This window comes from Canis lupus, chromosome 1, assembly GCF_011100685.1.
Source record: "Canis lupus familiaris isolate Mischka breed German Shepherd chromosome 1, alternate assembly UU_Cfam_GSD_1.0, whole genome shotgun sequence".
Lineage (NCBI taxonomy): Eukaryota > Metazoa > Chordata > Mammalia > Carnivora > Canidae > Canis > Canis lupus.
This window is the reverse complement of record NC_049222.1, coordinates 118,872,909-119,017,087: the sequence shown is the minus strand read 5'-3', so window position 1 is coordinate 119,017,087 and position 144,179 is coordinate 118,872,909. Positions and strand designations below refer to the sequence as shown.

The 144,179-nt window shown below is 41.7% G+C and overlaps 2 protein-coding genes, 3 long non-coding RNA genes and 1 pseudogene across 12 annotated transcripts in view; 2 read left to right on the top strand and 4 right to left on the bottom strand.

The window, feature by feature from the left end:
• Nucleotides 1-8,235: 8,235 nt before the first annotated feature.
• Nucleotides 8,236-9,936, bottom strand: LOC100685960 (annotated as a pseudogene).
• Nucleotides 9,937-40,171: 30,235 nt separating this feature from the next.
• LOC111098298 lies at nucleotides 40,172-53,731 on the bottom strand. 3 transcript variants are annotated; one of them, XR_005354780.1, is made up of 3 exons: nucleotides 53,670-53,731; nucleotides 51,231-51,326; nucleotides 40,172-42,905 (listed from the first exon to the last, which is right to left on the bottom strand). It is a non-coding gene; the product is annotated as an uncharacterized LOC111098298 (long non-coding RNA). The 3 variants fall into 3 exon arrangements; XR_005354781.1 differs by having other exon boundaries at nucleotides 40,172-42,902; XR_005354782.1 differs by lacking the exon at nucleotides 51,231-51,326 and having other exon boundaries at nucleotides 40,172-42,902; nucleotides 53,670-53,687.
• A 746-nt stretch (nucleotides 53,732-54,477) lies between these two features.
• LOC119876017 lies at nucleotides 54,478-58,754 on the bottom strand. The gene is made up of 3 exons (XR_005354779.1): nucleotides 56,387-58,754; nucleotides 54,899-55,095; nucleotides 54,478-54,536 (listed from the first exon to the last, which is right to left on the bottom strand). It is a non-coding gene; the product is annotated as an uncharacterized LOC119876017 (long non-coding RNA).
• On the top strand, nucleotides 58,649-114,065 carry LSM14A (LSM14A mRNA processing body assembly factor). 5 transcript variants are annotated; one of them, XM_038529428.1, is made up of 11 exons: nucleotides 58,649-58,739; nucleotides 85,766-85,929; nucleotides 89,023-89,152; nucleotides 95,833-95,955; nucleotides 101,991-102,167; nucleotides 102,450-102,515; nucleotides 105,335-105,517; nucleotides 105,619-105,790; nucleotides 106,767-106,998; nucleotides 111,163-111,221; nucleotides 112,147-114,065. In XM_038529428.1, the coding sequence occupies exons 1-10, from the start codon at nucleotides 58,664-58,666 to the stop codon at nucleotides 111,184-111,186; spliced, it is 1,347 nt and encodes a 448-aa protein (XP_038385356.1). In that variant the 5' UTR covers nucleotides 58,649-58,663; the 3' UTR covers nucleotides 111,187-111,221; nucleotides 112,147-114,065. The 5 variants fall into 5 exon arrangements, with proteins under 5 accessions (XP_038385356.1, XP_038385354.1, XP_038385357.1 ...); XM_038529426.1 differs by lacking the exon at nucleotides 58,649-58,739 and adding an exon at nucleotides 58,922-59,242; XM_038529429.1 differs by lacking the exons at nucleotides 58,649-58,739; nucleotides 101,991-102,167 and adding an exon at nucleotides 58,922-59,242.
• On the bottom strand, nucleotides 66,362-101,215 carry LOC119869793. Its single transcript, XR_005354786.1, has 3 exons — nucleotides 101,014-101,215; nucleotides 100,249-100,408; nucleotides 66,362-66,470 (listed from the first exon to the last, which is right to left on the bottom strand). It is a non-coding gene; the product is annotated as an uncharacterized LOC119869793 (long non-coding RNA).
• Nucleotides 114,066-141,365: 27,300 nt separating the features above from the next.
• Nucleotides 141,366-144,179, top strand: part of GARRE1 (granule associated Rac and RHOG effector 1) — a 77,393-nt gene continuing 74,579 nt past the window's right edge. The window contains exon 1 of one of the 2 annotated variants that reach the window (XM_038529419.1): nucleotides 141,366-141,472. The gene's annotated coding sequence lies outside the window, so the exon portion shown is untranslated. The remainder of the gene's footprint in view (nucleotides 141,473-144,179) is intronic. The other variant, XM_038529421.1, reaches the window with a different exon arrangement.

Genomic DNA, 144,179 nt, shown 5'->3' with positions numbered 1-144,179 from the left:
TTGCTTTTAACTTCTATCTTTTATTTAAAAAACTTAATTGGAAGTTTTTGTAGCCAGAAGGAGCACTTCAAAGAAAAGGGAAAAAAATGCCAAAAATTAATACTTTATGTCAGAGGTTAGGAGGGAAAGAAACAAAGATTACAGAAACGAGGGGTTAATGGTGTATAGGAACGCGGTGGAAGAAGGAAAGAAGGCAGGAAACGGACTGAAGAGGAAGAAAAAGAAAAACCTATGACATTGGAAACAAGACGTGGGGTGAGACTGTCCTTCGTCTGGGCAGACGAGACAATACGAGGCTCAGAGCAGCATTCACAATCTCCCCTCGCACAACCCAAAGGCCCTGGGTGCGAATCCCACCCTCGCTCAAGTCATTTGCTCCTGTTCCAATTACAAACACATCAAGGGACCAGAGCTCTTCCTACACTGTAATTTCTAGCCATTCCTGTCACTGCAGACTCGAAATCCACTCTGATGAAACAGTGCTAAAACTCCAAGTGTGATTTCGTGCTCTGCCTTTGAGGATGAAGGCTCCGGACCAGAGGGGAGAGGGACCAGGTCCTCATCCCATCTCTGCCACCTGCTGATGAGCGACTTTGAGCAGCCCCTTCCTTTCTGCAGAGCTCGGTGATGTCATGGCAAAGTGAGGAGTCTGGAGGAGATTCTGGAGCTTTCTTCCAGCTCTGATAAGCCATCGCTCTGTGATCGACAGCGAGCGAATCTCCCGTATCACTCACCAAGGATACTGATGAACAGGCAAATGAGAGGAGGATCCGAGACTTGCTCCCAGAGCTTCTTAGAGTTGAAATAAATAACAGATCCTACTCTTTCAAATGGAGAAAGTTTCCCATACTTGGACAGGCTCTCAAGACCAGAAAAGCTATAAAATCAGACCTCACTGGTCTCAGCCAGGCAAGACTTCTCGTACACAAAAAGTCATAACAGGGGTGCCTGAGTGGCATGGTCAGTCAAGCTTCCGACTCTTGATTTCCACTCAGGTCATGATCTCAGGGTTATGGGATCGAGCCCCAGGTCAGGCCCCAACCCAGTGTCGCTTAAGACTCTCTCTCTCCCTCTGCCCTTCTTCACCCCACTTATGCTCTAATTTAAAAAAGTAAGTCATAAGAGCCCATTTTCCATGCTCTGCTTTATAAGGTGTTGCTCAACAGCCAATTTCAGAAGCATTTCCCAACATGACCTAATAGCCTCCATCTGTGATGAAGGGGTAGGTGACTGGAGAAACAGGGGGAAAGCCTGACAATGAACACTGAGCCAGCTTAAGAGGCAAAGGTATTGATCAGAGCTCCCAAGATGTGATTCTCGAGCCTTCCTCAGAGCCTAGCAGTAGACCCTGGCTTCCAGAGCAGTCTGCAGGCACCACGCTGCCCTGTGGTGCAGCAGCAGATTCTGTCAGAAGCTGAGCTGACAACCAAACCAGAACAAGGTCACTAACAGCCCACACACAGAAGGACCAAGGTGGCCAGTTTGCCATTCCATGGTACTCTGTACATAAAATTGGCTGGCATGCAGACCCAGCTGCTTTAGGGACAAGCAAGTGTCCCAAGGGTGGCTAACTCATACATAGGCCAGGCCTCTTACGGTGGGATCGGAGCAAAATGACAAGCAAGGCCAATCAGGGTTGCTTGCTAGGGAATGTGAATGAGGACATGAAAACAAAGTACTTAGTGATGGGAGAAGGTTAAAAGTCAGGATGAAGGGGGCCAGAGAGGATGGCCCCCTGAATGAGTGTAGGGACCAGAGAGTGAGCAAACTTCATACAGCAAGCCTAGCAGCTGTAGCACACACACATGCATGCATGCACGCACACACACATACTCATGTACATGCACACACTGACATGCTAGACAAAAATGGGAAGGGGTAGTTTAATCTACAATGGAGTTCAACAGAAAAAAAAGAAGAGCAATTCCTACATCTCAGAAATACAGAGGAAACAAGAGTGAAGAGCATAAACTAAAGTTGCATAGCCTTGAAGGCAAATAACACCGATGAGATTATAGTGGGTCACCACACAATAATGAAAGGTGCAATCTTAAACTTGTACATACCTAATCCTGTGGCTTACAACATATAGAGCAAAAATTAAAGAATTACAAGGAGGAATTGGCAATCATATGCCTCTCTCAGCAAGTTACAATCAAGGAGACAAAAATTTTAAAGGATTTAGGAAGAACCATTTGGACAGCAGCTTTCTCTAGTGAACCAAAAACTAAGAAATATGTGCTATTTTATTCACATGCAGCATTCATAAAAACTGACCATTTAGGGGTGCCTCGCTGGCTGGCTCAGTCAGAAGAGCATGTGACTCTTGATCCCCAGATCGTGAGTTCTAGCTCCGCACTGGGTATAGAGATGACTTAAATAAATAAAACTTAAAAAAAAAAAAAACACCCTGATCATTCAAAGATATAAGGCAATCATAACAAATATTAAACACTCCAAACCATACCTGCCTCAATCTCATTGAAATGTAATCAAGTTAGGAATCAAGAGTTAAAACAATAACTTAATAACTTTTTTAAATCTGCATATTTAGATATCTTAAAGTACCAGAAATACACAGGGGTCAGAGGAAAAAAAACTTCGTCATGGAAATTAGAAAGTTTGTAGAATGGGGGAAAAAATGTTTAATTTAAATATAGCATGTCAAAACCAGTAGGATACTTCTACTTCCACATAGGATATAGAAAGTTATGAGACAATATTGTTCCCATCCTAACAAGATGAAGGTGGTTAACCACAAAATCATGGTCTTCTCAAGTACATCACAGAGTCAAGGATGCAATTAAACCTAATGAAATTATAAAAAAAAAAAAACCCTAATGAAATAAAATCCAAAAACAGACAAGCATGACTGCCTTTATCCTTGGTATAGCAGAGGGAAGCACAAGAGGCCTCCACAGATGGATTAGAAAAGCCCTGAACTTTCTTTTTTTTTTATTTATTTAATTGAGAGAAAGAAAGTGAGAGTGAGAGAGAAAAAGAGAATAAGAGAGAGAGAGGGAGCATAAGCGAGGGGAGGGGCAGAGGGAAAGCAGACTCTCCACTGAGCAGGGAGCCTGATGTGGGGCTCGATCCCAGGACCCTGTGATCACAACCCAAGCCAAAGGCAGATACTTAATTGACTGAGCCACCCAGGCACCCCAAAAAGCACTGAACTTTCAACGTATTCTAGAGATTAAACAAAGGTGAGCATGATAGGTGAGAATTCCTAACAGCACCCATATACAGAGTCTGTACCTATGACCAACTCTACTCCGTGGTCCTTTACCAAATGTGTGTAAGAAAAATTGGACCCAGGGCAGAAGAATCACCAGACACCTACTCTGAAGCATACGTGTGGGGCCTTAGGGCCCATGGAAAATTTAAAAATATCTAGCAGAGGTATAATTACAGTACAAGAGGCAAGGAGAAAGAGAAAAAGTCAAAACACATCTGAAGGAATATGACTGAAACTTTCCAAATTTGGTTTTTAAAAAAAAGATAAATTCACATATTCAAGAAGTTCGGCAAAATACAAGTAGAATAAATACAAAAGTCAAAACCAACAAACAAAAACCCTCTACACATATCATAGTCAAACTGGTGTAACCAATATTAAAAGGAAAAATCTTGAAAGCAGCCACAGAAAAAGTGGATCAGTAATTTGAATTACCATGCTCTTCTCATCAGAAACTACAGAGTCACAAGACAGGGAGACAACATCTTTTAAGGGCTAAAAGAAGAAAAAAAGGTTGTCCACCCAGAATTCAAGATCCAGAGAGAATGTTCCTAAAGAATAAAGTTGAAATAAAGACATTTTCAGATAAAATAGGATGATTACAGAACGAAATGAAAAAATTATAACTGTAAAGCTTGTAGGAGCAATAGGAGACTATCTTGGCAAACTCAGGGTATGCAAATATTTCTTAAAAGAACACTGAAAATACTACACATAAAATTCTTGAGAAACTGGGTATCACCGAAATGAGTAACTTCCATTCTCCAAAAGGCACATTAAAAGAAAGAAAAAGCAAACCACATACAAGAAGAAAAAATTCATAACACACGTATCTAACAAAGGACTCCTATCCAGAAGATCCATGCAAGAACTCCTACATATTGATTTTTTTTTTAAAGTGGAAAAAATGGGTAAAATATAAATAGCTTTGGGGAGTTGTGGGGGTGGGGGCACCTGGGTGGCTCAGTTGGTTAGGCATCTGCCCTGAGCTCAGGTCATGATCTCAGGGTCCTGGGATCAAGCCCCACATCCACCTCCCTGCTCAGCAGGGAATCTGCTCTCCCTCTCTCACTGCCCCTCCCCTGCCCTCCCCTCCACTGTGCTCGAACATTCTGTCTCTGTCAAATAAATAAATAAATAAATAAATAAATAGCATTGGTTTGCAAACCAGCCTCCATAAGCAGAGGGCAGAAAGAGACAGAAGGAAAAGGAAGCCTCCCAGATTGGGAGGATGGCTGGTTCAATAAGCAAGGGCATTTACTTAGGAGGCTCATGTTGAGCGGCTACAAGCAAGTAGATCCTGGCGCCCGCCCCCCCCGCCTCCCCCCCAGAATCTTCGAGGTTTATATAGAGGCCTTAACAGGGTTCAGTAACAAACCTTCCAGCTGATCTTAACACCTTACTCTCTTCAGGCTACGTCTTTGCAACGACTCTGGCTGGGGAACAGTGGGCAGTGGACACTCCAGGGCCAGAGGAGGGGATGAGGAGCCTCCCATGGCCCTGGTGCAGCTAAATGGTCAACTGGAGGTCACATCCTCTTCGTGACCTCCTCCAAAACAGAGACACTTTACAAAAGAAGACACTCAGCCAGCCAGCGAGCACACGAGAAGGTACTTACCAGTGTTACTGTGCAATGCAACTCAACACCACTCAGAGATCACACCTCTCCTTCCATTAGAATGGCTAAAATTTTTTAATGTCAGAGAGGAAATGGGACAACCAGAACTCTGATAGACTGCTAGAAAGAGTGTAAAATGCAAACATCACTTTGAAACACTGTTTAGCGATCTCTTGGAAAGTTAAACCTATACTACTCAATTGACCTAATAATTCTACTCCTAGGTATTTACCCAGGAGAAATGGGAAATAGAGCCAGGCCATGGCTCTATTGAAAACTAGCATAAGAACGATAATAACGGCAATGTTCCTAACAGCCAAAATATGGAAACAATCCAGACATTCCTGGATAGAAGAATGAATGAATGGTGACTTATTAACCCAAAGGAATACTATTAACAGTAGAAAGGAGTGGAACTACTGATACATATAATATAGATGAATTTCACAAGTATTATGCTGAATGAGAAGAATTCAGAGTAACAGAGTACAGACTCTTAGGAATTTCAAGAGTTGGTAAAAGTTACAAATGGTGACAAAAGACAAAATCCTCAAGAGTAGCTGGTTCTGGGGAGGTGGGCTTGACCAAGAAGAAACATGAAATAACTTTCAGGGTTGATGGAAATGTTCCATAACTTGATAGGGTGTGTAGGTTACAAGAATATATGAATTTGTTAGAACTGGCCAAACTGTATACTTAGGATCTGTGCATTTCACTGAATGTAAAATATACCTCCCTTTTAAAAACTTGCAGGATGCAGAAAATTATACTTAGAGAAAACCTGTCACCTTAAATACTTGTAACAAGCTGAAAGATAAAAAGCATGATTCAACGATTCTATAGGCTCACGGGCACGGGTATGCAAATATACACACAAGTATTTGGTAAAATTCAAGAACCTTTTACAACAAAAACTTTTTTTAAGATTTATTTATTATTTAGAGATAAAGACAGAGAGAAAGCAGGCAGGGGGAGGGCTGAAGGAGACGAGACACAGAATCTCAAGCTCCTGGCTGAGTGTGGAGCCCCACACAGGGCTCGATCTCACACCCCTGAAATCATGACCTAAGCCGAAATCAAGAGCCAATGCGCAGCCAACTGAGCCACCCAGGTGCCCCTACAATGAAAACTCTTTAGCAAGTTGGGAATAGAAAATAAATATAATATCCTACTGCAAATGTAATATTAGAATTGAAATATTAGAATTTCCCCCCCAAAAAAATATTAAAATTCCCTTAATCATCAGCAACAAAGATATATGCATCCTCATTTCTGTTCAACAATGTACTAGATATATTAGCAGAGTAAAACATGTAAGATAAATAAGAGGAATAAAGCATAAAAGAATCAAAATTATCATTAATCATGTGACAAAACTGTCTAGATAGTAAATCCAAATTATAAGAATCCAGCAAAATTGTGCTTTAGATAAAAATAAATACACAAGAAGCAATTTTATCCCTATATGCCTATGATAGCCAGACGTTTTCTCTTAAAAATATCACTTTATAACAATAAAAATATAAATAAATACACCATCAAAATACATGGAAGGCTTCCATGGAGAAAAGTATAAGATGTCATTGAGAAACATTAAAGAAAACTGGAAAAACATATGCCACATTTCATGAAAGGGAATACTTAATACCATAACCAAAATCAGACTAATTCTCCGATCTAATATATGAATGCAATTCAACTATAAATCAAAATCCCAAAAGGGATTTTCATGGAACTTGATAAGCTGATCCTAAAATTTATATGGAACAGCAAATGCTAAGAATAGCCAAGAAATTATTGAAGATGAACAAGAACATCTAGATATCAAAGACTTATAGTCAAACTGTAATAATTAAGACTTTGTGTTATTGAAGCAGTAAACCAATGGAATACACAAAATGAACATACACAAATGCATAAAAAGAACACACAGCTTAGGAGAACCTGTGTGGCTCAGTTGTTAAGCACCTGCCTTTGGCTCAGGTCCTGGTCTCGGGGTCTTGGGATCAAGCCCCGTGTCAGGCTCCCTGCTCAGCAAGGAGTCTGCTTCCCTCTGTCCCTCCTTCTCCCTCCGCCCCTCCCTCCCACTCCTGGGCTGTCTCTCTCAAGAAAATAAATAAAATCTTAAAAAAAAAAAAAGAAAAAGAAAAAAGAACGCAAGACTTAAACATATGTGTGAATTTGACAAATGATAGAAGGGGCCCTAAAAAAAAAAAAAAAAAAAAAAAAAAAAAAATCAAGGGAGAAAGGAAGCTCTTTTTTTTTTTCTTCAACTTCAAATCACATTTTATTATTGGAAAAGTCATTTATATTTTTAGGATTGCTGTCAAATAACAATTTATTTTTTAAAAAATCTCAGAACATGTTCTAGAATGCTCAGTAGCAAAGATCTACCAATGTTACCCAAAACCACAACGAGATATCACCTCACACTGGTCAGAATGGCTAAAATTAACAACACAGAAAACAACAGATATTGGAGAGGATGTGGAGAAAGGGGAGCCCTCTTATACTGCCGGTGGGAATGCAAACTAATACAGCCACTCTGGAAAACAGTTCCCCCCAAAATTAAAAAGCATACGAAAATACTGATTTCAAAGGGCACAAGCACCCCAATGTTTATAGCTGCATTATCAACAATAGGCAAATTATGGAAAGAGCCCAAATGTCCACCAATTAATGAATGGATAAAGGAAGATGTGGTGTATATACAGTGGAATGTTACTCAGCCATCAAAAAGAATGATATCTTGCCATTTGGAAAGACATGGATGGAGCTAGAGGGTATTATGCTAAGCAAAATAAAGTTAGACAAAGACAATTACCATATTTCACTTATGTGTGGAATTTAAGAAACAAAACAGATGATCATAGAGGAAGGAAGACAAAAAAGAGAGAGAGGAGGAAGGAAACCATAAGAGATCCTCAACTAGAGAGTTGCTGGATGGTGATGGGTATTAAGGAGGCACTTGTGATGAGCACTGGGTGTTATATGTAAGTTACAAATTACTAAATTCTGCTCCTGAAACCAATATTATACTGTATGTTAACTACCTAGAATTTAAATAAAAATTTGAAGCGACAAAAAAAGAAAACCTATGTTTCAAGTTGGACCTATTAAAATCTGTATGCCTGTGCAACTCTCTTGTGTCCCATCCCTCTTTGGAGCTTTGTACTCTATCACTCAATAAACCTTGCTTTGGTGCCAAATAAAAAAATAAAATAAAATAAAATAAAATAAAATATAAAATAAAATAAAATAAAAAATAAAATAAAATAAATCTATATGCCTGTAAAGGCAATGGTTGTGCTTGACGGGGCTCTTCTAAATGAAGTATAAAGTAACATATAAAAAATGAGTTTGAAAACTTCAAAGAATTTTAAGACAGACTTAATTTTTCAAGATTTTCCTAAAATCAGTCATGATATTTATTTAACTTATGGTCTTCAGGATGCACCTTCTTCTACTCATTGATGAAAAAATTCGGTAAGAGTCATTGCCATATCTGCCAATCCCATGAAGCTCAATCAGACACCTACATGGCTATGTTAGCTATTTATCTGAGAACTTGATGATGGTTTTTGCTCGAGGATATCGTAGGGACCAAGAGGTTTAAGAAGATCTGACACATCTCTCCAGTTGGGTTCATGCTACCTCAGCCAAAGGATGCTTCTCCAGAAACTCCCAAAGCACAGCCATTGCCATTTTGCCTGAGGTCCAATTGAGAATTAAGGTAGCAATGAGGAGCTTCCGTGGATCACGGAAAAGCATTTCTTGAGCAAAATTAAAAGGTGACCCAGGAAGCGTCCAGTTCTTAAAGGCTTTGTGTTACGGAGAGCCAAGAGCTTCTTTGTTCCATTTGCTGGAAAAACACAGGCTCATTGTCCTTTTTTCTATCTGTGCCAGCAGAAAGATATCTTCTTGACATATTTTCAGAGACATAGTCTTTCTCAGTTTGTGAGCAGTTGTCCATTTCAGAGCCACATTCCAAATGTCACTATGCAAATGTTCCTTCCTTTCCCCAACTTCTACTTTTGTTGACATTCCCTCGGCTTCTAAAAAGCTTTCCTCACACTTCTCGTTGTGTTCTGCTTCTTTGCTTGAACATAATTTGTTTATGATGCCAGCAGTTATTTGTTCAAAACAAAAATTTGATCCTGAGCTCAACACTTTTTCTTTTACAAGTCTCTCTTCTTCATTGGTTACATCAGGGGCCTGTGGCTTGCACCGGCGTCAGAAATGAAGGTAAGAATTTTTTTTTTTTTATCAAGTTGACTTTCTTATGCAACAGGTTCACTCTCAGCATCTGCCTTATTATATTCAGATCCTCTTTTCCTAATACTTTGAGCAAAATCTGGAAGGCCCTTCAAACACCCCTGTTTTAGCTTTCTTCATTTGAATTCCTTTCAAAATAGTCCCCTTTCCTTTGGACTTCCTAACCTTTCCGGAGTCAACATCATTAACGCCTTCATCTTTAAAGCTAGATAATCCCCTGCTATTTTGCCATTCCAAACTACCACTTGGCAGAGCAAAGACATCTTTTCTCTACCAGCTTCATGTCCTGAGGTTTCAGTTTGAATTGCTACTTTGATTTTGCATTTGGGATGTCAGAGGTGCTCTGCTGCAGTCTTTCTATCTGGACTTGGTGCACCCTTTAGAAGGCACAATAAAATCAAAATCTTCTGGTGTTAAGACAAGTGTCTCCATTTTTGTGAAGATAATTAGCAGGTGCACTTTTAGAGCTGAACTTCAGTCCTTGTGGGCTGATAAAATATACAACCTATCTTCCTGCTGCTCTCCCTAATCACCTTTGCTTCACAACGCATGGGACAGGCTTACAGCATCCTGTCCTGGTAGCACCACCAATCTGAGCGGAAGCAATGGATTCTCGGAGCAGGGGATTCCACTCACTGCTGCTTTCTATCCCTGTTTGTTTCTCCTCTTCTCCCACTCTTTCCAATCCCAGAGCAACATCTTCCCTAGGGAGGTCACAGGGCTGGCCTGGGGCTAAGTGCCCAATGCAGGTGACCCAGGGGACAGATCCACAGTGTCCCAGGCTCAGACCCTCCATCCCAGTCATGCCCTTCAAGTGAGCTCTGGAGGCAGCAGCAGGGCCCGAGAGGGCGTGATGCCTTAGAAGCGGAGCAGAGCAAGATGCAAAAACTTCTTCAGCTCAGATCACTAGACTGAAACCAAAAGCCAAGGCAGTGCAAGTCTGTGGGACTTCCCAGCTGCTTTCTGGCCACCCTCTCAGCCACAGCTACCATCAACATGGCTCAGCCAATCAAATCCCACAGAAGCTCTTTAATAAGTGGTGTTGGGATCACTGATCACCTCCGTGGAAAATCATGAAACGTTCATCCCTACTTCATATCACACAGAAAATTGATTTTGCGGGTGAATTGAAGTTCTGAGTGTGAAAAGCACAACTTTAAATTTTTAGAAGGAAATATAGGAAAATAGTTTCATGACCTCAAGGTAATTTTCTTTAACAAGTGGGAGGAGTCACAAACCGTCAAGAAATGATGGCCATGTGTGATTACATTATAATATAAAGTTCTATATAACAGAAGCTCCATCAACAAAGTGAAAAGACAGACTCAGAATGAAAGCTTTCTGCAACACATACAACTAACAAAGGAATAATAGCCTAGTATATAAAGAACTCCTACAAATCAGTAAGAAAAGGGGGTGCCTCGCTGGCTCAGTCAGTAGAGCATGGGACTCCTGGTCTCAGGGTTGGGAGTTCAAGCACAATATGAGGTATAGAGATTCCTTAAAAATAAAATATTCTTTTAAAAAAGAAAAAAACAATTGCAACTGGCAAAAAATAATAGTGTTCACATTCAATAATTACCTAATAACATTGGAAGCATGGGAGGGCTGACAACAGAGCATACTTATGGCAGCAGAGATGGAAAGGAGGGTAAATTCTCATTCACCAATGAAAAAGACAGTTGCCAAAACTGAAAAGTCAAGAGGTAGCAATGCAAGTATGGTATTTAATAATATCAACTAAAAGAACTGAAAGTGTTTGCCTGGAGGAAGGGGAAGTAGCAAAATGACACAAAGGGAGAGATGGCCAACGATGATGTTTTTTTCTACAGTGAACCTTGCAGAATTATTAACTTTGAATAAAAATGGTAGAAAGTGAAACCCTGGAAAGAAAGGAACATAGAAAAAAAAAAAAAAAGATACTTCATCAGGCAGAAAAACACCTTTATGTTATAACTAATGTTGGGCAGCCTGGGTGGCTCAGCGGTTTAGTGCCACCTCAAGCCCAGAGCCTGATTCTGGAGACCCGGGATCGAGTCGCACGTCAGGCTCCCTGCGAGGAGCCTGCTTCTCCCTCTGCCTGTGTCTCTGCTTCTCTCTGTGTGTCTCTCATGAATAAATAAATAAAACCTTTAAAAAAATTATAACTAATGTTTACAGAGAGAAAAGATATTTCATCCATGAAACAAGAGTCAGAACTATAGATAAAAGGACACTGAAAAAAATAAGAGGAGCACCTAGGTGGTGCAGTCAGTTAAGCATCTGACTCTTGTTTTGGCTCAGGTCATGATCTCAGGGTCATGAGATGGAGCCCTGTATTGAGCCCATGCTCAGCAGGGAGTCTTCTAGAGATCTCTTTCTCTCCCTCTGCCCCTCCCCCACCACACACACCCAGTCTGTCTGTCTGTCTCTGTCTCTCTCTCTCTCAAATAAAACTTTTTTAAAAATAGGAAAATCTCCTGGAAATCAATAATTCAAAGATGTCATAGAAGAGATTTTAAAAAGGTAAGTCAAGAAAAGTTTCCAAAAGAGGAAAAAGTGAGGGATGGGGAGAGAGAGAGAGAAATAACATGTCCCAAATCGATCTCTTGATCTTAGTCACAGACAGAACTGCTTATCCCATCATCGTCTCCATATCTGTGGCAGGTTCATTCTTCCAGTTGCTCAGTCCAGACATCTTGTAGTCAGGTTTCACTTGTTTCTTTCTCCAACACCCTACCTCCAATCTATCAGATTGGGGAGGAGCAGAGGGAGAGGAGCGGACTCCCCGCTGAGCAGGGAGCCCTATGCAGGGCTTGATCCCAAGATGAAGAGATCATGACTGAGCCTAAGACAGATGCTTAACCAACTGAGCCACCCAGGCACCCCCACTCTGGCCTTTTTTTTCCCTATACATTGTTGTCATATGTTCTACTTCCGTATATATTACAAATTTTATAAAACACTATCATTATTGTTTTCTTTTTTTTTTAATTTTTTTTTAATTTATTTATGATAGTCTCACAGAGAGAGAGAGAGAGGCAGAGACACAGGCAGAGGGAGAAGCAGACTCCATGCACCAGGAGCCCGATGTGGGATTCGATCCCGGGTCTCCAGGATCGCGCCCTGGGCCAAAGGCAGGCGCCAAACCGCTGCGCCACCCAGGGATCCCTCATTATTGTTTTCTAAATAAGAAACATTCCTTTCTATTTCGCACATATATTTTTCTCTCTAGTGCTCTTCATTCCTTCCTACAGTGTGGCTTCTATCTGAAGTTGTTTTCCTTTTGCCTGAGGAAATCTCTTTATTTCACTCCTTTGAAGGATATTTTTACGGATATTTAATTATAGGTTGGGTCTTTTTCCAGCACTTTAAAGATTTTATCCATTCTCTTGGTCTTCCTTAGTTTCTGTTGAAAACCAGCAGTCTCCCCAGGGACTTCTGCCTCATGGCTCACTGGCCTGACCGGTGTCAAATGGTCACTCCTGGCTTCAAGGCTGAGAACTCTAGTATTTCCATATTTCCAGCCTCTACTGTAGAGCAAGGTCAAGGGGAAGGGAGCTGGACTCAGTGTCGTATGAAGTAAATAAAAGTATATGACTGTTGTATTGGTGATATCAGAAGAGATGTATTCAAAAGGCATTGTCTGGCCTCAGTGGTTGAGCCTCTGCCAGCTCAGGTCATGATCCCGAGCTGGGATCAAGTCCCTCACCAGGCTCCCCGCAGAGAGCCTGCTCCTCCCTCTACCTATGTCTCTGCCTCTCTCTGTGTGTCTCTCATGAATAAATAAATAAAATCTTTTACAAAAAATTTTAAAAAGCATTGTCTGGTAATTATCTATAATAAAAGGTGGCTGTTTGAATGTGGAGAGAAAAAATGAAAAGATAACCCTAAGGTGTGTAGACTGAATAACTGAAAGAGTAATGATAAAATTCACAGAAATGTGAATATTCAGAATACCTTGTTTTGGGGAAAGGATGAGTTTGGTTAAAACCTGAGGAGTTTGAGAAATTGACAGGCATAGAATTGCTACTGATTTTTAGTGTAAATATCGTATCCAGCCATCTTACTAGTCCTGGTGATTGGATTTTTCAGTTAATGGTCATGGGTTTTTTTAGGTTAATCATAGTATCTGCATATGATGAGAGTTTGTTTTTGTATCAATATTTTTATACTAAAAAAAATTTTCAAGCATTGCCTCTTCACAGTATTATGATAATAAGTCATTCTGATGCTTAATCTTTTTGTATGTTATTTTTTTCCTTTCTATAACCTGTTATGATTTTCTTTTTTATCCCTGGAAGTCTAAAATTTTATGACTTGGTGTGAGTCTTTTATTTTTTTAAATTACCCATTGAGATGAGTACTGAGATGGGTCATTTTAATTTTAGAGATTTTGGTTTCCTGAATTAGCTAATTATATCCTTCCTCAGCTTTTTCTGATTTCACATTCTAAAACTCTTCTCATTTGAATGCTAAACCTCATGAGCTGATTTTCACTCTGATTCTCTGTATTCTCTGCTCTTCTCCACCCCCACCCCCCCCCCCCCCCCCCTGTTAAGGGTTCCCTTGTTAATGGCAATGTAGGAAAACCTTGAACTCACCTCCTCCACAGATATACCAAATCTATACCTATTTATAGAGTGATTCCTCATGAAAAAGAACCGAGGCCTAGATGAAAGTGACATCCAAATGGAGACTTCCAGGAGGCAGTTGGATAGGTTTACGGGAGTGATCTGGGCTAAAGATGCAGATTTGGAGATCAAAGTGTAGATGCTATTTAAAGTCTAGAACAGGGATGCCTGGGTGGCTCAGTGGTTGAGCATCTGCCTTTGGTTCAGGGCGTGATCCCAGAGTCACGGGATTGAGTCCCACATCGGGCTTCCTGAATGGAGCCTGCTTCTTCCTCTACCTCTGTCTCTGCCTATCTCTGTGTCTCTCATGAATAAATAAATAAATTTTTTTGAAAATAAATAAATAAATAAAGTCTGGAACAGAGAGCAAGTCATCTAGTAAAGATTTCTACCTGGCGTTTCTCTGCATACATAGAGGTTACAAGGGGTGCCAGGGTGACTCAGTTGGTTAAGTATCTGACTCTTGATTTCGGCTCAGGTCATGATCTCAGGGTCATGTGATCAAGCCCCACATCAGGTGCCACTCTCAGCATGGAATCTGTTTGAGATGCTCTCTCTTCCCCATCTCTCTGCCCCTACTCCCACTCATGTGCTATAAATAAATAAATAAATAAATAAATAAATAAATAAAATCCTTTTTTTAAAAAGGTTAGTGGTGAGCCAAGATGTGGCAGCCAGGGCAAACTGGTCCTCTCAAGCCAGGAACCTTATTGATCCCAGGATGACAAAACAAGTGGTTATTTCCTGGGTAGGCCTTGATGTGAGAGTGTTTCAGAAGTGGAAATGTAAGGAATGACAACACAGAGAAGAGACCCAAAGACTGAGTTCTGGAGTACTCAGAATTTAAAGGTTGGGGCAATGAGGAAAAGCCAGCAAAGGAGAATGCCCAAGAGTGAACAGTGATGAAGAAAGTAAGCCAAGACACCATGTTCTCTAAAGCCAAGAGTTTATAAAGAGTTCGAAGAAGGAAGGAGTAACTATATCAGATGCTGCAGGCTGGTCAAGTAAGATGAGGTCTGAGAATTGACCACTGGATTTAACAACACAGAGTCATTGGTGACCTTGGCAAGAGCCACTTCAGTGGAGTGGAGTGAGGGGCTGACAGCCTGTGTACATTTAAGAAAGAAGATGACAACTCTTTCAAGGAGTTTTGCTACAAAGGGAGGAGAGAAGTAAGTCATCCTAGAGAAGGATACAGGGTAAAGAATCTTTTTTTTTTTTTCATCTTACAATGGGTGGTATTACAGCAAATGTTTATGCTGATGGGAATGATCTAGTAAATGGGGAAAACTTGATGATACAGAACAGGGAAGAAACTGCTGGAGCCAGATGCTTAAGAAGGCAAAGGAAGATGGTAGCCAAAGTCACAGGAGGGAAGGCAAAGTACACACAGAGAGGGACGCAGTCACTGTGTAGACGTGGTGACAGGAGCTTCTCGCCCACTGTTGGAATGAGAGAAAAGGGATATGAGGGTTCAGCAAGAGGGGAAGTTGTTAAATAGTCATCTAAGTGAAATCCACGGCCTTCTTCCCTCAAGTTTGAATCCAGAGAAACCAAGCTATTTTAAGGACCTGCTGCTCTCAGTACCCTATCTGATGAAAAGGGTTCTTATGTATAAATACTTCATACCTAATCTTTACCATGAGATAACAGAAGTGATGAACATCCCTTACATAAAGTAATTACACTGTACTCCCTACTGTCTCTGCTCTCAACTGCACAGTTTAAGAACTACTTATACTGAAATTATCCTTGTTCACATCACCCATTACTTTAAGAAGCTAGACTCTTCTAAGGAGATGAGACTAATAATCTGTATGAATGAAACTATGTCCCAATTTCTCTATAAAGTATGTAAAGAGCAGAGGTATGATTTAATGCCCAATGTGTTTTAAATTCTACACCTTATAATGCATCATGTTCACATAAACAGTTATATGGCAGTCTGGAAATTCAACAGCAGATAATACAGCTTTCAGCATCAATCGTAAATGCGCAATTTCTCCACACCAGCCCCATTTCTACAGCCCATTCATACAGGATGTATGAATAGCTGCCATAAATAGGATGCTTCTGAGTGGATTTTCTCCACCCTGGTGAGTTGTTGGGGGTTAGGTGACCAAGATACTCCAAGAGCCAGGGAAACGTATGTATCCTGCTCCCCCTTCCCCACCATATACACACACTAAGATTGTAAGTAAATATACTGCAGACAGAAACTGCTCTTGACCAGGAATCAAGATCCCAGAACTTGGATCCCATCACACACACACACACACACACACACACACACACACACCAGGGAGCCAGGGCTTGCACAGCTACAGTGGGATCTGGTCTGGCCCAGGCTGTGATGTGACCTTCAGTTCTGTTTCTAACCAGCTCACTTGGGTCAGTCTTATGACCACTTTGGGCCTAACAATATCAATTTCCACTCTGCAGGGGTGCTGAGACACAACAGACTCAATGAATGTTGTTGTTATTATTATTGTTGTTATTGTTGTTATTACTTAACTTCTCTAAGCCTGTTTCCTAATCATTTACAAATGCAATAGCTCCTAATAACAGAGCCGCTTCCCCTGAAGGGCCGTGGTGAGGATCCTAGGAAATCACATACACCAATTATGGGCAAATTACCAGATGTTAGTTGGAATAAGAGAGGCTGCAGGAGACATGAAAAGGCGGGAGTGATAAGATCACTTATTGATACGAAGAAAATGTTTCTATTTTGGAGAAGTATACTTTCTCAAAAAAGACCCTAGACAAAAAAAAAAGAAAGAAAGAAAAAGAAAAAAAAAGGGGACTAACCAAAAAGTAAATAATTGAGGCAAGTTAGAGAAAGCCTGCCTTTGCACATAGTGACAATTAAGGCATAAATTCCCCTGTCCGGGTTATTCCTCATAGATTATTCCAAGGAATAAGCTCTTAAAACGGCTCAAAGCCAAAACTGGTGTTTCTCAAAGTGTGGCCCCAAGGACCACCTCCTTTTCCCAGCCTTGATGAGATTGTTTAAAATACAAATGCCTGGGACATTCCACCAAGGATTCTCATCTTTAGATCTGGATTTGAATCCAGAAATTTACATTTTAATAAGCCTCGCAGGTGATTCTGATACCACCAAACACTGAGGACCACCAGAGCAGCCTGCCCCAGGGGGCAGTCCCATGGACCATGAGCTTGTGCCTACAGAGAAGACTCTTGGTACTAGCTTCAGGCTGAGCCAAGCCTCCTGCTCACCCCCAGCACGCCACAGGCTGGGTGGTGTCTGCAGTGGTCTGTGTCTCCCCTCGAAGCCACTGGTTGTAAAAACAGCAAGCTGGCTTTGCGGGTATATAATTCTTATTAAATGATTATACCACGAGCAAGAATGCTGAAAATCCTGATATAAAACACTGTTAGGAAGAAGATGAATGGGAGAATCTGACACCCATTTGCATTTTTTGGTCAGAGAGAAGGAAGTTTACAATGTGTATCAAATGTTTTAAACATGTACAAATCTTTTGAGCCAGCAATTCAGCTTCCAAGAAAAGCATCCTTAGGAAATACAGAGATGTGTGCAAAGCTGTATGTGCAAAGATATTCACGGCACCCTACATATAATAAAAAATAATTTAGATCACTCATCTGAAAATTGTAAACTGGCTAGAAAAATAATGGAACCATAAAATAAAATGCTATCTCACTACTATGAACAACTACTTTTAGAATCTATGTTCTAAAAATTATTTACTGACAAGGAAAAATGTTCACGATACACTATTAAGTAAATAGCTGGTTACAAAATAGCATTAGTGGGGCACCTGGAGGGGCTCAGTCAGTTAAGCGGCTGACTTAGCTCAGGTCATGATCTCAGGGTCCTGGGATGAAGCCCCACTTTGGGCTCTCAGCTCAGTGGAGAGTCTGCTTATCCCCCCCACCCCTCACCCTGCTGTTCTCTCTCTCTCAAATAAATAAATAAAATCTTTTTTAAAAACATCATTAGTATTATATATAACAAATATACCCTATTTGCTTTATATATGTGTATTTATACTTATATATATTATACATATGATATATATATACATATTATACAAACACTTCCCAGACATGGGAGGGAGTTGGAAAGATATTGGTTAAACTATGAAGAGTCTTTCCACCCACCCCATGTTACAGATGACAAAATCTACTAATGGATGCTAAAACTAGTGGATAAAAGTCAAAAGACAAATAAGATTTGTGTAGTCTCAAAGATATTGATAAAAAGAGAAGATCATGACTTTATGGTAGAGACCCAGTGTACACCACGATAACCAAGCAATCAAAGTTAATAAACCCAGTAAAAAGATATCTCAAGACCATGAACCCTTGGATACGATTCGCTGAGAGGGGACATTGCTCTGGAACTCCTGCCAACAGTATGTGACATCATTGCAATCATGTAGGAACACCTAACAAACTCAAGTTATATTCCACAAAATAACTAGATAGTACTCTTTGAAAGTGTCAAAGTCAAGAAAGACTGGGGAACCGTCACAGATCGAATGAGATTAAGGAGACAATGATTAAAAGCACCATTTCATTCTAGATGGGGTCCTGGAACAGAAAAAGGACATTCGTGGAAACACTGGTGAAATTCAAATAAAGTCTGTAATTTAGTTAGTAGTACTGTGTCAATGCCAGAGTCCTGGTTCTGATCATTGCCCTAGGATATGTAAAATGCTAACATCAGGGTGAGCTGGGTGAAGGATAGATGGGAACTTTGTACTCTTATATTCTTTTTCTGTTCCTGCATAACAAATTGCCACAAAATGTGTAGCTTAAAACACCACCTGTTTACTATCTCACAGTTCTGCAGGTCAGAAGTCTGGAGCAGCATGGCTAGCTTCTCTGCTCAGGATCTCACTAGGCTAAAATTCAGGTATCCATGGAGGTCATGGTTCTCACCTGGGACTCAGGGTCTCCTCGCAAGCTCACTCAGGTTGTTGGCAGGATTTGATTCCTTGCAGAACAGGAGGATGTTCCATGTCCTTGCCACCTGTCAGCCAGGGGCCACCCTTTATCTCCTAGAAGCCTCCCTCTGGTCCTTGCAGGGATGGGGGCAGGTGCCTCCATCTCACGGCTAGCCAAAGTGGGTTGAGTCCCCATGCTTTGAATCTCTCAGACTTCAGCTGAAGAAAGTCTTCTGCTTTTAAGGGCACTGATTAGGGGCACCTGGGTGGTTCAGCAGTTGAGCATCTGCCTTTGGCTCAGGGTGTGATCCCAGGACCCTAGGATCAAGTCCCACATTGGGCTCCCCTCAGGGAGCCTGCTTCTGCCTGTGTCTCTGCCACTTTCTGCGTGTCTCTCATGAATAAGTAAATAAAATCTTTTAAAAGGGGGGTTGGGCTCTGATGAGATTGGACCCACCTGGATAACTAGGGCTAATCTCTCCTTAAATACATCTGCCAAGTCTCCAGGGCCATCACCGCAACATATTCAGAGGATCCTGAGAGTAGGGCACGGATATTTTGGGAGGGACCATTTTCCTACAACTACATTTGCAACTTTTCTCCAAGGCGAAAAGCAGTTCAAAATTAAAAATTAAAAAGAATGATAAAATCTTTTGAAGCTGATACTTGGGGAAATTTGTTTTTTTATTCTAAGTCTTCTGCATTGAGTCTATATTTCTATAGTCATAAGGGGGATTTCTTTATTGTCTTGAGAAAAAATATATATATGCTTCAAAAATGCTGTGACAAGGATGCCTGGGTGGCTCAGTGGTTGAGCGTCTGCCTTTGGCTCAGGTGATGATCCTGGGGTCCTGGGATCGAGTCCCACATTGGGCTCCTTGCGGGAAGCCTGCTTCTCCCTCTGCCTGTGTCTCTGCCTCTCTCTGTGTGTCTCTCATGAATAAGTAAATAAAATCTTTAAAAAAAAATGCTGTGATAAGTAAGACTGCATAAGATCCTGCAGACTCCTTCACAACCAGACTGGCCCCAAAACAGCAAACAAGAATGCTCCCAAACTGCCTCTTTCCCAGGCAAACATTGCTTGTAATTCAAAGAGAATTCTAAAACTAACTTTTCCTGTCAAGTAAGTCACCTTGTGACAGGGTCTTGCCTGTCACAGAGATGCCCCTCCATGTATTTTCTGAAGATAACCTGTCATTTGAGAAGTTGAAGGCGCTTGAACTGTTTTAGTAATAAGTCAAAATGTTTGAATAGGTTGTTATCAACAAGCGTAGAAATGTTGTTTTCATGGAGCCTTGGATCAATTTAGATGTTGTTATTCATTGAATAATGACAGCATCATGCTGTCTTCCTAAAATTCCAACATAGAGTAATGAGACCAATTACTGGGTAAACTCAGCCCTGAGGAGGCCAAGAGGGTGGATATTCTTGGCAGCTGTCCAACTTGGAGAATTTGGAAAAATGGCAGATGTTGTAGAAAGGCTGCTGATGACGCGGGGCTCAGCCAGGAGCCTCAAACTATGAGGGGGTGGGGTGTCCTGGGAAAATGACAGGCATTCATTCTCCTCCCCCCCAAAAAAGTAGGGGAGACATGGATTTAAAATCTTTTCCAGGGACACCTGGGTGGCTCAGGGGTTGGATGTCTGCCTTTGGCTCAGGGCCTGATCCTGGAGTCCCCGGATCGAGTCCCGTATCAGGATCCCTGCATGGAGCCTGCTTCTCCCTCTGCCTATGTCTCTGCCTCTCTCTGTCTCTCATGAATAAATAAATTTTTTAAAAATTAAATAAATAAAAATTTAAAAAATTAAAAATTAAATAAAGCATTTTCCAGGGGTGCCTAGCCGGCTCAGTCGTAGAGCATGCAACTCTCGATCTCAGAGTCGTGAGTTCAAGCCCCAAATTCAGTGTAGATATCACTTAAAAAATAGAAATGAAAAATAAAGTATTTTCCAAATACAAAGCAACTGCCACCTCTTTGATAATTTTGCAAGGCATTAACTCTTGTTCATGTAATGAATATTTATGGGTCATTGTTTCAGCACCAGAGATACAATGGTATAGATTCGCAGCCTCATGGGAGAGATAGATATTAAACTAAAAATCACTCAAATAATTACAAAACCATAACAAATGCTCCAAAGAAAAAGTTCAGGGTTCAACAAGAATGTTAGTCTGGAGGGGATGCCTGGGTGGCGCAGTGGTTGAGCATCTGTCTTTGGCTCAGGTCATGATCCAGGGGTCCTGGGATGGAGTCCCACATTGGGCTCCTTGCAGGGAGCCTGCTTCTCCCTCTGCCTGTGTATCTGCCTTTATGTTCTCATGAATAAATAAATAAAATCTTAAAAAAAAAAAACAAAAAAAAATGTTAGTCTGAAAGATCAGAGAAAAATGATGCTCTGAAGATGTGAAGTTTTCTTTAATTAAACTTCTTATTTCAAGATAATTATAGATATACACACAGTTGTAAAAAATATTACAGCTTTTTTAACATTCAGTTTTTAGCATTCTTTATATATTTAAATACCAGTGTTTTGTTGGATGCGTGGGTTGCAGAGACTTTTTCCCCCCAGTCTATAGCTTGTCTTGTCATCCTTTTCACATGGGCTTTAGCAGAGCAAATGTTTTGGGTTTTTTTCAGATTTTATTTATTTATTTATTTATTTATTTATTTATTTATTTATTTATTTATGAGACCGAGTGGGGGAGAGGGGCAGAGGAAGAGAGAGAGAGAAAGAGAAGCAAGCTTCCCACTGAGCAGGGAACTCAATGTGGGGCTCAATCCCAGGACCTGGAGACCAGGACCTGAGCTGAGGGCAGACACTTAACCAGCTGAGCCACCTGGGTGCCCAGAGCAAATGTTTTTAATTTTGTGAAGTTCAATTTATCAATTTTTCCTTCTATGAGAGAGAGAGAGAGAGAGAGAGAAGGAAGGAAGGAAGGAAGGAAGGAAGGAAGGAAGGAAGGAAGGAAGGAAGGAAGAAAGAAAGAAAGAAAAAGAAAGAAGGAAGGAAGGAAGGAAGGAAGGAAAGAAAGAAAGAAAGAAAGAAAGAAAGAAAGAAAGAAAGAAAGAAAGAAAGAAAGAAAGAAAGAAAGAAAGAGAAAATTGCAGTCTTAGTAAAACTGAGGACAAACTAGAACAGCTAATTATCAAATTTATGACAGACAGGGAAAAAAGAGTTTACAGGAATGGCAGTGAACAAAGCTCAAAAGTAAAAGAAATTAAAGCAACTAGAGTGAAACTTAGGGCTATGGAGGTGGGTCGGGGGGAATAGGATGATTGGTGTCCCTGCTGTGAAAACCCAACAAATGGAAAAGTAGTTTTCAAAGGTAACACACAAAAGAATTTCCCTGAATTCGGGAGAGAAAGTCTGCATATTGAAAGGGGATACCACATAACAAGGAATTTTATATAAGAAGCTTAATATTCTATTAAAGCCATGGAAGTTCAATCCTAAAGACTTCTTCGGGTACCAGGAAGAAGAGTCAGGGTGGCCCCAGACGTTCCCACAACAGTACACAAAGCCAGAAGACAACACAGAAATGCCCTCCAAGCACTGAAGGAAAGAATGTGTGCACAGGTGTATATATATGTCTGATACGATGCCTATTTAATGTTAACAGTGGTCATTTCTGGATGATGGGATTTGGAAAGGGTTAAATATTTCTAAAATTTTATCATTGCAGTTTTCTGCATTACTTGAACTCTTTAGAATGAATAAATATTGTTAATAAACGAAAAAAGGGGGCAGCCCGGGTGGCTCAGCGGTTTAGCACCGCCTTCAGCCCAGGGCGTGATCCTGGAGACCCAGGATCGAGTCCCACGTCGGGCTCCCTGCATGGAGCCTGCTTCTCCCTCTGCCTGTGTCTCTGCCTCTCTCTCTCTCTCTGTGTCTCTCATGAATAAATAAATAAAATCTTAAAAAAAAAAAAAACTAAAAAGGTTCTGGGGCACCTGGGTGGCTCAGTCAGTTAAGCAATCGACTCTTGGTTGCAGCTCAGGTCATGATCTCAGGGTTGTGAGATGGAGCCCCTGTGAGACTCCATGCTGTGTGTGGAGCCTGCTTAAGCTTCTCTCCCTCTCCCTCTGCCCCTCTCTCCCTCACACCTGCATGTGCTCACGTGATCTCTCTCTCTCTCTCCTTCTCTCTTAAAACAACAAAAACAAAACAAAACAAAACCAAAAAAAAACCTCACCACTTTTCCAAACTAAAAAGGTTCTGAGACCCAATTTCCATGTAGCAGGAGTGGGGTTCCTTCACAGCACCGATTTTCAGGACATAAGCAGGGTGTCCCACAATTCAACTCAATTCTGACATTCTCTACCTGGAGCTGGCACCAGATTCCACAGGTTAAGGTCTCAGACCTACAAGACTGGCCCAAGCACTACACCCCCAATTTCAGACATCAGTTAGAAGCCCAGTTTGTCTCCTGGGCTTCTGACCAAGAGGTTATGGATTAGAAGCTCCAATGACCCCTGCCTTGGGTGGATTAATGTTAGGGCAACTCACAAAATGTTCTACTTACTGAATTACTAGTTTATTATAAAAGGATATAACTTAGGAACAGCCAGATGGAAGAGGTGCATAGAGGAAGGTATGCGGAAAGGGCACAGAGCTTCCATGCCCTCTCCTAGGCATGTCACTCTCCCCAGATCTCCATGTGTTCATCAACACTGAAGCTCTCTGAACCCCTCCTTCAGAGAAACAGGGTTTTTATGGAGGCTTCATTATAGAGGCATGATTGATTAAATCCTCGGTCATTGGCAACTGATTCAACCTTCAGCCCCTCTCCCTTCCCCAAAGGTCTGGGTGCAGGATAGATAGTTCCAACCCTTTAATTACAGGCTTGGTTCTCCTGGCATCCAGCTCTCATCCTTAGGTGTTTCCCAAAAGTCATTTTATTAACATAAGAAAAGCCCTTAAGCTCCTACCACTTAGGAAATTCCAAGGGTTTAGAGAACTGTGAGCCAGGAACCACAAACAAAAACCAAATATGTGAAAAATATTTGATTTGATTATCTGAATGGCAAAATATACGTTTCTCTTTTTTTCAAAAGATATATTTCTTATAAATCGTAATATCACATAAACTGATAGTTATTTTTCTTTAAAAGTAGTATTTAAAGTAAATACAAAAAGATGTTAGCCGTGCCAAGTCCTAAGTGGTAGGAATGTGGATGATGGTCATTTTCTTCTTTGACTTTGCTGTGCATTTTTCAATTTCCAAAAATTAACAAGCAAATAAGTAAGAGTAGAGGAAAGAATGTTCCTAGCAAAAGAAATGGCATGAATGCAGAACCTAGGGGAAGAAGGAGATTGGCATCCCTCGGGAACTAAAGGAGGACAGTGTGGACCAGAAAGTCCTACAATGTGAGGCAGAGGAGTAGAAAACCACCACCAGAGCTTGCTGGCCACTCTGGAAACCCGGAATGTCATTTATAAGCTTGCCCCTGATCAAAATTTAATCCTCTCCAAAAACTTCACTTCTGTCCTCAGCCACAACTAAAAATATTTCTTTTTTTTTTTTTTTTTTTTTTTTTTTTTATGATAGTCACAGAGAGAGAGAGAGAGGCAGAGACACAGGCAGAGGGAAAAGCAGGCTCCATGCACTGGGAGCCCGACGTGGGATTCAATCCTGGGTCTCCAGGATCACGCCCTGGGCCAAAGGCAGGCGCCAAACCGCTGCGCCACCCAGGCATCCCCAAAATATTTCTTTAATACTTAAAAATTGACAATGTTCAGGGATCCCTGGGTGGCTCAGTGGTTTAGTGCCTGCCTTTGGCCCGGGGTGTGATCCTGGAGTCCTGTGTGGAGCCTGCTTCTCCCTCTGCCTCTCTCTCTCTTTCTCTCTCTCTCTCTCCTCTCTGTGTGTCTCTCATGAATAAATAAGTATTTTTTAAAAATAAATAAAATAAAATAAAATAAAATAAAATAAAATAAAATAAAATAAAATAAGTCAACTCCAACGAGCTACAAATGAAAAATTAGCTTTGCCCTATGCATTAAACCCTGTTTAGTGTTTCAGAAAGTTTCTCCAGAAACGTCACTCCAAATGTCAGCAAAGACAATAGTCATTTAAAACTAGGTGGCAGCACTTACCTGCCACAAATGGAAGTCACACTGCTGTCGTCTTCCAAACATCAAAAATAATCAGGGATCAAAAGTAAAATTTCTATGAGTTCATACAAACAATTTTGTTTATAAATTTCAAACAGTGTTAATATTAGCTCATCCTTTTCTTTTTACTATTCAGTTGGTCTAAACTAAGTTCGAGTTCAAGAGCTCTTAACAGTAATACTTGTTTAGATATGAGAGAAGAGCCACGGCAGTTGGGAAGCTCCTCTATGACCCAGGTCTCTGCTTCGAGGTCCCACCAAAGGGTTGGTTCACAATCATTACCGCCTAAAATCCAAGAAGCCATTTAAGAAATAGAGCAATATCAAACATCAGTCTTTCTAGTTACCAAATCTTTCTTTTCACACACATCATCTCACTTAAATTTTCACATTATAAAAAAAATAAAAAAATAAAAAAAAATTTTCACATTATTAGGCAATTATCAACATCTTCCTTTTACAAGTGAGGTACTAAGATTCAGAGATACTGAGCATCTTACATGAGGTCACAGTGCAGAGCTAGATAGAGTCCTGGTCTTTTTGGCTCTAAATTCAGGGGCTCTTCACCTGACAAAAGTAGTTGACCACCCTATCCCGAGAGTAGATTCATGGCCGCTATTCCTACTCCACCCCACCCAGTTATTATCCCATCACCTTATTATTTCCCTCCAAATAATATCCTGTCTGTTTCCTTCTTCCTCTCTCAATACCTAACAAGATGGATGTACGTTCATTTTGAACATATCTTCTAGAACATGCTCTCTACCAGGGTAGGGACTTTGTCTTGTCCACAGTTATCATCAACATCTACAACAGTGTCTGGAACACAGCAGGCATCAATAAAAATGAAATGAAATGAGTGATTTCTCGGACGCAAGACTTGTTTAAAAGTTTTAAAACTTAGAGCATGTCTAGGGTTACTATCATAGGGGCCATTAAGAAGTAATATGCTTTTGAGACTCCTGGTTGGACCAAGATTAAGTCAACCCAACACTAATGTTTTCCAACAAGACTGGTCTTCCAGGGGCGCCTGGCATGGAGTCCCACATCGGGCTCCCAGCTATGTGGGCAGCCTGCTTCTCCCTCTCCCTCTGCTCCTCCCCCTGCTTGTGCACTCTCTCTCTGCCAAAAGAATGAATGAATAAAATCTTAAAAAAAAAAAAAAAAAAAAAGACTGGTCCTCCAGAAGATATAGCGTCCTCACTTCTGTGCATCACCACATTGTGTCTGGCTCCAGGAAAATCCAGTTCTATTTTTTCTTAGGAAAATCTGGTTTTGTAAGATATCCTTGATGTTTTATGGTGTATAATTTTATTTATCTTCATTTATACTGTTAGATTAAAACACAAACATGCCCTTATTAAGGGCCTATTACTTGCAAGTCATTTGCTTCATATAAAATAATTTTGCTTACATAAAAAGTAACTTGATTTTTTAAAAGTAATTTCATAGTAGGGACTCTTGGCTTCGGGAGTTTACAAATCAGTTTGAGGAAAAGGAAAAAAAAACAATGAGGAGGTCAACAGAAAGAAAAAGATATAAATAACAGCCCAACATAGACTATCATCACATCGTGCCTCAACATTTGTTGTTAAATATGAACAAATTGGGATCCCTGGGTGGCGCAGCGGTTTGGCGCCTGCCTTTGGCCCAGGGCGCGATCCTGGAGACCCGGGATCGAATCCCACATCGGGCTCCCGGTGCATGGAGCCTGCTTCTCCCTCTGCCTGTGTCTCTGCGCCTCTCTCTCTCTCTGTGTGACTATCATAAATAAATAAAAATTAAAAAAAAATATGAACAAATTATTTGCTTTAGAAATTCACAGAAAGGAAAACACTTGAAGCTGGACTGGAAAGAAAAAACTTGGGGGAAGACAGAAAATGGATTTAAATTAGTCGCTGAAGAATGAGTAGGATTTTTTTTTTTTTGTACCAAAGTACAAAAAATGAAAAAGTCATGAAACCTCAAATAAATTCATTTTGCTAAAGAAGAGAGTATAGTTTAGTGAGTAACCAGAAGGAAGGCTCATAACAGAATGAGGTCAATCACTGAGGATCATTAATGCCAGGATGAGAAGTCTGAAATCTACCTCATAGGCAACAAGAGCCACTTGACGTTTCAGTGGAGGGCTTTCCCATGATCAATGTGGTATCTTAATAAGATTATCCTGGCATGGTAGGAGACCAAAGGATGTGAGGAAGCTGCCACTAATCCACTCAGCCTCCCTGTAAGGGAGCTTTCCAGTGTTTATATGAGCTTTGAGAACAGAGTTACCTCCCCAACAACAGTTTCTAGATGAGTATCTCCAGGATGTTCACTGCTGCACATACCTTGTTTAATTGAAAGAGATCACAGATAACTAAACAGCAGGCTGACATATTCAAGCTCTGCGAGTTTAAAGAAGACAAGTCTTCACTCAGCCCACACCCAATGTGTAAGCAGGCACTCCTCCCTTCTCTCCGGACAAAACACCTGCGTCACCAGGTCTCCTCATTTTGTTCTGATCAAGTCCACTTGTTAATATTTTTATGAGATCTGTGAGTATAACATAAAGATCTTGATGCTGTTCCTTATCCTCTCTTATACCTGATTTCAGTGCTCATGCTGTTGGGTCCTAAGACTTTGGGGCTTCAGATCCTTTTGCTTTGCCTTTCTTTGCGATGACAATGGTCACGTCTTTACCACTGAGTCAAAGACCGATTTTTTGCCTCTTGGGCCGTAGTCTTTACCTGTAGGGCTTCATCTTTTGTGACAGATTCTGTTGCCGTATAAGGGCTGTGAGTTGTTTCCACTCTTCAAAGCACTGTAAATAAGGGGTGAGTCTGTGTATCCTGCAAAATGGCATCTTGAGAAAGAAGCCTAAAACGCACCCAATCCCTTTCTGTTCTTGGCATAAAATATACCCACCAGCATAAAACTAGGAGATTATGCCTCTAATGGTTCAATCTCAGACTTACCTTTATTATATTAAACACTTTAAAGGACATACAATTAATGATACAGCTTCCCAGTCAGATATTATCAATCCCCTAATACTTCCTAATAAAATCCTTTGAAAGGAAAGAAACTAACATTGTGGGGGTATCTTAGGTACCAGGCCCTCCTCTAAGCAGTTATCATACATTATTCATTTCATCTTCAAAACAATCCTTTTAGGGGAGTATTACCCCCATTTTACAGATGAGGAAACTAAGGTTGAAGAAAGTTAAGTCACTCGGCCAAGGTAACATAGATTGTAAGCCGTGCACCCCAGATTCAACCTCACCCCATCCTCATTATACCAGCTGGCTCACCTTACCTTCAAGCTCTGAACAGTGTAACCCCAAACTGCCTTCCCAACCTAGGACACACATTTTCACAGCTCTTATTTTGTCATATATACATCAAAGTTGTTTCTCCAATATAATTTTAATTATTTCAAAAAAAAAAAAAAAAACATCCCAGAAAACCAACCGGCGATAGTTGGGAAAGCTGAATATATACACATATTTTACAACCCAGCCATTCTGCTCCTGGGTAAATACCAACAGAAACGTGCAGGTATTTTTTAATTTTTTTCATTTGAGTATAGTTGACACACCATGTTGTATTCGTTTCAGGTGTACAGCATAGTAATTCACCTTCTCTAAACACAATGCTATGCTCACCACAAATGTAACCACCATCTGCCATGGAAGGGATAAATATTTACACAAGGGAAATATAAACAGCAATAAGAATGGGCAAGCTGCAACAACACATGCGTAGGAATCTCACAAACATAATGTTAAGCAAGAGAAGCTGGGCACAAAAAAAGTACATACTCTGTGGTTCTGAAGGAAGTTCAAAAGCATGTAAAACTTTATCTGGCATATGAGAAGTTAGAATAGCAGTTATCAGCTCCCCAGGCGCAGGGGAACAGATGTGACAGAGGGGAGCTGATGCCTTAGCACAAATCCAGGCCCTGCACCAAACTGTAGAGTCCTTATAGTCTTCAAGCCATGCCTCCACAATGGAGGGGGTGGAGAGCCAGTTCTACTTATTAAGAATGTTCTTAATGAGGAAAAAAAAAGGAAAAAAAATTTAAGATTTTATTTATTTATTCATAAGAGACAGAAAGAGAGAGAGAGAGAGAGAGGCAGAGGGAGAAGCAGGCTCTATGCATGGAGCCCGATGCGGGACTCGATCCCAGGACTCCAGGATCACGCCCTGGGCCGGAGGCAGGCACTAAACCACTAAGCCATCCAGGGATCCCCCCAAAAAAGAATTTTTTAAAAGATTTTATTTTTTATTAGAGAGAGAGAGAGAAAGAGAACAAGCAGGGGGCAGGGAGGGGCAGAGGGAGAAGGAGAAGCAGACTCCCCGCTGAGCAGGGAGCCCCACTTGGGGCTCAATCCCAGGACCTCGAGATTATGACCCAAACCAAAGACAGACGCTTAGCCAGGTGCCTTAGAAAAAAGAATGTTCTTGATGAGGCAGTAAATATTATTAATTTTACTAAGTCTTGCCCTTGAATATACATCTTCTTAACATTTTAATATGATAGGGGAAGAGGGGGGCGGTGGGGGTGAATGGGTGATGGGCACTGAGAGGGGCACTTGACAGGATGAGCACTGGGTGTTATTCTGTAAGTTGGCAAATTGAACACCAATAAAAAATAAATTTATTATTAAAAAAACATTTTAATATGATATGTAATAGGAGATGACATGTGAAGTGTGCAGGAAGCCCATCTATGACATTCTTAGTACAATGGTTGTTGTCTGGAGCAAAAGCGCTCTATGATAATTTGAGCTGTAAGCAAACCTCACCGCTCTTTTGATAGAATGTCATTTTTATTTAAAAGGAAAACTGGCAAATTGGTAATTCACTTTGGCTCCACCTCCCCAAGGGAGGAGTATCAAAGAATTTGTGAACATATCTCAAACCTGCCACATCTCCTTGGGAAGCTCTCATCTCCCCTGGGGGAAGGCAGAGAAGCTGGGGACCAGGCCCAAGACTTAATGGTCACAACAGCCAAACTCTATAGAAGGATAAATTCCCAACGAAGGCAGGTCTGCTGTACCAAGGTCAGGGCCCAGTGGGAAAAAAAATGGAATGAATTAACTGGATTGATGTCCCTGAAAATCTTGAACACCCAGATTCCCCAGAGCCCTCTGAGCCTACAGGAGTGGTCCGCTCCTTCCCATTAAGGGCAAACCTCTCATTCCCCTCTGCTTGCAGATGATGCAGAGGCTGCTCCCTGACAAGACAATGTTCACACACTCACCCCCACCTCTGCAGGGTTGTGCTTCCTCAGGACCTGGCCTTCTGGAGACTAGGATTTGAGTTTCCAAATGGTGATTTAATCTTAAAATTAGGATTGAGTCACAATATAACCCCTTGGGCCTGATAAGAAAGGAAAGCACTATAGCCCAAAGAAGCTAGCATGTGCCAGCAAAAGCCAGGAAAGCACCAGTAAGACTGGATTCTGAAGTGTTTGATCAAGATGACTGGAACATAAGGAAGAGATTATCCACTCTCTTATCCACTTGCAAGCACCTTCCCAAGATGCAGGATTTAATAGTCCATTAAGATTATTAATTGGGGGATCCCTGGGTGGCTTAGCGGTTGAGCAACTGCCTTCGGCCCATGGTCCTGGAGTCCTGAGATCAAGTCCCACATCGGGCTCCCTGCATGGAGCCTGCTTCACCCTCTGCCCGTATCTCTGCCTCTCTCTAGCTCTCTGTCTCTCATGAATAAATAAATAAAATCTTAAAAAAATTATTAATTGGTGGGACGCCTAGGTGGCTCAGCAGTTGAGCACCTGCCTTCTGTCCAGGGCATGATCCTGGAGTCTGGGGATTGAGTCCCACATCAGGCTCCCTGCATGGAGCCTGCTTCTCTCTCTCTGCCTGGGTGTCTGCCTCTCTCTCTCTCTCTCTCTCTCTCTCTCTCTCTCTTTCTCATGAATAAATAAATAAAATCTTTAAAAAAAAAAGTATTAATTGGTAGGGCACCTGGGTGGCTCAGTCAGTTAGGTATCCAACTCTTGATTTTGGTGTTGGTGAAGGTGAGAACTCTAATATTTTGCTGGCAGAGTAGAAAATGTCATAAATACTTTGAAGAACTCTTAGGAAGGTTGTTAATTTAAACTCAGCAATCCTAGATATTTATCCAAAGGAAATAAAAAGCCACAAAAAGCCTTGTACAAGAATGTTCATAGTTTTATTTATATTAGTGACAAAATTGAAAATGGTCCAGGTGTCCATAGTTACAGAGATAAACTGCTGTGTAGTCATATAAGAGAACTGGACATTTGAGATCTATGCATTTCACTATATATAAATTATACCCTGAGTAGCATAAATAATCAAACTTCATTCTTCTTTCCAAACCTTTTCCTCCTATTTTTTTATCTTGGCACATCACCATATATTTCTTTTTTTTTTTTTAAAGATTTTATTTATTTATTCATAGACACAGAGAGAGAGAGAGGCAGAGACACAGGCAGAGGGAGAAGTAGGCTCCATGCGGGGAGCCCGATGTGGGACTCCATCCTGGGTCTCCAGGATCACACCCCAGGCTGCAGGCGGTGCCAAACCGCTGCACCACCGGGGCGGCCCACCATATATTTCATAGTTTTCAAGCTCAACTCATTCTAGACTTCTCTCTTCCTCTTCCTGCCACCTTCATCTACTCTATTACCAAATCCTTTAGAGTTTAACTCTGACTCTCAGATGTCCCTTTATTTCATTACTAATGACTTAGGGTTAGTTCATACCCCTGGGTTAATGAGAAAGACTAATAACTGGACTTAGCCTTTCCTAGTTAATTCTCTACAGTGCCAACAGAGTGATCCTCCTAAAATTCATAATTTATCATGTCGCTCTCTCATTAAACATTCTTCAGTAGATTTACACTACCTGTAAAAGAATATCTAAACTAGCAGAACAATGAACTAAGTGCTACCTGGTCTAATCTATGAACATGCCCAAGGCACGTCATGTCCAAAGTCAGCTAGTTCTCCAGTAGAGGCCTAACAAGTCTCATTTTCTATCTGGTGACCTATGCATTCATATTTCCAGTTCAGGTGGGATATCTTGGATTTCATAATCATCTGGATCCAGGAACAAATGCTCATCCTCCCCACTCCCTGCCTCAGGGACAGGAGTCTCCATTTCCAGCCACCAAGACTCAAAGTGTGGAGGAACCAGCGGGTCCCTTCCATCCGCTCCCACATCAGGTGCAAAAGTGCTACCTGGTCAGCTTCAACAGCACCCATTACACTGCCTTTGGGGAGGGCAAGGGAGGGACAGAAGGAGAGAGAGGATCTAAAGCCAGTTCCAGAGGCCCCTGGGTGGCTCAGTTGGTTAAGCATCTGCCTTCAGCTCAGGTCATGATCCCAGGGTCCTGGAATTGACCCTCGCATCCTGCTCCCTGCTCAGTGGGGAGCCTACTTCTCTCTCTCCCTCTGCTGCCCCCTCTCCTGTGCGCTCTCTCTCTCTCCCAAATAAATAAATAAAATATTTTTAAAAATAAAATAAAATAAAGCCAGCTCCATGCCTAGCATGCAGCCTGACAGAGGACTCGATTTTAGGACCCTGAGAGCATGACCTGAGCCGAAATCCAGAGTTGGACGCTCAACTGGCTGAGCCACTCAGAAGCCCCATAGCTGCCTTTTCCTAATGTCAGCCCCATATCTCCCCTCTTTAATATTATAGCTGTTGTCTCTTAACTTAGCTAATTTGTGCTATTTCAAATGCAACTTGGAGGATTTATATCCAACGCACTGACATCATACATGGTTTAGATTTGCAGCATCCCAGAGATTTCCATTTTCCCTGGGGATCCACCATGACTGTTGCTTTAACTGGATTTTTGTATTACAAACTTCAAAAAGATTAGCTATAAAATAAGGACCCTTAGTGATCGAATCAAGTGTCCATTTTCATGATTCACTTTATCTCAAAGTTAAGATTAGAGGCTTGGCCTAACATCAAAACAAAGGCTTTCCTTCACCTCTTTGACTATATTTGAGCAAAAATTGAACTGCTTTTGTTGGGGTCGCTATCTATAAAAGAAATGGCCGGAGTGTGGCAGGTTATGAGATGCCTTAAAACAAAAGGTATTTTTCTAATAGCCAACGTGCTAGATTAAAAATGGCCATAAACTGACACAGCTTCCATTAGAGGTGTCGCTGTCCCTTAAATTTGGGCAGGTTCTACAACTGCTTTGACCAGCAGAATACTGCAAGAGTGATGCCATGCCAGTTTCAGGCCCAGACCTCAAGAAAAAAGCAGCTTCATTTCTTGTGTCTTGAAACAGAGCCCTCAGCCACCATGTAAGAATTCCAACAACCCTAAGGCCACCCTACTGACACATAGGGAGGTCCTGAGGCTGCATGAATAGATAGACATGCTCAGCCAGCCCCCCGGTGAGGTCTCAGACATCGTGGAACATAAATGATTCCTCCTCACAGTGTTCTGTCTGAATTCCTGTCCCACAAAACTACAAGAAAAATAACAAAATTAATGTTGTTTTAACTCACTTAGTTGTGGGGTAATTTGTTACCTAGAAATTGGTAACTAGTACAATGCAAACCTGATACAATTAGAAGCTTTCAACAGAATTCTCAGTTCTACAGAAATACATTGCCAATGAAAACAATCTGATTATTCTTTTCAGATATCTTTATGAAATTATAAAGTAAATCTATTAAGTATGAAACAAAGATAAAAGTGGAAAGTTTGTATGTGTTTTTTTTAAACACATACCAGGAGTTAATATTTTTTTCTTTTTTTAAGATTTTATTTATTTATTCACGAGAGACACAGAGAGGGAGAGAGAGAGAGAGGCAGAGACATAGGCAGAGAGAGAAGCATGTTCCACACAGGGAGCCTGATGTGGGACTCGATCCCGGGACTCCAGGACCATGCCCTGGGCCGAAGGCAGGCACTAAATCGCTGAGCCATCCAGGGATCCCCTGTATGTGGTTTTTAAAAAGAGACAATTATGGGTTAATATTGGAATACCGACATATTTTGCTCTTCAGAATGCATATCCAGAAGAACATGTCAAATTCCACTTCTGGATGATTCCTACGTTTACACTTTGACAGACTCTTTTTCAAAACAAAGCATTCTGTTCATTTATTTATCCAATGAATATTTATTGGATACCTACCCATGTGTCAGGTTTCATTCTGAATGCTAAAGATAGTGATGAACAAAACTGACAGTTCCTGTCCTCTGAGAGCTTACAATGAGTGATAAAATATAAAAAGAGAAAACCAGTAGGCCACAGTTAAGCTCAAATATAGGAAAATCATCTCAGTGGACAAGGTACAGAGATATACACAGTGGTGGCAAGAGGGCAGCCCTAGGCTTACTGGGGTCTAGGGACGGATCCCAGCACTGACAACCAGGAATTCAATTCCTATGTGATAAAGCAGTCTTGCTTTCTGCAAAACTATAGTCCCAAGCCAGGCTCTTTCTCTTAAAAAGAAGCTGAAAAGCCCCCAAAACTATATATATAATATATATATGTATATAATATACTATATGTTAACTGACTTGAATTTAAATATAATTAATTAATTAATTAATTAAAATCAAAGAAGCTGAAAAAGACAGTTGCCAAATGGGGCTAGTTGCCCTGTCTCCACAGAAGGCTATAAGTCTGGGTTGGTGAAGAACAGAGGATTCATGCCAAATTGGATCCAAGATTCCCAAATGTGATCACAGAACAGGGGCACCCAAGTATCATAAGAAGATCTGGTTCTGGGCTGGGGGCAGACAGCAAACATGTGATGGCAACTCTTAAAACCATAAAAACGACCAGACAGGAAGCAAAGAGAAAACTCATCTGCAAAACTCTACATCTATTTATGCGAAACAGATACCACTGAAATTAAACATAACCAGAACCTCTAAAGTCCACTTAAAATGTTTTGTCTACATAGAAGAAAGCTGTACTACCACTTTGTAAGGAAAATCTGTGCTTTCGTTTGTCATCTACTGAGAGTTTTTATTCTTGTTCCTAAGTGTTTAACAATTGCTAGAGTGGGAAAACAAAAATTAGCAGCCTGCCAAGCACTTATGAGTCATAGCTGTTTATGAGTCTATTCAGCTGACTAGCAGCCACTGTGCAGCCTGGGAGAGGGCTGTGGGGCCCACCCCAAGTGAGGATGGCTTTCCTCTCTAAGGGGAGCCACTAAAACTCTAATGAATGGACAGAAATTAGCATAAAATATTCTCACATACAGATTCAACTACATTAAGACAAAAATGAAACAAGGAGAGGGGTGCCTGGGTGGCTCAGTCAGTTAAGACTCTGCCTTCAGCTCGGATCATGATCCCAGAGTCCTGGGATCCAGCCCCATATCAGACTCCCTGCTCCGTGAAGAGCCTGCTTCTTCCTCACCTGCTCCCCCCTGCTTGTGCTCTCTCTGTCAAATAAATAAATAAAAGCTTTTTTTTAAGTGAAAAATAAATAAAATGTTAAAAGAAAAGAAATCAAGCAATTGAAGTAAATACCTATCCACAGTTTGACAAGAAAGTGGTCAGGAGACAATGTCAAATAGCCCTCAGGCTCTGAAGCCAGAATAATGGGATTCTGATCTTGACTCTGCCAGGTAATAGGTGTGAAATCTTCGTGAGACAACTTTGCTTCTCTGTGCCTCACTTTCCTCACACATTCACATACTATATTGGCATGCACATATTACATTTTAAGGGGGTCTTCATAAATGAAACTGAGTAGCAGAACAATATTTTGATAAGAATATATTTTATTTTGGGGGCCCCTGGGTGGCTCAGGGGTTGAGCATCTGCCTTTGGCTCAGATCGTAATCCCAGAGTCCTGGGATCGAGTCCTGCACCAGATTCCCGGCAGGAAGCCTCCTCCTCCCTCTGCCTATGGCTCTGCCTCTCTCTGTGTGTCTCTCATGAATAACTAAATAAAATCTTTTTAAAAATACATATATTTTTTATTTTGTTTTACATCAAGAAAAACCTCCAACACATACGTTTCTTGTGGCTATCTAATGGAGCTGCCCCTAAGAACCCTTTCATTTCTAGATGGGGCTACGGACTTTGTCTTTTATTTTTAAATAGGTTATCTTTCCATACGCTCGGGAAGGAAGAACTGTGTTTAAAAAGCAAACTCCCCACCCCGGAGGAAGCATCTGCTTTGCCCTCGTGCCCCTGAAACCCACGCGAGGGTGCAGGAGCATCTCCTGGGTAGCTGCCCCACTCCCGACAGGACTCGGGGACTCTGTCCTAAGAGAGCAGAGGGACGGCGGGAAGACCAGCCCACTCTGCACCTGCAACTCCGAGCCTTCTTTTCCCGAGACCAGCGGGTGCACGGAAGGCCGGGCGCGCGGAAGCGCCGCCCCTCACTCACCTGCGGGCGGATCGCAGCTCGGAGCTGGGCTGCAGCACCTCCCCGCCGCGTCCCGGGCTGGAAGGCGGGGCGAGGGGCGGGGCCGCGGCGGGGGCGGGGCCGCGGCGGGGGCGGGGCCAGGGCCCGAGTCACACCCACCGAACCTTGGAGCCGGGCCCCTCCTCCCCCGCCTCCCCTCACTGCGCCTGCGCCGCGCCCGAAAACGCGGGGCAGGCTGGGAGGTAGCGGGGGGAGGGGGGAGGAGGTCGGTGCCCTGGCGGGGAGCCACCTGTTGTTGCTGCTGGAGTGTTAGCACCAACCTCCCTGGATCCGGGCGCCGGCCCCCTGAGCCTCCAGGCCTTCCCAGGCCCCAACCGCCAATGGGGAGAGTGAACATAACCATCACCCCAAAAAGTTTCCTTCTGCCCATTTGTAATCCCTCCTCCCAGGCACAGTCTACCATGATTGCTTGGGTCACTATAGATTAGTTTGCATTTCATGGAATTGTATATAAATGGAGTCACGTACCGTGTGCTTTGGAGGGAGTTGGAAATCAGGCTTCATTATTTTTAGATTCACCCATGTTGCATTCACTCCTTTAGATGGATTGCAGCACCATTTGTTTATTCACACGTTGGACTTCTGGGTTGTTTCCAGTTTCTGGCTATAGCAAACAAAACTGTCAACCTCGACGTACAAGTGTTTGTATGGACATATGCTTTTATTTGGATTTATACCTACGAGTGAAAGGGCTGTCATTATGATGGGTGTCTGTTTAACTTTTTTAAGAACACTGCCAAGTTGTTTTTTCAAAGTGTTGTTCCATTTTACATTCCCAACAACAGTGAGAGTTCTAGATTCTCCATATTCTCACCAAAACTTATTAGACATTCTAAAAGATGTGTAGTGATATCTCCTCGTAGGTTTAATTGGCATGTATCTAATGACTAATAAAATTGAACATCCTTAATGAAAAATAAATAAATAAATAAATAAATAAATAAATAAATAAATAAAATTGAACATCCTTTCATAAGCGTATTTGCTATCCAAGTGGCAGTTCAATTGGGTTCTTCATTCTCTTACTAATCAGTGTTCCACGTTTTTTTACATAATTTGGGTGTGTCTTTTAAGATATGTGGTTTATGAATATTTTCTTCCAATCTGTGGCTGGTACTTTCATTCTCTTGAAAACATGTTTCAAAGCAGAAATTCTTAATTTTGATACAGTTCAACACATTTTTTTAAAGATTTTACTTATTTATTCATGAGAGACACGCAGAGAGAGAGAGAGAGAGAGAGGCAGAGGGAGAAGCAGGCTCCATGCAGGGAGCCTGATGTGGGACTCGATGCTGGATCTCCAGGATCACACCCTGGGCTGAAGGGGGCACTAAACCGCTGAGCCACCTGGGCTGCCCAGTTTAATACATTTTTAATTTATGTTTTTGGTATCATATCTAAGAAATCTTTGCCTAACCCAAGGTCCCAAAGATTTTGTCTATCTTTTCTCTACAAGTTTCATAGTTCTAAATTTTAAACTTATGATTATGATTCGTGCTAACATTAATTTTATATATAGTGCAAAAGATGGGTTGAAGTTAATTTTTTGATTATAGATACCCAATTTTATCCAATTATTTATTGAAAAAATTATCCTTTCTCCACGGAATTGCCTTTGCCACTTAGCTGAAAATCAATTGATCATATAAATGTGGGTTTATTTATGGAATCTATTCTGTTCATTGATTTATCTATCATGACATTGATACCACATGGTCTTGATTACCATAGCTTTATAATAAGTCTTGAAATAAGATAATGTAAATCTTCCCACTTTGTTCTCTTTTCTTAAAGTGGTCTTAGCTATCTCCTCTGCATTTCCAAGTGAATTCTAGAATCAGTCAATTTCAACAACAACGAAAGCTGCTGAGATTTTTATTGGAACTGGAAAGGATCTATAGATCAATCTACATCAAATCTTAAAAATATTGAGTTTTCCAGTCTAGGAATATGGTATATATCTCCATTTACACAGGTATTCGGTAATTTCTCTCAGAAATGTTTGTAGTTGTTAGTACACAGGCCTGGCACATCTTTTATCAGGTTTATCTTGGGACGTCTGGGTGACTCAGCAGTTGGGCAGCTGCCTTCAGCTCAGGTGGCGATCCCAGGATCCCGGATCAAGTCCCACATCCGGCTCCTGCAAAGAGCCTGCTCCCCCTCTGCCTGTGTCTCTGCCTGTCTCTCTCTCTCTCTGTCCCTCATAAATAAATAAATTAATCTTTAAAGAAAAAAAAGATTTATCTCTAAGTTTTTATACTTTTAATAGAATTGTAAAAGTTATCATTTTTACATTTTTAGTTGTCTACTGCTAATATATAGAAATACAAATGATTTTGGGTTTTTTTTTAAGATTTTATTTATTTATTCATGAGAAACACAGAGAGAGAGAGAGAGAGAGAGAGAGAGAGAGAGAGAAGCAGAGACACAGGCAGAGGAAGAAGCAGGCTCCATACAGGGAGCCTGATGTGGGACTTGATCCCAGGTCTCCAGGATCAGGCCCTTGGCTGAAGGTGGTGCTAAACCACTGAGCCACCCAGGCTGCCCACAAATGATTTTTGAATGCTGATCTTATATCTTGAAAACTTACAAAAACTTTTTTTTTAAGATTTTATTTTATTCATGTATTCATGAGAGACACACAGAGAGAGAGGCAGAGACACAGGCAGAGGGAGAAGCAGGCTCCATGCAGGGAGCCCGACGTGGGACTCGATCCTGGGACTGCAGGACCACGCCCTGGGCCGAAGGCAGGCACCAAACCGCTGAGCCACCCAGGGATCCCAACTTACAAAAACTTACTCACTTATTAGTTTGAGTAGCTTTTTATAAATGCCAAAAGATTTTCTATACAATCATACCATCAATGAATAAAGACCATTTTCTTCTTCCTTTCTAATTTGGATGACTTTTACTTATTTTTCTTACCTTATTGCACTAGCCAGAAACTCTAGTACCATTTAATGGGGAATAAATAGCCTTTTCAATAAATATGGCTGGGTCAGTTGAATATTTGTATAAGAAAACATGAACCTTGACCCCTACCTCACATCATACACAAAAATTAATTTGAGAAGCATGTGAAAAGTAACACAATAATAGAACTAAAGAAAACATAAGAGACCATGTTAAGGGGTAAGGACAGGCAAAGATTTCCTTAATGGAACACAAATAGCAATAATCATAGAAGATTAATATATTAATTCAATTTAATTCATAAATAAGCTTAAGTTATATTAATTAAGTTAATGAAACTTCGACTCATCAAAAGACACCATTAAGAAAGTGAAAAAGGGGCACCTGTGTGGCTCAGTTGGTTAAGGGTCCAACTCTTGGTTTCGGCTGTGGTCATAATCCTGTGATTGTAGGATCCAGCCCCCCATCAGACCCTGTGCTCAATATGGGGTCTGCTTCAAGATTCTCTATTTCTCTCAAATAAATACATAAATAAATAAATAAAATCTTTTTTTAAAAAAAGTGAAAAAGTAAGTGACAGACCAGCAGGAGATGTTTGCAAAACACATATTGACAAAGGACTCCTATAAATTAATAAGAAAATTTCTGGATTAATTTTAGGGAAGGGGGGGGACAGAAGACTTGTGCTGACCTTCACAAAAGAGAATCTCCTAATGACCAATAAGCAGAGGAAAAGGAATTCATCATCATTAATCATCAAGGAAATGCAAATTAAAGCCACATAAATTTCCAGTAAATGCTGGAAAACTGGCAGCATTTACTAACGCTAAACATACATGGGGCACCTGGGTGGCTCAGTCCATTAAATTCCTGACTCTTGATCTCAGCTCATATCTCAATCTCAGGGTCATGAGTTCAAGCCCTGCATTGGGCTCCCCATGGGTGTGGAGTCTACTTTTTTAAAAAGAAGTAAACATACAGATTTATCCTATGAACTAACAATTTTATTTCTGGGTATATGCCTGATACAACTGAGTGCTTATGTCCACTGAAAGACACACAGAAGAATGTTCATAGAAGCTTTATTTGTAATGACCAAAAACTAGAAGCAACCCCAATTCCATCAACAATAGAATGGGTGACCATATTTTGTCGCATCCATATAATGAAATACTATTGTACCAAATGGAATACTATAATAATGAAAAAAAAAGACAAACTATTGCTTCACACAAGCACCTGGATGAATATCACAAATGTAATGCTGACAAAACTACCCAGCCACAAACGGTTACATCTGTATGATTCTATTCACATGAAATTCATAAAGAGGCAAAACTGACCCATGGTTATTTTTGATGAGGGGATTGATAACAACTGGGACAGAGGACAAGCAATCTCTTGGGGAACCGAAATAATCTATATCTTTATCTGCGTGGTGGCTAAGCAGAAATACACACATGTAAAAATATACTGTGCTCACATAAGATTTATGTGTTTTACATAAGTTATATCAACATAAAACTAAAGTATCTGTTTCTGAACATAATTATTCAATTCTACTGATACATATGCCTATTTCTGGGCCAAAGTTGCATTCTTGATCACTATAACTTTGTAGTAGGTTTGATGTCTACAAAACAAGTCCAACTCTTTTCCTTTCAAAAATTTCTTACACATATATGCTTCCAGGTGAATTTTGGATCAATTTTTCAAATTCCTCAGAAAACTCTACTGGAATTTTTATTGGAGTTATGCCACATTTGTAGTTTATTCGGAGAGCATTTATATCTCTATAATATTGACTCTTTTCATCCAATTAACATGGTTCATTTATTCAGGAATTTCAGTCAAGTTTTAAGTTTTTCGTCATGTAGGACGAATATTTTTTGTTATATTATCATGTATATTATATCTATTAAGTAATTGTGGTTTCTGTTGGTATTATGAAAGAAATGTTTATCCTATTACATTATGTAATCTTTGCTACATTCAAAGACTTCAAAAAAAGTATATCTGGCCATTTTGTTGGATCTCTTCATTCATTTTCATTAAACAAAGTACTACAGTTTTTCAGTTGACTCTTTGAACTTCTAGGCATAGGTAATGTATTAAACCTTTTCTCCCCTTGTATAAGAGTCTGACTTTTGGTTAATTTTCTCACTATGTTTTCCTGGAAACAGATAAAAATGGTATGTCTCAACAATGTTACTAGGCAGCATTGCTTATGATAAAAATGACCCCTGGTTTGGAACTTTTATCTGGACAGAGAGTCACTACAGGCTTGGATTCCTTTTCTAACCTGTGAATCTCTTGTGGGGACCATAGAAGTCATGATTTTGCAGTTGTTTCCAGAGATATTGTTTGCCAGGGGGCATGAAATCAGGGCAACTTGCGTACCTGCCCTATGTAGCCCTTATCTTCTTGCACCTGAGCCATCTGCTGAGTGAACTGCTCCAAAGATTCCCATTGTTGGGAATATCTGACACTGACTTGCTGGCATGTGTGGTTCCTGTCCTATGACTTCTGAATAGGCCAGTGTCACTATAGTGACTAGGTCTTATGAGTGTGAATATTAGGTTGAATCTAAGAAGACCTTCCCATGGCATCGCAGAGTGATGGCAGCAGTAGGGTAAACCTTCAAAGCCTTGAGCTCAACCAATAGACTAATTGGGGAAGGAAATGCGAAAAAGGCACTGAATATCTGGGTGGAAGAGTACTTTTACCCATTCTCTGCTGTAGAAAACTTTGAGGCATCTGACAGGGGATCCCCTGTGGGACAGATGCAGGTTGGAGTAAAACCAAATTCATCCTGAGAGGAGAAACTGCTCATTGTCCATGAAAGGGATCTGGCCAGAAACCCAGCTGGGCTACATAGATTCATGTCTAACTGGGTAAGGTGTTGGAGGGGGGCCGCGCAGACAGGAGAATGAACTCAAAGACCGCATTCTTGTGAGGGGGCTGCCACCTGATAAATGAGGTGGAACCGCCAAGTTCACTCCAACTCCATTCAAACTTTAATCTACATGGAGGAATGTTTGAGATCGCCCATGCGAGCAAAGGGCAAGGGTAGACACGTGGCTGTGTGGTGGCCAGCAGGTACAAGCAGGGCTCCAGTGACCACAGGATTTGGGGCCACCAATAAAAAATTAAAGAAAGCTTTCTATGTGCAGAAAAGGGTAACTAACCCCAGGCCAACTCCAGAATCCGACAATAGCTATGGGAGGAGTGCTTACAGGAGTTTAGTACAGCATTGGAGCCTGATCAATGTCTTCTGCTGCCATCTAGTGAAAATTGAATGCAACCATTTTCTAAAGTGCCAGACACCAGATTTTTAAAGCAATAATTGGTTATTATAAAGGCCTGAGCTGTACCTTCCGACTAGATAAGAACCCTTGATTTACACAGCATATAGGGGATAAAGGATTACTTTTCTATAAAGTTTAAATTTCATGGTAGTATGTTCAGTTTGTTAAAAATTATCATGTAATATCGTTTGATGTAAAATTCCTAGAATTCGCAGAATAAAAAGGGTTTTGTAGGCACTATGAAGACAGATGGCCAAAGACCATTCCAGTTGCACAGGGTATGGAGGGGACATCCTTACCCCATTAGGTAATATAAACTCAGGTAATTGAAAGACATGCTATCTTGTCCTTTTCTTTGATAAAGTTTTCAACACAGGTGCCTGGGCGGCTCATTTGGTTAAGTATCCAACACTTGATCTCAGCTCAGGTCTTGATCTCAGGGTTGCAAGTTCAAGTTCCCATGTCGGGCTCCACACTGGGCATGAAGGCTACTAAAAAAAAAAAAAAAGGTGTTCAACAAGTCATGGGGGGTAGACTCCTGGCAAAGGTTTAATGCTTCTGCATGAGAATCTAATCCTAAATTTATTTTCCTGAGAGTATATGTCAACTATGTTGCTAGGCAACATTGCTAACAGTATAAATGATCATTGGTAAATTGCACTGGACTGATAGATAAATACCTAATGAGAAAACCACCGTTTTGGGTTTCCTTAGTGTGGAACTCTTGTAACTGGGCACATCCCTTGCAGAGACTGTGGAAGCTGTGCCTCTAGAGTTGTGAGATTGCCTCCTGGGAGGCATGGGCACTTAGAGCAGCTCTCGTAAAGGCTGGATGTGGATCTTGCCTCCTTGCACTTACTGAGTGAAATGTGACAAGCACACTCCCTGCAAAGAGCTCCTGGAGCTGCCCTGCTGATTGCTATGGTTCTTGCCCTCTATCCTTCTCAACAGGCTGAGCTTGAACAAGCCTGGTCACCTTGTGAGCTTGAACAAGCCTAAGAACACCCCTGAAGGGCCTTGCCTAGGTAAGTATATCAGTAGCCAAAATGACTTTTTTTCTTCTCCTTTCCACAACTACACTCATTTCCTTTTCATTTGTAATTTGTTATAATTTGTTGAATTATAGTGAATGGTGGGGGGAAGGGGTTCAGTGAGTGAAGATGAAAGAGGGAATACCTTTTCCCCTCATTTGATCTTTTTCACCTTTTACTATGAAATAATTTTGAACTTAGAGAAAAGTTGCAAAAAGAATATAAGGAACTCCTAGAAGGGCCACCTGCCTGGCTGGCCCAGTCGAAAGAGTATGCAACTCTTGATCTCTGAGTCATGAGTTTGAGGTCCACATTGGGTGTAAAGATTACTTAAATAAGTAAAACTCAAAAAAAAAAAAAAAAACTCCTAGAAAGACTTCAGAGAGATTCATTTTGTTACCATTTTGCCTTATTTGATGTATTTTGTTTTTACTTTCTCTCTACATTTATTATAATTGTTGTTGTTTGAGAATAAGCTAGACCCATCAGATCCCTTTACTTTTGAATATTTTATTGTGCATTTCCTAAAAAAAAAACATCTACTTGCACAATCACAGCATAATTCTCAAAGTGGGAATTAACATTAATATAAAGCTATCACCTAATTGACATACTTATGAAAATTTCACCAATCATCCCAATATTATGCTTTATAGCATATTTTTTCCTGGTCCCAGATCCAATCTTTTAGTTGTCACATTGCTTTGGGTTGTCTTGTCTCATTATTCCTCTTTAATTGGGGATAGCTCCTTAGCCCTTTTGTGTTTCATGGCACAGGAAGTTCTAAGAGTACAGGGCTTGTTTTGGCAAAATGTCTGTCAGTTTGGATTTGTCTGATGTTTCCTCATGGTCAGATTCAGGTTTTGGGCCCAACTTTAGGGAACTCTACTCTGGCCCTCCTTGACCTGCATCTCCCAAGTTGAGAGCGAAGAAGGCAAGCCCATAGGAGCCTGCCCACTCCTCCCTTCTAGACCAAATATCAGCAAACCTTTTCTTTAAAGGAACAGAGAATAAGTATTCTGGGATTTGCAGGCCAAGATCTCTGCTATAACCACTCAACTGTGCCATTGTGGCAAGAAAGTAGCCATAGATAATATGCAAATAAATGAGAGTGGATGGGATTCAAATAACATTTTACTTACGGATGTTATAGGCAGAGAGGAGCACCTGGGTGGCTAAGTAGGTTAAGCATCCAACTCTTGGTTTCAGCTGGGGTCACAATCTCAGGGTCATGAGATGGAGCCCTGCCACAGACTCCTTGCTTAGCAGGGAATCTGCTTGAGATTCTCTCCTTCTCCCTGTGTCCCTCTCCCTGCTTTCAAGTGCTCTCTTGCTCTCTCTCTCTCCTTTCTCTAAACTAAATAAATGAATCTTTAAAAATAGAAAAGAAAAAACAAGCAGAGATGATGTCTGGGTGGCTCAGTTGGTTAAGTGACCAACTGTTGATTTCAGCTCAGGTCTTAATCTCAGGGTCATGAGCTCAAGCTCCACACCGGACTCCATGCCCAACTTTAAAAAACAACAACAAAAGAGCCAGCAGAGAGCCTAGATTTGGCCCAGGAGCATAGTTTACTGACCCCTATTCTAACCCATACCCTGGCCACCCAGAGCTCCAGAATGCCAGGCCCAAACAGCCTCATGCTCATTACCAGGGCTGGCCTGTGTGGATCTCTCTTCCCCAACTCTGCTGTCCTAAGGCAAGGTGTATTAGGCATGTGCTTCCCTAGGCTTGAGTGAGACCACAGTGTGGGAAAGAGCTGACAGCGGGAGAAGAAGAGGGACTAGACCACAGTCGGGGCTGACGTCCCCACGTCTCCATGTTCCAGTGTGGGAGTCCAAGGAGTCAGAGAAGTCTACATTTAAACTCAGTCTTCCAGCTTGGTTTGAAGGTATAATTCATCCAGAGAAAAAGAACATATTTTATTTAACCATTTATGGCTTGAATTGTAACTTTTAAACATTTAGATACATGTATGTGGTCTCCATTTATATTTTGCCCTTGCCCCATAATGCAAGGGGAAGCCTGTGCAAAAGCACGAATACGTCTCAGAACAACCTCAGCCAGGCCAGACGAGCCCCCACGGGTACTCATGTGCAAAGGGATTCTACAGGCTGACTCCAATCTCCACATTGCTCCTGGGAGAGTCTGCAGTGATCTGTGGCAAAGCTGCCCAGCCTCCCTCAGCTTCAGCCACTTGGCTTGGCAACAGGCCCCAGGCTCAGTGCTCATATTCTCAAAGACAGAATAGGGATGACCCCAAACTGGGGTTCCTCATTGTTCCTATCATGTACTTCTGGAATGTCTTTTCTTTCCAGTTTATCTAACTAATTTCTTTGAACCTCTTGATATTTAATATTATGTCTTGGGGCAGATGTAAAACCTCTGAAGATTTCTTTGAATCCTACTCTCATTCATTTAACATACCACCACCACCACAGTGACTACCACCATCTCTGTCATCATCACTGTTGCCACCACCACTGCCACCACCACCACCACCAACATGACCACCATGACCACCACCAGGACAACCATGACCACTACACCACTATAACCACTACTGCCACCACCATGACCACCATGAGTACCACCACCTTGACTACCACCACCTCTGCCATCACCACACTGCCACCACTGCCTCTGCTCAGCACACAGCCTTTGAAGCACATTTCCGTCACCCAAAACACTCCAAAGCCAGAAGATGCTGTAGGGAGTTGCCATCTTACCAACACTAGTGCATACTCATGTCTAAGACACTTTGGAATTCCAGCTAACTACGTAAACACCAATATGGTGCCCGGATCTTGTAAGTGGTGAAGTGTATCTGGAAAGATGACCAATTCTTTAAAATGTTATTCTATGAAGTACCTCTAACTTTTAATATTTTTTTAGAGATAACTGTTGAGTATTGGTCTAAATATCATCATTTTCAATAAAGTAATACTTTCAGCAAGGCATCCAATAACATCTAAATTTAAGAATTACTGCTATGTAATTTACATAATTACTAGAATATAGTAACATATAATTTACTGTTCTTTTCATTATTTTGCTCAATTTTTTTTACCTTTGTTCTAAAATTGTTTTCTATAAACTCTGAAAGTTGTTCTATCGTAATTTGTTTCATTTTATGATGCTTTGAATCTCCAGGAGAAAGCCATTTTTATGAAAGTGTTTTTGCAATACTATATGGATGAGTTACTCTATCATTTTTATTTGCCAATAGTTATGCCTATACTTATCGTAATTTACTTACTTATATCTTCAATAACTCAGGTCACTGTCAGAACACATAATTAGTCAAGATATGAGGTAGAGCAAAAACAGGAGTTTTGCACACAAGGATACAGAGCTGAATCAGTCATTACTTTCTCTTCTAGCTGGGTAGACAGAACTGAGGTTTGGAATGAGATTTGGATTGAGAAGCCATGAATGCTGGTCTTTGCTTAGCCATTAATCCTCTGAGGTCAAAACCACCAACTTCCCTGGCCCTTAGTTTTCTCCCCACTGGAAAACTGGAGCATGATAATACTGGTTCTCTGCTCTGTAATGCAGGTCATAGGAAGATGAAATGATAAAAGGCTTTATTACTAGTACATTCATGTGCCAGTTGTTATCATTTCATGACATGTAAAGGCTGTGCATGGGACCATGATCCCTAACGCTGTAGTGGCATTCCTTTCCTTTGACAGATGTCATCTGAACAGATAGCAGTGCACTGGAGGGATCCTCTCTCTCTTTGCTGGAATTGCACCTTGGAAATAAGTGTCTTCTTAAATTTTGTTTGTTATATGCCTGCCTTGCTTCACCCTAGCCATGGCCCTGGCACCCTGGGAGAGATGCTTACAAAGCTTGCAGATACAGAATAAGCCATTGGAATTGTTTCCTGGCCTATCATGCTCTGGTTATTGAAGCTCCATCACAGAGGGGTTGGCCTTCTGCATTCCTCCTGCATCCCTCTGCATTGAGCTAGCATGGGCCTAGAAGTCATTAGATTTTAACTTGTGGCTGCCCACTGACTAAATCTCCCCCCTCTGCAAACTTCATATGTATGCATACATGTCAGAAAAAAAATCATAAGAGCAGCTGTGAAGCTGTATTGTAGATTCTCCTTTGTTCTTTGGTGGTTTTTGTTGTTTTGTTTTGTTTTGTTTTGTTTTGTTTTGTTTTGTTTTGTTTGAGAGAGAGAGAGCGCTTGAGCAGGCAGGAGTGGGGGGGGCAGAGGTAGTGGGAGAGAGAGAATCTTAAGCAGACTCCATGCCCAGCATGGAGCCCATTGTGGGGCTTGATTTCAAAATCTTGAGATCATGACCTGAGCTGAAATCCAGAGTTGGAGGCTTAACCAACTGAACCACCCAGGTGCCCCTGTAGACTCTCTTTTGAATCTTGGACCTGGGGTTGATGTATCTCACCAAATTTGGGGAATTTGGGGCACTGGTATTCTGAATATATTTTCTACCCCATTCTTTTTTTCCTCTCCTTTAGCAACTCCAAAAGCACATATATAGTAGACCATTTGATATTGTCCCAAAGGTCGCCGAGACTCTATTCATTTTCTTTGATTACTTTCTCCCTATACTTCATTTGAATAATTTCTATTGACATGTCTTCAAGTTGACTCTATGGTATTCAGCAGTTCCAGTAGGCTGTTAGACCATCTCAGGGATATTTTGATTTCTGATAACTCTCAACCTGGGCTTACTTGCAAGTCATGACCCTTTTGGTTTTCAATAAAAAGATGTAGGACTTTATTGAGCCCCTCCTACCTGTCAGGAACTGAACTTCAAACTAGTACAGCCGTTTCTCCCTAAAATTGTAGCCAAAACTTTCAGCTGAGTTCCCTGTGGTCTTGCCATGAGCATTTTCTCTTTAGGGGTCAGCCAGAAACTTGAGGAAATTTATATGCACATTTTTTAGTTTCTCCCTATAGCTCTCTCCTTTCTGGGAAGTATCCCCTCAATTCCCAGCTGTTTTGGCAGCCCTGAAATCTACACTTAGTCTTTTGAGCTAATAGGGCCACCACTTTATATTTTAACTCTACTGAGCTATGTGCCATGTGTTCCTGAGGACTGGAAGTGCCCTCAGAGGAAAAGCCTAGTAAATTAGAGCTAACCCGGTTTCCATCCCTTCTTTTGTGACTCCTGCTCCCTTCAATTCCTGCCTGCCTAAAGGTTGTTTACTAGTGCCTTCAAGCAATAGCATTAAAAAATGTTCTTTTGGGCAGCTCAGGTGGCTCAGTGGTTTAGCGCCGCCTTTGGCCCAGGGCGTGATCCTGGAGACTCAGGATCCAGTCCCACATCCGGCTCCCTGCATGGAGCCTGCTTCTCCCTGTGCCTCTGCCTCTCTCTGTGTCTCTCATGAATAAATAAACAAAATCTTTTTAAAAAAATGTTTGTTTTTTTTTGTCCAGGGCTAGTAGTAGTTATTAACAGGTAAGTAGGTCCAATACAAGATACTGTCATTTCTAGAATTAAAACCCCACCTTCCATAGCATTTTATTTATTTTTTAAAGTCTTTTTAAGACTTTATTTATTTATTCATGAGAGACACAGAGAGAGAGGCAGAGACTTAGGTAGAGGGAGAAGCAGGCTCCCCATGGGGAGCCTGATGCGGGCGGGACTCAATCCCAGACCTCAGGATCACAATCTGAGCTGAAGGCAGATGCTTAACCACTGAGCCACTCAGGAGCCTCAGAGATTTATTTATTTGAGAGAAAGAGAACCTGAGTGAGGAGAGGGGCAGAAAGAAAGGGAGAGAGAATCCTCAAGCAGACTCCCTACTGAGTAGAGAGCCTGACACAGGCTGGATCCCAGGACCCTAAAATCCTGCCCTGAGCTGAAACCAAGAGCCAGATGACTTAACGGACTGAGCCACCCAAGAGGCCCTCCATAGCATTTTAAAGGAGCCTCTTTTCCTCTGACACCTTATTGTAAATAAAATCCTATGCAGGGACAATAGAAATCTTAACTATTTCCTTTCTTTAAAAAAAGTTTTTTATTGTGGTAAGATATACATAACATAAAATTGACCAATTTTACCACTTTTAAGTGTGCAATTTAGTGGCATTAAGTATATTCACACTGTTTTACAACCATCACCACCACCTCCAGAAATTTTTCATCTTCCCAAACCAAAAACTTTGTACCCATTAAACAATTATTCCCCACTTCCCCCTGCCGCCAGCCACTAGTAACAACCATGCTACTTCCTGTCTCTATGAATTTGATTACTCTAGGTACCCCCCATACAAGCAGGATCATAACATTATTTGTCCTTTTGTTGAAATGTTCCCTTTTAAAAATGAGTGAACTCTTGACTAAAGATGACTGGTTGTTTGTTTTTTTTAAGATGGCTGTTTAATCCCACATTATTATCTCCATGCCTTTCCAATACCCTACTAAAATAATAGCAAAGGAGGTAAAAAGTACAAATCCACAGCAAGAAATAGGAATTTCAATAGAAATTAAGAAATAAGAAATTTCAGCAGACTTATTGAAGATATAAAATAGAGGATAGACACAAAGAACAAATATCGTATGATTCCCCTTATATGGAGTACCTGGAGTAGGCAAATCATAGACACAGAAGATAGAATGGTGGTTGCCAGGCGCTGGGGGGAGGGAGACAGGTAGCTATTGTTTAATAGGTAAAGAGTTTCAGTTTGAGTAGATGGAAAAGTTCTGGAGGTGGATGGTGGTGACAGTTGCACAACACTGTGAATGTAGTTAATGCTACTGAACCGTATACTTAAAAATGATGAAAACGTAAAAATTTATTTATGTCTATTTTATCCTACATAACATAAAAATAGAGAATGGAGGTAGCTGGTAAAGCCAAGTACAGGAGGCCAAAGACTGGAATGCACATGGGAGGTGGGGCACCTGGGTGACTCAGTTGGTTAAGCATTTGCCTTTGGCTCAGGTCATCATCTCAGGGGTTCTGGGATTGAGCCCTGCATAGGGCTCTCCGCTCACCAGGGAATCTGCTTCTCCCTCTCCTTCTGCCCCACCTACTACTCATGCTCAAGCGCTTTCTCTCTAATAAATAAATAAAATCTTAAAAAAAAAAAAAAAAGGAAATGCACATGGGTAGAGGGAAATAGCAGCCAAGTGGGGAGCAAATCATTCCTTGGACTTCCAAGTGGCTTGTGTCATATAAATATCCAATACAGGGATACCTAGGTGGCTCAGCAGTTAAGCGTCTGCCTTTGGCTTAGGGCATGATCCTGGAGTCCCGGGATCGAGTTCCACATCCAGCTCCCTGCATAGAGCCTGCTTCTCCCTCTGCCTATGTCTCTGCCCCCCCCCTCGTGTGTGTGTGTGTGTGTGTGTGTGTGTGTCTCTAATGAATAAATAAATAAAATCTTAAAAAAAAAATAAATAAATACCCAATACAACAAAGGGCAGGAGCAAGACAAGGGGCTGAACCTTACCCCTGTCCACCACTCTGAACAAATAGCCATATGATGGCTTGACACGTACCCCACCCTCAGAAAAATGGCAGAGATTCTTCTCTAAAAAAGAATCAAACATCTCTGAACTTCCACAGTCTTGCTTTTAGAGGTTCACCAGTTAAATGTCTAAGAGAGTGCCTTCCCACCAGATGATTCTAAGTGAAGTCCTTCAATCTGTGAGTCCACTGCAAGCACAGAGGCCCCATCACAGAGATGATTAATGATCTGGTTCTCAAGTGTGCTCCAGTGGTCACCAGAGTTTGATGAAGGCCTCCAAAATGAAGACTCACTCTAAGATAAGCAAACCAAGAGGCAAGGGGCATTCTCATACCATGGAACTGTCAGTAGAGCAAAGGCTGTTCAGAGTCAGAACAGGCACCACGCAGACATAAGAGGCACATCCTTGCATATAGCCTGAACCTCAGTCCTGCATAAAGGAATTAAAGGCAACTCAGAAATGGCAGGGAACTTTAAAATGTCCTTAAGTACTACCCCAGTGAGATAAACCTTCATTTAACATAGCTAGAAATTAAGATAATGTCTAAAATGGATGAATCAAGAACTGGTGATGTAAGCATATTATTTAGAGAAACCACCAAGAGAAACAGCTGAATGAGTTAAAAGTAGTTGCCTCCAAAGGACCTCGGCAGGGGAGAGGTAGGCTGGGAATAATTGCTGTGCAATATAAGCTCTTCTGCATGATTTGATGGTTTAACCTTGTGTATGTATTAGCAGCACTTTGATTTTTTTTTTAATTTTTTAAAGAAAATGACTGGAAGGTTTCTTTTTTTTTTTTTCTTATGTAGCATTGTTTCATTCTGGAATTTTCCAATTAAGCTTTTGGCTAAACACATACATATGATAATGATAATTATTCAGGAATCGGGAGGTTTGTAAAAACATTGTGTGCCATTAGAGTAATCAAGCTCAGCTCTAACACATCTTGGCTTTTCAGGATAATTAGACCACACTGGAGGCCCAGATGGGGTGAATGAGAAAGCCATGGGTGTCTGCCATATAGTAACAAGAAAACATCACCCAGAACTACTCAACTGGCAATTGAAATTTGCATGTTAACTTAGAACACAACAAGAAATGAATAAAAATGCCTGGATTTGAGGCACAACATTTCACTTTAAAAACCAAACATAGAACATAGGTGTGATCACAAAGCTCCTACACAACTCCTTTTAAGCTCTCACGTATTAAAATAGAATCTGTAAAACTAGAAGTGGTCCCTTCCATATCTCCTAGTTTTTAAAAATGTCACCTTCTACTGTAAGCATCTTTCTTGAAAATTCACAAAATACCAAAAAATCATTTGTCTACTAATTCACCCGACAGAGATGTTTTGCATGTCTGCTCAAGGCCCTGTGTGTTGGTACTAAGAACGCAGTGGCGAAAAGGCACAGAAAGTCCCTGCTCTCAGCACACATTTTCCACACTTACGAACTAGTGTAGAAAATGGATATGTAAATAGCCAATTCAACGTGATTAGGTCAATGTTAGCACAGGTTGGATAGGAAGGCTGGTTGGAAAAAAAAAAAAAAAGGGAAGGCTGGATGGGAACGTGTAGACGGAGCAACTATCTCAGCTGCTCCCAGGACAGTAGTGAGAAGCCCTCTGACTGGAGGGATATCTAGATGAGGAGCTGCAGTGAGAAGGCTCCAGAGGGAGAATCCCAGAGAAGCCTAATGTGGCTTCCAGATCAGAGGACAAAGGCTGGAGGGTAGAGACAATGAAAGAGGACTTTAACTGCCTCCAATTTTTACCTTTTTCATTGGGTTCTTCTTTCCAGCCTGTCTCTAGGTTCAGGTGGAAGACTCTAAGGGCAAAGCAACCAGTGATGGAAACCAAAACTACCCTCTCAAGCCCTGGGCCTGCAGACCCTGCCCATGATTGACTTGAAGGTAGTGATCCATTTGACCTTCACTGCCTGCCTGCTCGCCACCCCCCCCCCCACCTTTGTCTCACATTTTCCTAATAAACCTGGAAATATTTTCTGTACTTTAGAGATAATCTTTGAGACCCTAGTCTGCTGTCTTCCCAGGGTTGGCCTCAGTGAAGGAAATTCCTTTGTTTCCCCACCAGCCATCTCGTGCTTTTTTATTTCATCAGTGGCGGATGGCCAAACCTGGTCCATTTGAGACACCACCGTCCCAACTTGCATGTCAGGTGCTTGTGCACTGCCCCGACCAATTGGCTACAAGAATGGGACACAGTAACGGAGTAAGAGGTAAGACAGGAGAATAAAGCAGGAGACAGTTCACACAGGGTTTTGTAAACAATAGACCCTAGGTTATTTTAAGGTCATAGAGCCATGAGGAGCCATTGAAGGTTTTTGGGGTAGGGTTTGAGGGCCAGGTCTGGCATCATAAGATTTGCATTTTAGAAAGATTTTCCTTCGATAAATTCATTATAGACTAGTTTCTATTATTTAGCTTACTTTCCAATCACATGCACACACTTCTTACGCATTTTCTGTTGTTTGTTGTTAAGATCATTGGACAGGTATTTGAATAATGGTAAGATTAATAATATAGCTAGGGGTGTCTGGGTGGCTCATGTGATTAAGCATCTGGTTCTTGATCTTGGCTCAGGTTATGATCTCAGGGCGCTGTGAGATCAAGCCCCACCTTGGGCTCCTCACTGAGCACAGAGTTTGCTTGAGATTCTCTCCCTCTCTCCCCCACCCCTCAAAATAAAATCATTTCTTTAAAAAAAATATTAATATGGGGTGCCTGGGTAGCTTAGTCGGTTAAACACCTACCTTCAACTCAGGTCATGATGCCAGGGTCCTGGGATCGAGTCTCACATCGGCTCCCTGCTCAGTGGAAAGTCTGCTTCTCCCTCTCCCTCTGCCTGCAGCTTCTCCTGCTTGTGCTCTGTCAAATAAATAAAATATTTTTAAATTCATATAACTAATTATAGAGTGCTATTAAGTTTACAAAGCACTTTACCATAGGCACTCTCGTGGCAGGTACTTAAGAGGCAAAGGGTAGACAGAGATTTCCTAGTATCACATTCTTCCACCCTGTGTCCACGGAAGATACTGATAACCAATCATGGAACAAAGTCCTGTTGGTTTCAGACACATCCTCAGAATTGTCAACACAAATCTGGCAAGTAGTGCCATTTCTTTGAGTTGTCATTTGATGAAAAATTCAATTTGCCATCCTAGAATGCTGTAAACCACATCTATTATAGAATCATACAGATGAGGCTGAAATTCATGATTTCCCACCTTAGTGGTAGATCTAAGCTACTTGACATTCCCTGAGTCTGTTTCTTCATTTAAAAATTAGAAGGGCGCCTGGGTGGCTCAGTTTATTAAGCTGCTGACTCTTGATTTCAGCTCAGGTCTCAATCTCAAGGTGGTAAAATTGAGCCCTGCCTCAGGCTCTGCGCTCAGTGGGGAGTCTGCTTGAGATTCTCTCTTTTCTCTGCCCCTCCCCACTCTCAATCTCAATAAATAAACCTTTTTTAGGGATCCCTGGGTGGCGCAGCGGTTTGGCTCCTGCCTTTGGCCCAGGGCGCGATCCTGGAGACCTGGGATCGAATCCCACGTCGGGCTCCCGGTGCATGGAGCCTGCTTCTCCCTCTGCCTGTGTCTCTGCCTCTCTCTCTCTCTCTGTGACTATCATAAATAAATAAAAATTAAAAAAAAATAAACCTTTTTTAAAAAAATTAGAAATAAAAACATGTTACTCCAAGCTACTATTAATTAAAAGGCAGCAAACAGGGGCACCCGGGTGGCTCAGGTGGTTAAGCATCTGACTTCAATTCAGGTTATGATCTCAGGGTCCTGGAATCGATCCCTGTGTTGGGCCTCATGCTCAGCAAGGAGTCTGCTTGTCCCTCTGCCTCTCCCCCTTGTCCCTCTGCCTCTCCCCCTGCTCACACTCTCTCTCACTCTCGCTCTCAAATGAATAAATAAAATCTTTAAAAGATAAAAATAAAAAGAAGCAAACAATGAAATTGTATCATCTGTGTATTTACCTATAGAAATTCAATGATCACGCTATGGAGAGAGAAATCACAATTCCACATAACGTGCCTGCATCACAGAACAAACGTGGGACTGGACGTATCATGCATAGCACCATCAATTAGTCTGTTTCGGTGTGTATCTCATAGAATGAGCATCTCACTGCAGGGAGATCTTTGAAGGGAATATAGTTTCCCAAAACACAGACCTTAAATGAAAGCCAACAATGTCAGGTTACTTAACTGAAAGGCTAGCAGTCTATCCCAACTCTAGAGGAAAAACTGACTGGGAGGGCCTTTCTAAGGATAAAATGGACATATCCCTAATGGGTATATATGACCAAAAAAAATCTTCCAAATTCCATTTCCAATTAGATCGAAAAGGTCACAGCAGGCAATTACTTTCCTTGTAATAATGGGGGAAAGATGTGTAAAGAAGCAAAATATATTTATTTGTACAAATATCACAAAATAGCCTAAAGGAACTAAATTCTGGAGAAGGGGGACAAGATTTCATAGATGAGATTAACCGCTCTGGGGGGCATTTGTCACATCTGGGCATGGGCAGGCAAATGATGAGGCCTCCCACAGTCAGAGGGCTCTGCTTGGCAAAGAAGAAACCACTAACACTTTAAACATCTCTATGGACTAAACCAACAGATAAGAATATATGAAAATTCAAAACACAGAACTAGTCTTCCTCTTTGATTAAATGGGCGGCAGGGCAGAAGCCTGGGGCCTGAACGGAAAGACATTATCATCTCCCAATGCTTGGGTCCAGGTCCCACTAGAAGGGGAAGCCTCTAAGACACATCGATCATATCTTGCCCTCAAGGCATTTGAAGCCCAGGTGAACTTATACTGTGATTTATAATAAAAAATATATATAATAAAAATAATATTTGGTTTTTATCCTGTTTCGGGAACAGAGGTCCTAAAACACTTAGAATTTCCGAAGTAATGATAGTGATAAAGGTATCTCGTTTTATGTTAATGAGGTAACTTTTAGGAAGCATCTAAGAGTGGAGGCGGGTTGCCATTGCAGTGGATCTGGTAATTACAGGGTTAGACCTCTCAGTTTCAACCTCCCACCCTCTACCCCCCACTCCCAACCTCCAGAGAGGCAAGAGAGGTTGGAGATTGAATCAATTGCCAATGCCCAATGAGTTAATCAATCATGCCTGTGTAACGAATCTTCCATAATAACCCAAAGGATAGGGTTCTGAGAGTTTCCAGGTTGGTGAAAATGTGGAGATGCAGGGAAGGCAGCATGCCTAGAGAGGGCATGGAAGCACCATGCCCCTTTCCATACACCTTGCCCTATGCATCTCTTCCATCTGGTTGCTCCTAAGTTATATTCTTTTATAAAAAGCCAGAAATCTAGTAAGTAAAATGTTTCTCTGAGTTCTGTGAGCCACTCTAGCAAATGAACTAAACCCAAGAAAGGGGGTTATGGGAACCTCTGATTAATAGCCAGTCGGTCTGAAGTATGGTAACAACCTGGACTTGTGATTGGTTCTGAAGTCCAAGGGGGCTTGGAGATCACTGGAGCCCCCAAAGTATAGCCGGTTGGTCAAAAGCATAGGTGATAACCTGGGCTTGTTATTGGCATCTGGAGAGGAGGGCAGTCTTGTAGAACTGAGACCTCAACCTGTGGGATCTGATGCTATCTCTGGGTAAATAGTGCCGGAATTGAGTTGAATTGTAGGACACCCCAGCTGGTGCCCAAGAATTGCTTGTCTGTATGGGAATCCTTATACACACATTGGAATTTGGATCTTGTGGTTGGGGAGCAATATGGGATTTGGGTTTTTGGAAGGCATGATAATGAAACACGCTGCACACAGTTCTCAACCATTTTCTAGCACACAAGATAGAGATTCATATATATAGTATAATATGGGCTATCACACTGATAAGTTGCAATTACGCATGGTTCCTGGTGCCACAGGGTGCAAGAAACCAGGAGTTGCAAGGCATTAAGTAGGAGCAACAAGAGTGGTGATCCATGGGGTATAGCTAGAGGACTACTCTTGGTTTCAGTATTGCACACCCCACTGAGTCCTGGGGCCAGTGATGGGAATGAGGAGCGTGGATAAAGGGCAGGTTTATTTAGGGGAAGAAAGTGTATAAATGCAGATTATTTTTGAACATATTGAGTTGGAAGTGCCTGTGAGACATGCCCCCAAGCAATTGCCTCTGGAAAGTACAGTTTGTGTGACCTGGAAGTTGGGAGATCCTGAATGAGCATGTAAATTGGGGAATCATCAGCTTTGAGACGGAAAAGGATGAGCTCAGGAAGCATGAGAAGCTAAACTAAGTTCCAGACCTGGGAAGGAAAAGAATGAGCATGAATAAAAGCTCAACTCCCTGGCAGGAAGCTGATACTGAAGAGGTTATTTCATAGCCTTCCTTTGAAGGCATCGTGCACCAGGGCTCAACACAACCTCTAGACTTCTTTCCTGCCTCCCCCTCTCGGTGTTGCCACGCTTCTCATCATTTGTTCACTCAGCTCACCAGACATCCTGTCTGCGCCCTGCCCTCATCTAACTGTTCATCCATACAACAATTTACTGAGAAGCCACCCTGTGCCAGGAGCTATCCTAGGTCGGGACCACACAGTGGTGACCAAAACATTCTTATCTCAAAATGTTTACATTCTAGCAAAGGAGACAGACACACGCAAATAATATCAGGGAGAGAGAAATGCTATGAAGAAAACATAAGCAAGCTAAGGGCATATGGTGGTGCAGGCAGGTGTCCTGTTTTAATCCCCAGTAAGGAAAGTCATCTCTGGAGGTCACATTTGAGATCTGAATGAAGAGCGAAAGTTCTGGGTGAAGAAAGGGTGGCTAGAACAGAATGGTGAAATGAGGTGACGAGGGGTTAAGTCGTCTATGTTTTTGTAAGCCTAAGTAAGGAGTCCGGCTTTCACTCTGTGACTAGAGATCACTCGGGAGAGGAGTACTGAGTAGAGGAAAGACATGATCTGACAGATTTTAGCAGGACCCCGGCTGCTGTGTGGAGAGTTAAGTACTGGGGGCAAGAACAGAGGTAGAAGGACCTTTTAGGAGGCGATTGCGGTAACCCCGGGCAGGGAAGGGCAGGGGACGTGGGGTTTGTTGTAGAGAGGCAGGAGATGGAGATGGTGAGAAGTGATCAGATTCGGGTCACCCATTATCGATGGAGAGGGCAGGATTTGCAATCAGAACAGATGTCGGGGTGAGAGAGAAGTCCAGGATGACTCCAAGGATGAGCAGTTGGATAAACAGCACCAGTTCCCGCGGTGGTGAACCGAGTGGCCGAAGGTTAATCTCAGAGGGAAAAACCGGGAGCCTTGGTTTGGAGACACAAAGTTAATCAGATGCGGATTAAACGTGCAACTAGAGAGAATGAGGGGGTCTACGGCTGATCTGAGTCCAGAGTTCTCCGAATTGATCAAAGCAGCAGACAAATGCCTGGGATTGGTCTGTGTAGAGTGGCCCTGAAAGCCACGAGCCCAGATGAGAGCATCCCGAGGTGTTGGACAGAGTCCCAGCTCCAGCAGCTGCGAAGGGGAGAAGGGGGGAGGGGGAAGGGGAGGGGGGGACGGGCTGGGTAATGGGATGCTGCGATGGAGCCCGGGGAGCTTCCAGAGGGCCACAGTAGCCTCGAACGGGAAAGGACCGGGTCCTAACGGGGCTCGGCGGGAGCTCGGGGGCGGAAGGGCCCCTTTCCAGGCTGAGGGATCCTCATTCGCCGACGCAGGACGCAGGACAAGATGCGACGGGTCTGCAAATGGCGGAGGCCGCGGGGGAGGCCGAGAGCGCCGCGCGCGCCCCCACCGCCGCCCACCGAGTCCCGGCGCCGCCAGGTACGCCGCCTCTCCCTCAGTCGCCGCCTCTCAGGCCGCGCGAGCACGGCAGCCGGGGACTCGACCCGGCGGCGCCGCCGCGGAGACCCCCGAGGCCGCCCGGGGAGGCCCCAGCCGCCCGCCGCCGGCCTGAGTCTCGCGAGAGCGCGGCCTCGCCTTGCCCAGCATGCCCCGCGCCGCCGCCGCTGCCGCCGCCGCCGCCGCCGCGCCGCGGCTTGAGGGCGGGAGGCTGGGGGAGGGTAGCGGAGCCGGCGCCGCCGCCATGTTGGGTCTGAGGCGGCTGCTGTAGGCGCCGACGGAGCGAGCGGGCTTGCGGAGCGGCGACAGCGGCGCGGGATCTGCCTCTCTGCGAGCGGCCCGGAGCGGCGGCGGCGGCGGCGCCATGAGCGGGGGCACCCCTTACATCGGCAGCAAGATCAGCCTTATCTCCAAGGCGGAGATCCGCTACGAGGGCATCCTCTACACCATCGACACCGAGAACTCCACCGTAGCCCTCGCCAAAGGTACGCCGGGGCGGGCCTCGCGGGGGAGCGGCGCCCGGCTGTAGGCCCGCGGCCCCCTGCCCCCCCCCCCCCCCCCCCGCCCTCCGCCGTCCTCGGGGAGGCCGCTCCCTTCCCTCCGACCGGGCCCGGGCGTCACGGGGCCGGGCCGCGGCCTCCCCCCCGCCCCCCCGCGCCCCGGGGGCTTCCTGGCTTCCACCCCGGGGACGTCCGCGCCTTCAATCCGGGACCTGGAGGACCGAGAGCGGGGCGGGCGGGGCGGGCGGGGCGGCCCTCAAGTCCGAGCACGGGCCAGAGAACACGGAGAGACGTGTTCTTCCAACTCCGAAATTCGGGGGTTCTGGCGTCTCCCCACAAAACAAAGCCCCGAGTATTCAAAGAATTCTTCCGCCCAGCTCGAGTTTAGTTGCAGATTTGTTGATTCCGAGGCACCTATTTTCTCACGTTCTCAATTTCGATTTGTTGGCGGCGTCCCTCAGGTGAAGTAAGTGTGTGTGGGGGGGTGGGGGGGGCGATGTGCCAAAACTTTGGGTCTCGCCCCGCGACGCCGACGGTCTCGGGGCCCTCGGGCACATCGCGCCCCACTTGTCCGCCTTACGTGGTGTTTACCTGCTAAACCGGAATCCTCCTCAAAGGCCGTTGTGCAACCGCGTCTTTAAAAAAAAAAAAAAAAAATGCTCGCCGGGGTGCGCCCGGGGTACCCGGTGCGGAGGCGGGTTCGAGCTTGATCCAGGTTGCACCCTCGTCCCGAAGGCTGCGCCGCGCGGGCCCTGCCGGCGGGTCCCGGGGACGGCGGCGGGTTCGGGGCGTGGAGCACCGAAGGGCCCTGCCCCTAAGGATCTCACTGAGCGTCGCCCCGTCTGAGTGGGGTTTTGTTTCCGTTCACACGTGGTGGGGCCTTGGCTCCGCCGGAAAACCGGCAAGAACGTAAACTTGAGCTCCCGCTTCCTCAGGTCTCACGAGTTTGGGATGACTTAGGCGAGGGGAGCAAGGTGATAACCAAGGTAGCCTTTCCAGGTACATCTGGTAGAGAGACGGAACGAATGAGACCGTGGTAGAGACAAGAGGCCCAGGGCCAGGAAGAAATTTTCTAAGTCTGCAAAAAAAAGAAGACAAATTTATAACGGAGCGGGAAGTTATTTCACAGCATCACACGAGTACTTAGTGACATTTGGGGGGTCCTTTTTAATAACACTTGTGTTGGGACAGATTGTATGCCTGAGTTACGGAGTCTTAATTTTTTTTTTATCTTAAGTTTCTTTTCCACTGCCCCATAGATATTTAGCTGTATAGTGTCTTAGTTTTTATGGCTTTATGAAGTTATCAAGAAGACTTTCTTTTTTTTTTTTTTTAAGATTTTATTTATTTACTCATGAGAGACACACACACAGAGAGGCAGAGACACAGGCAGAGGGAAAAGCAGGCTCCACGCAGGGAGGCCGACGTGGGACTCATCCCGGTACTCCAGGGTCATGCCCTGGGCTGAAGGCAGGCACTGAACCGCTGCACCCGGGCTGCCCTCAAAAAGGCTTTTTTAAAGTTCTCAGTGAGGCCCACATACAGTATTTGTAAGCTAATCTGAATTTTAAGGTGTCTTGCCAGTTGAATGACTTACCATTGAGTTGGCTGTACTTTTTTTTTTACTCCTCACAATGACAAAAATTAATACATTCTTAAGGTTTCTTATGTATTAAATTTAGTCCTTTTTTTTTTTTTTTAAAGATTTTGTTTATTTATTCATGACAGACAGAGAGAGGCAGAGACACAGGCAGAGGGAGAAGCAGGCTCCGCACAGGGAGTCCGACGCAGAACTGGATCCCGGGACTCCAGGAACGCGCCTGGGCGGAAGGCAGGCACTAAACCGCTGAGCCACCCAGGCGTCCCTAACTTTAGTCTTTTAAAAATCTTTGAATTCTTATATTCTTTTATACATTTTATACATTACACATTTTTTTTCAGCTTCTAGAGTCAGTAAACTACAATTTTATTAGTCTGTAGTAGTTGAATTCACAAACCAGTTTGTTCTTGTATCATGTCTTGATAAATACAAGCACAGGAGTGAAAAGTTTTTTTAATCATTGAATTTATATCTGTGCTTATGGCTTTGATAGTTAATCCCACAGACATGATATATGCTTTTTTTTAAGCAGGAGTTATTTAATATTTAATAGAGATTGAGGGATTTAATTGTGTTTGCAAAAATGGTAGTTATCAAATTTTCGTACCTTACTCTACTTAGCATCTGATCTAAAACTTCTGTATGGCTATCTAGTCAACACTGGACATTTCAAATTTCAGAGTTAGAAGTGGGGTGTTTGGTTTTCAAATTTTAAAATTTACATGACTTGTGAAGTAATTTGATATCTGATATTTCACGTTTTTCAAAATTTGGTTGAAGAATGGCAGTCTAACAGATTAAAGCCAAAAGTTTGTTTATGAAGTTTAGAATACCATATGTATATGCATTTAGAGATCTCTGTTATCTTTGTAAACTATCAATTGAGTTAATCTCAAGTGACATTCTTAGAATTCTCTTCTGGATGTTAATTTTTTCCCCTCTGGGTAGAGTTCTTTCCCTTTTATTGTGAAGTAACCACACATGTTGAAAAGATACATAGATAAAAATGAAATGTTTTTAAACTAAGATGCTGTAACTACCACCCAGGGCAAGACAGACATTGCCAGCATCCCAGAATCCTCCCACCTCCTGCATCTTCCCATCACCTCTACTACTCTCTTAAGCTAAATTTAAACATTATTCTAACATTCATAGTTTTATCACTTTTAAGTTTACATCCCTAAAGGAGTTTACCTTTGTCCTTTTCTGAACTTTATATAAATGGAATCATCTTGTATATATTTGATTTTAGTTTGTTGTGGCATAGTATTTCACCTATGATGTGTATTCATTCTTGAATATAACAAGTTTATTCTGTATTTTTTTTATATACTACAGTTAATTTTTAAATTGTTTAGTTTTTGCTATTATGAACAATTGTGTTTAAGTGCACTGATGCCCGTCTGTAGTTTTCTTGAGGATATATACTTGAATTGCAGGATCGTTTGGAATGTGTGTCTTTATCTTTATTAGCTAATGCTAAGCAGTTTTCCAGAGTTGTTGCTTACTAGTTTCTATTTCAGTCATTAGTATATGAGAGTTCTAGTTCCATATCCTTTACCGGCAATAATACTGAGTACCAGGTATTTTAATTCTGTCGGGTCTGGTGGGTGTGATTGTACTTGACTTTAATCTTCCTGATTACTAATGAGGTGGACAATTTTTTTTTTTAAGATTTTATTCATTTATTCATGAGAGACACACAGAGAGAGAGGCAGAGACACAGGCAGAGAGAGAAGCAGGCTCCATGCAGGGAGCCTGATGAGGGACTTGATCCCGGGACTCCAGGAACACGCTCTGGGCTGAAGGCAGGAACTAAACTGCTGAGCCACCCAGGGATCCCCCTGGACACGTTTTCATATCCTAGTCATTTGGATTTCATCTTTCGTGAAGCACCTTTGAAATCTTTTGCCCATTTTACTACTGAAATGCAGATCTTTTTCTAGAGTTCACCATTCTGGGTATGAGTACTTTGCTGAGTATATCTGTTGCAAATATCTTTTCCCACTTGATGGCTTCTTTTGGTGAACAGAAGTTCATTTTAATGTAGATATGTTTATCACTCTAATTTATGGCTAGTGTTTTTCTTCTTTTAAAGAATTTTTCCCTACCCCAAGGTCATGAAGATATTTTGATAACTTTTTCAAAACTTTTTTGTTTTGCTTTTTCACTAAATTTAGTAAGGGATTCACTTGGCTTATATGATCTAGATTAAAATTTACATTTGGTGTTACTTATTTAAATTCATGTGGAACTATACAATGCTCTTAAAATTTTGGATTAGTTACATTTGATGTTGTATATAGTTAGGGTAACCATATGGCCTGGTTTGCCCTGGTGGAAGGTCCTTGTTTGTTCCTGTTGTTCTGGCATAATTATTAAAACATCCCTTTTCTCTCTTGAAAATGTTCCAGTTTGGCTAATATATTTAATGGTCACACTAAATATAATCAAAAGCCCAATCCCAGAGGTAGTAACTAACTGCGTGATGTTCTTTATTTTCTCTAGAGATTCACAGACTAGCTCAAGTTCTGTAAAGGTGAAATTGAAGTAAATTTGATGGGCTTTGATACCCAGGATCTTCTATATGAATGTCAAGGCAGTTTTAAAGGCAACTAGAAAGACTGGTGTCTGTCTTTTAAGCATGTTAATAGATCATTTGGTCTGTAGTTTGTCTCTTGGAGCTTTGTCACAACTCTGAGTTATTTTTTTCCTAACGCTGATTATGACCAGCATGTAATCTTCTTTGCTTATTTGCATGTGTTTATTGTCACCTTCCCTCCCCCCCATAGAGTCTGAGCTCCTGGAAGAATGAATGTTTATTTAATAAATAGGTGGACATGATTTAACATTTTAGTTTATTAATCTTGTAGAAATCTCTTGAGGGTGGGAATCTCCAAATAATACTTTCCATATTCACAATCGTATATCTCTTTAATATTGAAATGCCTAAAGGCCCCTGGGTGGCTCAATCAGTTAAGCATCTGCCTTCTGCTCAGGTCATCATCTCAGGGTCCTGGGATTGAGCCCCTATATCAAGCTTCCTGCTCAGCAGGGAGTCTGCTTCTCCCTCTTTCTCTGTCCCTCTCCTCTGCTCCTGCTTTCTCTCTCTCTCAAATAAATCTTTAAAAACACTGAAATGCCTAAGACATGTTGCCTCCCCCCTTCCCCGCCCCCAATAGTGAGAGATTTTAGGAATACAAGAGGATAAAATCTTATGACAAAATTGGCATTGTTAGGGAGATGGGGTTTTTTTTTTTACCTTATGACTCAAGCTCAATTATAATTTTCTTTTAAAATTTAAGGGAAGAATTAGGTTCAAGATTTTTGAGGGAATGGCAAAGCAGTGGCATGCATGAATAGTTTGTAGAATATTTCCACTTACTGTATATTTACACCTGTGTCTGTGAATATGATGCCTGAGCACATACTAGATCCTGGATACCAAGATTGCCCACACTATTTTTACATTATTTTTTAGACTATTTAAATAAAATGGGCTAAATTGAGTGAAATTCTTATTTAATATATATTTTAAGTTAGCTATACCTGGATAGTACACCACAAAACTGAAAACCAGGTTGCCACTACATTAGGAAAAGAGACTTCGTGAAGAATGATTAATAAGTCAGCTACTTTTAAAACAATTTGTCCTTAAAATCAAGGCGTTGGTAGAGGAATATGAAGTCTGGTAATGGATTTATTTACTTAAATCATCTGCTAAGCCCTGCCCATTGGTATACCTTAGCCACTTCTTGATTGTTAATTAGCCATATACTCAGTGAGTAGGAGAGCATTGTAGGATGGATGAAATATCTGTGAAGTGTTTTATTGATTTCTTGTGTTCTCACGAGTTGGGGACCTAAATCTAGCAATTCACAAAATCACTAACTAGAATGTCAAAGATCCAGTAACACTTTAAGCTGCAGTTTCTATTGGTTGCCCTATTTAGTGAGGTTGCCAGAACTTGGAGCCTTGGATACAGTTCATTGTTGCTATACAGTCCACAGAAATATTTAGTAATTTGGGGAGTCTGAAGTCAGTGCCAAAAACTAACTGCATTTTCCAGTGCAGTAAGATAAGCTGTAGCTTTCTGAATCAGTAGTAGAAAAAACAGCATAAAACCTGAAGAAAATAATAGTAGAAGGAAGGAAATAGGAAGAGCAAAGAAATCTTATCTGTGCTTGACATATAGCAATAGCAAGAGTTTTATAGTATTTAATTAAGCCAGTGCCAAAGTAATAGCGGTAACTGCAGATGGCTTAACTTGAGTTTATTGGTCCATGGTAGAAGATGCCCTCTACAGAACATTTTACCAAAAAAAATAAAAGAACATTTTACCTTTTATTTTTTCTATGATGCTTTAAATTCTTAAGAAGAATTCTTCTTCAGAGAGACACGTAGCATGTGGGGGAGGGGTGAGGGAGAAGGGTAGAGAGAGAATCTTAAACTGGCTCTACATCCCTAGAACTGGATCACAGGGCTCAATCTCACAACCCTGTGATCATGACCTGAGTGGAAATCAAGAGTCCCAACGGTTAACCCATTTTGAGCCATCTGGGCACTCCTAAAGTAATACTTTAAATTAGCCATATTGAAAACTAAATATCATTGAAGTTTTTTAATGGATAAAGTGTATTAGTTTGTAAAATACTTTATTCAAAAAGATTTTATTCTAATTTTTTTTTTAAGATTGATTTCTTTATCTGGGGTGGGGGGCAAGGTGAGAATTAGGATCTCAAGCAAACTCCCTGCGGGGTTTGATCTCACAACCCTAAGATTATGACCTGAGCCGAAATCAAGAGTCACTACACTTGACCGACTGAGCCACCCGGCACCCCTCTTATTCTAGTTTTGTGGGGTGTTTATTTCTCAAAGAAAATGTGACCCAAAAGGCCAGTTGGAATGCTTAGTAGCTCTTTGACCTTGGACAAGTTATTTAACCATAGCTTTAACTACTTCTTTTATTTTTTTTAATATTTTATTTTATTTTATTTATTCATGATGGGGGGGAGGGAGAGAGAGAGAGAGAGGCAGAAGAACTACTTCTTTTAAATATAGACGATAGTGCCCATCTTTCAGTCATTCTGAGAATTAAATGAGGTAATAACAAAAGTAATTAGTTTACTGTAGGTGCTTAATAGAGAGTAACTATCTTGTTGCTATTTTTTAGCCACCATCTCCATCTCTGTCTCTCTAGCACCCAAACTCCATAAATTATTCAGACCTACTATAGTCTGTTGATCTTACTACCTTTCACTCACTGCCCCACATCCCCCTCATGACTTTACTTCCCTCTTTATCCTGTTTAAATTCCATGAGTAGTTACAATCAGTCCTGAGCATAAACTCACCCACCCCCGTCCCTCTCCTGCTTTCTTTCACCAGCTTAAAGAAACCACAGTCCTGTTTATACCAACACAGACATGCTGACCAGTTTCACCTTAAATTTACATTCACTAACCTCATTAGTCATAGTTATTTCCCTGCAGTCATACTGTACTTCCACGGTCTACTCATTCCAATGTCCTGCATGACTCTTCCATTCTCTCCATTTTCCTCAGACCTCCAACGCCTCTTGCCCATCTTCACTTTTAACCTGTGAACCTGTTTCCTATTTAATTGAGGAAAGCATAGCAAACAGAAGAGAATTTTGATTAACTCATCTCACATGGACCCAATTTCTCACATCTGTGCTCCACACCTCTACTTTTTCACTGGTCACTTTCAGAGAAAGTGTTCTTTCTTCTCTGTCAGGCCACCCTTCCCCTTTGGAATAGATTTCATCCCCTCTTGATTTGAAGTAGCTGCTTTAGCAGTTCTCTACATCTGTGAATTGAGTTTTTCTTCTCTACCAGATCTTTTCTATCTACATAGAGCTATGATGCTATTTCACCCATCTTAAAAATAGCAACAAGAAAATACCACTACTCTTTTTGTGTCTGTGTGTGGGGGGGGGGAACACTACTACTTTTATTTTTTTTTATTTAATTTTATATTTTTAAAGATTTTATTTATTTATTCATGAGAGACAGAGAGGGAAAGACATAGGCAGAGGGAGAAGCAGGCTCCCTCCAGGGAGCCTCAAGTGGGACTGGATCCCAGGACCAGGATCACGACCAGAGCCAAAGGCAGGCGCTCAACCACTGAGCCACCCAGGTGCCCAACACTACTACCTGTAACTGTTTCCTCTGTCACCCCATTTCTATCCTTCCCTGTACACCAAAACTCCTTGAAGGAATTGTCCATACCACTTATATTACTTTTTGAACTCAGTTTATTTAGGTTTTTATTTGCACAGATGGCAAACTAAACAGGATCACCAGAGACTTCTGTGATGCTAAAGCCAGTGGTTGGTTCTTATCCTCAGTCGGCTTGACCAGTCACCAATATATGGCACAGTTGGGCTGTTCTTAAAATACTTCCTTCACTTGACTCCATCCTGGTTTTCCCCATTTACTTAGCTGGTTACATCTCAGTCTCTTTTGTTGATTCTTCAACTCTTAAACCTCCAAATATTGGCAAGCTCTAGGATTTCATTCTGTTTCTGTGTGTCTTCACTTTTTTTTTTTTTTTTTTAAGAAATTTATTCATGAGAGACAGAGAGAGAAAGAGAGAGACAGGCGGAGGGAGAAGCAGACTCCATGCAGGGAGCCCAATATGGGACTCGATCCCGGGACCGCAAGATCATGCCCTGCGCTGAAGGAAGATACTCAAGGCTGAGCCACCAGGCATCCCATCACTCTGTCTTTTAAAAATTTACTTTGTTTTACCACCTTACCTTTTCTCTTGATAACCTCATGCAGTTCCTGGCTTTGAATACTCTCCGTACATTACTGATTCCTATCTCCAACTTCAACCTCCTCTTTGAACTCCTGGCTTGTAAACCCACCTTGTATGCCTCCTAACACCACCACCTGCAGAGATGTTAGTAGGTATCTCACATACCTGTTTTATCCATCTAACTGAATGACAGTTCATCCTTGTAGTTGGTAAGACCAAAAACCTTTGAGTCATGCTTAATTCTTCTGTTCTTCTTACACCTCATGGATTTCTGATCCTATCACCTCTGTTTTCAAAATATATCCAAAATTTGACCACCTACTGGCCTGCTGCTCTCCTCTGATTTACTGTCTCTTTCCAGACTTTTCAAAGACTCAGGCCCTCATATTTCAGTGTTGGCCTCTTACTTGATTCTTTTCACCTCCCAGTTGTGTTTGAGCGCTTCTTTACCATTAAAAAAAAAAAACAATAGGGATGCCTAGGTGGCTTAGTTGGTTAAGTGTCTGCTTATGGCTCTGGTCATGATCCCAGGGTCCTCCAATTGAGGCCCGCTTCAAGCTCTATGCTCAGTGGGAAGCCTGCTTCTCCCTCTCCCTCTGCCTGCTGCTCCCCCTCCTCTCTCTGACAAATAAATAAATAAAATCTTTAAAATAAAAAAATATATAAATCTTTTTTTTTTTTTTTTAATTGAGAGAGAGAGAGAGTGAGCAAGCGAGCCTGTGGCAGGCAGGGCTCTGGGGCCAGAGGGAGAGAATCCTTCAGCAGACTCCCTGCTGAGCAGAGAGCCTAGCACAGGGCTCAGTCCCACCACTGGTGAGATCATGACCTGAGCTGAAGCCAAGAGTCAGAAGCTTAACCAACTGAGCCATCCAGGTGCCACCAGAATCTTTTTCTTTTCTTTCTTTCTTTTTTTTTTTTTTTTTAATTAAGATTTTATTTATTCATGAGAGAAGCAGAGAGAAAGAGAAGCAGGCTCCCTGCGGGGAGCCTGATGTAGGACTCAATACCAGGACCTCGGGAACACGACCTGAGCTGAAGAAGGCAGATGCTCAACCACTGAGCCACCCAGCTGCCTCCAGAATCTTTTTCTATAGAACTTTGAGGATATTGGTTTGTTGTATTCAAACATTCTGGTGTTACTGATGCCAGTCTGGTTCTCTGTTACTTTTCTCTCTGGAAGCTTTATTCTTGGAGTTCAGAAATGTTACTACACTGATGCCTGAGTGGTTCTCTGTGGACCTTATGAATCTGAAGACTCAAAGTCTATTTAACCTAGTAAATTCTCTTAGATAAGCTTCTGTCTTGTTTCTGTTCCTCACTCATGTTTTGTTTTAAATTCCTATTGGATGCAATATTTTGTGTGTGTATATAAAATTATTTTTGCTGTTATATTTTCATCTCTGTCTCTTGGTTTTGTTGTTTGGGAGATTAAAATATAAAGCCAACTACGAGAAAGAATGTACAACTGAAAGCAGCTTAAAGAGTAAAGATTAAATTTAGACTGCAGATTAGACAAGCTTTTACTTTTACTTCCTGTTGATAAATCCTACTAAAACTGTGTGTGAGGGACTTTGTTGTTGTTTTAGGCATAAAACCATAAAGGACAAGGTAGATTTGGAAAGGAGACAAGCAACAAAATATTGGAGTTTGGAAAGCATATGGATGAATTTAAATGACTTAGAAGAATTGAGAAAGCTGCAACCTAAGTAGACAATAGATTAAGCCAAGAACTAACCTGATGCACCCAGACTCCTAAAAGACTCAGTATTTGACATTACCAGGTGCAATGGAAACTAGAAGACTATGAAGTAATTAGGACTGAATATGGAGCTAAAAACTGGAAGATAAACCCAAAATTTGTTTCATCAGTAGTCAGATTTCCAAAGCCCCTTTTGCATTTCACACAACTAGATAGCTACTCTTATCTTACACTGGTACTCTTTGGAGAGGGTAAGACAGAGGTTCTGGAAAAATGTAGGCACCATTAAGAACAGAGGTACTTACTACACTAAAAACAGCTTGGAGCAAATGGAGCATAGAAGAAGCTTGCATCTACCTAGTGCATATTATTTTATAATCTCTTCATTCAGGAGAATTACTGAGAACCTGTTGTGACTACTTGCTAGACAGGATGCTAGGTGCTAGGACACAAGACAAGATTCTTGAGAACACAGCATCTAAGGTGCCGCCTGACGGGTAATCATAGTTAGCTATATGAAGAAGTTATCTAGGAGGAAATGTCTGGTTCCAGGCCATGGGGAGTTTGCAGTCTATCAGGGAACAACTAGAGTCCAAAGCTTTTTGGCCTGACCCATAATATCTTGCAGCTCACTTAAGTTAGAATCACACTAGCTATCATTCAGGTTCACAGGTCAGTCAAGTCCCTTCAGGTTTAGGGCCTTTTCACAAGGTGCCTTTGACTTGGAATTCTTTTCCCCTACTCCTTATATGGCTATGGCTGAAGAAATGAACAATACAACAGATTAAGTAGTCACAGAAAGAAAAGAACTGAGCTCTGGAAGGCTTAAGTGACATTGGAAATGTGTCAAATAACAGGCTCAGGCACTCCCCCTCCCCTTTTATTTTGCTTCCACTGCTAAATTTATCTTAATATATTCAGTCTGTCATCTGAATGACAGGCTAACAAGTCTGAATTCTCTTGGTGGATTTAGGGAGCCAGTAAAGTAACATGTCAGAGTCCAGTTTTAGGAACTTTATCATAAAATTGGTTGGGGGTGAGGGGAGAGGCTGACGGTGTGGCCAGTTGGAAAATTTAAGAGTTTGAGAAAGAGGAAATATATGCCTAAACCAGTTAAAATAGAGAGGAAGGAACAGACACATGAGAAATTAGGAGAGGCCTAATTAGGTTGGCCTTAAAAAAGTTGACTGGGCAAAGAACAGGGAAGAATTGAGGTATGGTGTGTATATAGTGGTTCCTATCAACTAAAATTGGGACTGGATTAGGAGGGAATTAGGTTTATTCTAGATTTTACTTGAGCATCATCACCCCTGCAAAGCCTTCCCTGATTCCCATAAGTCAGGAAATGTTAGCTGTACCTCTGTGTTCTCTTTTGTCTTTTGTTCTCTTGTGCTTATCATGCCTGTCTTATTATCTTCCACTACTAGACATCAGCGTCTTTTCCCCATTGTGTCCCTTGTACATAGGAGATTAACTTTGTTGGTCACATGAAGCATTATTATTTCTGAGAATTTTTCTTGGTTAGAAAATGTGTAGTTGAACAGCTTGATATTTAATAGAAAAAGACTGATAAAAGAAGACAATATTAAAGATATTTTATTCTTTCAGGTAAATAATGATGAGTGTAATTCAATATTCTTTTGACATCGTATGCTATAGAAATGTTTCTGGAGGGACGCCTGGGTGGCTCAGCAGTTGAGCCTTTGGCTCTGGGTGTGATCCTGTAGTATCGGGCTTCCTGTAGGGAGCCTGCTTCTCGCTCTGCCTATGTCTCTGCCTTTCTCTCATGAATAAATAAATAAAATCTTAAAAAAAAAATGTTTCAGGATCTTTCTTGTCTACAGTTTCAAAAATCCTTGTGGATAGGTTTAGCATTATTACTGTTGTTTTGTTATCGCCTCACCATCTGATTTTTTTTTTTTTTTTTTTTTTTTAGATTTTATTTATTCATGAGGGACACAGGCAGAGGGAGAAGCAGGCTCCATGAAGGGAGCCCGATGCGGACCCAATCCCGGGACTGCAGGATCGCGCCCCTAGCCAAAGGCACGTGCTAAACCGCTGAGCCACCCAGGTGTTCCATCCCTCTAAATTTTTTAGTTGCTTTTTGTTTGTACGATTCTCTGTTCATGCCATTCTCCCCAAATTTTTATTCTCACAAGTCATTATTCCCTTATGCTTAGTCGGACATTCTCATGGTTAAGGGAAAAATATGTCAGTAAATCTGCAAAGGGGCAGTCCCTGTGGCTCACCGGTTTAGCGCCACCTTCAGCCCAGGGCCTGATCCTAGAGACCCAGGATCAAGTCCCATGTGGCTCCCTGCATGGAGTCTGCTTCTCCCTCTGCCTGTGTCTCTGCCTCTCTCTCTCCCTCTCTCTCTCTCTCATGAATAAGTAAATAAAATATTTTTTTAAAAATCTGCAAATGTTAGTAATTCAAGGGGAAGAATCTTGCATGAGGAAAGCAAATGAAGTTGCAAATGAGGGGAGTTAACTGAGCAAGGTCTCAAACCTGTAATTATGAGAGATGACTTTAGATTAAAAGAAATGTAAAAATCTTTCCTCCTCCAAGTGCAAGTAAGAGTGAAGAAGATGAGTGAAGATGATGAAATGTATTAATAAAAAGGACAAGATGGCTTTGGATCTTTTAGGCAAACCAGAGGTTACTTTAACCTTTAGACTTAGAGTATTAAGGAGTTGGTTTTAAGAATGTTTGAGAAGTGAGGAGCACTCAGGTAGCTCAGTTGGTTAAGCATTCAACTCTGATTTTGGCTCAGTTCTTGATCTCAGAGTCATGAGATCAAGCCCTGCAATGAGCTCCACACTGGGCAGGGAACCTGCTTAAGATTCTCTCTCTCTCATTCCCTCTGCCTCTCCTCCCCTAGGCTCCCCCACAGAAGATAAAATAACATAAAATAAAAATATTGAAGAATGTTGAATGGTGAAAGGAAAGTCACCTGGGTTGTGAACTCTGGAGGTGGAGGTGGGTTTTTCTTAATGTTTTTTAAGATTTTATTTATTTATTTGACACAGAGAGCACACAGGTAGGGGAGGTTGTAGAGGGAAAGGCAGAAGCAAGTTCCCCACTGAGCAGAGAGCCCAATGTGGGGCTTGATCCCAGGACCCTGAGATCATGATCTGAGCCATCCAACTGCCCCTGGAGGTGGTTCTTTTAGTCTTTGGATTGCCAGTGATTGGTGTGTGATAAGTGCTGAGGCGATTGAGAATATTGCAGAGAGATGGTTGGTAGTAATGTCTGTTAGGGGTGACAGTAATGTCTGTTAATTGGATACAGGAAGAGATGATAGAGTCCAGAGACAGATGTTTTCTCTCAGTACGGTAATATTCCCTAACAAAGTAATGTGGGTGAGAATGAAGACGGGGCCAAAGAGGATAGTGCAGGTGTATAGAAAGTGAAGCTTTGTAGGGGCAGTGTTTGATGTGATTCACAAGCAGTCCCGTGTCCCTCCTCCCAAGTGAAAAATCAAGTGTGTGCTTACTACCATCCTACCATCAGGGTCTGTGCAAGGGTACTACATTGTAGAAGAGATAGCTTTATAGAAGCTACTCTTAGTATTTAAGTAATTAAATCATATTTAACAGCTTATTCCAAATATGCAGTATCTCCGGTGCTTTCAGCAAGAGTTAGTTTATGATACTGGTTGTGCAACAAGAACTGTATTTACAGATAAATATCAGAAAGAAGAAAAATGCCATGTATTACAACTTTTCACCTTTTTCCCCCCTGGTTCAGTGCTTTTGCATATGTTATTTTTTTTAAATAATGCTAGTTTTCTGTTTTCCCATCCTGTTGATGTCCATTTGTTATTTCTTTCTTTTTGATATAGTCATTCTCCCATTTTATTCTAAGTAGGTGTAATTGTATAACTTAATTCAATTCCCTTGATATTAAACATTGTTCAGTAATTTTGGAAATTGCTTACTTAATAGCTCCTTCCACTATGGAATTTATTTAAGAAATATGCAAATGTGAGCAATATGAAGGGTACAGTGTTAGATACTGAGGGAGTTGCAAAGATCATTTAGATACAGAATTTTCTCTTGATGAGTTTTTTTTTTTTTTAAGATGTATTCATTTGAGAGAGAACAAGTGGTGGGAGAGGCAGAGGGATAGGGAGAGAATCCTCAAGCAGACTCCTGGCTGAGCACAGAGCCTGATGCGGGGCTCCATTCTACAACACAGGAGATTATGATCTGAACTGAAACTAAGAGTCAGATGCTCAACCAACTGAGCTACCCAGGTGCCTGTCTCCTGAAGATCTTTCAATTCTAGGAAGGGGAAGGTATAGAGAGTGGTAGAATGCGGTGTCATTTTTAGAGAAAGAATGTATTACTTCCACCTGGAAGTATTACTGAGAGTTGTGTGATGGTTAATTTTGTGTCACCTTGCCCAGATATTTGTTCAAATATTCTGAATGTTTCTGTGATGTTTTTTGGACAAGATTAATTTTTTTATTTGATTTTTAAAAAGATTTTGTTTATTCATGAGAGACAGAGAGAGGCAGAGACACAAGCAGAGGAAGAAGCAGGCTCTATGCAGGGAGCCCCATGTGGGACTCGATCCTGGGACTCCAGGATCACACCCTGGGCCGAAGGCAGGCACTCAACCACTGAGCCACCCAGGGATCCCCAAGACAAGATTAATTTTTAGATCGGTAGACTTTAAGTAGGTTATCTCCATGATGTGAATGGGTCTCATCCAATCGGGTGATAGAACAAAGAGTGACTTTTCTGAGCAGGAAGGAATTTTGCCAGCAGACCACCTCTGGACTCAAGCCTCAACTCTTCCCTGGGTCTCTAGTCTACAAGCCTACTCTGCAGATTTTCACAAGAGCCAGTTCCTTAAAGTAAATTTGTTGGGGCGAGGGGTGGGAGGGGGAGGGGGCATGCCCTGTTGGTTCTTCTAGAGAAACCTGTATAAGCTGAAATTTAGGATGAGTGTGGAGAGAAGCTATGGTCGAAGACAGAAAACCTGCTCTGGGTATTTAGAATAATAAGCTTGGTTGGAACTGAAGCTTATATAAGTGATCTTACAAGTGATAATTGACAGAAGTTTTAACTTTAAGACTACATCAGAAATCTTATTCTAGGGGTGCCTGGTGGTACATTTGCATGAGTGTCCAACTCTTGGTTTCAGCTCAGGTCATGGTCTCAGGGTCATGAGATTGAGGCCAGTATCAGGCTCTGTGCTTGGCAGGGAGTCTGCTTGGTATTCTCTGCCCCTCCCACTCATGCTCACTAGCTCTCTCTTGCACATGTGTGCAAACCCCCCCAAGTAAATAAGTAAATCATCTTTTTTAAAGAAATCTTATTCTAGATTTGAATTTAGCCTCAGATTTCTAACTTAATTTGGCCATTTCTTGAATAATTCAGTTTTTTGTTTATTGCTCTCACATTTTGGTATTCAACAGACTTGTTTTTCTTCCTTATCAATCAGTATTGGAGCCTAATTTATAATTTTTTTCCTTTTTTTTCCCCTAATTTATAATTTTTATTTTGTATCCAAAGGTGAAGTCTTTTTGGAAAATACTAATGATGTCACTAACTGTATTTAACTATGTATGTGTATATCATTTTAAACTTACAAAACTTTGGTATTTTATATTGGAGATATTAAAATAGGAAGTTCGTCGTTATAACTCTTCCCTCTCTCCATGTAATGTGACTGTGTGTACAGGTGTTAATATACTGGTAACTAGGTTTGACACTAGTGTGATGTTCAAACTTTTATCTATTAGAAGTAGAGTTTTTTTTTTTAAGATTTCTTTTTTTTTTTTTTAAGATTTTATTTATTTATTCATGACAGAGAGGCAGAGACAGGCAGAGGGAGAAGCAGGCTCCATGCAGGGAGCCCGACGTGGGACTCGATCCCAGGTCTCCAGGATCAGGCCCGGGGCTGAAGGCGGCACTAAACCGCTGAACCACCAGGGCTGCCCAGAAGTAGAGGTTTTAAAGATACATGATTTTGCTAGATTTTGCTAGAACCTTGACCTTTTTTACATATTTTTAAAAAGACAATCATAGGATTCATATCTCAATTAATTTTTGAGCCAGAAACAGGGAGTTAATTATGTTCTTTCAGACTAAAAAAATTTTTTTCCCTATTTCCCACTCCCTTTTATTAAACATTGGCCTAAATCTTAGCCTTTTCTAGCTGGGGAATATTAAAAAAAAAAATAGAATACTTAAAACAACATAGCAACATGATGAAGTTTGGAATAGAGAGAACAGCCACTCTAGCCCAACATCTAGCCCAACTGTTATTATCATTTTGTGTTCTCTTCGAGGCTATATTTGTGTGTGAGTAGGGGGAGATTATTGAGGTGAAATTCATGTAACACAATTAACTATTATAAAGTAATATGATTCATGGGATTTAGTCTAGTCACAGTATTGTGCAACCACCACCTCACTTCAGTTTCAAAATTTTTTCATCACTTTAGAAGAATACTCCTACCCATTAAGTAATCCTTCCCCATTTCCCTTTCCCCCAGTAACAACTTAATCTGTTTTCTGTCTCTATGGCTTTTCTTATTTTAGATATACGATCGTATAATGTATGACCTGGCTTTTACTTAGCATAATGCTTCAGAGTTTCTTTCTAGTTGTAACATGTATCAGCATTTCATTCCTTTTTATGGCTGGATGATACTCTGTGTGTGTATGTGTGTGTCTAAATATAAAAAACAATTTGTATACCAATTCATCTGTTGGTGGGCATTGGGTTGTTTTCACCTTTGGGCTCTTATGAATAATACTGCTTTAAACATTCATGTACAAGTTTCTGTGTGGACATAGGTTTCTACATATGAGTGAAATTGCTGAGTAATATGGTAATTCTATGTTTAATTTTTTGAGGAACCACCAAGCCATGTTTTCCACAACAACTGTACCATTTTACATTTCTACTTGCATGTCAAGGATTCCTATTTCTCTATATCCCGGGCCAGTATTTGTTACTTTGTTTTATTATTACAGCCATTCTAGTAGTTTTGAAGTGGCATTTCATGAAAGTTTTGATTTGTAGTAACATAATGACCAAGAATTTAAGCCTTTTTTCACAAGCTTGTGGACTGTTTGTGTATCTTTTTTTTGAGAAGTGTCTCTTCAGGTTTTTGCCCAGTTTTAATTGGGTGGTTTGTCTTTTTGTTGTTGAGTTGTTAAGAGTTCTTTATATATTCTAGATATTAAGCCCTTGTATTTGACTTGCAAACATTTTCCTATTTCATAACTTGTCTTTTACCATTCTTGATATTGTTGTTGTGGTTTTTTTTTTAAGATTTTATTTATTTATTCATGAGAGACAGAGAGAGAGAGAGAGAGGAAGGAACAGACACAGGCAGAGGGAGAAGCAGGCTCCATGCAGGGAGCCTGGCGTGGGACTTGATGCTGGGTTTCCAGCATCACACCCTGGGCTGACGGCGATGCTAAACCGCTGAGCCACCTGCCCTCGATATTGTTCTTTGATGCACAAAATGTTTTGATTTTTATGAAGTAAAATTTATTTTTTCTTTTGTTGCTCATACTTACAGTGTCAAATCTAAGAATCCATTGTCAAATCTGAGGTCTAAAGATTTACTCCTGTGTACTCTTAATAGTTTTACGGGTTTGGTTTATATTTAGATTGTTGACCCACTTAAAGAAAAACTGTGTGGGGCGCTTGGGTGGCTTGGTCGGTTGATTGTCAGACTCTTGGTTTCTGCTTGGATCATAATCTCGGGGTCGTGAAATCGAGCCTCTTGTTTGGCTCTACCCTTAGCACAGAGTCTGCCTAGGATTCTTTCTCTCTTCCTCTCCCTCCCTCCCTCCCTCTCTCTTTCTCTCTCTCAAATCAATCAGTCTTTAAAAATGAAAAAAAAAAATGTGCTTTTCCTCTGCTCACCAGTTAATTCAATCGTTCTGGCCACCACATGTTCAGTAACATCAACATCAACCAATTCTCCCAGCTTCCTCTGGACACCCACTGGGTATCCTGTAATTTAAATCAGTTCTGACTCTGTCTATCTGAAGTTAGTATCAGATCTCACAGGTTAAGGGCTCAGTCCCACAAGACAACCCATCCCAGCCTACTTCACACGCCAGTCTCAAGTTGCAAGTTATTAACTATACTTCTGACCAACTGGCTATAAATTGGGGCATCCCATGACACCCTCCTTGGTTTGATCATTTGCTAGAATGGTTCACAGACCTCGGAAACCAGCTTACTTATTAGATTACCAGTTTATTATAAGAGGATACAACTCAGGAACACCCAGATGGAAGAGCTACATAGGGCAAGATACATGGGAAGAAGTGCGGTGATCATGTCTTCTCTGGTGAGTCATCCTCCCAGTATCTCCACATGTTCACCAACCAGCAGCTCTGTAAACCCCAAAGGTTAGGAATTTTTATGGAGGCTTCATCATGTGGGTGGCATGATCAATTATCAACTCCACCTGCAGCTGCTCTCCCCTCCCCAAAGGATGGTCTTTTCTGGTGACCAGTCCTTTTTTATGGAGCTATCCTGGAGCCCTCCAAGAGTCACCTCATTAGAACAAAAGATGTTCTTATGGCCCAGGAAATTCCAAGAGATTGAGGAGCTTTGCATTAGGAACCAGGATCAAAGACCAATATTAGAATTAAAGATGCTCTTAGTTCCTTTGTTTTTTAGGAAGTTAAAAAGACTTTAGGAGCTCTGGCCAGGAGCTGGAGATAAAGATCAAATATATATTTCTTATATCACAGCATCACACCTGCTTTGAGTAATTTTTGCTTTGGAATAAGGTAGAGTTCCAGTCTCCCTTTTTTTGTATATGATCATCCAATTGTCCCAAAGCCATTTTTTAAAAAAAGATTTTACTTATTTGAGAGGGAGGGAGGGAGAATGAGAGAGCGTGCATACACAAGCAGGGGGGAGAGGCAGAGGGAGAAGCAGGCTCCCCACACTGAGCAGGGAGCCCAACTTGGGGCTTGATTCCAAGACCCTGGGATCCTGACCTGAGCCCTGAGCCGAAGGCAGACACTTAAGCAACTGAGCCACCCAGGCATCCCCCAAAACCATTTTTGAATAGACTATTCTTTCCCCCATTGAATATTTTTGGACTCTTATCTAAAATTAGTTGGCCATAGATGTTTATTTCTAGACTGTTCCAGTCCATAAATCCTTATGCTAGTACCACACTGTTTTGACTGCTTTGTAAGTTTTGAAATTGGGAAGTACGAGTCCTCCAACTTTTTCATGAATTTAGTTTGTTTTTTCCATTTCAAGGGGAATGGGTTATAATTTTCGTTGGAATTGCACTGAATCTGTAGCACACTCTGGGGAACACTGTAATCCTATTTTTTTCTTTGTTTCTTTTTTTTCTTTTTTTTGGATTTAAAAGATTCAGTCTTTTAAATGTGAATGTACTATCAGGGGCAGGAGGAGGAGGGCAGAGAGAGAGAAACAGACTAACATGGGTTTCAGTCCCAAGACCCTGAGGTCCTGACCTGAGTTGAATCAGCCGCTTAACTAACTGAGCCACCCAGGCACCCTGGGAGCGTTGTAATCTTAAGTCTTCCAGTCCATGAACATAGGATGACCTTCAAGCAGAGCTTCCATTTATTTAGCTGCTCTTTAATTTGTTTCAGCAGTGTTTTGTAATTGTCAGTATACAAGCCTTTTACTTCCTTGGTTGAATCTATTCTTAAATATTTTATTCATTTGGATAGTACTGTGAGATTGTTTTCTTAATTTCTTTTTTATTGATCATTATTGTGTACATACACAGTTGAGTTTTGTGTGTTGATAATGCACCAAGTGCTTTGCTGAATTCATTTATTAACTCTAGTTTCATTTAGTTTTTTCATGGATTCTATATATGTAGAATTCCCATATATGGAATCGTGTCATCTGCAGAAAGAGTTTTACTTCTTCCTCTCCAGTTTGGATGCCTTTTATTTCTTTATCTTGCTAATTATGCCGTCTGGGACTTCTTGTACATTGACTAGCAGTGATGAAAGTGAACACACTTGTTTTGTTTCTGATCTTAGGGGAAAGTTTTCGATCTTTTACCGTTAAATATGATGTTAGCTATTAGTGTTTTATATATGCCATTTATCCTGTTGAGGAAATTTCTTTTTATTCCTTGTTTGCTAAATGTTTTTATCACAAAACAGTGTTAAATTTTGTCAGATACTTTTTCTGCATCTATTGAAATGATTGTGTTGGGTATTTTCCCCCTTTGGTCTATTAATGTGGTGTGTATTACACTGTTTTGTTTTGTTTTTTTAAATGTTATCTTTGTCTGACTTTGGTGTCAGGGTAATGTTGGCCTCAAAGAATGTATTAGGACAAGTTCCCTTTTCTTCCCTTTTGGAGAAGTTTGAGTAGAGTTAGTACTGTTTCTTCTTTAAATGTTTGCTAAAATTCACCAGGGAAACCATCTAGTTGGAGGTTTTTTATTTCTGCTCCGATCTCTTTACTTGTTATAACTGTTGAGATTTTCTGTTTCTTCTTGAGTTGGTTTTGGTAATTGATGTTTGTAGGGATTTCTCTATTTCATCTAGATTTTCTAAACAAATACCAAATTGGTATTTGTAGTTTTTTCTTAAAAACCTTTTAAAGTCCATGAAATTGAAAAAAATAAATGAATTCCATGAGATTGGTAGTAATGTCCTTGCTTTCATTTCTGATTTTAGTTAATTTGCATTTTCTCACCTTTTTCCCTTAGTCTTTCTAGCTAAAGGTTGGTCGATTTTATCTTTTCAAAGAAGCTACTTTTGGTTTTGTTGATTCTGTTTTTCTCTTCTATGTGTTGTTAATCTCTGCTCTAATCTCTTATTTCTTTCCTTCTGGATTTGAGTTTAGTTTGCTTTTTTGTTTTGTTTTGTTTTTTTAAGATTCTTATTAATTTGAGAGAGAGAGCGTGTATGCATAAGTGGGGGGTGGAGGGCATGAAGGAGAAGTAGGCTCTAATCCCAGGACCTGGGATCATGACCTGAGCAGAAGGCTGGTGGTTAACCCACTGAGCCACTCAGGTGCCCCTAGTTTCCTCTTAATCTAATGTTCCTTACGGTGTAAAGTTGATCTGATATATATTTTTTAAGATTTATTTATTTGAGGGGCACCTGGGTGCTCACTCAGTGGTTGAACATCTGTCTGCCTTTGGTTCAGGTCATGATCCCAGGGTCCTGAGATCAAGTTCTGCATTGGGCTCCCTGTGGAGAGCCTGCTTCTCCCTCTGCCTAGGTCTCTGCCTCTCAGAAATAAATAAGTAAAATCTTAAAAAAAAAAAAAATGGTGTATTTATTTGAGAGAGCATGAGCGGAGGGAGAGAATCTTCAAGCAGACTCCCTGCTGAGCACAAAGTCCAAAATGGGGTTAAGTCCCATGACCCACGAGGTAAATGATCTGAGCTAAAGCCAAGAGTCAGAGACTCAACTGGTTGAGCTATCCAGGTACCCTGAGATTTTTTTTTTCTTAATGTGATTACAGCTATAAATTTCCCTCTTGTGTATGGCATTCTTTACATCCATGATTTTGGCATGTTGTATTTTTTCATTTTGTCTCAATTTTTCTGTTTCCCTAGTGTGATTTCTTCACTCATTGTTTTTTTGTTTTTTTGTTTTTTAAGATTTTATTTATTTATCCATGGGAGACACAGAGAGAGACAGAGGAACAGACACAGGCAGAGGGAGAAGCAGGCTTCCATGCAGGGAGTCCAATGTGGGACTCAATCTCGGGTCTCCAGGATCATGAAGGGGGCGCTAAACCGCTGAGCCTCTCGGGCTGCCCAAGAGTGTATTATTTAATTTCCAGGTCCAGTTTCCTTTTCATTGATGTCTAGATTTATTCTACTGTGGTCAGAGAGGATACTTTGTAAAATTTTGTGTGGGTTTTTTTTTTTTTTCCATTTATTGAGAGTTAAGTTTGACCTCCCATGTGGTCTATCCTGAGGAATGTTCCATTTACAATTACGAATAATGTATATTGTGCTGTTTTTGATTGGGGAGAAGGATAATCTGTTGCTTTTAAAAACTTTGAAGACACTACTGGGGAAGTGCTTTGGCCCTTGAGGGGTGAAACTGTGGTCCCTTCTGAATTGTCAGGTAGTTCAGATCATACAGCCCTGGATTTTGTGGGATATGCTTCCTGCTGCCCACCTTGTATTAGCAATGCTGCAGTAGGAACATGAGCCACATCCCCGTAGCTGCCATTTGTGGAGATAGGAGTTAATGAATGCTAATAGCTAGCCACTTACGTAAAATGCTACACTACACCACAGGTTAACAGCCTTTCTTCATCAAGTACTTTCATGGATGGTGCAAGTGTGTGATTTGACACCATAGTTCCAAAATGGCTTATTCAGACTTCACGTGCCAAGGCAATAGTTGTTTCGGGATGGGACCCATTCCTGGATCTTCCTACTCTGTCTTCATATCAGACACATCTATGTTTCTATTTTAGGTAGTTGTAATCTTTTAAAAATTACTGTTTCATAATCTACCTCATATAACATGTTTAATGTTACTATATATTCAACTTTTTTAATCTTTTTTTTTTTTTTAAGTTCCTCTTTACCATTACTTGCCTGGTAACTTCCAAATTGGTCTTCTGCTTCCATTTTCATTTTGTTTTCCATAGTCATAGAAGGACAAATACTGTAGAATGGAGGTTGCCAGAGGGTGGGGGGGTGGGGGAAGTGAAGAATCTTGGTTCTGCAACTATAAAGTTTCAGCTAAGCAATATGATAAAATTCTAGATTTCTGCAGCATTTTGCTATACAAATACTGAACTGTTAAAATAATAGCATTAACAAAAATGCTGGTGGTGAAGTATACCTAAAAAACTTGTTGGTCAGCTTCAGAGAAAAATTGAAAGCCTGATGGAAGAAGATGGAAGAATGGAGGCTTATTGCTGGAGACCAGGAGAGTGCATCAAGATCGGGGAGAACCATGCATTAAGCACTTTTAAAACTAATTGTGTATGGGACGCTTGCGGGGCTCAGCGCTTGAGCGCCTGCCTTCAGCCCAGGGCATGACCCTGGGGTCCTGGGATCGAGTCCCGCCTCGGGCTCCCTGCATGGAGCCTGCTTCTCCCTCTGCTTGTGTCTCTGCCTCTCTCTCTCTTTCTGTGTATCTCTCATGAATAAATAAATAGATCTTTTTTTAAAAAAAAAAGAATTGTCTGTTAGAAATACTAAATCTGATCAAACCAGTCTCCATCATTAGAGCATGTTTCTCATACTCTTGGTCTGTGCAATTAATTCATTCTCGATGGGCTCTATTTTCATACTTTTTCATTTTCCTCTTTCTGTATGAAAGAGATTTTCTTCATACCATGTTTTGGAAAATATGCCCTTAGTTTTCAACTTTCTTGTTGGTTACCTTTAGGACCTCAAATAACAAAATTTTAAGTCTACATATATTAATTTATCAACTTTCCAAAATTATCAAGTGATTCTCTGCTATAAGAGATGAGAGTATTAATTTATGTATTTCCTTTTGTGTTTTCCTCTATTTCCACTCATCTTCATCTTCCAATTTTTGTTAGAATACTATGTGATAAACCATCTTGACTTATTTTGTCAATATGTAACCTAACAGCTTTTTTCAGAACCATTAAACTTACATTCTAAGACCATAATTTGTGTGCTTAAATGAATTTATTCATCTTTTATTTATTTAAATTCAATTAATTAACATATGGTGTATTATTAGTTTCAGAGGTAGCGTTCAGTGATTCATCAGTTGCATATAACACCCAGCGCTTATTACATCAAGTACCCTTCTTAATGCCTGTCACCCAGTTACCCCATCCCACCATTTACCTCCCCTCCAGCAACCCTGTTTCCTAGAGTTAAGTCTCTTACAGTTTGTCTCCCTCCCTTCACCTATGATCCTGTTTTGTTTCTTAAATTCCACATATGAGTGAAATCATATAACTTGTCTTTCTCTGATTGACTTATTTCACTTAGCATAATATCCTAGTTCCATCCATGGCATTGCAAACGTGTTCTTCAAAGACTCTTATTTTTTGTTTGATGCTACTGTTTCTGGGAGTTCTTTAATTTGATATAGCAAAAGATAAATCTCTATAGTTTATAGTGCACTAAATCTTTTTCTGGAAATAGAGTGAAACCTTTTGATCAAATTTAGGTCTTCATGTCAGGAAGTTTCTATTATATCTTTAAGTATATTTTCTTTTATTCTGTTGTCTGGATATGCGTAACAGTCATCTTTCAACCCAGGCGCCACAGTAAAGCAGTTCTTTCTGAAATTTTCTTCCATTTCCTGTGACAAATATTAATCCTGAATGGGTTTTCTTCATCTGTCTAGTGAATACATGGGAATAGTTTGAATGGTTTTGTTAGGCCTTGGAAAACCTAATGGAGCGTGTCAGTGGTTTTTATACAAGGAGAACTTTGAGGAGGGTGCTAGGATGGCTCAGTCAATTAAGCATCTGCCTTCAGTTCAGATCATGATCCCAGGGTCCTGGTATTGAGCCCCACACCGGGCTCCCCTGCTGTAAGGTGAGTCTGCTTCTCCCTCTCCCTTTGCCCCTCCGTCACCGCTTGTGTGCACTCTCTCTCACACTCTGCTTGCTCTCTCCAATAAGACTTTGACTTTTCCTCCCCCTACTTCAAGATGAATTAGCCTGTTCTGAGGCCTGAGACTGTATACATTGTGTACTGGTGCTGCTTTTGCTGCTGCTCCTGAGGTGAGAGGTGGTATTGATTTATATGTAATTTTCTTAATCTTGATTTTTCTGACTCTTAAGCCTTCCTGTCTTTGCTTTTACTTTTCTTTTCTTTTCTTTTCTTTTTTTTTTTTAAAGATCGTATTTATTCATTCATGAGAGATGTGGAGACACAGGCCGAGGGAGAAGCAGGCTTCCTCCAGGAGCCCAGTGTGGGACTCGATCCCAGGACCCTGGGATCATACCCTGGGCTGAATATCCTTCCTTTCATATAAAGGACAAAATAAGAACCTTGTCACTTACTCCTGCCCTTATATAGTACTCTTTGGCCACTGGGGGAAGAGAAAATTCAACTAGGGTATTCTACATCTTTCCCCTTGCCACATCAGTGTTCTGTCCTCATCTACCAATATGGAGGTCCCAGTGAAAATTTTTCAGGATATGGTGTATATGGATTCTCAGATTGGTCTTCCTTTTTGGACTAACTCATTCAGTATTGGAGTAATACTTTTAAATAAAATGTCGTGGTATAAGTCTGAGATTTAGTTTCGGGGTATTTTAACTCTCTTTGTCTATTCAGTTTTAGGGAAGAATATTCTTCTGCAAGCCTACATCTATGCCACCATCTTTCTGGAAGCATAATGAGTAATAGACTTTTTAACATAAAGGAGGGAAGCATTATTTAAAAGGAAGTAACATTCATATTTAATTTAGCCCTGGATCAATTCTGCAGAAAAATGCATGCATTCAAAATGCCATACAATGTTAAGGGGTTTACTCCCTCTAGGACACTTCCCCCGACTCAAGATTTTATTTGTTTATTGGAGATAAGAGAGATAGTGACACGAATAGTGTGAAAAAACCTGAGCTGGGAGGAGAGAGAGGAGCACGCTCCGCACTGCGCAGAGAGCCCAACACAGGGTTCAGTCCCAGAACCCTGGGATCATGACCTGAGCCAAAAGCAGATATTTAACTGCGCCACCCAGATGCGCAGAGGAATTGGTTTTAAAATGCAGATTTCTGGACTCTTCCTCAGAAAGTCTGTTTCACTGGATTTGAATAGGATCCTAGAAATCTTTTTAGCCAGCTTACCCTGGTACAACTGGTCCGCAGTTTAACGTTGAGTAATGCTCTCTTAAGTGTTGAAATAATCAGATTTAATTATGAGATAGGTATTTTAGGTAACTAGGGCATTTCAGGCTGTCCCCTGGGGCTGAATACCTGACAGCTGTTTGGCTTGGCTTCTCAGAGGACCTACTACTCACTGAGATAGATGTTCTCTTTGTTGTCTTCTCTTAATCCAAAAGCTCAATTTCCCAAACTTTGGGATTTTGTGGACGGGGTAAACTTTCACTTGCCATTCCACCCCCCACAACAAGAAATCTCACATAAGTTTGCCAATTTTTTATTTTGCTGAATGATCACATTAAAAATAAATCAACAATGAAAGAACAGACATTTTTAACACCTCCTCTCACCACAACCACTAAAGATAAAAATAAATAAAAATGTAGGAAGAACAGCACTTCATAATACAGATTGTCTTTTAAATTGAGTACTTTTAGCTCTAGGCAAAACCCACTCTATTTTCCTCTTTTTTTTAAACAAAATTTTTAATCTACAGATTGAGTATTTTCTCACAGATGACATTTAAGAACTGCTGTTTATTGATACTTGGAAGATTGCATTTCTAAGAGACACCTGACTATGATGAGTATACATATATCTCACATCCTTTGTTTTCTCACCAGTTCGGTCCTTTGGTACAGAAGACAGACCAACAGATCGTCCAATACCACCTCGCGATGAAGTCTTTGAATACATCATATTCCGTGGGAGTGATATTAAAGACCTCACTGTTTGTGAGCCACCAAAACCACAATGTTCTTTGCCTCAGGACCCAGCTATTGTTCAGGTAACTGATAGTAAATTGTCTTGGAGTGCAAGAAAACTTCAAGTACATGTCTATTCTTGGGTTTTTGGTTTTGGGGTTTTTTTCCCCCCTCAATTGAGTGTTCCTTTGCTTATCACCTCTCTATCTCTCATGAATAAATAAATAAAATCTTAAAAGACAAAACAAATACATGGGATCCCTGGGTGGCTCAGTGGTTTAGTGCCTGCCTTCGGCCCAAGGCGTGACCCTGGATACCCAGGATCAAGTCCCACATCCGGCTCCCTGCGTGGAGCCTGCTTCTCCCTCTCCTCTGCCTGTCTCTGCCTTTTCTCTGTGTGTCTCTCATGAATAAATAAATAAAACCTTTTAAAAAATAAAAAAAAAACAAATACATGATGTCTTAAAGATTGTTGATTATGAATTAGACAGGATATTCATTATAGTGCTTGTTTACGTGATAATTTGAAGTGTATGGAAACTGCCTAGATTTTATTATAGTAGCAGAGGAAGCAGATTGACATAGGAGTGTTTTCATTTTAGGGCATAACTGATTAAAAGCTTATGGCCTTTAATCAGCTGGTTTTCCTCCTGGATCTGTTTTCTTATCAGCCCTTTTTCTTTCCAGTCTTTGGTCATTTGCACTAAAATAGACTTGTTGATTGTCTTTTTTTTTTTTTTTTTTTTTTTAAGTAAATACTTCTACATTTTTTAAAATTAACTTTCCCTGTTGAATGCTGTGATAAAATCTTAGTTTTCCACAAAACAGATTCTTCGAATATATATTCTCTTGCAAAAGATTTGTCTTACTTCAAGTATTAAAATACTTAATGAAGGGGCGCCTGGATGGCTCAGTTAATTGTCTGCCAATAGCTCAAGGTCAAGATCACAAGAGTCCTGGATTGAACCCCATGTTGGGCCCCCTGCTCAGTGGGGAGCCTGCTTCTCCCTCTTCCTCTGCTATTTCCCCTGCTTGTGCGCGCTCTCTCTGTCAAATAAACAATAAATAAAATCTCTTAAAAAGTAAAATAAAATACCTAGTGAACTCTTCTAAAGAAAATAGTAAGTGGTATATAAAATTAAAATGAAAAAATAAAGAGGGGCTCCTGGCTGACTCAATTGGTGGAATATATGACTCTTGATCCCAGGGTTATAGGTTTGAGCTCCATGTTTGAGTATAGAAATTTTACTTAAAAATCTTTCCCAAAAATGGAAAAAAGAGAAAGTACTTTTTAACATTTACTTAATATTTATCTTTCCTGAATATAAGTTTTTTAATAAGAAATAGTTAAATTTATTCTTAAAACATAAACTGGAAAAATTCTCTTCTCTACCCCACTCCTTGTTAAGTCTAATTTTTAAGAAAGTAAATCTGAAGGCACCCTGAGAAAATGTTAATTTTCTTAAGTGGAGGGAGAAAAGACACATTTTAATAGAGATAGCTTACACCAAAGAGTGATGTTAGCTGACTGACTGATAGTTCTCCAGGGAAATAGTTACTTAAGTTACCAACTTTATGGAATAAGAAGAACCCAGAAAACATAAGTCAAACTGTTTTTTTTTTTTTTTTTTAAGATTTTATTATTTATTCATGAGAGAGAGAGAGAGAAAGAGGAACAGACACAGGCAGAGGGAGAAGCAGCCTCCATGCGGGGAACCTGATGTGGGACTCAATCCCAGGACTCCAGGATCACGCCCTGGGCGGAAGGCAGGCACCCTGGGCGGAAGGCAGGCGCTAAACTGCTGAGCCACCCAGAGATCCCCAAAACTGGTATCGAATGACTTCTAGCCACCATAAATTTTGACTTTTGATCTCTTTTTTTTTTTTTTTTAAGATTTTATTTATTTATTCGTGTGAGACACAGAGAGAGGCAAAGACACAGGCAGAGGGAGATACAGGCTCCATGCAGGGAGCCCGACATGGGACTCGATCCAGGTCTCCAGGATCAGGCCCTGGGCTGAAGGCGGTGCTAAACCGCTGAGCCACCTGGGCTGCCCTACTTTTGATTTTTTTTTTCTTTTTTCTTTTTTTTTTTTATTCATGAGAGACCGAGAAAGAGAGGCAGAGACACAGGCAGAGGGAGAAGCAGGCTCCATACAGGGAGCCCGACGTGGGACTCGATCCCAGGTCTCCAGGATCACACCCCCAGCTGCAGGCGGCGCCAAACCGCTGCACCCCTGGGGCTGCCCTACTTTCGATCTTTTGATTCATATATCCAATAGTATTTATTGAGCATCTACCATGTGCCTGATACTAACAACGAGCACACAGAAAAATAACATCAGTGAGCTTATATCCTTTTGGTCATTAGTACACTCCATATTTGTATTATGAGTATTTTATATTAAGATAAATGAATATGTAGTATGCATATATATATTCTATAATACATTTTAGGTTTAGTAAACTGAAATTTTTATGTTGTAATGTTCTTTAACTTAATGATAAAAATAATATAAAATGTAAATGGTCTTGGGGCACCTGGGTGGCTCAGTTGGTTAAGCATCTGACTCTTGATCTGATCTCAGCTCAGGTCTTGATCTTAGGGTTGTGAGTTTAAGCCCTGCATTCAGTAGGCTCCATGCTAGATGTAGAGCCTGCAATCAATCAATAAGTAAGTAAGTACATACATACATACATACGTACATAGTCTTGTGTAGGGTAGCTTTTTCTGCATCTCTTTCCTATAAATTTAATAGTGCACCTCAAATGATTGAAATAAGAGCAGAATCACAGGTAGGATACCTTATTTTTGTAAGCACCAGACTAAAACTCAGTATAACCAAATGTAATTTTTCCCATGTTTTTTCAAACAAAGCTACTTATTCAGTTAACTTTTTTCAGTTCTTTGCCTAAACATGTTATAAAACTCTTAACTCTGCTTAACTGTAGAAAAATACATTTATAAGTCACATCAAGTATAACTGGCCCATATATACAAATATTGAAATCAAGAGGTGGTTAAACCTTTGATATTAAATGCATGTTGTTAAGTTATAATTGCTTTTATATCTAGTAATTATAAAGTTTTCTTTCAGAAAGTAAATATTTGTGGGGTTTTTTATTATATACATGTTGTATAGAGCCTGGAAAAATAACCCATGGTCTTTCTTCAGTCTTCACTAGGCTCATCTACTTCCTCATTCCAGTCAGTGGGTTCCTATGGACCTTTTGGCAGGATGTCAACATATAGTCAGTTCAGTCCAAGTTCATTAGTCGGGCAGCAGTTTGGTGCTGTTGGTGTTGGTATGTTGTACTTTTTTCTTTTTCTTTGTTTTTTTAAAATTTACCTGTCTTTACCACAAATTTACAGACATGTTATTTGGTGTTCCTTTTGTAACATATTATTTTAAAGGCTTTATTTAATGTCCTTGATAATTAGTGGTTCCATGAAGGTCATCTCTCAAAATAGTCACAGTTTTTTTAAGCCTAGATCTATTCAGTTGCCAAATATCATTGAATGTTATTTTAAATTTACATAAGATTATCCATTTGAAAGAAGCTTTTTTTTTTTTCCCCGGGGTGCCTGGCTGGCTTGGTTGGAAGACATACAGTTCTTAATCTCAGGATCATGAGTTCGAGCCCCATGTTGGCTGTAGAGATTGCTAAAAAATATAATCTAATTTTTAAAAGTAATAATAATAAAATAAGCATTATTTTCCAACAGGATAGGTTTTCAAAAAGGGGATTGGAGGTAATGCTGTTATTATTGGAGAATAATAATGCCACTTAAAGAGTATTTATATTAGGTGTTAGGTGGAAAGATAATTACATATAGCATGTTTGAGGGTATTATGCTTTGTTTATTATAACAATGTTTTAGAAACATTAACTCTCTAAGGAGAAAGCTAGATATAATCAGATCAGCTCCATGTTCTGTTTTTAGAGCTGTGCATTTTAGCTCTTCAGTACACCTTTACTGAAATTTTCATGGTAAAGAATAACTTTTTAAATCTCAAATCCTAATCCTTAATCTTTCTTAGTTCAATTGAAATAACCATTTATCAGTTTACCTTGTTTCTCTGAATCACAAATCCAATTTCAGGTATATCTTGAAACCCATTAGTATGTTAACAAGTTTTGTTAAAATTAATTCCTTTTTATAAATATACTTTTTATGTAGTTGTGACTTTTCAAGTAATGTAAATGTTTCACTTATTCATAAAATCAAAAAGGGTGGGAAAAAATAAATCCTTAAATTGGATATATACACACAACTGGTGCTAAATATATATCAAATTGATAGTATAACCACACAGAAAAAAAGAATTTAAGTAACTTTTACACTCTTGGTAGGGATATATTGTAAGAACAAATAGAACTGTAAAAAAAACATTGGCTAAGTGTTTGTAATTGGTAGTGGTATTGGTGGTGTTAATTTTGAAACTGTTTTGTATGTGTTATAGGATAGGGCAAATGACTAATAATATATTGATGTTATTGGGAAATGCTGTTCTTTCCATGGAGAAAGGAGATAGAAATATAGAGGTAGGGAAGAACCCTGTGGTGTTGAATGTGAATTGGAAGCATGAATGTGAACTTGTTTTTTAAAAACTGGTTACTTCCTAACTCTTCATAGAAAGGACCTAGAAGCAGTGATACCTGTGTAGCAAAGAATATGTGTAGACCCAGTTCTTGGTTTCTAAGTACCATTTCCCACTAGAGGGAACATGGGCCCCTTGAAAGCGGGGGAAACAATGCTCTTTTTTTTTTTTTTAAGTAATCTCTACACCCAATGTGAGGCTCAAACTCATGGCCCCAAGATTAAGAGTTACATACACTTTCAACTGAGCCAGCCAAGTGCCCCAACAATGCTCTTTTTTTTTAATCCGAAAAGTGCCAGCTAATAAATAGAAGGTTGGGTAGATATAGAAAATCACCATTTTTGTAATATTTAGTTTATGAATTAGCAAGGATTATCAGTGGATGCTAAAAATCATTGGGTGAACAGTATTGGGCAGAATGTTAGAATGGCCTTAAAGAATCCCACAGTTAATTAATTACACAGGGGACAACATCGTGCCTTAATAATGGAGACGTCTGGTCACCATTTTAATCAAGTCATAAAGTTTGGCATTGCCATAGTTAACAAGTATCTCCTAATGTGATGATATAGGAAGGAGGTAAGTCCATTTTTACCCTGTTAGCTGTAACTATTAGTATCCTATTCTAAGGGTTTAAATGAGGGACATTGTAAATTATCCTTTTGAGACTCCTTTCACTAAATTGAATAGTTGGCTAACATTGAGATTATTACTGTACTTACTTCATACATTACTGTGAAGTTTGCATGACTTAACAGGTTTTAAGAATTACAATAGGGTCTAGCACATAGTGTTACATAGTAAATACTGTTTCTGCCATTCTTCAGAGCCTGCTCTTCTAACCAGAGTATCTATTTCTTATAAATGTTTTTATCTAATTTTAATATTATTGGGAATTGCTAGTTAACTGTTCTTTGGGCAGACGGTTTTGTTTGTATTTTCTGTGTCAGTTGAGTAGCTTTTGTAGTAGAAGATTATTTTTCATTTGTTGATTTCCATATTGGTAAGATAATTTGTGGAGTGACTAGAGAGCTATATATAATATTTAGAAGTTGTTAAATGAGGAGGAGGAGGAAAATTGGAGCATTGACTAAGGTAGTAGGTGTTTTTTAGAAAAGGAGAAACCCAGATATGGTTTGTGTTGGCACAGATTAAGCCAGACTTTAATAAATCCCTAGCGCAATTAATCCTTGAACAAATGGGTTTGAACTGTGCAGATTCACTTATGTGTGGGTTTTTCCCAATAAAGACATTAGGAAATGTATTTTTGCTACCTTATGATTTTTTTTAAGATATTTATTTGAGCAAAAAGAGTACATGCATGAGCAGGTAGAAAGGCGGAGAGGAAGAGAGAATCTTGAGCAGAAACTGGCCTCAGTCTCACGACCCTGAGATCATAACCTGGGCTAAAACCAATAGTTGGATACTTAACTAACTCAACCACCCAGGTGTCCCCATATGATTTCCTTAATAACATTTTCTTTTCTCTAGCTTACTTTAATATTCTGACTTAAAAAGGAAGTTTAAATCAGGGAAACACTTGCTATTTTAGGGAAAAATTTTCTCCATTTTAGTGTTTATATATTATAGTCTTTTTATAGGGTTTTTTTTTTTTTTTTTTTTTTTTTTTGCAGCTTATATCATATGAAGGATTACTATCTATAGGGCTTCCAGAAATAAGAACCTACAACCCAGCAGAAAGAGAAGGCAGGTGTTAGGAACTAATAATTAACTTTGCCTTTTTCAGAAAGAAAGGAATACAAATGTCCCCTAAACATGGAAAAATGATTAAATTTCGTTAATAATAAGATACATAAATTAAATTTGTACTGAGACACTATTTCTCAGTATCAGTTTGGAAAAAGCCCAAAAGTTTGAGTATATGTATACTTTTTTTCAAGATAGTGAGGAATCAGATATTTTTACACATTGAAAGGAGTGATACACCAGACAATTAAAACACTGTTTTGTTTTGTTTTGTTTTGTTTTGAGCTGATGCTAAAATGATTCTTAAGTGCTAAGATTTGGTCTTTATTGACTTTAATTTATGAATCCTTAGGAAAAATTAATGATCCCACAGGATCATTAGGAAGGGATAAACAGCAAAAGGAAACAGCAAAACAGCCATACCATGCTAAGTCTCATAATACACTTTGTGGATAAGACAGAGAACTAATGACTGAATAGACAGACAGATGGGTACATTTTAACTGGTTAAATAGTCAAACCATATTAGACAATGATTGTCTTAGGTCTCCAGTGTTTCATACAGATTAATTTTTAACCTCTGAGTTTGATGAACATTTAGAAGACATGCTTATGAACTTTATACATAGCATAGAGCATAAAACTTATAAACATTTAATACATTGGGGCTGACAGACTGAGGAGTGTTAAAGATCCACTTTAGTAAAGTGTAAGGGAATTAAACATTCCAGGTAAAAGGCAGATCATCAAACTGAATTAAAAAAAATTACAAGACCCAACTATATATTTTTTATAAGAAATACACTGAAAGACAGAAGGGAAAAGAATAAGAAACAGCATGTTATACCATACAAACACTAATAAAACTATATTAGACAAATTAACATCAGACAAAAAAACTTAAAGCTTTATCAGGGGTACTACCAGAGATAAAGAAGGATTGTTTCTCCTGCAGGAGACATTTGGTAACATGTGGAGACATTTTTGTTATCACAACTGAAGGATATTAGTAGTATGTAGAGGGTAGAGGCCAGGGATGCTACCTAACATCATAAAATACAGAGGTCAACTCCTCACAAAATGATAATAGTGCTAAAGTTGACAAAACTGCTCTATAAGGAAAACCACAAAATATTGCTGAGAGAAATTAAAGTTCTAAATAAATGGAGAGTTGATCCAGGCTCATTGGTTGTAAGATTCAGTATTATTACTTTCAAGTTAATATTTTTCCCAAATTGATTTACAGAGTGAACATAATCCCAATCAGAATCCCAGTAGACATCTTAAAATAGAAATTGACGGGCACTTGGGTAGCTCAGTCAGTTGGGCATCTGACTCTTGATTTTGGCTCAGGTCATGATCTCAAGGTCATGAGTTTATGCCTCATGCTGGACTCATAGCTGGAAATGGAGCCTGCTTGGGATTCTCTCCCTCTGCCTCCCCACCCCTGCTCTTCCTCTCCCTTGTTTTGTCTCTCAGAAAGAAAGAAGGGGGGAGGGAGGGAGGGAGGAAGGAAAGAAAAAGAAAAGAGAAAGAAAGGAAAGGAAAGGAGGAAGAAAGAAAGAAAAGAAAGAAAGATCGACATGCTGATTCTACTATTTATTTGGAAATATAAAACCTAGAATAGCCAAAATAGTCTTGAAGAAGAAGAAAGTTGAGGCATCTGGGTGGCTTTGAGAGTTTAAGCATCCAATTCTTAGATCTCAGCTCAGGCCTTTATTTCAGGGTCATTAGTTCAAGCCCTGTGTTGGGTTCCATGCTTGGCATGGAACCTACTGAAAAGAAGAAAGTTTGAGGTTTATTTGTGGTTTCAAGATTTACTGTAAAGTTAGAGAAATCAGAACAGTGAATTATTGATATAAGGATAGACAAATAGACCGGAAGTAAAGAATAGAGCATACAGAAATAGACTTAAATACTGATTTAAAACAGAGATGGCCAGTGCAGTTCAATGGAGAGGGGGAAATATCCTTAACCAATAATGTTCCGATATCTACTTAGAAAAAATTAACCTTGGTTCCTACCTCACACCATATGTAAAAAACAATTTGAGGGGTGCCTGGGTGGTGCAGTCAGTTAATCATCCCACTCTTGGCTCAAGTTGTGATCTCAGGGCTGTGAGATTGAGCCTCACATCAGGCTCCGTACTCATTGTGGAATTTGCTTAAAATTCTCCCTCTCCTTTTGCCCCTCCCCTCTGTTCTTTTTTTCTCTCAAATAAATCCTAAAAAAAAAATAATTTGAGATAAATCAGGCGAATTAGAGTAAGGAACTCAGAAAAGAGATGGAGGAAATAAAAATAGAGTTTGCTAATCAGAGAGCAAGCAGTGGGAGGTTAGAGGAGGTGGAGAAACAAAGCAGCATGGAGATAAGACTGTATATCATCAGAGTGGCTTATGTCTTGGTCATTGCCCAGAAAAACTAGTGATAATGGGATGGATTGCGAGCATTAGTCCCCACATTTCTGGCAATGTGGGAGGTTATGTTGGGCCTCTCCTGAGCTGGCGAGGTCTCTAGCCTAACTAGATTACACCTTCAAGGGAGTCCCATTGATTCTCATTGTCTGAGATTCTATGCTAGGTTCTGATGCCCTGTTTTAAAGGGGATATGAAGAACTAAGATTTATTAAATTGGTGGGGGTGGTGTTAAAGACTGTGGGAAGGTGAGTAATGGTTGAAGGAACTGGAGTTGCTTAGCTTGGAAATGAGAAGGTGGTGAGAGGCATGATCATGGTCTTCAAATATTTAAGTGCAGATGAGTAAACTGCTATGGAGTAGACCAGTGAAAATAAGAAAAGTGGTGAGAGAAGAGGTAAGCAAATAAGGGTAGGGCCTTATAAATTGAGGTAAGTAGTCTGAACTTTTATGTTGAGGGCAGTGGAAAGCCATCACAGGATCCTAAGCACTGTAATGTGGTTATCACATATCCGTATTTCACCAAGAGATTGTTCTGACTACCATCTTCAGGTTGGATTTAGAGGTAGGGGAAGAAGAGAAACTGAAATAGTTCCTTCTGGAGAAAACCTACATAGATTAAATAGAAGAGAACATAGCATATGAAAAGTGAATGAATGATCTGTAAGTACTGTAGAAATTTAGAGGAGATTGACATAACCTCATGTAGCAAAGAATATGGGCCCTTTGTAGGAATTTGTTATTCATATTACCAGAAGTTTTTGTGGTTGCTTTAGGCAGAATGCAGCCCCACGGTACCATCCTGGAGGGAAGCATTGAAATGAGCTGGAGTTCATTGGCTTGCCTTGGAAATGCTGGACAAGCTCTTCATAGACATGTCTGCCAATTTGGCTGTTTGTGCAGATACTCAGTATTAAAATAATTACAATACTGGTGTAGACTGTACCATTTCTGCTACTTCTCTATCCGACATGGGTCTTTGCTGTCTTAGCTCCATAAGGACAGTATTGCTGTATAAAAATTTACAGCCAAGAATGCTGGAATATATATTGGTTTGCTTTTTTCATAAAGTTTAAAAGATTTGTCAAATTACTTTTTATGCGCTTTCATTAATTTCCAGGATTATTCATTTGCATGCATGTTGCAGGGGAGGGATGGCAGCAGTTTTTATCATCATTAAAATGGTATATTACTTTATGTAATTGAAAAGTTTAAATTAAAAAATACATGTTTTTTTGTCATTAAAAAAAATCTCTTAAAGCTGGAAGCTCTTTGACATCCTTTGGAACAGAAACATCAAACAGTGGTACCCTATCCCAAAGTAGTGCAGTTGGTTCTGCCTTTACACAGGATACAAGATCACTAAAAACACAGTTATCTCAAGGTAAGCTTTTTTTTCCTTTGTATGTTTCCATTCATAACATCTTTAGTGGTCTTTGTCTTTCTCTGAATGTAAGACCTTTTACAGCTTGCAAATCACATGTATACTTTCTATTTGGTCCTTTTAAGATTTTTCTCCTAATTGCTGTTGCAATGAGAATATTATTGAATGACATGCATTATTTAAGACTCTTTACAATTCTGAGATCATAAAACTGGGAACCAGTGAACATTCTCTAAGCTTGGCACTTTTTTGTAATGCAATTATATGACTTGTATATAATACTTACATATATCTAATTAGTACCAGCATCACCACTCAAGATGAACTATTCTTGATAACTTGAATGGCAGCTTAAAAAAACCAAACTGTTTTATGCTGTTGGGTCTTTCCTAGCATGCTCACAGAATCTAGAGCAGTGGTTCTTAGTGTGGGCTACCCACAACCAAATCATCATCTGGGGTGCTTCTTAAACATGTAAATCCTGGGGCACCTGTGTGGCTCAGTTGGTTAAGCTTCTGCCTTTAGCTCAGGTTATGATCCCAGAGTCCTGGGATTGAGCCCCACATCTGGCAGCTGCTCAGTGGGAAATCTGGTCTCCCTCTCCCCCTGTTCATTGTCACACAGTCTCTCTCAAATAAATAAATAAAATCTTTTAAAAAACCCGACCAAACTGAAAAAAAAAAAGTAGATCCTGACAACTGCTATATCAGAATTCTTGGAGTTTGGCAATGTGCATTATAATTAGCCTCTTGAAGGATCCTGTTTAATTTTTAAGATTTATTTATTCATGAGATATAGAGAGAAACAGGCAGAGACCTAGGCAGAGGGAGAAGCAGGCTCCCTGCGGGGAGCCTGATGTGGGACTCAATCCCAGGACCCCAGGATCATGACCTGAGCCAAAGGCAGATGCTCAACTGCTAAGCCACCCAGGTGTCCCTGTTTAATTTTTTTTTTTAACTATTTTTCTACCAGCCAGTTTTGTAGTCTTTGGTGGTCCCAAGATTCTGTATCTGTTTTTACCTACAGCTGAAGTGGTTGTTATTGGCTCATTGCCTTATATGGATGTTCACTTTTAAATAAAACAATATAAAATCATTTCAGAAGGATGCTATAATTACAGGACAATATTGTTTAAAGCTCTTGAGAGTAAAATCAAGCTAATGCTAAACATAATCCTATGCATTTCACTTTAGATATTTTACTGTCATTCATATTAATTTTATATAACTTAATTTTTTAACATTCTAAAAATTTGTTGTAGATGAATTAGAAATATAGTAAATAGGGCAGCCCCCGTGGCGCAGCGGTTTGGCGCCGTCTGCAGCCTGGGGTGTGATCCTGGAGACCCGGGATCGAGTCCCACATCGGGCTCCCTGCATGGAGCCTGCTTCTTCCTCTGCCTGTGTCTCTGCCTCTCTCTCTCTCTGTGTGTCTATGAATAAATAAATAAAATCTTAAAAAAAAAAAAAGAAATATAGTAAATATAAGGAAGAAAATAAAAACACCCATAGTCCTGCTATTCAGAAATAGCAATTACTTTTTGGTTTTTACTCTTCAGACTTCTTTCTAGGTTAATAGAAGTGTATATTTCTGTGTAGCTGTTTTGGATTTTTTCCTTTTACGAATTCTTTCTTAGATAAAATTCTTCATCTTCTCAAGGCTTAGTTTTCTAAACTAAATAAAATGGGACCCTAGGGGCACCTGGCTGACTCAGTCAGTGGAGCACATGACTCTTGATTTTGGGGATGTGGATTTGTGCCTCACATTGGGTTATAGAGATTACTTAAAAATAAAATCTTTAAAAAGGTAACATAAAGGGGCCCCTGAGTGGCTCAGTTGGTTGAACGGCTGGCTGACTCTTGGTTTCAGCTCAGGTCTTGATATCAAGGTTGTGCGATCAAGCCCTGCAGTGGGCTCCACATTGAGCACAGAGTCTGCTTCAGAGTCTCTCTCCCCCCTGCTTGTGCATGCACTCTCTAAATAAATAAGTGAAATCTTAAAAAATAAGAATAAATAAAATGGGGCTTTATTGATAACTTATGAGAATCACATTTTAAATATGTATATAGTGCCCTTAGCATAGTGCCATTAACATAGTACTTAGTAGATGTTAGCTATTTTTTTTTTTTTAATTTTTATTTATTTATGATAGTCACACAGAGAGAGAGAGGCAGAGACACAGGCAGAGGGAGAAGCAGGCTCCATGCACTGGGAGCCCGACGTGGGATTCGATCCCGGGTCTCCAGGATCGCGCCCTGGGCCAAAGGCAGGCGCCAAACCGCTGCACCACCCAGGGATCCCAGATGTTAGCTATTTTAATCAGTAGTGAACATTAACCTTACTGCTGAGCCACCCGGGCTGCCCTCTTTCAGGAATTTTTAGCTAAATCAAGAACACATGAAAAAAAATCAGCATAAATATTGGGATTAATATTATTTGCCAGTGTTACAACTTTTCTACTTGGAATTAAGAATTCACTGAAAAACCTAGAACTAAAGGACTATAATTAGAGGTAAACTATAAACTTATACATATAAAAACCAATAGTAGGGGCAGCCCGGGTGGCTTAGCAGTTTAGTGCTGCCTTCAGCCCAGGGCCTGATCCTGGAGAGCTGGGATCGAGTCCCACATCAGGCTCTCTGCATGGAGCCTGCTTCTCCCTCTGCCTGTGTCTGCCTCTGTGTGTGTGTGTGTGTCTCTCATGAATAAATAAATAAAATCTTAAAAAAAAACAAAACAGTAGTTGTCCTAAAACCTAACCCACTGATCATATAATGGAGATAAAAGAAGATGTTCACAATAAAGAAATAGAAATTATATGTGAAATACGTAAGAAATTCAGCAGACCTCTGTAGAAAATACAAAATGTAGTAGAGGGACATAAAAGAAGTCACATGTAATCAGAGAAACAGATCTTATTCCTAGATACAGAGATGTACTATTGGGAAGACGTTGTGTCTCATATTAATTAAATTTACAATACTTTTGGGATCCCTGGGTGGCTCAGCTTATTGGCGCCTGCCTTTGGCCCAGGGCGCGATCCTGGAGTCCCAGGATCAAGTCCCACATCGGGCTCCTGGCCTGGAGCCTGTTTCTCCCTCCTCCTGTGTCCCTGCCCCTCTCTCTCTCTCTCTCTCTCTCTCTCTCTCTCATGAATAAATAAATAAATCTTTAAAAAATTTACAATACTCAAGAGCCAATAAAATGAAAGCTCATCCACTGGAAAAAAAAAAAAATTTACAATACTTTTAATAAATCTAAATGGAATTGTAGCAGAACTTAATAAAAGATACACAGACCTAAAAAAAAAACATGGACGTATAGACAGACATTTTTTTATAAGATTTTTAAATTTAATTCCTGCACTGCTTTATTTTATATGTATTTTATTATCAAGTAGGTAAGCCCTGTGTCATTACTTTTATTTTAAAAATTTGTCTAATTGCAGCACGTGGGTGGCTCCGATGGTTAAGGGTCCTGGGATGGAGCCCTGCAACAGGCTCCCTGCTCAGTGTCAAGTCTGCTTCTTCCTCTCCTCCTGTTTGTGCTCCCTCTGTCTAGCTCTAATAAATAAAGTCAGAAATAGTTCCAAATATAAATAAGTGATTAATACATGATAAAGATATTTTTAAATTAGTAGAGGAAGGCTGGCCGCCCAGTAAGTGATGTTGGGACAGACAACTCCCTAATCATTTGGGAAAAGTAGATCTGGGCAGTCCTGGTGGCGCAGCGGTTTAGCGCTGCCTGCAGCCCAGGGCCTGATCCTGGAGACCTGGGATCGAGTCCTGTGTCGGGCTCCCTGCATGGAGCCTGCTTCTCCCTCTGCCTGTGTCTCTGCCTCTCTCTCTCTCTCTCTCTCTCTCTCTCTCTCTCTCTCAATCAATCAAAATCTTTTTTTAAAAAAGTAGATCTGTGCTCGCTTCAGCAGCACATATACTGAAATTGGGAAAAGTAGATCTAGATTCTTTCCCTCATACTTAGGACTAAAATATATTTTAAATAGATTTAAAATTTTTTCAAGTACAATCGCTTCTTGGCCTTTTGGCTAAGATCAAGTGTAAAATTTTTCAAGTACATATTATAAGAGAGAGGTATATTTATATAAAGCAGTGAACAAAAAAGCCTGGGACTCTACATTTAAGTTTTATAAATGAAAACTTCTGAACTTTACAGAATTAAAATACTAGAATTTTCTTTGAACTGGTAAGAATATGCAGATAGGTCAAGGGGCTGTGTTTTTATTATGCTGAAACCAGCTTCTGGGTTTATTCCTAACGGTATGTCCTGCGTTACCTGCATTTCCCTGCGTATAACGCAGCTACCAGTATGACTTAGAAGACTTTAGTCATAGAGGTTTTGAAAGTGCACAGCAGACGAGTCCTTGCTTGCAGTGATCAGCCCATCACTTGTGGTTCTGCAACACTTGTGGGTCACAGGATCTTTTCTCAAAAGCCTAAATGAGACAAGTTTTAGAAATATATATAAGGTCATTTAGGGGCGCGTAGGTGGTTCAGTTGGTTAAACATCTCCTTTCAGCTTAGCTCATGATCCCTGGGATCAAGCCCCACATCAGCTCCCTGCTCACTGGGGAGTCTGCTTCTCCTCTCCCTCTGCCTCTACCCCCTGCTCCTGCAGGTGTGCGTTCCCGCTCGCTTGCGCTCTCTCGCTCACTCTTTCTCAGAAATAAAACCTTTTTTAAAAAGTATATCATTTAAATATTATTTATATTACAATAATCAATACTGTAAAATTGAATAATAGGCTTTTAAAAAAACTTAGCACTTGTTTATAAGTAAATCCCTGTATAAGGTGATAAGTAATCACAAAATATTTTCTCATAGGCTAGAACTTCTACAAACCACCATGATTCCCATTATGATCAATGGAATATTGCATTGTTTCTGTTAATGGTAGAGTAAGCTTTGGCATTAATGGCTGGAAATAGTGATACACATTTGTAATTTACAAGCTTTCAAGAACCATAAACTTGGGAAAATTACTAATAAACAGTCCCTAAAGCATCTGGTACATGGAAACCAATGCATTGTCAACACTCACCAATTCACCAGTGGTTGGAGCCTGTGCACATATGCACAGTTGGGTAGTAACATTTACAGCATACTTGGAATTTTTTTTTACATGAAATGAGCAGAATTTTCTTAAGCAGAACATATTATGGTGCAATATCATAGGATATGAAAGCACCTTCACCAGATTTGCAGCAAACATTATAGAGACAAAACATGATGGGAGCATCTGATGTTACATTCTTCTGTTCATACTGTGACCACACTCTGACCTCATAAAAGGAAAAATGGGAGTTTGTAAGTACACAACTCATATTAAGCAAAGGCTTCCAAAAGATCTTCCAAATGGCCAGAAATGAATATAGCTACTGTGTAATAATCTGAAGGGTGTATTTGTTGCTGGCCTTTGAGTATTGTTGTATAATTGCCCAAGCCCCTAAGGTATTGAAGGACTTCACCTGTCTAACTTTCTAGTTCTTTACTTGCTTTATAATGTAATGGAGATAATACCTACAGATATAAAAGTACCACTTTAGACATTTCTTCGGAAAGTACTAACAATTTTAGGTTATAGCCTCTGGAAATAATGGCCAAAGCATCAATATAATCTTGTGTTTGTCATTATTGGGGAAAGCCTGCATCCTACTTGCATACATCATGATCTTTGATAATATTCCTGAGAAGTATTGCCCAGGCAGCAGTTTTTGAAAAACTTACTAAAATCTTATTCCACCAGGTAGAAATACAAATAAAGTTCCATTGGTTAATTGGTTGGTTGTTGGGGATTTTGGTTTTGTTTTGTTTTGTTTTAAATGTTTCTTTACTAGCCTAGTGACCTAGCCCACTAAAGATAACCAGTTTTAAACTCTGATCTAATAAATAGATAAATTCAGATTTGTGCTAAAGATATAAATTAGAAATAAAACTGTAGGCATTTTTTTGAGGGTCTAGATTATTTTGAAATCCCCAGAGGATAGGGTAGTTTCTTATCTTTTGGTTACGTTTTAGGTCGTTCAAGCCCTCAGTTAGACCCTTTGAGAAAAAGCCCAACCATGGAACAAGCAGTACAGACCGCCTCGGCCCACTTACCTGCTCCAGCACCTGTTGGGAGAAGGAGCCCTGTATCAACCAGGCCTTTACCATCTACCAGCCAAAAAGCAATAGAGAATCAAGAGCACAGGCGAGGTAGAACTTTAGCTGTTTATTATTCATTAATTGACTGATCAACATTTTCCATTCACCTTATTTTTCATTAAAAAGATATATTGTATATGAATGATCCTAGAAGGTTTAAACTGAACTTGATAAAATGTTCAGTCTTTCACACTTGACTCAAAGTGTGATGGTGGTGGGGGTATAGACTTGTTGTTTTTGTTTTGGGTTTCTTTGTTCTTCCCATTTTGAACTTCACAGAAGTTTTTGATTTTGTGTCCTGAGCTCATCTGTGACTTTGTATATCTTTCATAGCTGAAGTACACAAAGTTTCAAGACCAGAAAATGAGCAACTCAGAAATGATAGCAAGAGACAAATAGGTAAGTTATTTGAATCTGAAAGCCATATTCTGCACTTCCCAATTAGAAAGAACATTTGATGCATAATTGCTATTAAAAAATTAAAGCCTGTAGAGTGCCTGAGTGGCTCAGTGGGTTGAGCGACTGACCAACTCTTGATTTTGGCTCAGGTCATGATCTCATGTGTTGTGAGATGGAGCCCCATGACAGGCTTCATGCTCAGCAGGGAGTCTGCTTAAGATCTTCTCTCCCCCTCTCTCAAATAAATAAATCTTTTAAAAAAAATAAGTGAAAGCCTGGTGTTGGTGACTAGGGACTTTCATTGTGGTAACAGAACATTTCTTTATCTTGGTTATGATAGTCATTATATAGATGTATACATGTAGCAAAATGTTATATAACTACATATAAAGAGGCACCAGAAAATGAGTATCTGCAAAACCTGTTGAAATCAGAATTAGGTTTATAGTGTAATTATGGTGTGCCAATGTCAATTTCCTGGTTTTGGTAATGTTGTTAAGGAAGATATTACCGTTTGAGGGGAAGCTAGATTATGGGCATATAGGACCACTATATTCTATTTTTTTCAAATTTTTTGTGTCTAAATGTCTTAAAAGGTATTGTTTTTTTAATCACCATTACATTGCTGGAATAAACTGTAGTTGATGGTAGACAGTTGTCTTTCAGTATATTGAATTTATCTGCCAGCAAGATTTATGCACTTAGAGTTACATTGTCATGTGGTTTCCTCTTTAGTACTGTCATTTGTATTTTATGTTTTTATGTCAGTTTCAAGTTAGCATTATAAAATTGTTTTCATTGTTTTCTATACTTTTAGGAGGGGAATTATCAGTACCTTGAAGGTTTGAGGTTTTCCCATTATAATGATTTAAGCCCTGAGTTTTTTGGGTTTTTTTCAATAGTTGTTCAAGAACTTTTAACTGCCTTTTATGATTATTGAGTTAATAAGATTGTACACTTTGTTTTGTAATAACATTTATCCCGATTCATTTATTTTATTAATACTTTCAAATAAATCAGGATAAATTATAATTTTAGATGTCCAAGTAAAAAATAAAGGTAAAGCATAATCACCTTATTTAGATAATAATTAGAAAGTGATCTTTAATTTCAGAAAAATGTATACTGAATTTTTCCTGCATGTTGCTCTATGTGTTTTTGTACGTGCTGTGTGCCATGAATACAAAGGGTTTGGTTTGATTTACTGTATTTCACTTTTTTTTGTTTTGGGAAAGAAAGAACTTCTCAAAATAAGATAATTGCCATACTACCATCATTTAAAAATCATATAAAGTAATAAATAAAAGTACCTTTAAGTGCCCTTCAAAATTCATCTCCTAAAGTTCATTAACAGAACAGAGACTATTCTTTCCGACCTTTTTTCTTATGATTTTACAAACATAGACTGTACTTGAACTTTTTTTAGAAAACAGATTATGCTATATTTACTTCCTTAGCTTGTGGCCAACATGTTTTTAATAATGAACTTGAATATTTTAAACATCCTGCTTATCTAGATTTAAGTGTCTGGATATGCTGCTGTGGTTTTTTGTAGTTTGTTTTCTCAAATGTGGGCATTTTGCCAAACTTCAGTGAACACTGAACACAACCTGTCTGTTGCTGTGTAGTCACTTTCTGATCTTTGTCACTATTTTCACATAATTATAATCATTGAATTCATATTCCTTTGTGCTCTGTTTCTGTTAACTCACATTAACTACTGTTCCATATTCCTCTTTTATTTTTTTCTTAACTCTTCCTCTTGTGTTGGGTATTTAGGTTCTTGAGTTTTCACTGTAATATATGCTATCTTGGTGTTCCATTATCGTACTTCATATAAATTTTGTTAGCATAGTAGAGAAAGGATAGATACAGGAAAACTTGAATAATATGAAGCCATGTAGAGGGTGACAAGAAAGGTGAAAGAGGAAGTGGTTGGAGTGGTTTGAGACCTGGCAGTGCTTTTGTGTTATCTGTGATAATGTGTGCTTATTAGTAGTATTTGTTTATTTTCTTATTATAAATCTTAGTTACTGTGAGCCTTTCAAAGAAGATTTCCTAAATTTTGAGAACCCACTATGTGTTTGACACTTTGTAGGAATTAGAACTATAAGCAGAACAGAGCCCTTCCCTCAAGGAGTATGACAATAATTTACTACAGAAGTCTCCGAAATAGTTTGGTTTTGGTTGTGCACGCTGAATAACATGTATGAGTGTGGACCCCATAAATATAAATTTCATGCGCACTCAGTCCTTTATGTATTAAGTATTAGTGAAATTTAATTTTTTTATTTTTAATAATTTTTAGAGATTTGTTTATTTTTAGAGAAAGTGTGGGGGAGGGGCAGAGGGAGAAGATCTTAAAGCAGACTCCCTGTAGAGCATGGAGCCTGATGTGGGGCTTGATCTCATAACCCACAAGATCATGACCTGAGCCAAATCCAAGAGTAGGACACTTAACCAATTGAGCCACCCAGGTACCCCACTTCATCTTTTTTTTTTTTAAGATTTTATTTATTCGTTCATGAGAGACACAGAATGAGAGAGGCAGAGACATAGGCAGAGGAAGAAGCAGGCTCCATGCAGGGAGCCCGATGTGGAACTTGATCCCGGGACTCTGGGATCACGTCCTGAGCCAAAGGCAGATGTTCACCCCGCTAAGCCACCCAGGTGTCCCCAATTCATCTTTTCTATATAAACACTACAAAGATAGTAATGTGTATAGAGACTTCTAAGCATTTTTGTTGTTGACCGTTTTTTTAAAGACCACAGTAATAGCTTCCGTCTTAAATCAGCTTATTCTCTCTTTATTGATATAGTTCCAGGTGCTCCTTCAGCTCCAAGGAGAGGGCGTGGGGGTCATCGAGGTGGCAGGGGACGATTTGGTATTCGACGAGATGGTCCAATGAAATTTGAGAAAGACTTTGACTTTGAAAGTGCAAACGCACAATTTAACAAGGAAGAAATAGACAGAGAGTTTCATAATAAACTGAAATTGAAAGGTGAGTTTTCACTTTTCTGTTCAGAAAATGTTATTTGACTTGTGAATTGTGGATGTTTAATATAAATCTTGACTTTATGGTATGTGCTTCTTTTTTATTAGAAGATAAACTTGAGAAGCAGGAGAAGCCTGTAAATGGTGAAGATAAAGGAGACTCAGGAGTTGATACCCAGAACAGTGAAGGAAATGCAGATGAAGAAGATCCTCTTGGCCCTAATTGCTATTATGACAAAACCAAATCCTTCTTTGATAATATTTCTTGTGATGATAATAGGTACAGTCTTTAAGCTGCTCTTATGAAGTAATTTCTTATAAATTCACAAAGTTTAATGAATACTTAAATATAATCTAATGACTAATTTTTTTAATATGTTATTTTGCTAAAAGAATAATCCGTACTAAAATTTTCAATGATACTACTCTTTGTGAAGAAGAAATAACCATATACTTTTGTTTAGGGATGCATTCACATTTGAAATTAAACAAAACATTCCTCTAACATGTGAGACCTTTTACTTTACTCCCCTACAGTGTAGTTGAAATGGAGCCATGGCCAAAAGTGCTAATGTTACTTTGAAGTTTGCTGATAGAGTAAAACTTGGCTGTATGGCAGCAAAGGTGGGCCCAGAAAATTGTCAAGTTAAAGGATCCAGTTTAGCAGTTCAGTTTCTGCTACCCATTCCAGATTTTTCTTCTCCTAACGGTAGTTTGGTGCCACCTGGTGGCAGTTGTCTACTTCAGCATAAACTTGAATGGGTGATACTGATCTGAGTCCTGCAATTGGCTGTAGGACAGCACCAGTGGCAATTTAAACACCTACATCTGACCTAAGGTCCATGGATTGAGCCAGGAGTACTAGAGACTCGGGGACTTACTCTCCTGCTCCCAGCTTCCTGAGACAAGAGTTCCCTCTCTTGGCTTTGTCCTCTCATATTGGGGCTGAGAGAAAAGTAGAGTCAATTGCCAATCCTATTATATTTGAATTCCTGTTATATTGAGGGTTGTTACGAATTTTGTTTCATCAGCTATATTTGAAAGAAATTAATACTGGTCGTATTTTCACATGAAGTTTAACAATTATTATGGGAGCGTATTGCCATGGACAGTTTGTGATGACTTAGATAAGGTACTTATTTTTATTTCATCTTTAGGAATTACTTTATCCTTAATTTGGGAATTAGTGCCACAAAGTTTTGCTGGAAAACATTCTTAAAATGTCATACACTAGAGATTATTTGTTCTTCTAACAGAGAACGGAGACCAACCTGGGCTGAAGAAAGAAGATTAAATGCTGAAACATTTGGAATCCCACTTCGTCCAAACCGTGGTCGTGGAGGGTACAGAGGCAGAGGAGGTCTTGGTTTCCGTGGTGGCCGAGGGCGTGGTGGTGGCAGAGGTGGTACTTTCACTACCCCTCGAGGATTTCGTGGTGGATTCAGAGGAGGTCGTGGGGGCAGGGAGTTTGCAGATTTTGAATACAGGGTAAGTATTTTATGCTTTGGGATGGGCATGTAGTTTTATGAAATTTTATTTATTTTGAATGAATATTTTTAGGATATTTGTATAACTTCCAATTTGTTTAGTGGAGGATGAGGTTGTTTATATCATTTTAAGGAACAGTAACTTCTTGTCTAGTGAGTCCAAAGTTTTTAACTGTTTTTTTTTTTCAACTGGAGGAAGTAAGGGATAGAGATGAGATTGGGATGGGAGGGGTCTTTATTATAGAGCCATGGTTTTAGATGTCACAGACTAGTAAAAATTTCCCCCAAAAAATGTATTAGAGATTGACTTGGGTGTTTTGTTTTGTTTTGTTTTGTTTCTCTTTTGGAGGCATGGGGGATTACTGAAGAAATTTTACCAAAAAAACTATATCACATTACCTTTATTTCATATTGCAAAGTGTGCTTCAACACCAAAAGAGTCTAGAAAAGACATACTGCAGAATAGAAAGCCTCCAAAGCAGCCAACATTGATACAGTATTTTGCATGTAGTAGGCATTGTTCTAAATGTTTTTCACATATTACCTCACTTAAATTTCACATAAACTCTAAGATATCAGAGTTATCTTATCACTATCAAGTGATCAGATTATCACCACTTTACAGATGAAGGAATAGAGATACTAAATACCTTGTCCACAGTCAGCTCGTAAGTGAAGCTGTGAGGTCTTGAGCCTAGTAAGTTTGTTCCTGAAAATTCAGCTGCATTTTCTATGGTTTTCTTATTTACCTTGGTCTTAAAAATATTGTGATATATTGGCATTTGAGAACTGCTGCTAGAAAACTGTGTAACTCTGTATAGTATGTTTATATGTATAATTTATTGAAGAGAGTCTGTAAATGAAGTCAGTGTCACTTTCACTCTCCTAGTTTATTGATTTTTAGGATCAGTAGAAGAAGGTTATATAATCACAGAAAGGATCAAAATCCCCTTATAAACAGATCTACTAGGAATTGCAAAGGGAAGCTGGAAATAAAAAGACCTGCTGGCAGAAATTCACTGTCCATTATTTGAAACTGGCCATTGTTGAGATCCCTCTGGAAGGATTAATTTTAGTGGCTTTGGCATCTGGTCTGTTAATTTTGACAGCTCTGATTCTGTATCATCTAGCCAAGACTACTGAAAATTAGCGTCAAGTCATTAAGCTATCCAGCCATGGTGGCCTGGTGCAGCTGCAGAATTTGTAACTTGCAGAATTGTCATTTTAGCCGAGAGACTATGTCCTAGGAGTTACAGAATGCCATTTGCTTGTCACTATGTCCTATACCTACTACTGCTCTTCCCAGTGGCCTTTTGCTTATAGAATTCAGTAGCCTTTTCACAAATATTTGTCCTTAACCCCTCTGAAGTATTTGACACTGCTAACCACCCACCCACCTTGGAGTCTTTCTTCCTAGTTTTGTAAAAATATTATTTGGAGTGTTTTTGTTTTGTTTTTATTTTTAAAAATAATACATGTTCCAGGGCGCCTGGCTGGCTCAGTTGGTAGAGCATGATCTTGGGATTGTGACTTTGAGCCCTATATTAGGTGTAGGGATTACTTAAAAATAAAATCCTTTTTATCTTTTTTTTTTCTTTTTTATCTTTAAAAATAATATAAAAATAATAATAACACATGTTCCTCAGCAGAGCCTGTTTAAATACATCATGAGCTGCTTCTCCAGGTCAGAAGTCTTGTACTGGCTCTTGTCCTTTTTGCCATTTGGACTCCCCTTTTCTTTATTCACTCTGCTGCAGATATGTGGACCACCTTCTTGGTCTTGTTCAATGCCAAGCTTATTCTTATATCAGGACCTTTTCACCCATTCCTTCTGCCTAGAACATTCAATTTGCTCCTTAGAAGCGTTCATGCTCATATTTGCACTCTCTTCTTCCCCTTCTTCCCCCTTCTCTCTCCTTCCCTTTCTTTCCTCCTCCCCTGAGCTTGTTGATTCATAGCTTTTAATCAGTTTTTCAGCTTGGACCTTGTGTGCTTTTCTCTGTCTTTATATGCTTTATGTTCTTTGATCAATTTAAACTTGACCTTCCTCAAAATGACTTCACCATCTTCTTGCCTCCCGTGGCACCACCCCAGCATCTGCACTCGCTTAACAATTTGGCAGTAGCCCTTTTCCACATTACCACATTTGTTCCCATGCAGTGTCCCTGCCCACTACCATAATAACCCACTGACTGGTCTGCAGACGTTCCCTCTCTTTACCTCACTTGAGGCATGTCAGCTACCTGTTGAAGAGCCTATGACAACTCCTTGTTGAAGACCACATTGAGTCCACTGGGCTTGAGAAAAAGTACATTTTTTTTTTTTTTTGAGAAAAAGTACATTTAAATTAAACTTGAATCCTGATGAGAATTCTAGTGATTGTTGCTAGTATGACAACAGTTGAATCGTTAAACCTTTCAGGCCCTCAGTTTTTACATTTTTGGAAAGAGTTATACTTTTATCAATATTTTAAAGATCACTAAAATCTCAAGTTGTAAAGCATCTGAGAGGTCTGAGCTCCTGGCCAAGCCGTGAGTCCTGAAGTATCCCTTAATGGCACTGGCAGCTTACTTTTCCTAAGAGCATCCATCCCACCCCAGGGATGGTCTAATTAGTAGGATTTCACAATGCGAGTGAAGAACTTTTCCCCTGTATCTTCACTCTTAGTTTAACTCTACCCTTATAAGTGCACAGAATATAAATACTCCTCTTCGTGATAATTTGCAGATAATTTGAAAAAACAGCTGCCATGTCGTCTCTCAGATTGGACTGTTATTTTTCATTATCTGAACAGACATCAATAAACCTTTGAATAACTGCTGTGTGCATGGTACATGCATTTATTAATTGAAACCTATTGAGTTCTTCATATTCAGCATGCACTGTGCTGGATAGTAGTGGTAAGCAAAACAGATGCAGTCCCAGTCTTCTTGGTGTTTTAGTTCAGTGGGGAGGTAGACATATCTAAAAGTCAAGGGGTTCCCTTTTACACCCTACACCCTTCACAGTCTCGTCCAAAGTTTGCTCTGTCCTTGGGAACTTTTCTTCCTTCTGGCACTAATTTCTTCCTTTTCTGACTCCTAGGTATTGGCACACATTTTGAATACATTCAATGTTCCTTATTTCATGTGTTTTGTTCTGCGTTTCCAGCTAGATATGAGCCTCTTGGCATTAGTGAACGTGTATTTTACTTTCATTTTCATCAGTGGACATGGAACCATAATGGGTTAACGTGAGTGCCCACCATGTTGATTAGGAATACAGTAATTCAGCCTTCAGTAAGGTAGAAGGTCCATTGGTATGGCTAGTCCTTGATTGTGCATTCCAATGTTAAATGACCCTTATGTCTGCCACTAGAGCCCTTGCCATTTCCGCAGTCGACAGCATCTAAATCATATCACCTGGCACCTTTAAAAGCAGAGATAGTGAGGGATCACTATTACATGAAGGAAATTTACCTTCAAGGATTAAATTCCTTTCTAAAACTACATCTAATACTTCTCAGAAATGGAGGTCAATGACATTTCCAGCAGCCTTCATATAATGAGTTGACTTTCTTGTTTGTGCTCTGTTGTCATGAATCATTAATTTTGAGGTGAGCATGGGCAAGTCTGGTTGTTTAATGGAAACACAGGCAGTAGGATTGTAGATTTTAAGAACTTCTTAAAAATACCAGCCAAACTATAAGCTCTCTCTCACTGTACCCCCAACAGATAGTAGGAAACCAAGGACCCAGAGAGGTTAACTCTCTTGATCTGAGTACAAGCTAGTAAAGCCAAAAACTTAACTCTCATTGCCCAGTTTTCCTTAAGAATAATGTTAGAAACATAAACTTGTGCTGAGCTTAGTGCTGGGGTGTTTTGTGGAGATGGGGGACAAGGAGATCAGGTTGGGTGTAATAAAAGTATAGTCAGCTGCTGACTATACTTTTTATATGCTGCTGTTAAGGAAGCTACCATGGGAAGTGAGACAAATTACCTTCCATTTGAGTCTATTTCTTCAGATAGGGTCCAGAGACAAAGAGATAACCAAAATGACTCAGCATGGTACTCTCTCTCCCTTTCCCCCTTTTATTTCCTCCTCTCTTTCTATTTCTCTCTTTGCCTCTCCCCCTCCCTTCTCTCCCTCTCTCTTTTTTTTTTGCTTTCTTTTTTTTACCTTTCAGAAAACCACAGCTTTTGGACCCTAAAATAGGTCTGGATTGATCGTACAACTTTCTGAAAGGTAAAAAAAAAAATTCGGGGCATGTGAAAGTTGGCTTTGGTGTGGGGGACTATGGGGTGGGATTATCTTCAGTTTATTTCTTTCTGCACCAGTTTACACCATGCCATTTGTATTCTAATTTAATCACATTGTACAAATGGTTTGGTGCCATATACCCAGATAAAGTTAAGTCTTTATTTAACATAGGAAATAATATGTTTCTAACAGGGTGAAAAATCAGGTATGCGATAACAACTAGTCCTGAGGAAAACAGCCCCTGGCTCTGTTGTAATGTACAGGACTTTAAATTAGAGTTAGTCTCATTGGAAAGCTAAAGGCTCCTTGAGATTTTTGTTTTTTCCCTGTCTACTTTTTAAAAATTACCCAGTCAACTCTGATTTTCAGAACTTATTTTGAATTTAAAAGTTATCCTTTAAAAATGAGCTTCTAAATCATTGATTTCTCCCAGCATGAGACTTTGGAGAAAAATGTTATTTTACTGTCTGGGTATTTTATTGCTTAGTAAAGACATCAAAGACTTCAGGATCTTAATAATCTTTTTCCAAAGTATGTTGTCATTTGTATTTGATGAGCTTAACTACTAAGTTGAAGGTTTAATTAAGTTCTGTTATTGTACTTAAAAATTATTAAGATGCAACCAAAGATAGTGAGGTGTGCCTGTATCTTATGGGGCTGGAACCAGACCACACCATACCACCACTGCTGTAACCTCTACTAACTGGAAAATGAAGTTAACAAATAATGAGCCACTTATGGGTGTGGAAGTCAAAATGTTTCTTGGAAATTAGTGAAATGCATTTATATGTGAAAGGGAAAGGAGGGTATATTTGAAAGTAATGGGAAACTTAATACTTAAGTAAGTTAAAAGTACTTATTAATAAACCAGTAATTTGAAACATGAGCTAATTATTTTTTTCCTTTTTAGAAAGACAACAAAGTTGCTGCATAGTCTACAAACAAGTCTTTGAAAATAGGTGAATTTCTAGCTCTTCATGGTCCTGAGAATTGGTTTCAGTCTTTGAGAAGAATGAAGAAGTGAATTTGCTGTATATTTGTCACCAGCACTGGGTTTTTGTTTGTTTGTTTGTTTTTCTGCTTAATTTCAAAGATTCAATGCAGTTACTTTTGGGGGGAAGGCTCATCTTTAAAAATGAGCATTAAATATATTTGGAATAGCAGAAGGTTAAGTAATTTCTTATGTATAGTTAAACTACAGCAGTACTTCAATGGGACTTATAAGTATTTTTTCATCACTGAAAGGAGTTTTCTTATCACTAAATTGTATTTGGCAATTATTGTAAGTTGCCTGCAGATAGGGCCGTGATACTGTGTTTTGAGCCACAGAAGGTTGTGTGTATGTGTGTGTATGCGTGCGTGCGTGCGTGTCTCTTTCTTTCTTTCTTTTTGGAAATCCTGTAATATCCCTTTTGAGGTAGCTTATTTCGTCAATTAATTAGGGTGCTGGATGGTAGAGAATTTTGTCAGTCAACTATGTACACACAGTAAATACTGTTTCTTAGGCAAAGGTAACTTTTTTATATAGTTGTAAAATTCCATTATATTCCATTGCCAAAGAAACATTAAGAACTTTGTATAGCTGTATAAAAAGCAACTAATTTTTTAAAGAATAAACATTTTAAAGTCAGCAAACATACTGTGTCCTTGCAGAAGTTGATGTGCTGAGGAGGAGAGCTATGGGTGGTGGGTCTTTTTTCATAGCTTTCCAGGCTTGAGATTTTTGATTTTGATTTTTTTTTTTTTTTAATGTTTGGAACATAAATGAAGATTTGATACATTCTTCCATTATCTGAAAAGGATAAATTCCTCCTACTCACTGTAAGATCTTCATTTTATAACAAATGGCATATCACAGGATTTGTCCAAATAATAAATATTTTCAGTATATGAATGTAAATAATCATAGATAAGAATGTACTTAGCTGTATTTTCAAATAAGTACCCTCTCCCCTTTTTTAAGACAATAAAACTGGGCATCGATTAACCTGTTCTTCCTGATATGCCTAGAATTTCGTCCTGATAACCCTGATTCATTCCATTATATTTCAAGAGGATTCAGAGTGCTAGAAATTATTTTGGCAGCCTATAAGATATCCTAACACTGGTCCTTGGGCCTGTGGCCCACAAATGACTCGATAATAGAGTTCCTTGCTAATTATAAATCACTAGTAAATCTTTTTGGTATTTTAAGCTATAGTGGGGGAAAAAATCTGGCCACTTTTGTGTTTTTATGAAGGCCATGGAATAAAGGGATCCAAAGATTTAAATATTTTTATCTATTTTGATTTTTGTTAACTTTCTCCTTAAAGTATTCAGTAGTGATAAAGATGTGGGAAACTGCACTGTAGGAGAATTGGAATATTTAAAGATGGTTGATATTTTTAATTTTAATTTTATATCTTTTGTATAGCTCTACAAGGAGATGTTTTGTAATTTGGTTTCGTTTAAGGTCCAGTACTTGGCAGCCATAGTTTAGATAATGTTGCTTAATACTGTTTGCTTGCATGTTAACAACAAAACCTTTTGGAGGACCCACAAATCATGATCTTGAACACATTTCCGAAGCATTCTGAACATCAAAGCAAGTGCTCTGATGATACTTATGTAGACTGTTTGAGACGTCCTGGGCCAGTTTCAAGAAAAGCTGTAAATACCAGTACTACATGCTCTGAAAGTATGAATTCACGTGTTTTCCAAACCCTCTGGGTCACTAACTAAGGCATTTGGTGTCCCAATAATAACTGGCAGCATGGCATACCTGCAGTGCACCTTACAATATTAAAGCAAGGCTTTTATTCTAAGACAGAATAAAACTGTTAAATAAAACATGTTCGTCAAAGTTCTTTCTCTTTAAATAGTAATATCATCTTACGATAGAAAGAAACATAATGAAACACCTCTTTTAAGTATAAGAATGAAATTATGGTTATGTTTATATTCCCTAAAATAACTAAATTAATTTCTAACATTTTGCCTAAGATTTATTTATTATTGTAGGTGTTAAGGTAAAGCTGGAAGCCCCCTGTCCCCACTGGGATGCAGAGTGTTCTTGAGTTGCAGTCCCCATCTTGAGGTGAGCCAGCTAGGGCTAAAATGCTCTCTCTGTGGGCAAGCAGGTGTGAAAGAGCAGAGAGGGAAGGGCTGACCCCTAACCTCATTTTTTGGTCAGACCACTTCTCCCCCTGAAAAGCAAGACTTACTGTAGAGGTTAGTGAGAGAGGTCAGGAGTGTTAATCCAGCTCAGTGGTTCTTAATCAGGGATTGGACTGATATCCCGAGAGCATTTAGGAGTGTGAGGGCTGTGTTTTGGTTGTCACAGTGACTAGGGACCACCACTGGCATTTAAGAGTAAGAGCCAAGGGGGATCCCTGGGTGGCTCAGCTGTTTAGCGCCTGCCTTCCACCCAGGGCATGATCCTGGAGGCCCAGGATCAAGTCCCATGTCAGGCTCCTTGCATGGAGCCTGCTTCTCCCTCTGCCTGTGTCTCTGCCTCTGTGTGTGTGTGTCTCTCATGAATAAATAAAATCTTTTTTTTAAAAAGTAAGAGCCAAAAAAATAATAAGAGTAAGGGCCAGCGATGGCAAAAATCCTACACTATAAAAAAAAATGCTGGGTGGTGCCACATAGCTATCCAGCCCAAAGTGCCACGGTGGCCCTTCCAATCTGAGAAAATACTGGCTGAGGTCTCTCTACATGAAAAGATCATGAGTGGGGAATTAATTCTTTCCCTCCCCCAAAATCTTTAAAAACATTTACTGAAAAAAATTGTCTTTACATGGAATATGAAAGGACAAGGTATAAAGGGACCTTACTTCCAGTGACACAATGTTTTGGAAATCCATTATCATAGGAATTCCCAGTTCATCCCAGTCTCTCTCAAGAAATGGTTCACAAATTTCTTCTCCACATCTGCTGAGGAGCATTTTAAAGTACAAATTCCCACATCCCACACCTCAAGAGTCTGAACCTGAAGTTCCATAGAGGAGTCTGGGAACCAGTCTGCGTCCCACAGGTAGTTCTTCTGATCAGCAGGTTTAGAAAAACAGCTTTAAATCAGCATAGCCAACCCACCTCGTGTAGCCTCCTCCTTAAAGGGCCTTTGTAAAGTTTTCACAGTAGGATCACTTTACCATTTCCCCATCTTTCCAAATCCAGTACAAGCACATTGTGACTGGGGCAGGAAGAGCGGGAAAGGACTAAGGAAGGAGAGGCATTTCTACAGGACAGTATCCAGGGGGAAAACAGGGAGACAGAGACTCAGATTTCCTATGGGTTTGGCTGATTTGAGCACTGAGACTTCGTTTTTTATTTTTTTATTCCATACAGGAAAAGGGTGTGTGGTGTTGTTTCTGTGTCTCAGTTTTACATGGCCGCTGTCCCTGTCTCTGTGGGTTATCTGTCTGAAAGAGAAGCTGCGCCTTCTGCACAGCTGTAGGTTAATCACTCGGGTCTAATCACACCCAGATTCAGTGTGATGGGTTGCCTCTGCCCTGTTGGTTCAGAGCTGGTTTAAACTGACTGTGAGGAGAGAGGTCACAGGATAAAGTAATCGAGGTAAGTGAGCTCTGTTAGGAGCTCACATGTCACATGTCACTTTGCTATTTTTTGACTGTGTTTTTAAAAGGTAAGTATTAGTACAGTCAGAAGCCAACTTAAGGAAGTAAAGTAGCACCGTTGCGCTCTGACTTCTAAGGATGCAAAACGAGTTGGCTCAGAGCAGGCTGCCCTAGCTTCTCCCAAGAAGGAGACCCAAGGACTTCTCGGAAGAGGGATTCCCTGACTAGGAGTTGGTCAAGTGAGGGGAGCAAGGGAGTGGAGCTTTGAGCACCCGGGGCTTCAGGCCAGGGGCAACCAGGCAGCCAGCTAGTGTGTGCACTGGGAAGCTAGAGGTGCAGGTCCCAGGCAGTGGTCTTGGGATGATCCCAAACTTCTGAGGAGGAGGGATGCAAAGGTTCTTCTGTTTTTCAGAGGCAGTGTTAGTAAAAGCAAGCTTGTGGTTTTGAGACATTTATAAATCTGGCTCCAAGAGCACGTGGTGAGACTATGAATCCAGTGTGGTTTCTGTTCTCAGTGATGGTACAGAGCTGCAAGCCAGTGGTGTGGGTGTCCTTTAAATTCCGGCTTGGTTCATATTTAACGAACTTGGCTGACTGATAAAAATGTTTTCAGGTTTAGCTCATAAACATATCAAAATAGACCTGAATCTGATTTCAGTTCATAATGAATTGGATTGTTGATTTTAAGGAAACATTTTAAAATGCACCAATGTCCAGGTTGTGGTTTATAAAGAAACAAAGTAGCACTGCGAGGCCAAAGCATATTTCAGTTCAATAATCAGGCTTTCTTAGAGTGACTCCATTTAGTAAGTCCGCCTTTGCCTCCAGACTCCAAGGGTAGTTGGGAGAGAGGACAGAATGCCAGTCTTCACGGTATGAGAAGCCCAGGCCCAGGCAACACTGTCTTGAGTTTCTGTGAATGGTTGACAGTCGTCCCAGTACAGAGCACAGGAGCATGTTTACTAGATGTCTGGAGTGTGCCTCTCTAATCCTGGTGCTCACCTAATCCTGGTAATCCTCCAGTGCCAGCCTCACACAGGATTGTTGATGAGAACGCAGATCCCAACATTGCAATTCAGGATTTTGCTTGTGCTGAAATGGTTTTGTAAATTTTTTTCTTTATGGGTTGGTTGGGTGTTGGTTATCGCTTGCTCCATTCCTTAACGTAATAGCTTTGTCATAAAGTGGGCATGTGGAGCCTTGCAGGTTGCAGTTTATAAAATGAAATTAGGTATTGCTTTGTTTTGTTTTTGTAAAAATAACATTTTTTTAAAGATTTTATTTATTTATTCATGAGAGACACAGAGAGGCAGAGACACAGGCTCCATGCAGGGAGCCCGCTGTGGGTCCCGGGTCTCTAGGATCACGCTCTGGGCCGAAAGCGCTCTGGGCCGAAAGCGGCACTAAACCGCTCAGCCACCAGGGCTGCCCAAAATAACACATTTTAAAAGAACATGGAGAGTATGTGGGGCCTGGCTGGCTCAGTTGGTAGAGCATGTGACTCTTGATCTCAGGGTCATGAGTTCAAGTGCCACGTTGGGATCCAGCTTACTTAAGGAAAGAAAGAAAGAAAATGGGCAGTATGGAAATGGTTTTTAAAAATAGATAAAAGAGGCTCAGCGGTTTAGCACCTGCCTTCGGCCCAGGGTGCGATCTTGGAGCCCCGGGATCGAGTCCCATGTCGGGTTCCCAGCATGGAGCCTGCCTCTCCCTCCGCCTGTGTCTCTGCCTCTCTGTCTATCATAAATAAATAAAATCTTTAAAAAAAATAAAATAAAAATAGGGCAGCCCCGGTGGTGCAGCGGTTTGGCGCCGCCTGCAGCCTGGGGTGTGATCCTGGAGATCCCGGATCGAGTCCCACATCGGGCTCCCCGCATGGAGCCTGCTTCTCCCTCTGCCTGTGTCTCTGCCTCTCTCTCTCTGTGTCTATGAATAAATAATTAAAATCTTTTTAAAAATAAATAAATAAAAATAGATAAAAGAAGAAAAGGAATTTTACATTCCCACTACCCAGAGCTAACCATGGTCAGCACTACTCAGACATGTTCTCCTTGGCGTTGTTCTGTACAACCATGTGTTTTTCAGCAAAAATGGATTCACAGTATATGTACTGTGGTGAAACTTGTTCTTATCACTAACAAACATTGAGTAGCACTATGTTCGTTTTGAAGTATAATACAGAAAAGTACGTAATTGTAAACAGCACCCAGTTTGGGATTGAGAGCATTAACAGTACCCCAGAAACCCCACACGCACGCAACTCCCTTCCAGTAGCCCCTTGCCTCTTAAGGGGTAACTACTATACTGGCTTCTAAAAGCACAGATGGCTTTTGCTTTCTTTTGTTTTTTATATAAATTGATTTATAGAGTATATACTCCTTTTGTGCTTAGCTTTGTTCAGCATGGTGGGATTAATACATAGTGTTGCACTTGGCTGTGAACTGTTATTGCAACACAATATTCCATTGTGTTAATAGAGGACAGTTTAGCCATTCTACATTGATGCTGCATTTAGGTAATTTCTACCTTTTGGCTGTCAGAATAATGCTAGCGCTGTTCTTTCTTTTCCAAGAAAAGCCGGAGCCGGAGTAGGTGAGCAGAGCACTGATTCACACCTCTTGAGGACTTAGGGTATGGTGTGGATGGCAGTGCTCAGCTCTGCGCTCCACACCAGCGTCAAGTAATTTGTTACTGACCACAAAGTACTAGAAAACCCTGATGTTGGGCAGCCCCGGTGGCTTAGCGGTTTAGCGCCGCCTTCAGCCCAGGGCATGATCCTGGAGACCCGGGATCAAGTCCCACGTTGGGCTCCCTGCATGGAGCCTGCTTCTCCCTCTGCCTGTGTCTCTGCCTCTCTGTGTGTCTTTCATGAATAAGTAAAATCTTGAAAGAAAAGAAAAGAAAGAAAGAAGAAAAGAAAAAGAAAACCCTGATGTAGGTGTGGACCCAGAGAGATGTATAGATCAGAGGCAGGGCTAATCCTCCCCTGTGCATGGGCTTTGTCCCTCTAAGGACACTGCTCCCTCACCAACCTCCTGGTAAGGGCACTAGAGAGTTTCTTGCCCTGCAAACCTGTGTTCAGGAGGTGGGCTCGGTGTCCTTGTTCCTTCCCCTGCTGGTGAACCCCTGCTTGCTTTGTTGAGGCACATGTGATCCTCTCCCTCCTCCTCATGATCATCTCATCCGATTACGACCCATTCTCTTGGAAATTCTGATACCTGCCTTCCTCTTCCTCTACGCTCCTGTCCTTCCGAGGGTCCAACTTCTGTGTGGTTTACCCATCTGCATTGAGAGACCCCAAGGTAACCCTGATCAAAGCTATGATTTCTTAAAACAAAAGGATACCAAGCAAAGTTAGCGAAGGGAAAAGACACAGGGGCAGAGTCTGGAGAAAACCAGCCTCAAACTTTCAGGGGGCACTTGGAAGTGGAATCACCCAGGGTGTACTTCAATCCCCCAGCAACAGGGTGTCATAACACAGGTGGAATGTTGTCTACCGGGGAAGCTCATGAGAGACTTAGTGCCCAGGATTTTGATTGTGGGCTGGCCACGTAGGCGCTGTCTGCTTGGCACATCCCCAAATGCCAGAGTTCCAAAAGTAAAGCACAACTAAGCCATATTGATTGTACAGCGGTTGAGGCACAGGGAGCCACTCTTCCCCGTTCTAGGAATGATAGAAACCCTTCTGAAATCCAAGTTTCCAGATAGCAGCCAAGGCCCCAACTTGTAAGCCGGAATCCTAAAGGGTAGTCGTCTGGCCTGGGATGTTAACTTCTCTGCCCATCCCACACCCTGGCTCCTGTCCGTTGTCCTGTGACCTTTTCCTGTTACTCCTCCCAAAAGCTGTGGACACACCTGGACCTTGTACATCAACATCAGTTGCATCACTTCTAAATCATGGATTTTGACACTCCACATTGATCTTCTGATTGGCTTACTCAAGAAATCACTCTGGGGGTGCCTGGCTGGCCCAGTTCCTGGTGCACATGACCATCTCTGGGTGTGAGTTCGAGCCCCACATTGGGTGAGAAGTTACTTTAAGAATAAGATCTTTAAAAAAATTAAAAAGGGGCGCCTAGGGGGCTCAGTCGATTTAAGTGTCCAACTTGGTTTCAACTCAGGTCATGATCTCAGGGTCTTGGGGTCGGGCCTCACGTCAGACTTCGGCACAGTCTGCTTGTCCTTCTGCTCTTCCCCTGCTTATTCACATTCTCTTTCTCTCAGATAAAATCTCTTTAAAATGATAATAAAAGTAAAAATGTTTAATAAAAAATAGTACAGTGATCTAACCACTCCATTGCTCAGTAACTGTTCTTACCCTGGTACAAATCTCCAGGTCAGAGATCTTTCTACTTTGGATTTATTGAGCTCCTCCTTTCTTTTGCTTTCCCCACCACCGGAGGCTCCATGATCCATCATTTATCTTGCAATTACCCTAAGCCCCCTTTACACCTTTGAGCTTCTTCTGCTCCTGCCTAGAGGAGCTTCAACTCTGAAAGCATCCATCCTTTCACACTGTCCGTATTCACCCAGAGGGTTGAGTCACAATTGAGTAAATGAGTACAACCGTAAAACATTACTGCTCTCTGTCTGCTGGGCCCTCAACATTGCCAGCAAAACTGAGTACTCTTTACTTTTTTAAGGATTTTATTTATTTATTCATAAGAGGCAGAGACACAGGGAGAAGCAGGCTCCCTGCGAGGAGCCTGATGCAGGACTCGATCCCAGGACCCCAGGATCACGCCCTGAGCCGAAGGCAGATGCTCAAGTGCTGAGCCACCCAGGTGTCCCTGAGTTCTCTTCTTTAATCACCTCTTTCCAAGCAACAAAAGGCCTTGCTGTCTGTTTCAAAGAGAACTAGAGGACATTGCATGGAAACTGCTCCCATTGCTTACCACACTCTGAAACCAATCTCATCTGCATCAGCCTTTTCCTGGTTGCCCTATAAAGAAAGAAAAAAAGAACACCTATCAAACTGCTTGTCGGGATCCCTGGGTGGCTCAGGGGTTTAGTGCCGCCTTCAGCCCAGAGCATGATCCTAGAGACCCGGGATCGAGTCCCGCGTCGGGCTCCCTGCATGGAGCCTGCTTCTCCCTCTGCCTGCGTCCCTGCCTCTCTCCCTCTCTGTGTCTCTCATGAATAAATAAAATCTTTAAAAACAAACAAAAAGGGATCCCTGGGTGGCGCAGCAGTTTGGCGCCTGCCTTTGGCCCAGGGCGCGATCCTGGAGACCCGGGATCGAATCCCACGTCAGGCTCCTGGTGCATGGAGCCTGCTTCTCCCTCTGCCTGTGTCTCTGCCTCATTCTCTCTCTCTCTCTCTGTGACCATCACAAATAAATAAAAATAAAAAAAAACAAACAAACAAACAAAAAACCTGTGCTCTGGCTCCCTACCTCCCACCATTCCCAAACTTAAAATATTGACTTACCTCTCTCTGCCTTTATCTTCAACATCTTTCTTGATAAGGGATCCTTTCACTTCCATTTACCTATGCTGGCATACTAGATCTTATTGTGTTAATAATATTCAAATATACTAACAGAATTGCAAGTATGTAACATGTTACAAATATCTTTTTAAAGAAAATGACGCCTGAGGGGTGCCTGGGTGGCTCAGCTGGTTAAGTGCCTGCCTTCGGCTCAGGTCATGATTCCCAGGTCCTGGGATTGAGTTCCGCAAGGGGCTCTCTGCTCAGTGGGGAGTCTGCTTGTCTCTCTCTGCCCCTCTCTTCTCTGTCTTAAATAAACAAAATCTTGAAAGAGAAAAAATGATGCTTGAATCCTACCTCCTTCCAGCCCCTGCCTACCTCTGACAAGATACCAGTCCCCCCTTTCACCTAACCCACTTGATCTACTCCACCAGAACAATCTTTGGTAAGGTCGCCATTGATCTCCAGTGAGCCTTTCCAGTTTTCCTGTCACACTTGCTTTACAGAAATGTTCCATGCAATTGACCTCTTTTTTTTTTTTTTTTTTTTTTAAAGATTTTGTTTATTTGACGGAGCACACACAGCAGAGGGAGCTGCAGCGGGAGAGGGAGAAACAGGCTTCTCACTGAGCAGGGAGCCCGACACGGGGCTCGATCCCAGGAACCTGGGATCATGACCTGAGCCGAAGGCAGACACTTAAACAACTGAGCCACCCAGGTGCCCCCTTCTTAAAATATTTTTAGCTTCGTGGCTGCCATATTCATCTTGTCCTCCAACCTTCTCCAGCTGCTACTCCTTAGCCTTCTTGTCTGATCCACCACCACCCCATTTTGAAAATAATAGTGCTCCTTAGAGTTTCACTTTGGCTTTTTTCTCATTTTTCAAGCTGCATACTCTCTGGCCTCCACTTCTAAGGCCTTAACTATGTGAAGTTAAAAAAAAAAAAAAAAAAAAACTATGTGAAGTTATTTTAGATTCACATGCCTAGCCCAGATCTCTTTTCTGAGTCTAGATCTGACTTCTTGTTACCTATACTTGGAGGTCTTAACAGTAGCCTGTTGGCGCGCCTGGGTGGTTCAGTTGGTTGAGTGTCTGCCTTCAGCTCAGGTCATGATCCCAGGGTCCTGAGATCAAGCCCAATGTCGTGCTCTCTGCTCAGCGGGGAGTCTGCTTCTCCCTCTCCCTCTGCCCTGCCTCCTGCCCATTTCCCTCTCTCTCTCTCTCTCAAATAAATAAAATAAAGAGTGTCCTGTCACATTCAATGTCCCCAAACTGAAGTGATCTCCCCTTTACTCTCAGCATTCTTGATCCCAGTATGTGGCAGAACCAGCTAAGCTGAATATACCAGAAATCTGGCAGTCATCTTTGACACGGTTTTCCTTCAGTTCTGTACCAGTATCACCCCTGTTACCAACAGTTCATCAACTCTACTTCCTAAGTGTATCTAATACCTCTTTTTCATAATAACAAACAAAAAATATATATAATTGTTTTCATTGGAGATATTTGTGTGTGTGTACATAGGTGTTTTTACTTAAATCAGAAAGAATTTTAATGAAAGGCGGTAGTTATGCTCACAATCTTATCCCTTCCTACCCGTAGTCATATGTTTTTAGTTTTGCTAATTATCTTTGGAAAAAGGGAAAGAGTTTATTCAACAACTACTTACTGAGCCCTGAACTGCAGAAGAGATACAGTTGCAACTGCAGGGTAAGCAGCTGCCCCGAGCAAAACAAACCTGACCCTTGTTGTGGTTTGTTTTCTACTGGGAAGAGACAAAATAAATGAGTAAAATATGTTAAGATCATTAAGTGCTATGATGCAAAAGGGGGACAAGAAAGGATATATGGGCTGACGGGAGGGATTTCTGCTTCCAATTTAAAGTAGGTTACAGGGGGGGACACCTGGCTGGCTCAGTCAGTAGAGCACATGACTCTTGATCTTGGGGTTGTGAGTTCGAGCCCCACGTTGGGTGTAGAGATGATAAATAGATAAACTTTTAAAAAATAGGAAAGCAGACATTTGAGAAATGCCTCAAGAAGGCGAAGTGGATATTGGATATTCAAGCAGAAGAAATTGTAGCTGCAAAGACCCCGAAACAGGAGCGAACCTGGTATGGCCAGAGTGGAGTGAACAAGGAGACTAGTAGGCGTAAGTAGAGGCGAGGCAGAGAGGAAGCAGCAGAGTCCAGGGTAACGATGGTCATTTATTCTGAGGCAGAAGCAAGTGTAGGGTTTTGAACAGAAGAGCGACAACCTGACTTAGAAGTTCAAGAGAACCTCCGGCTACTGTGTTGTAAAATAGTAAGGCAAGAAGCGGGAAGTTAAGAAGCCAGGGCCACAATCCAGAATGTTCTCCCCCACTTCCCGGCAGCTGGAACGTGCGGCCTAGACTTCCCAACACTGAACCTGCCACCAAGGCCTTTGCGGCGGAGACCTTGTGGTGTGGGGGCCAGGACTGTGTCCTCAGCAGATTGTTTCTCTGACCAAGGCTTTCATGCACAGTTGGAAAGTGTGAAACTTTATGTTGGCAAATTGAATTTAAATTTTTTAAAAAAGAATAAAGTTAAAAAAAAAAAGAAACTTAAGAGGATTTGCAGGCAAAAGTTTTCCTCCTCTTCTTGTCCCTCACACTTCAAAGTTCACCCTCTCTCCAGGTGGAGCTAGGGTGTTTCCAAATTTTGCTAGTATAGACAGTGCTGCAGAGAAGGACCTTTGTGAATGATTTCACAAAAATAGGTGAATTTATCTGTAAGATAAACCCAATAAATAGAAATTCTGGTAACAGGAGACATTGATTTATAATTCCAATAAATTTTCCTGTGTCCCCCTCCATATGAGATTATAGCAATTTACACTTCAGCCAGTTTTCAAGGGTGCCTACTACCCATTCGGCCACCAGGACAAGTGTTAACCTCACTTTTGAAAATCTTTGCCAGTCTGATAAATGAAAAAATGTTCTCAGTATCTGATACATTTTACTTGGCATGGTTGGATGTTTTCTCATAAGTGAGTTACCTTTTAAAAAAAAAAAAAAGATTTTATTTATTCATAGAGAGAGGGAGAGACACAGGCAGAGGGAGAAGCAGGCTCCATGTAGGGAGCCCGATGTGGGACTCGATCCCAGGACCCCGGCATCACGCCCTGAGCTGAAGACAGATGCTCAACCGCCGAGCCCCCCCAGGCGTCCCAAGTTTCTAGTACTTCCTTTTCTGTGAACTGTTCATAATATTCTCTGATTATTTCTCCCGCTAAAAGACTTTTTCTTATTTACAGAAGCTCTTTTTTATTAGGAAAAAAGTTTTTTTAGAAATTAATACCCATATATAGTTACTACAAATGAAACAAAATAGTATATAGTGAGTCTACTTTTTTTCCTTAAAGGCAGATACTGTTTCTCTGTATTCTTCTAAATAGTGTCTCTCTCACTGGGGTGGCTCAGTGGTTGAGCGTCTGCGTTTGGTTCAGGGGGTGATCCTGGGGTCCTGGGATCGAGTCCCACATCAGGCTTCCTGCTTGGAGACTGCTTCTCCCTCTGCCTGTGTCTCTGCCTGTCTCTCATGAATAAAATCTTTTTTAAATTTTCAAAATTTAAAAATTAGGGGCAGCCCTGGTGGCTCAGTGGTTTAGCGTTGCCTTCGGCCCAGGGTGTGATCCTGGAGACCCAGGATCGAGTCCCACATTGAGCTCCCTGCATGGAGCCTGCTTCTCCCTCTGCCTGTGTCTCTGCCTCTTTCTGTCTCTGTCTCATGAATAAGTAAATAAAATATTTTTTTAAATTTTAAAAATTAAAATCCGTCTTCAAATTTGTGTGTGTATACATACTACCCCAGGCCCCCCCCTTTTATTAATATATCAGTAGGAAGAGCCTGCATACATGGGCCTGCTTCTCCCTCCTCCTGTATCTCTGCCTCTCTTTCTCTATGTCTATCATAAATAAATAAATCTTTAAAAAATAAAAAGGAAGAGCCTGCATAAGATATTTTTTACTTTGTTTTTTTCCACCTGTTTATCAACTATGGACCTGATATGAAGATTTAGTCTCCACCCTCCACACACAGATTCACACGTCCTTCCTCCGTACTTCAACATGTTTATCATAATACCTGATTAGCATGAATACTTAGTAATACTATAAGTAAATATCATTTATGAATGAGCCGAGTGTATAAACCTCATCTGTATTTCCTTTCTTACAAATATTTTATTCTTCCTGGCACTAAATATTGCCTTATTTTCACATGTTGATTGACTTTAATTTTTTGATTGACTTTAAAAGCTAAAAATGATGGGATCCCCGGGTGGTTCAGCGGTTTAACGTCTGCCTTCAGCCCAGGGTGTGATCCTGGAGTTCCAGGATCGAGTCCCATGTCGGGCTCCCTGCATGGAGCCTGCTTCTCCCTCTGCCTATGTTTCTGCCTCTCTCTCTCATGAATAAATAAATAAAGTCTTAAAAAAAAAAAAGCTAAAAATGAATAAGCATTTTCCTGCTAGGATTTTATAAGAATTCTTCAGCCCAGAGCCAAGCGGTATGCCTTCCCAATTCTAGTTTCAAAAATACTGTACCTTTCCAAAAAAATATATATTACTATTATCAAGATTAAATGGGTTGTCTTTTCTTAAATTCCAACAGTTTCTTAAAATCATCCACATTTTGGGGGCGCGTGGGTGGTTCAGACAATTATGTGTCTGCCTTCCGCTCAGGTCATGATCTCAGGATCCTGGGGTCGAGTCCTGTGTGGGACTCTGCTCAGCAGGGAATCTGCTTCCCTCTCTCCCTCTGTGCTCTCTCTAGCTCTCACTCTCTCCAGTAAATAAATATATTTTAAAAATCATCGCGTTTTAGTTTGCTTCATTCTTCTCCAGTTTTTAAGTTGTTTTTCCTTTATCTTTTTCCCTTTTCGCATTTAACATACACCAAAAAACTGTAATAGAATGAGGAACTGTGAGTCTGTTATTGAACCCAAAAACAAGCATTAACCAAAAACCTGCATCTGTATTACAGCTCCCCTGTTCCATTTGTGCTTCACACAAAAGGAAACCACTACTCTGAGTTTTATATATGTTATTATCTGGGTTTGGGTTATGTTTACAGGGTTTATCACTAAAATTTCTGGTTGGTTTTGCAAATGTTCATTCTCTCTCGTCTCATTTTCTCTCTGACTGCCTCTCATATTCTCCGTTACTTGGAATCTATTTCATTCTTCTTGAGCTTAACAATTTTCTAATAGAATTTAGACAGTTTTTTCCTTGGACCATTACTTTCTCTACAGCTTTTTGTTTTTCCTGGAGTTGCTGAATGTTCTTTGCTTGTTATTTGTTGCTTTTATCATATAATAAGGTTTTTCTAAACCCTCACCCGTATCATTTCGATTTGGTCTGTGAAGTCATCTTTCTTCCTAGAGGCTGTTCCATCCTACTAAAATCCAAACAGTGTTTTCAAGATCTTCAGCAAAGGGACGATTCTGGGATTTCTCTCTTCACTGCTCTCCTGGATGAGACTCAGAGGTTCATGGATGCCATGTTTTCCATCCCTTGTTTGCTAGAATTCTTCCTTAGGGAGCTTTCTAAGAAGGTGTTCATAAAGGGCCAGATAGTACAGTCTCTGTTACATCATCTTTTTTTAATTTAACAACCCTTTAAAAATACAAAGCCCACTCTTGGCTCAATTGCTGACCCTTGATCTAATACTCAGTAATGCTAAATCCGATGCCATCTGATTCTTTTTCATTATAGATGACAGGTTTTCTCCTCTCTGGAAACTTCACGTTGTCCTTTGTGTTAAATTTTATAATGACTTCTCTGGGGATGGGTCTTGTTTTATCCCACTGTTACCCTGAACAGCGTAGACTCTTTTGATTTAAAGATTTGTGTGTTTAACTCTTTCTCTTATGACTTCTTGGGTAATTTCTTTCATACCACGCACACTGTTCTTTTTCACTAAATCTCCCTCTTAGATATGAGTTTCAAATGCATCCTCTGTGTCTAGGTTGTTTTTTTTTTTTTTTTTCCTCATATTTTCTTTCCTTATCCTGATTGTCAATCTTGGTTTCCTTCCTGTAACATACTCTCATTCACATATCTGAAGATTCTTGGTTGTGTTTCATTCGAAAGAAGCAGAATTGTTGCCAGGAGCTCTTTTTGTGGCCAGAATTGTCATCTGGCAGGGTTGCTTTAAGGTAGTGACAGCTCCTTATTTTTGAGATCTCTGAATTCCAGAAGGCTTTGTCCAGAGGTGCCAATATGCACAAATCCTGCAGAGGAGAATCGTCCTCTTGTTTGTTTGTTTTTCCTAGCAATTTGTTGCCTAATTATAGGTCATTCTAACCGCGGCAGTGAGAGGATTATCCACTGCTTATCGTGCGGACAGACCTAAAATTAGTTTTTCTGTTTTCGAGCCTCCTTCTCACTTTTGCCCTCTGTCATCCCTGCTGCTGAGTCTGAAGCATTTGAGCAGCACCCTCAGGCACCGTCCAGGTGGCTGCAGCCTCTGCTCCGCCCGGGGTCCCCACGCTGACTCCATGTGTGCCAACCAGCCTAGAAATTTGTTGAAAAATTGCCTCACTGATCCCTTTCTGCCCAATTCTATTTATATTATAAATAGTATTTTACTCATTTGATCACCTTGCAACGTAGCCTTAAAGGAAGAAAACACAGACAGTTGGTGAACCATCTCGAACCAGAAACCGGTTGACCAGCACTCTAGTGTGAAGTGCCTTCGGACCCTTGCAGGTGTTGTGACAATAACGTCTTCGTCGGGCCTCTTCCATCCACACTGCTCTCCTCCAATTCATTTTCTGTGCAGCAAGCAGCCGGAATGGATTTTTGGGAACTCAAATCTGAGCATCAAATATTATATCCCGAGCCTTAGAGGAGGGCCTCTAATGTGAAGGCCTCAAGAGATTGTGTCCTGCTGGAAATTCCATCGCTGCAACTATGTGTGCTCAGATACGGATGTGAACGTGGGCTCAAGCAGCCCGCCCCATGCTACTCACAAGAGCCAGCCTCTGAGCAGGGCCTCTTCTCTCCCCAAGGCCTCGGTCCTGGTTTAGGCCTCTGAGTCACGGATCTAAAAATAAGGCACAAGGCTGTGAGCTAGCGGGGCCACTGCTACACCTCCGGTTCCCGGGCTAGCTGGTGTTCCGCACCAGGGAGTCCCCATGTCCAGCACTGCTCCTGCTCCAGACAGCCTGGGGACTCGGCTCGGCTCCCACGGGGAGCAGGCCTCGGAGCTGCCTGTAACCTTGCGCTGGACTTCTCTTAAAGTTGTGAGGGATCAGAACCTCAGACCTGTTCTCTGCGGGTGTCTAAAGGGCTTCTGGACAAAACAAGAAATGCCAGGCCAGGTCATACTTTAACATGTCCCAGGACGTGTCCCTGAGTCAGATGCCTCTCTGTTCTTTGGTTTCCAGACCCAGTGGGTTTGCTCTGCAGCTTTCATCAACCCAGATGATGACTTATGCTCAGAATATACCTAGTGTCTGGGTCGGCTTACTTCTCTCTTCCAGCTGCTACTTGGTTTAAATCTGGAAATCCTGGAGACCTCAGACTTCCATGGAACAGGGGCACTGGATGGCTCAGTGGTTGAGCATCTGCCTTTGGCTCAGGGCGTGATCCTGGGGTTGTGGGATGGTGTCCCATGTTGGGCTTCCCACATGGAGCCTGCTTCTCCCTCTGCCTATCTCTGCCTCTATCTGTGTATGAATAGATAAATAAAATCTTTAACCAAAAAAAAAAAAGAGAGAGAGAGAGAGAGAGAAAGGCTTCCATGGTACAGAGATAGGCCACTGCCCTGATGTCCTTCCGTAACAGTCAGAGGATGGCTGCTTTTTCTTTTCCCAGGAATGAAAGGGACCTGTCAGACATGCTCATTTTTTGCATTATCCCAACTTGAACTTACCTTGTTTTCACTTAAGGAGGCAGGGAGGTATAGAACCAAATATTAGCACAAGTAACGTCTGTCACAGCCAACTACCAGAAAAGGACAGCCAGCTACAGATGACCTGGCAGCGATGGGCCCACACAGACTGTTGGTGGAAAGGCTGGCAGTTCCCCAACAATGGCTGGCATGAGCCCCAGGGTGCTTTCTGGAGCAGGCTGACATCTTTTCACATTTGATTCCCCACCCCCTTCCACCATGAACAAACTGGGTGTGCACACAGTCTGGCCTTTCAAAAAGAGGAGTTTTTTTTTTTTTTAATTCAACAAATTAGGAATAGATGGAAACTTAATCTAATAAAGGATATTTACCAAAACTGCTAGGCAATATTACATGTAATGGTGAAATATTGAGCTCTTGTCTTGAGACTGGTGTCAACTATTACCACTTACATTTAGATTTGCATTGGCCATCCTGGCTAGTGCAATAAGGTATGAAAAAGAAATAAAGGTACAAGGATAGGGAAAAAGAAAACTATCACTTGTAACATGACATGATGAGATATATAAAATACATAAAATCCAAACCTATATCCAAACTACTTTTTTTTTTTAAGATTTTATTTATTTACTCATGAGAGACAGAGAGAGAGAGGCAGAGACACAGGCAGAGGGAGAAGCAGGCTCCATGCAGGGAGCCTGATGTGGGACTCGATTCCGGGTCTCCAGGATCCCGCCTGGGCTGAAGGCAGGCACTAAACCACTGAGCCACCCAGGGATCCCCTACTATAATTTTTAAGTGAATTATCAACATATACAAAAATCATTTTTATAAACAAGCACCTAGTAATTAGAAAATGAAAAGTTAAAATATTACCATTTATAATAGTACCCTGCCCCAAAAATCAAATACCTAGCAATCTAACAAAAGATGTGCAAGACCTGCAAATTTCAGAACATTTCCAAGAGAAAAATAGGGTCATATTTTTAAGACCTTGGACTAAGCAAAGAAGACACCAAGCAAAAAGTGATAATCGTAAAAAAAAAAAAGTTGATAAATGACTTCATTAAGAATAAAAACTATCAAAAGAAAGTGAAAATGGAGGGATGCCTGCTTGGCTCATTGGTTTGACGCCTGCCTTTGGCCCAGAGTGTGGTCCCAGAGTCCTGGGGTTGAGTCCCGCACCAGGCTTCCTGCATGGAGCCTGCTTCTCCCTCTGCCTGTATCTCTGCGTCTCTCTCTGTCTCATGAAGACATAAATAAAATGTCTAAAAAAAAAAAGAAAGAAAGAAAGAAAGAAAGTGAAAATGGGAGCCACAGCTTGGGAGAAGATATTTACATCGTGTGCTATTAGCCTTGAAAGGGCTCATTACCCAGAATATATAAAGAACCACAAGTCAGTTTTGTTTAAAGAAAAAAAAAAGACCAACAATTCCAATTCTAAAATCTCAGACAATAAGAATATTCAGATTTCTAATAAACATGTAAAAATATTCTTGACATTTTATCATCAAAGAAATGCAAATGCAAACCACAGTGAGATACCATTCTACCCCCACAAAAATGACAGACCTTTTTTTTAAAGTCCAGAATGACAAGTGTTGGTGAGGAAGTAGAAGAGTTGGGATGGACACACTTTATTATTTTATTTTTTTATTTTTTATTTTTGGACACACTTTAATGGTGGGAGGGTATTGGTACAACCACTTTGGAAAACCAATGAGTGGCGTCTACTGAAACTAAATATAGGGGCCCCTGAGTGGCTCAGTGGTTGAGCGTCTGCCTTCAGCTCAGGGCATGATCCTGGGGTCCTGGGATCGAGTCCTGCATCGGGCTCCCTGCAGGGAGCCTGCTTCTCCCTCCGCCTGTGTCTCTGCCTCAATCTCTCTGTCTGTGTCTCTCATGAATAAATAATTTTTTAAAAATATTTTTTAAAAAATTGAACTAAATATAGATGTAGCTCCGACCCAGCAGTTTCCCCTGTTGGGTATGTACCCAATAGCAGTGATTGGCTTTATGTCCACTAAAAGGACAGGAACGTTCATTGTAATCATAATAGCCAAAACCTGGAAATATCACAAATGTGTAACAACAGAATGAGTGGTGGTTATGTTCATCAATGAAATACAGTGAAAAAAAATTTTAAACTTATTCTAACACAACATAAATGAATGTCATGGGCATCACGATGAGGGAAAGAAGCCAGAGCCTCAGAGGACGTACTGTATGATTTCATCTACATGAAACTCAAAACAGGCAAAACTCATCTATAGTGGTGATTAAGCAGTAGTCATCTTCGGGGGAAGCAGGGCCTGCTGAAGTAGATCGTGGTTGGGTTGAGGGGTACAGTATGTATACGTAAGTGAAAATTTAAACTGTGTCCCTAAAATTTGGTGTACTTGGTGTACATCGAGCATCAGCATAAAAGATACATAGAAGAGGACCTTGGATTCTCTCCATGGCTCTGGCCCTTTGATACACACGCAGGCCCCTGAGAGCCTTGCTAACTCCCTTCGCTTCTGCTTCTCCACCCCTCACCACCCCACCCCCCTCGGTGCTATGGAAACGAATTTTTGCATCAAACTCTCTAGTGACTTCCTGTTTCTATTAAGAAAGAGCCCTCCTGCCCAGCCTGTCTTGGATGATCTAGTCCCTGGGGAACTCCCTCAGCCTTCCCTTGGTCCCTAAAAGGAGCCAAATCCCTTGCTTCGGGGCCCTTGAACAAGCAGTTCCTTTCACCTGGAGATCTTCCCCCAACCAGAGTTGTCCATTGAACGTTGTGGAGATTTGGGGTGCTGACCGCCCCACCCCACACACACAGTGAAAAAATCCACGTATAACTTTCGACTCCCCCCCCCCACAAACTTGATAGCATGCTGTTGACCAAAAGCCTTACGGATAAACTAAACAGTTGATTAACACATATTTTGTATGTTATGTGCGTTATATACCGTATCCTTGCAAGACAGCGAGAGAAAAAGAATGTCACTAAGAAAACCAAAAGAGAAAAATCCAGAACTGTGTTCTATAGAATTCACCTGTAAGCGGGCCCACTCAGTTCCAACCTGTGCCGTTCAAGGGTCAAGTGTAATTGCTTCTCATTTTTCAAGTGCCAGTGTAAACATTGCATTTTCGGGGATGCCTTCCAGGACCTTCCAGAATGTTTTTTTTTTTTTTTCTTCACTGCCGCATGTTCTAATTGTGCTTGCGTGTTTGTTATGTTTCTCTTTGCGGATTTTGTTTGTTCAATTCTGTCGTCGGCCTCAAGTGAGCATTACGAATCACTGTGGTCTTACTACTCCATCCCCAGCACCTGGCCCAGTGCCTGGCCCGTAGTAGGTGCGCAGAAATTCACTGAATAAATGAGAAAGCCCCTTAGTGAATGCCGGCTGTTTGCTCTAGGCAGCACCAGTGCCGGAGATTCAGCCGAGTATGACACGGACACTAAGCTCACAGTCCGGAAAGGGCAAAAATGTACAGGTTTGTGGGATAAATACTCTAATGGGGAAAGTATACAGTTGGGGATTTCAGGGAAGGCCTCCTGGAGGAGGAGGCCCATGAGGTCATGCTTGAAGGAGCCCTACCAGAACTACCCCTACCTGTTCGGGGAGGAGGCCAAACTTGCAACAGCCTCTGGACTCACGGTGCTCGTGGATTTGCCTGTGACTGCACCTGTGCAGCTGTGGAAACAGCTTGAATTGCCAATTTTATGAGATCACAGGTTAAAAAAACATACTCATCTGATAGGCTTTATGTGAGATGATTTTTTTTTTTTAAGATTTATTTATTGGGACACCTGGGTGGCTCAGCGTAGAGCCTCTGCCTTCGGCTCAGGTCCTGATCCCGGGGCCCTGGGATCAAGCCCCGCAGCAGGGAGCCCGCTTCTCCCTCTGCCTTTGTGTCTGCCTCTCTGTGTCTCGCATGAATGAATAAATAAAATCTTTAAAAAATAAAATAAAGATTTATTTATTTATTTATTTGAGAAAGAGAGACGCAGACTCCACACTGAGCTCAGAGCCTGACATGGGGCTCGATCCCACGACCCGTAAGATCACGACCCGAGCCCAAATCAAGGGTGGGATGCTTAACCACTTGAACCACCCAGGCGCCCCTGAGGTGATGTTTTTTATTTTATTTTTTAATTTATTTATGATAGTCACACAGAGAGAGAGGCAGAGACACAGGCAGAGGGAGAAGCAGGCTCCATGCACCGGGAGCCCGATGTGGGACTCGATCCCGGGTCCCCAGGATCGCGCCCTGGGCCAAAGGCAGGCACCAAACCGCTGCACCACCCAGGGATCTCTGAGGTGATGTTTTACTGTCAGGGTTTCTCCACGTATTTTTAGGGCTACGTGGCTCCCCTTCAGTCAGCCCAATCTCATTGGTGATTCCGGTGAAGTGAAAGGTGGCTGTTATTTTTGTCAGCTCCCTCTCAAGTCCTCACTGTTAGCTCAGACCTGGATGCCCCTGCATCCCCTCCCTTGGTGCAGTGTAGACTGATCATGTTTCATGTTGCACACTCTACCAGCGATGTCCCGCGCTAGTGAAATCATTGTAGGTTAAGAGCCAAATCTTAGGGTATAAACGCAGCCTTTCCCCAAATATTTCTAATAACTTGGCTTAAAACTGTGATTTGGTTCTGCCCAGCTTTGCCCCTAAATGGAAGACACAAGAACTTGGCAGCTGTGCAGGCTTAGGGTTAAGGTCAGGTGCAACACTGCGGGGCAGTGAGAGGCCTGGGAGTCTGGGCCCTGCGCCCATCATCTCTCCCCGGGGGGCCAGGGGGGCTGCGCAGGGAGAGACCCCTCTGACCTCTCTCATCACGCTGACACCCTGCCCTCCACCCGTCTGGGACAGCTGCCCGCCCGTGGCGCCCGGGAAGCGGCCGCCGTCTGATGCTCGTGTGGCCCTGGTCCCCAGCACCTGCATCCGGCAGGAGTGGAGTATCCCCCCTCCCTTGGGAAGGGAGGCTGGGCTCTGTGACCCGTCCCCAGGGTCTCAGGAGTCACCATCACCCTAGAAACACAGTTGACTGCCCCTGCTCACGGGCGACTCAAGACCCACCTAAAATGCCCTAACCGGACAGGACCAGGGGGGCCAGCACATGCAAAGGTCTCTAAGTGGAGCCAGAGGGGAGCCTCGGGGTTGTCGGGCTGGAAGCCCCCTGCACCGTGTGTGGCACAAATGCAGCCCCGGCTCCGACGCCGTCCTGCCCAGTGTGTCCGAGCGGGACGCGCACTGCAGGGGAGCGAGTCTCTAAGTTACTCCCGGGCATCGGGACGCCTGCCAAGGACAGCCGTTCTGGTGGCCACAGTGCCCTTTTTGTTAGGGCTAATAAGTCCCCTCTTGTTTCCGTGCCGAGGAGTTGGGGTCATTACGTGTTGATAACCGAAGGCAAGTGGCCCGCACTCGGGAACGGGGACAGGGTCCTGCGCTCTCCACCAGATGGGCCCGGGAAGGTCTCCTGTCCCGCTTCAGGCTCGGCCCGTGGGTCTACACATCCACAGGTGGGGTGGGGGGGATTTTCATAAATTATCCAGAACTCCAACAGTCAAGGGTTCACAGAGGACCTTTTGACAAGGCCGAGGAATCGAGTCTGCAGTTCGGGAGACACGTCTTGCCGCGGGGACTTTGCGACCCGAGGGGAGCAGGGCTGTGAGCTGGGCCGCAGCCGCAGGGCCTTCGGGCTACCTTGACCCGAAGGCTGTAGCCTCTGTGGCTTTGCAGAGCTGAGGGCCTGGAAGTCCGCGGGGCCTGGGCCATATCCCTCCCACTGTGCAGACCACGGCCGGTCTCGGTGACGGGCCATCACGGTGGTCCCTATCCTCCTAGCAGCCCCCCTCCCCCTCCACATACTCCAGACACCTGTTTCCCCAAGCCCCGCAGAGCCCCCGGGGAGACCCCAGCAGCTCCCCCTGCCTGGGCCTCACATGTTCCCGAAGATGCTACCTGGCATCCTGTCCCGGCTGCAGGGAAGGGGCCAGGCCTCCAGGGTCGGTGCAGCCCCCCTCTCCCGCCCCATCAGGGATCTCCCGGCCCCTGGCCACCCTCAGCCCATCAGAACCATGAAGAGCAACCTGGGATGCTAGAGGTGTGGGTGGACAGAAGCAGGTGGCTGTGCCCCCAAGGGTCCAGCCAGTGAGGGAGCAGAGGCCAACAGGAGGCTCAGATGCTCACAGGCAGGGGAAACGGGTGGTGAGGAGTGACTTCCTCCGGGAGGCAATCTCGAGAATGTGGGAGCAGTTTCCCCTGCGGCACATGACTCACGCTGCCCTCACCCCCTTTCCTGCCTGGGCCTCCGCTCCAGCGAGACTAGACTGGCCTCGCCCGGCCTCTCTCCATGCCCAGCAGACAGCCAGTTGCTCCGTGTCCAGAACGTCTGGCCAGCCCTCTCCAGACTCGGCAATCCTGGGGATTCTGGAACGCAGCTACCCTTCCTGGGGCTCATGGTTTGCAGCAGTTCACACTCTGCCCTGGGTCGGGGGGGGGGGGGGGGGGGGGGGGGGTGACTGGCGAGGTAGAGGAGGAAAAGCACTCTCTCCAGACCAACCCCACTGCCCCTGCCTTGTCCCCCCAACCTTGGCTGTGACAACCTCTCCCCCGAAGGCTCTTCTTTCAGACATGCCCACTAAACCTGTGGAAAAGCCCAGCCTGGAAGCCCTGCACAAGCCAACGGGAGTAACTGGCTGCGTAAGGAACCGAGCGCTCTCCTTCCTCAGGAGGCCCCCTCTGTGGATGTCTGTATTCTGCTGCTCTCCACCTTAGGATGTGAATCTGCTTTTTTTTTTTTTCCATCAGCAAAGAGAGGCATCTCATGCCACAGCCAAGGTGCAGCTCTGGCCCATATCACTTGTGCAGAGGGAGCTCTCATCTGTCACCCAAATGTCATTCTCACTTTCCATGGTGATGACCTCTGAGGCTCTCATCCCGTCCACGGGATCTGGCTCCAACCATCTGTGCCTCTGACCAGATACGAGGGGTGGGGGGGCGTCGGGTGGATCCAGGAAGAGACCTTGAAATGCCTTCTTGGTGTCCTAAGTGGCAAGTTGAGGTCGGATGGTCTCTGGGATGCCACCCTAGCCCTGTGTGCATGGCAAGGCTCCAATCAGACCTCTCAGCAGAGTTGGAGGATCACAGCTTCTGTCCCTGAAGACCGGGGGGCGGGGGTGGTTTCCAGGAGGGCCTGGCCACCATCTCTAGACCCTGGGGGCTCCATTCTCTTTTCCTGGCACCTCTGTGCAAGGGAGCTTGGAACGAAGAGGTGACGGGACATGACAAAGGCCTCGGACCTGTGTGGTGCGTACATGGATGTGTTTGATGAAGGAGAACAAATCGTTCAAGGCTCCAGGACGTAGGTATGATAGCTGCAGGTGTGCTCAAGCCCACTTGACAAGTGCACAATACCAAATGTCCTCAGGTCAGCTTGAGAAGTCCAAGACGGCCTGGTAGCTCGGAGCGCCACAGAGGCCACAGAAGGGCCCCAAGGTTGACGAGGTTCACACTGAGCCCAAACAAGAACTGCACGTTGTGACCCGAAACTAACGTAACACTGTGTGCTAATTATACTTCAATGAAAAGAAAACAAAGAAAAGAAGCCCCGCCTGCCTGGCTGAACGGGTCTCCAGAACCTCCTGGTCCTGGATTGAGGCCTACAGCAGGGGCCCAGCTGGAGCCGGGCGCAGGTCGTTTCCAGCCCATCACTGTGGGACCCCAGGGTTTGGAGTGAAGTGAGCAGCAGTGGTCAGAGCTGCCACGCGGGGAGGGAGCCTCTTTAAAGTCCCACCCGATGTCTACCAGGCGTAGCCCCCGGGCCCCCGGGGCCTGTCCTAGGAGCTAGGAGGGCCTCCGAGTGGTGGATGGGCTTGTCCTGAGACTGCAGGACCCACAGTTGGCCCACGTAGAAGCCAGCCGTCATCCCTGGTCCCTTCTCAGCCTCCACAGGTAAGAGGACGCCAGCACCCAGAGGCACTTCCTCCGACCCAGCTGTCTTCGCCCATCTCATGTCCCTCCTCTGGGAGCTTGGGGTCCACGGCCCATCACGGCAGTGACACTCTTCCCGTCTCCCCTGTATTCAACTGCCAGGTGAACGCTTGCTCCACCTGCTTCCCTTTTACCTGAAAGCTGCTGGGGAAGAGGGCTCTGCTCGCCATTAATGATCCTCACTGCAAATTGTAAATGCTCCCACATTTCTCCTGCTCACCTTTCTGCTGCCAGACCTTTCCCATTCTCCTCACGCCTCTGTCTCCAAACTTTCCTCTCTTTTTGCTTTTTGAAAATTTTTTTTCTTTTTGAAAAAGAAAGAGAGAGAGAGAGAGAGAAAGCATGGGAGGGGCAGAGGGAGAGAGAGAATGTCAAGCAGGCTCCATGCCCAGCAGCAAGAGGAGCCTGATGGGGACCTGACCCCACGACCCTGAGGTCACCATCCCAGCCGAAACCAAGAGTCAGACGCTCAATGGACTGAGCCATCTAGGAGCCCCTGCTGCAAAGCATCTTAGACCCCCCTCGAGCCTTTTCAGAACCTCATAAAATGACAATATGTTTCCTGTAACCTCAGCCTCTTTCTGTTAATAGATCCTCCTCTCTGATATTGAACTGTGTTTAAATCTCTTCCACTTTAATAAAACAACCTCCCAACAGGCACCTGCCTGGCTCAGCTGGTGGAGCATGAGACTCTTGATCTTCGGGTCACAAGTTCAAGCCCCACATTGGGCACAGAGCTTGCTTACAGCAAAACCAAACAAAGCAAAAAATCACTAAAAAGCCTTCCCTCAAGGTAAACTCATTTCAGCTCCTCCCCATAGCTTGGATGACCAGCTAAGCCCCAGCGACGTTTCCAGCACTCTTCTCAGCTCCAGACTTTCGTCCCCAGTTCCTCCTTGGAGCATCCTTGATGTCATGTTCACAGCGGAACTCATGGCCTTCCTTGTATCTTCTGCCCTTCCAAATGTAGTCTTCAGGAACTTCCCAGCACTGGGTGTCACCACTACAATGGTTCGTCCCAGAAACTTGGGAGAAATCCAGGATTCCCTTCTCATCCTGACCCTCCATATCCATTTCATCACTTACTTGCATCTGCTTTACTCCCTACTGCAACTACCATGGTCTGTGAGTGGCTTTCCAAGTGAGGTTCACATACCCACCAGTGTAAGAAAGCAAACTATTAGAGTACAGGAAGATAATATTAGAACTTCTATATAGGGGATCCCGGGGTAGCTCAGTGGTTTAGCGCCTGCCTTAGGCCCAGGGCGTGATCCTGGAGTCCCAGAATCGAGTCCCGCATCGGGCTCTCTGCATGGAGCCTGCTTCTCCCTCTGCCTGTGTCTCTGCCTCTCTCACTCTCTGTGTGTCTCTCATAAATAAATAAATTTTTTTAAAAAAGAACTTCTTTTTTTTTTTAATTTTTTTTATTTATTTATGATAGTCACAGAGAGAGAGAGAGAGGCAGAGACACAGGCAGAGGGAGAAGCAGGCTCCATGCCCCGGGAGCCCAACGTGGGATTCGATCCCGGGTCTCCAGGATCACGCCCTGGGCCAAAGGCAGGCGCCAAACCGCTGCGCCACCCAGGGATCCCTAAAAAAGAACTTCTATATAGACTGTTCTCTTTTCAATTTTAAAAAATTGCTTATTTCTATAAATAAATAAATAAATAAATAAATAAATAAATAAATGTTTATTTCTGTTTCATGATATAAATAGTATTTGAGCAGTGTGGTGGATATATGGGCATACCTGGCCATATTACAGATTTGGTTCCAGACCACTGGAATAAGCCTAATATTGGAATAAAGGGAATCAAATGAATTTTTTGTTTGGTCCAGTGTATATAAAAGTTATGTTTACACAAGATGATAGTCTATTAAGTGTGCCGTAGCATTATATCTAGGAAAACAATGTACATACCTTAATTTAAAAATACTTTGTCCCAGGGCACGTAGGTGGATCAGTTAAGTATCCAACTCTTGATTTCGGCTCAGATCCTGGTCTCAGGTTGTGGGCATGGAGCCAGCTTAAGATTCTCCCTCTCTCCTCCTCCCTCTGCCCCTCCCCACCTGCTCTCTCTCTCTCAAAGACAAAACAAACCAAACCCAAACTTTACTGCTGAAAAATGCTAACCATCATCTGAGCTTTCATGTAGTCACAGTCACTGATCATGGATTACCATTAACAAATAAAATAATAATGAAAAAGTTTGAAATATTGGGAGAATTGACCAAAATGTGTACAGAGAGCAAATGCTGTTGGAAGAATGGCACCAATAGACTTGCTTGACACAGGGTTGCCACAAACCTTCGATTTGTAAAAAATGATGTTTTTGCAAATTGCAATAAAAGGAAGCATATTAAAATGAAGTATGCTTGTATGTAGTTTGTTAATAAAATTCAAGTGATACTGAAACTTTTTTCTAACAGAAGTTCAAGAATAATGACAACAAAATTTTGAAGGCCTGGGGCGCCTGGGGTGGCTCAATCAGTTGGGCATCTGCCTTCAGCTCAGGTCATGATCTCGGGGTCCTGGGATCAGGCCCCACATCAGGCTCCCTGCTAAGTGGGGAGTCTGCTTCTCCTTCTCCCCTCACCTTGCTTGTGTTCTCTTTCTCTTTCGAATAAACAAATAAAATCTTTAAAAAAAATTTGAAGGACCTGGTCAAAATCAGAATCCTTTTTGCTTGGGCAATTGAGATAGCCTCCAGATGTCTATCCACCTATCTAAAATATGCATACAGGGGATCCCTGGGTGGCTCAGTGGTTAAGCGCCTGCCTTCTGCCCAGGTGTGATTCTGGAGACCTGGGATCGAGTCCCACGTCGGGCTTCCTGCATGGAGCCTGCTTCTTCCTCTATGTCTCTGCCTCTCTCTCTTTCTCTGTGTCTCTCGTGAATAAATAAACAAAATCTTTTTAGGGTAGCCCCGGTGGCAGCGGTTTAGCTCTGCCTGCAGCCCAGGGTGTGATTCTGGAGGCCCTGGATCTAGTCCCACGTGTGGGCTCTCTTGCATGGAGCCTGCTTCTCCTCCTGCTTGTGTCTCTGCCTCTCTCTCTCTCTCTGCGTCCCTCATGAATAAACAAAATCTTTTAAAAAATCTTTTTTAGAAATAAATAAAATACGCATACAATTCCCTATTTTAACTGTTTTTAAGTGTATGGTTTTAATGTGGTTTGTGCATCATCGCTACGTTCATCTCCACGTTCATCTCCAGAACTTTACATCTCCCCAAACTGAAACTCTATACCTATTAATTAGAAACTCCCCCATGCTCCCCTCTCCCCGCTCCCTGGCGACTACCTTCTGCTTCTGCTCTCTATGAACTCGCCTACTCCAGGTATCGCATATAAGTGGAATCGTAGGATATTTGTCCTTTTGTGACCGGCTCACTGACTACTCAGCCTGATGCTTCCTGGTTCATATGTTTGTAGCATGTGTCAGAATGTCCCCCCCCCCCTTTTTAAGGCTGAATAATATTCCTTTGCATGGATATACCACATTTTGCTTATCCACTCATCCATCAGTGGACATTTGGGTTGCTTCCACCTTTTTGACGATTATGAATAATGCTGCTATGAACATGGGTAAAAAAAAAAAAAAATCGACATCCAGTCCTGCCTCCCCCTCCCTAGTCCTTCCCGGCAGCTGCAGCCCAAAGACTCCCAGGAGGCCCACAGGTATGATAAAGTCTCCACCTGCCTAAAGCTTACTAGTTTCCCGACGCTCCCAGGCCAGACACCTGCCGTTTCTTCTGCCCTCACCGGGCCTCCCTCTCTGCGTCTGCAAGTTGTTTTCTTCCTTCTCCCCTCGGAGGACCTGAGCTCCCGCTCTCCGTCCGGGGCCAGGAGGTCCCCGATGACCCCCCCACACTAGGTCAGGGGACTCTCCACCCCGCCCCCCTTCCACTTTCCCTTCCTACCACTTGGCACAACTGGCGCTCTCTCATCATGGGCGTTTGTGACCATTTTATTGCGTTTCCGCTGGAGCATCCAGCCACGCGGGGGTGCGGGCGCTCACCGCCCGGTTGGTTCCCGGGCGCCGGGCAGGACGCGGCCCCCCGCGCGCACTCGGGAGCCGAGGAACCTATTTCCATACTGAACACGTGAGGCCGCCCAGAGGCCCCGCGGCGGTGCAGGATCCGGGCGGCCGCCCGTCGGGCCCCCCCGCCCCCCCTCCCCCCGCGCCGCAGCGGCCCCTCGGCGAGCTCCCGGCGCCCGGGCACGGAGCTCAGGGCGCCCCCTCCCGGCCCGCGCGCGGGGGCCGCCTCCAGCCCCGGGGCCGCAGCCACTCGCGCGTCCGCCTGGGGCGGGGCGGGGCCGGCCCGGAGACGTCACTTCCGGTGTACACAGCCGGGCCGGGCGGTGCGCTGGGGGCCGGGCGCGTCGCAGGTGAGGAGCGGGCGCGAGCGGGGCTGCCGGGCGCGGGCGGCGGCGGGCGGCGGGCGGCCGGTGGGCTGCGGCCGGGGCTGGCGACCCGACGCGCTCGGGGGGCGGGGGCGCGGGGGGCGCCGCTCCGCTCCGCTGCGGGGCTCGGGGCTCGGGGCCGCGGGCGCCCGCCCCTCGCCCGTCCGCTGTGGAGGACGCCGGGCTGTGGGGGCGCTGGCCGGGCGGACGGAAGCCCGGAGGGGCCTCTGGGCTCGTGCCCGGGACCGGGGGGCGCCGGGGCCGTGAGGGGCGGCGGAGGGGGCCCGGCGAGGTCCGGCTGGCGCCGGCACCCGCTCCCGGAAGCCGGCGGCTGGTCCGCGGAGGCGCGGCGGCCTGTGGGCGGCCGGGGTCCGCGGGGACTGGCCGGGGACGCGGCCCTCACGCCGCCCCGCGGCTGCCGGGCCGGCCGTGCGGGGCCGCCGAGGAGCGCGCCGTCGGGGCCGTGCGGAGCCTGCAGGCGCGGTCCGGCCGCGGGAGCGTCTGTGGGCGCCCGGCGGCGCCGAGGGACCCGCGCCCGCGGGGTCAGGGGTGTGTCTTCCGGCGCCGCGCGGCGCGAGGCAAGGAGCGAGCCTGGCTGGCACGATAAGAATTCTGGTTATTCTCCTCACAAAATCCGCCCGGTGAGCGCCCGGGTCGGGGGGACCCCGGTTTGGAAGCGGCATGTGGCTGCCCCTCCCCCCGCGCCCCCCACGACACGAGCGACAGTCTCCTCACACTCGGCCGCGCACGGAGTGTCGTGACAGGACTTTCGCGGACGGCGCGCCTCCGGCGGCCTCGCCTGCGCGACAGTCGTTTGCGGACGCTGCGCTAACAGCGTGTGATCACTCTAATGGGCTTCGTAGGCACCGCGGCGTACCGTGGTGTAACCAGACCCTCCGGATGGGCCTGTGGGTCGACCGTTTCCAGTTCGTCACAAGATACCTCTGCCCAAAGGATTTGTCTGATTGTTTTAGGATAAATTTACAAATGAGGTCAAAGGCAACATTCATTAAAAAAAAAAAAAAAAAATAGGTTATATTTGTTTCCTTTGTTGACATGTTTGGAAAATCCTTCTCCATCCCAGTGTTGAACTTCCATTCATTTTTGCTTCTCATTTCATGATTTCATGGTGGGTTGTTTTTTTTTTTTTTTTTTTTGACTTTCAGCTTAAATATTTTTTTTCTTTTTTAAGATTTTATTTATTCGTGAGAGACAGAGAGAGAGAGAGAGAGAGAGAGAGGCAGAGACATAGGCAGAGGGAGAAGCAGGCTCCATGCAGGGGAGTTGGATGCAGGACTGGATCCCAAGACCTCGGGATCACAACCTAGCAGAAGGCAGATGCTCAACCCCTGAGCCATCCAGGTGCTCCAGCTTACTTTCTATTTAAAGTTTCATTTTGGTGTAAGATATGAAATATTTTCCAAATGATTAGTTGACCCAGTTTTATCGAATAGGCTGTGACTGCCGTTTTGTCATATTTTATTTCATTTTTTTAAAATTTTATTTATTCATGAGAGACACAGAGAGAGGCAGAGACACAAGCAGAGGGAGAAGCAGGCTCCATGCAGGGAGCCTGATGCAGGACTCCATCCTGGGACCCCAGGATCACACCCTGGGCAGAAGGCAGGCGCCAAACTGCCAAGCCACCCAGGGATCCCCCATTTTGTCATATTTTAGATCTAAAGTTCTCAGTATGTGTTTATAAGGGACTACTCACAAATTTGATATTTAGGTTTTGTGTATGCTGTTTTTAAATTTCATCCGCAGGATCTTTTTTTCTTAATCATTTTCCTTTACGAGACTAGGAAATAGGTCATGTTTGAGATTTTTTTTTTTTCTTTTTTAAAGTGAAAAGTTCAGTTTATTGTTTCATTGCTTTCTTGCTGACAAGATAACAAACTCCATATGAAGAGTGCAGGTTTGTTGTGGCAACTTTTCAGTCTGGCATTTGAGATTCTAATCTTCCTCTATTTTTGCACACGAATACGTAGGTTAGCATTGGAGACCAAGATAGAAAAGCTCTCAGATTCCCTTGGCAAGCCTAGATTTTTGAATCTAAAATTATCTCTGGATTTTTGGAAGACAGCATGTTTTAAGCATCCTTTAAAAAATTTTTTTTAAACAAGTTGCACATGATTCTGCTGAAATCTTACTAAATGTTTATTCTGTTTCAATCCTGGAGCCTAATATACCAGAAGCTTTATGTCAAGTGGGTCTTCCAAGTCTGTAGGAAAATAATTGTATCTAAGAGCTGGTAGGCTGGTATATCACATGGGCTGGGTGTCCACTCTCTTTCTTTCCCTCTTGAAACTTTGTCCTTAGTGGAAAATGATGACCTTCCTAGGTAGGCAAAGAATGTTGGTTTGAATAAGGAATTGCTTTACTTTGGAATTACAGGAAAAAAAAAAAAAAAAAAAAGATGCTTTTTCTCTTAGCACAAGTTCACGGAGAGCTTGAACTTGTGAAGCGTTGTGCTTCAAATGTCTTTATCTCTAATGAAACTGCTCTTGAGGCCCAATTGATAGATGCAGTGGCTGCTGCTTACTCATTTCCCTTGACCTTGACCATAAATATTTGGCATGGTGAGCCAGATTTCCTTGCTGTTGTCAATCTCCTCTTGGTTGGCCTTCTTGACTTGGAGCTATTGTGGTCATTTTCTTAACTTTGTGACAGTGCTTTTTCATTTGACTTT

Bases quoted from the DNA above. Each gene is read 5' to 3' on its own strand.
- LSM14A (XM_038529427.1), top strand. From the start codon at position 59,122: ATGAGCGGGGGCACCCCTTACATCGGCAGCAAGATCAGCCTTATCTCC. The intron at 85,930-89,022 runs GTAACTGATAGT...GTCTTTCTTCAG, and splicing joins AGGACCCAGCTATTGTTCAG to TCTTCACTAGGCTCATCTAC. The intron at 105,518-105,618 runs GTGAGTTTTCAC...CTTTTTTATTAG, and splicing joins TAATAAACTGAAATTGAAAG to AAGATAAACTTGAGAAGCAG.